Source organism: Netta rufina (genome assembly GCF_964035555.1).
Source record: "Netta rufina genome assembly, chromosome: 1".
Classification (NCBI taxonomy): domain Eukaryota; kingdom Metazoa; phylum Chordata; class Aves; order Anseriformes; family Anatidae; genus Netta; species Netta rufina.
In genome coordinates this window covers 29,399,317-29,542,778 of record NC_140123.1, presented here as the reverse complement: position 1 = coordinate 29,542,778, position 143,462 = coordinate 29,399,317, and the positions used below count along the sequence as shown (strand labels likewise).

The 143,462-nt window shown below is 42.2% G+C and overlaps 4 protein-coding genes across 4 annotated transcripts in view; 2 read left to right on the top strand and 2 right to left on the bottom strand.

Moving 5' to 3' along the window:
• Positions 1-1,727, bottom strand: part of MED4 (mediator complex subunit 4) — an 8,376-nt gene extending 6,649 nt beyond the window's left edge. Inside the window, exon 1 of the mRNA XM_084293173.1 lies at positions 1,621-1,727. Coding sequence (XP_084149299.1) covers positions 1,621-1,718 — 98 coding nt within the window. The 5' untranslated portion in view covers positions 1,719-1,727. The remainder of the gene's footprint in view (positions 1-1,620) is intronic.
• A 26,216-nt stretch (positions 1,728-27,943) lies between these two features.
• Positions 27,944-54,009, top strand: ITM2B (integral membrane protein 2B). The gene is made up of 6 exons (XM_084282028.1): positions 27,944-28,218; positions 43,974-44,105; positions 46,150-46,356; positions 48,394-48,504; positions 52,000-52,150; positions 53,285-54,009. The coding sequence occupies exons 1-6, from the start codon at positions 28,117-28,119 to the stop codon at positions 53,371-53,373; spliced, it is 792 nt and encodes a 263-aa protein (XP_084138154.1). The 5' UTR covers positions 27,944-28,116; the 3' UTR covers positions 53,374-54,009.
• Positions 54,010-64,057: 10,048 nt separating this feature from the next.
• Positions 64,058-142,973, top strand: RB1 (RB transcriptional corepressor 1). Its single transcript, XM_084306630.1, has 27 exons — positions 64,058-64,189; positions 64,282-64,399; positions 73,272-73,384; positions 75,346-75,480; positions 77,128-77,166; positions 77,806-77,873; positions 79,094-79,204; positions 81,017-81,165; positions 81,920-81,997; positions 84,594-84,703; positions 86,124-86,201; positions 89,806-89,893; positions 90,580-90,696; positions 91,422-91,478; positions 91,556-91,587; positions 91,666-91,742; positions 91,949-92,151; positions 134,660-134,778; positions 135,269-135,414; positions 136,098-136,243; positions 136,947-137,051; positions 138,020-138,133; positions 138,222-138,388; positions 138,827-138,857; positions 139,197-139,339; positions 139,762-139,811; positions 141,014-142,973. The coding sequence occupies exons 1-27, from the start codon at positions 64,092-64,094 to the stop codon at positions 141,085-141,087; spliced, it is 2,766 nt and encodes a 921-aa protein (XP_084162756.1). The 5' UTR covers positions 64,058-64,091; the 3' UTR covers positions 141,088-142,973.
• On the bottom strand, positions 106,996-108,018 carry LPAR6 (lysophosphatidic acid receptor 6; the record flags this gene model as incomplete). Its single annotated transcript, XM_084290759.1, has 1 exon — positions 106,996-108,018. One exon carries the CDS (start codon positions 108,016-108,018, stop codon positions 106,996-106,998), a length of 1,023 nt encoding a protein of 340 aa, XP_084146885.1.
• Positions 142,974-143,462: the final 489 nt, after the last annotated feature.

The following is a 143,462-nucleotide window of genomic DNA, read 5'->3' as shown; positions in this document are numbered from 1 at the left end:
GCCATTATTTGTAAATCACATCCCCATATTATCAAAGTATCTATATCATTATAAAAGTATTAGTGTACTTGAGTATTTTACAGTTTTATATTGTGGTAACGGCAGGGATTTTGCAACTAAAAGTAATTCTGTGAATAGTTTCCTGACTGGAAAACGTTCTCTTTTTTGTTCTTTGAGCTCATGGATTAGTTGTATATTTGTACTCAAAACGTGCTAAGTCCTTGCCAAACTGCATAAAACACAAGCAGAAGCTGAAAAAAAAACAGCACAAAAAATGCATTCATATCCTACTTTTACTGCCTTTGTTGCAAGAGGGCACGAAAGTTTAATTTGTCAACATTATTTTTGTTCTCCGCTTTTCCTCCACTTTTACTGCAGAGCAAATATCACACTTGGGTTTACAGCAGTTAAGTCTGTGCTTTCATACATTTTAGGTTTGTTGTGAAACTGCTTCTATAAAAACAGATATTTCCACAATGGTACATTGGCTGTGTATCAAACAGACACAAACACTGAAAAACTGGCAATAACCTAGGGCTAGGTGAGAAGTGCTTCTCAAACAAACTTCTTGATCTTGCTTCATGGTACCCATTTACTGTTATGAAGAGCCATCAAGAACCTCAAAAGGGATTCAGTAAACAAAACCATGCTGCAAAAAGGCATTTTGCTATCAATTTGGCAAATGTGTTTGATTTCTAAGGCTATGGACAGAAGTACAGCACTGTGCATGAGTACTTATTTATCCAAAGTAGAGTCCTTGGAACAGCACCGACCCTTTGCTTGGGCAGGAGCAAGCAGCTCAAGAAAGATATGACTAATATAGTAGTGGAGTCATAACCTTAAAATGACAACAGGTACTTTCCAAAAAGTCTGAAAAAATACCTTGCCGGTAAAGCTGTGAACAGTATCTTGGTCTAAACACCAAAATTGTTTAGCTCTATGGGGCTGTGACACCACTGATCAACAGGTGGATTGCGTTAAATACTGCTAAGGGATGCTCTGGATTCGCTATGGCTTCATTATAGCAGAACCAAGATGGAAAAAAAATGTTGTGATAAAGAGCACACATGTTTTTTTCCAAGGAGATTAGACATTCTCCAGCAACCCACGTCACAAGAAAATCTAAAACTTGAAATAACTAGAAATTAATTATGAACTTAACTAGAAAGACAGTAGCAACTCAGCAGCATGGTTTCCTTGGGGCACCTGTGGTGGCTGTGGGGAGCGAGGCAGCCACACAGACAGCACGGGATGCTCCCCCGGAAAGTTTTCGGAAGCTCCTGCTCTTGTTGGGAGCAGGAAGGTAATTAAGGAGCCGTTTTAATTACGCTGCCAGCCGGGACACACAACATGGTGGCCAGCTTGGCTGGGGCTAGCAGCGTGGCCTCGTAGCAGCCGGGACCGCCACCTGAGCACCGAAACCACCTTTACCGCTGCCTTGGCACTGACCAGAAAAGCTTAAACCGCGAATTATGACTTTAGCGTGATTTGCATTGAAAAATAAAAAAAACGGAGGGGGAGGGGGCACGAACACACGCCTACCCCGAGCCCCTCGCGCCCCCCGCTCCCTCCCACGTCCCCACACCCGTAGCAGGCAGCAGCGGGGGCAGGTCACGGTACCTGGCCAAGAGCTCCAGGTCCTCCAGCGCCGCCAGCAGCCGCTCCCGGGTGCTGCTCCGCTCCCCGCCGCCCGCCACCGCCGCGGCGGCCGCCGCCATTACGCTGCCGGCGGCGGAGGGGGGGGGAGGAGGAGCGCAGGGCGCATGCGCAAGGCGGCTCCGCGGGGAGGGAGGCGCCGCCGCTGCCATTACGCTGCCGGCGGCGGGAGGGGGGGAGAGGGAGCTGCGCAGGGCGCATGCGCTCCAGTGGGGAGGGCAGGCGGCAAGGGGCTGAGGGGAGGGGGGTGGCGGCTGTGTGGGGGCGCCCTCTGCTGGAGCTGGGGCTCTGCTGGAGGCGTTTTGGGACCCAGGGTTTCCACAGGAAAGCCTCCTGATTGAGATTTAGATGTGCTCTAAAGGTTTAGAAAGCGAACGGCGAAGGAAGGGCTTGCGGCTTAGCGTTTTTGCCTCAGTGTCTGAGGGGCTTGATGTCTGAAGATCCCTTTGGTGCTCTATGCAAAGGGAACAGTTAAGTCCCTGACACTGCACATGTAACAACACCCCAAGCTTTACGTAGAACAGAGCCAAGAGCACCTCTTACCTAGGCTGTCTGTCCCATAAGCACAACCTAGAGGAGACATGACCTCTCCATGGAGGCTAACGGCACCTCCGCCTCCATTACCCAAGCCTACGTGCTGTCATCGGACAGTGGGGCAGCGAACATGCAAATCCTGCCCTCGGTCCTGCCGGCAGCTGAGCTTTAATTAAAAAATACTGTTTGGCATTTGTGTCTTTCAATGTTGCTGCATCGGGGCTGGTGCTGTCAACAGGCCGCTAGCTCTGGGTGGGGTCGCAAGTGAAGCCAGTGGAATTTTTGACGTTCGTGAAACTTTTGGTTATGGGAAGACATGGAGACGGGAGGTGGAGGGCAGCTGAGGGAGTGAAAACGAGCCCGGGGCCAGGGTTTGTAGCAGGGGTAAGCACTTCCACAGAAGAGCACGGAGTCCCCAGGCTCCACATTCTTCTGTTGCCAGCAGGCAGCTGCAAAACCCGCCAGCAAACAGAGATTCCCTTCTCCCTTGATGAGAGAAAGCACTAGGCGAACGATAACATCTCTGGCTGTTCTGGTATTTACTCTGAATATCCTTTTTTACCTTCTGTAATAAGTATGTCCCTGAGAAATTTACACTTATTAAGAAAAAAAAAATGAAAGGCAAGAAACTCATTAATCAACGGTTCTTCAAATTGCGGTTTGAATAAACGATTCGGTATTATGAGATTCGTGATAAAGTAATGAGATTTGGCAACCCTGAGAAGAAGATAACTCTGCCAACAAGAGTTATTTAAAATTCATTTACAATGTGCAACAACCCTCAGAGTCCTGATTGCAGATAGTTTGGGAATTCTCTTTAAACTACATAGATAAAATCTCACCAAATAGTTCCACTCTTTAAATAACTTTTTCTTTTTTCTTTTTTTTTTTTTTCCCAGTATTTCAATGATTTTGTTCACAGAAGGATATAATCAGTGGTGCTGTCTGGTTGTGCATCCACTTCACTGATTTGTTAGAGCGTCTGTACGGGTGCAGAAACAGAAGGAAATAGCAGCTCCAGAAAATAAAGCAATCCTTCTGCTAAATCATTTCCTTTCTCACATTCACTTTGGCACCTGAATGATTTAGACCTGAAGGAGCTCTAATACATTTCAGGGCCTTAAGAATAGTTTCCCTAGAGCTAAAGCTAGCAGCATTAATTGGATGCCAGAACTTGACAGGCCAAGGAGTGGATGTCTGTTGTAGGAGGCTCCTGCAAGCTGATTTTCCCTCTCCGTCCTGGTGCCCAGGAACCTGTTGCTTTGGGTTTTTGACCTATTTTGACAGCAGCTCTTCTCCTGCCCACCCATGCTACCAGGCTTTCACTGGAGCAGATCCTTCTCCCCAGACCGCTGACCTCCTCGAGGCAGCACGGACGTCTGGCAGTTTTCTGGTGCCCCTTTCCTTCCCCAGTCCTTGCCCTGTGGATGCAGCAGTGGCTGTGAAATGCAGGTTCCCAGGCAAAGGCTGAACTGGAGCTCCTGCCTCTACGTGGGAGGACAGGCTGAGAGCAGAGGCATCAGGGAATGCCTCCCTGTGCTGAGACACAGAAAGGCATTCAGGCTGTGTCCTTCAGGACAAAGGGGAAGGCTGGGTGAAATGGGCTTGAACCCCAAATTTGCCCCGTGGGCCCGCTGGTTGAAGTGGATGATTTGCTGAATAGGCTTCTGAAACAGCCATCCAAAACAAGAGAGCCTCTGTTTCCCCCGTGCTGGTTCCTCTGTTTCCTCAGTTCTTCAGTGCTTTTGGCCTTCTTTCCCCTGAGTAAACTTTTTTTCATAATTGTGTTGGTTTTGAGCCAGCCCTGCTCCTTTAAAGCGTATGCCTTTCCTGAATAACTGAGCATTGTTCCCTCATTTTCTTCAGTCGTCTGAGAAGATTTTATGTTGTGTGGCCACGAACGCATCTTTCCATGCACAGCGAGTTTATTGGACATTTCGGAGCTCTGTGATTTCAGACGGTCTTTTCAACGGTATATTGAATATATGATTAAGAAGCAGTTAGCACCAGCAAAAATAGTGCTTTTTTATCCGCTTAACTTGAGTCTTCTCTCTTCCAGAATGGACCTTTAATGACGATCTGCAGAGCAAACTGATTTCTACAGGTACAGACCCATGAGCAGCTGAGCTGATCTGATGGTTCACCAGCCCTGAGAAGCAGAGATGCTGCGGGCTCCTCCCCAGCCGCAGATTTTCAGTCTCCCTTAGGATCCTCCTTGGTGCTTGTCATATGCTTCCACGAGCCCCTTGGACTCCATTACAAGCCCCCCAGAAAATGAATTTTGTTGTTGTCGTCGTTGGGTTTGTTTCCTGCTGGGTGAGGGAGTGAAAGCTGCTCGTGGGCACGCAGCCAGGAGCAGAAGGGGTGGGAGGAAGAGGGTGTTGTCCGTGAAAATGACAGGTCACCCAGCCTCAGCTGGTGAAACCACGCCATCAGAGTGCGGTTTGATGTTTCGGCTATTTCAGTATGACTGCGGGTCAGTGCTGAAAAGTGCAGTCTTCCCCATCTGTCTCCAGCCATGCATTTTGTCTCGTTCCTCTTTACATGACAGAGTGCAGAGTGAATCGGGTGGGAAGGAGTTCAGTGGAAGAGCTTCACTGTTCTCGTGGACTTGTCTGTCTGACGAGCTCAAGCTCGTTGAAGCAATTGGCTTCAGGGTAGCCAGGGCAAGAGGGATGCTTCCCTTGTTCCTAGTTAAGAGAAATTTACGCCTCTGATTCTTCTGGTTGCAGGATACTGCCGGGATTTAACCCCTCACTATTCACAAACTGGAGGATCACCGTACCTCCGACGTCAAGCTGTGCAGAGCCCAACTCAGGTGCATGTTTCAGCCTGCGCATTTTCCAGGCTCCAGTGCTCTCCGTTTGTCATCTTGTTTACATACTCTAGACACCAAACACCAAGTGCTCAGTTGGCGTGTGGTGTACCACACCTTGAAATACTAGTGGAAGCTGCTGCCTCCATGAGATGCGCAACTCCTGAAGGCTCTCAGGTGTCTGACCACGTGTAATAAAACAACACAGATAAAAAGGCAGCAGGGCAAGCGAGAGCAAGGACACAACAAATACTCACAAATCCACTTCCCCTAGATAATGTAAAAATAAAATCCTTTCTGTGAAATGTAAACTAAAATAGAAATTAAACATCTTGAGCGCTGTCTGGGAGGATGCCACCGCTGTACTTTGGCCTGTGGAAAAGAGAATGATCAACCCTTATTTGTCAAGCTGTTTACATCATTAATATTTTTAAATGCCTCTGATAAACCATCCCTTTCTTACTGCTATTTAAAAAGAAATCTTTACTTCCCTGCTCCCTTTGGGGTTGGATAGCGATTTTAGACTGATGAGATAAGAGGAAAAAAAAAAAAAAGTGTTTTTGCTTAGCCAGTGTAATTCAAAAATAGGCTAAAAATGAGGTATAAATAGATGGCGTTATGAGCCAAAGCTTATTTTTTTGTGGAAGGAGTGTGAAACACTCATACATATGGCCAAAACCAGCGTTTGGTACGCCGTTCCAGACTGTTCCCGAACAAAATTAGCCCTGCTTTGTGCTATATTAAACCCGAGTTACACTGATTTCTGCTGGTGGAAATCTCGGCACGGAGCCCTCAGGACAGGAAGGCACCCAGGCAGAAAGCAGTCGCGGCTTTCGGTGTGCCGGAGGGCTTCCTGGGGCCACTGCTGCCCGGGAAGGAGGAGGTGTCGAGTGGGAGAGAGAATCAGAACTGGCCCTGGATAGCGCGGGGGGAGAGAAAATGTCATTTGAAAAGGGAAAGCTTGTTTGACAGCTTGGCCACTAGAGATGTTCACAGTCCTGCCAAGCGTTCCCAGGGAAAAAAAAAAAAAAAAAAAAAAGAAATTTGGGGGCAATTAAATATGAGAGCTTCTCCCTCACCAAGCTGAAGTTAACACCAGCTACTTCATAAATAATCTAATTAGGGATAATGAGCCTCCTGGGATAACCCCCCAACACATATGAATGTCGAGTTTTCATTAAGTTAAACTTGTTTATTTGGAAAAAAAAAAAAAATCTGACTTTCCTTGTGGCTCCTGCCTTAACATGTTTACCAAACACTACTGGGACACTTACACAAGCTTCTCTAGGCTGAAATTTACAGTTGTTTACTTCCCTTAAAAAAAAAAAATAAATCCAAGGGCAGTGATGACAGCAGAGTCCCCGCTCTCCCACGTGGTGAATTCCAATGAGGCTGACAGGAGTGGTAATTTGCTTCTGATGAACTCTTCCCACACCTCCCTCATCCCTTTCTTGTGCCCCACTGCCTGCTAAAGATCGAAGCTGTCACCTCTTCCCATTCAGACTAGGTCACCTGTCTTTTAACTGCCTGAGTTTGTCTGCTGATCTCCAAGGTGCTGCTCGAAGTTTCACCTGGTTCACAGGAACACAACTTCCAGACGGCTTTTAAATACCTGCAGCTGACACCAGCTCCAGCCCAGGAGGTGCAGAAAGAGCAGAGCAGCAGCCAGAAACAGCGGGATCTGGTTTAAATTAGCTGTGAGCACCGAGTTCTTGGCTGAGGATAAAATTAAGATTTATTTAGAAAGCTACAAGAGCAGAAATAAAGGGGAAAAAAAAAAAAAAAAAAGTGGTTTTCCTCCTAGCAGTTGGAGCTGGGAAGAGGTAAAATTCCTCGTGAAAGATGAGTCTTGGGAGAAGTGAGGCAAGCTTTTATTGGCAGCTGAGGAAACAGCACGACAAACTATTCCAAAAGCAATTACGGGGTGACTTGGACTGAGCAACCGAGCAGGATCCCAGGGGAGATCCTGAAATCTGCCTGACTGCTGACAGTGCTGGTGCCACGTGAGGCGAGGGGAGAGCGCGAAGCTCCTAACCTAACCCTGGGAAAGGCTGTTACAGTCGCTGCGTGAAGACAGCCACAGGGCCCTCTACTTCAGGACTCTGGCATGTATCTGGACCACAACGTAGCGTTCAGAAAGCAAGCCCGCTCTTCTTTTAAATGCTGGCAGATTTATCATGTCCGTGGATGCGTTGTTGGTGGGGCCGCGTGAGGAGTTATTTCCGTAGTGCTGAGCATCCAGAAATGCAGACAGCACGCTGAAGTCGTTCTTCCTCAGTGGCTTTAGAGATTTCACCTCACCTGCTCACAAAAACAGCAGCATTCCCAATGCAGACGCAGAGAGTGCACCTCAAATTCACACGAAACCTCTCCCCAGCAGGTAAATCCTAACTGCAGTTCACGTTTCCTCGTGTCACGGCTCCTTTTCAGCTCAAACTACAGCACACTTTCGACGTGAGGTCATTAAAAGCCACGCGGTTGTATCGTGTCACCCCGTGCTAGGTAGGTGGCAGTCAATGAAAATAATCTGCCAAGAGTTTATGCGTAATTAAAATAATTGTAGCACTGACATCCAGGACATTTTGAAGCCTTGTTATTGTTTTTTTGTTTTGTGTTTTGTTTGTTTGTTTGTTTTGGGGGGGTGTTTTCTTTTGCCTGTTTAATCTAAGCTCCTTGTGCCAGGAATTGTCTCTCGTGCCTCGTAAGGGCACAAGGGCTTGTTCAGACGCAAGCTGCTTGTCAGAATTTCATTATATGGCAACGCCAGCACTGGGAAGTGCTTCATTAAGAGCCGCTTTGCAGGCGTGAACTCGGGCACATAAAGCATATATGCAAAATTCACTGCGGAATAGAAGACATGAAAAGCAACTGGCACCATCTGTTGCATTTTTCCAGGCCCTGGAGAGTGTCATGAGAGGAGAATAACTCACGTGCTGCTGTTTCTCTTAACCTCACAAAATTCCTTTCCTCCTCCCTCACCTTCCCTGCTGCCCCCCCCTAGGAATATATTCCTTGCAGTAGGAGGGAAGGTGGCTGGGCTGGGCTCCCACATAATTCCCGTCCCCAGGTGCTTCGCAAATTGCATTTCATCACCCTGAGATTATCTGGCAGTCAGCTTGGCAACGAAAAGGACGGCGTAGCAGCGAGTTACATGCATTGGCAGGCAGCGTGCCACGAAGCTCACCCCAGACAGACGTCTTGCTCAGTCGTCTGCCTCTTCCCCCACAGAACCCCTTGTGCTGCTGATTCTCCCTCCTCTCTGATCTCGTTTCTGGTTGCTCAGTGCCTGAGTCATACCCCTTGGGATAACAGCCACCTTCACTCCCAAATTCAATGGCCACCTTCCCTTCCAAATTCAGGCCTCGAAGACAAATGAAGCGTTGTGATACTTGAAGAAACGAGGGCTCAATTTTGCCAAGGGTTGACCTGATGAAGTGCCGAGCACTCTGCCCTCAGCTCAGTAGCCTACCTGTCCCTGTGTTTAGCTTCAGGCTTTGGACTCCTTGCTCATCATTAATTAGGTATTTAAGCTCTTTGGTAGCCTGTAGCCTGAACACACAGCATCTGGCAGATTGAAGCCTTTCTGTAGGTAGCAATATACCATACTCTCCCTGCCAGCACCAACTAAAATGTTTTATTACATGCAGCTTTAAGTCAAGGAATCTCACAGGGTACGTCTTAAACTGCAGAACCCAGAAGCGCTTCCACCGTGGTCCCAAGTCTAGACACAGGTCTTTTGGGTGTGCACCAACTTCTCTTGCCTCACCCACTTCTCCACTCCTGGTTTCATGGGAAATAAACTCAGGCCAAACGACAAGCACGACACATTCCTCCAGACCCTCAAGCAAAGAAAAGGTAAGCGAGAAACGTACTGTGGAGTCTTCTAGCTCTACGCTGCAGATATAGCCACGTGCCCACTGTTGTTTTAGAGACTTAGAGTCTCCTTTTCTGTTAATGCAAACTACCAATCTTAGAATACCATTTTAAAATTTTATTTTTTTCACAAAAAATAGGTATTTCGTAAACAACCTTGCTTATGTCTCTGTGAAAATGCTATCCCGTCCCAGTCGCACATCCACAGCGTGGGATTTCTCCTTCTCTCTCTTCATCTATCAGATGCCTTGCAGAGGTGACCCTTGCTCACTGGGGATCCACATCAAACTCCTGTCTTGTGAATTTGCACTTGCCTTTGGTTTTGTCAAGAAATGCAGAATTTGAAAGAGGGAAAAGCGTCTTTATACGTGGTAACCTAACACTACAGAGTATTGTAAATAAGAGAAGGATTCGATTCAGGTTTGTAAGATTATTTATGCAAGGACATGATACAGAAAGCATATTCTGACATAAGCAGTTAGAAATGGGCTTTGGGCATTGAAAATTCTGCCCTTATCTTAAAAATTTTTGCAGAGAGACTTTTGTTTTGCTTTTTCACATGATTTTAGTGTCTGTTTGTTGCAGTCTTCAACCAAGTATTTGCTGTTAATGCCACGTGCCTGATTACCTCAAGGCTTGTTTTTATCAAAACAAAATGCTGTGGTTTGTTTCAACATCTGAATATCAGAGGTGTGTTTGCTGCAGGAGCCATGCAGTGCCCCCAGTTTCAGACTGACCTCTGGCCATCCTACGTCCTGGTAGAGTAACAACATCATGTGCTCACTTCCAAACACCTGACAGGCACCGATTTTCCAAAAGTAACAGTATGTGGCAAGGGAATCTGGCCCTCCATCAAACCCTATTGCTTCTATCTTCTGGAGAGATGACAAACTTCTATTGACAGAAGGAGAATTGAAACAAGTCCTTTCCAATTTGAAGTTTCACACTTCTGCAGGAATATGCTAACCAGAGTTTGCTGAAAATAAAATGGAAAGTGATGCGGAAGCTCGAGGAACTTCACGTGCTATATTCAAAGCCAGGCTGTGAGCGGATTTCTTGAAATACCAAATTTTAACTGTAAAGAAGCTGTCAGAATGCATCACATATGAACACAGAAAGATGTTACAGGCTGCAGGGAGATGAATATCTCTGATAAGAAAAACAACCCAACTGGCATGTGGAGGAACGCTTGAAGCCTCCTTTGTTATGACTACAGTGAAAATACACATCTATTTTTCCTAGGATAACAAAGTGTTCATTCTGGATCCTGCTCGGAGCTGTGGGGCATTTACAGAGTGTTATTAGCAACCGTGCAAATGCCTCGTGTTTTTGAAAAATCAAAGGAATTAGTGAGCAAGGAGAATTAATACCTTCCCTATAGCTTTGCCCCAGGATTCGCTTATGTGTTTTCCTTTAAGGAGGCCCTGAATAAAAAATGCAATCTATGCTGGAATCAAGGCCTGGCGCCTGAGACCTCCATCTCGCAGGGGAGCACCTCTATAATTAAGATCCAAAGTTGAGGCTCCTGTTGTTGCTCGGGGTCTTGTTGGCTGGCTGATTCTTCCGTGCTTTTTTGCCCAGTGGGCGCTGCTGCAGGAGGGAAGGCTCGTGCTTCATGGCCTCTTAGCTCCTGAACAAGGAGCTTTGAGAAGAAGGGAGCTTCAGGTATGAACAGTATCCCTCTGGGGAGGACCCAGATAGAACCCCCAATTTTTAAAATTTTATTTTTTGTGTGGATAACAAGCCACTACATATTTATATAATAGATAAAAAAGCCACTTTCTCCTTGGAGGCCACATTTGTTCCCCAGGGCAAGAGCTAGTTACCTAAATCTAGAAGCGAATGAATGGAAGAAGGCATCAAAATATGTTCCAGTCTCCCATAAAGTCTAATTCTGGGAAGAGGAAGAATCTCGGCTCTCGTCTTTGCCTTCTCATTTCATGCTGGCTGGTTTCAGCAGATGCTGCTCTCCCTTATTCAGAGGTTTTGTTGCTAGGAAAAAGATGCACCACTGCCTAAGTCTCCCTGTTCCTGGAAGAGGAGAGAGATGCCTAAATCAAGCCCATGAATCACAGTCCTTGGGTACCTGCCTACAGATAATGCACGCAGCCTGAGTCCCGCTGTGAGTCTTCCCTTTTTGTTCTGGTGCCTAAGCTTAAAAACACGTCTAACACAAATAGTAAAAATAAAATAAAATCACAGAGAAGTTAGTTAAAAAGGCAAAGTAGCTTTTCTCCTTGTTTATGCCATCAGCTAAATGTTCTTGCCCCTTCCCGTGCATGAGATGGACTTGTGCAGCGGTCCAATCCAGAAAACAGACTCCTGAGGAAACAAAGCACTTTCTGACAAGTGAGATTTCTAGCTAGATCAGCTCCCTGAGCTTGGTTCATCTTCTGGTTGTTCTGGCACCAGTGTCATGCAAGACACGAGGCCAAAATGTGCAGGGAAGGAAGAAATGTGTGTGAGGAGGGAGGGGAATCAGGCAGCAGCAGCCCAAATTTAGAGCAGCTTATGCTGTGTTGGAATCGTACCCTAAGGTACAGTTTGGGCTGTGATCTGCCCAGTGGGTTGCCATCATCCATACCTCCTGTAAAATAAATCTGGCTGAACTGCGCACCAATTCCCAAAATAGATGAGATATCATCCACTGCAGGGTTTTGTGATACCAAAAAAAAAAAAAAAAGAAAAAAGAAAAACAGAAAAAAGACTTGGCAATGAACGAGGCCCAAGGGTGGGGTTTCATGTGATGCTGAACACAATTTAACAGCTTGCTGCTGCTGGCAGGGGGCTGTTCATCTTTTTTCCCTCTGCACTTCCTCCCCCACAGCCACATGTCGTTAATGCTTCCCCTGCACCATCCGGCATTTAGTTAGTGAGTGGCCAGTTTGTCTTCTAACCCCATCAGAAAAGAAAAGAAAAGCCAGTGGAAAAGTGAGTGGTTTGCTGCCCTTAGGAGCTCAGGTGGCTTGCTCGATCCCTTGGCTTGGTCAGATGAGCACCACACTGGGCCAAATCCATGAAAGGGGCAGGAGGTCCATCAGCGAGCAGGATCAGAGCCCGTTGGTGATGGTGAGCTGCTGGGTTGGGTCCTCTTGCTGCCAAACTGCAGCCCAAATCCTCTTGGACTTCTCTATCCGAAGCACAATATCCGAAGGCACGCAACTGCTGCGGCAGAGCCCCGCCAAACTTTTCTGCTACAGACTGTGGGCCAAAGGGATTTGCAAGGTCCTCGTGGTGTGAAGCACCAGCTTTGTTCCCGGCTCTTGCTGGCAGTTCGGGCATGGTGTAGGCCAGCGGCGCAATGTGCTTCCCCTCTGGGAAATTTCTGCTTGCTAAGGGAGCAATCTAATTATGTGCTCGAAGCTTTTGGAGAATCTGTAACGCCAGCCCCCTGGAGGGAGCTGCAGTAATCCAGATGCTAGGCAACAATGGGAGGAAATGCTGTGCCGGGGCCTGCTTGCAGGAGGAAAGAATGTCACTTCAATGACAGAATGCCTGCTTGAGGACTTCCTCTCCTTCAGCAGCGATTCCTAGCGATCCCTTTGTTAAGAGGAGCTGACATTTTGCTCGCTGTCAGGTCGCAGTTTTTACAAGTGGCTCTCACAACAGGCCCAGCCTGTCTCCGCTGGCATTTATAAGCCCCGAGATTCACGGATCAGTTTCACAGGTCACGGGTCCAGCCCTTCCCTGTTCCCCAAACAAAAGTGATTTCACTTGGCCGACAGTCAGGAAGAAAGGAGAGCTCTTTTGCCCCTGAGGAGCAGCACACTCAGAGCAACTGCAATCTACAAAGCCATCCACATTCCTCAGGCAGAAAAACAACCCTCCCTACCCCTGAACCTGGGACAGGATCCCCTCAGAGCCCTTGAAACTCATGACAGGATCACCTCAGGGCCCTTGAGACCCACAAGAGGATCCTCTCAGGGCCCTTGAGACCCATGACAGGATCCTCTCAGTGCCCTTGAGATCCATGACAGGATCCCCTCAGAGCCCTTGAAACTCACGACAGGATCCCCTCAGGGCCCTTGGGACCCCACAAGAGGATCCCCTCAGGACCCTTGAGACCCATGCCAGGAGACCCTCAGGGCCTTGAGACCCACAGCAGGATCCCCTCAGGACCCTTGAGACCCACAAGAGGATCCCCTCAGAGCCCTTGAAACTCACGACAGGATCCCCTCAGGGCCCTTGAAACCCACAAGAGGATCCTGCCAGGGCCCTTGAGACCCATGACAGGATCCCCTCAGGGTTCTTGAGACCCACAGCAGGATCCCCTCAGAGCCCTTGAGACCCACAAGAGGATCCTCTCAGGGCCCTTGAGACCCATGACAGGATCCTCTCAGTGCCCTTGAGATCCATGACAGGATCCCCTCAGAGCCCTTGAAACTCACGACAGGATCCCCTCAAGGCCCTTGAGACCCACAGCAGGATCCCCTCAGAGCCCTTGAAACCCATGACAGGACCCCCTCAGGGCCCTTGAGACCCGCTGTGGTGCTGTAGAAGCTGTGGTGGAGGCGGGGGAGCCTTTCCTCCTCTCCCACACACGCACAACATGAGCGTGCCAACTCCCTTCACGCTGCAGTCCGTTTCCCTCAGCGAAAGCTCCTCTGAGCAGTATATTCGCTGGGCTCCTACCAACAGCATCTGCTGCGGAGCTACTGTCGAGCACATAGCGAAGCCACAGGAGCTCCAGGCTCCAGTTTATTCCTCACAAAGTCACTCGACTTATGTGTTTCTTGGCTGTCGAGGTCTGCGAAGAGGATGCTTTGTGCCAGAAGTTGGGAAGTGCGTGCATTTCAGTAACGTAAAGAGGGATTTCTGAGGAGGAGGCATCCTGGGTCTCTTGCTGAGGGTGCAGGAAGCAGCTCTAGGTCACTGGTGGCACAACAGAGCTTCTGTGTTTTCATGCGGGGTGGTGGCTCCATATTTTTTGCTCCTCTACAGCTGTGCCACAGCGTGCATGGCCTCTGCACCCCGTTTCAGGACCTAGCTGTGCACAGGGTGGTGCACGCAGGCTGGAGGGCGATTTGCTGTGGCTGCCTGCAGTGCCTGGTGCGCAGCCTGCTCTCTGAGAACGCGCCTGCCTGAGGCCTGCAGCAGGAGACTTCAGATGTGCTTATCATTAAAATGTGGTTAACTCGGTTTCCAGCCCGGCTGAACGTTTACAGTTAAGGAGGACGTTGTGCAGTGAAATCATACTTTTGTGTTTATTTATTTTTAGCTTTGATGGTAATTACGGTGACGCAGTCGTGCGCTGGGTGGATGTGTGCGCTTGTGTCTGTCTGGCTTTGCTTTGCAAATATCTCCTGCCCATTTTCATCCCAGTTTCTCTTAGGGCTAGTGGCTTCAAAGCTACTAGGTCCCTATGCACTTCATAAAAACAGACACTTGCATATAGCACAGGGAAAGGCTACAGCCTTACACAGAAGGAATTTTATAGCATCAAGCCAAGCCATGTTAGTCATGAAAGAGTCTACACAGGAAAGCAATATTACATGCCCTAACCTCCTAAGAAGCTTCAGTCAGAGTTGGCACCACCAGAGGATCTCACCATGAGATGAAAATGAGTCGGAAAACAGGTTTCATTTGCTGTGTGCCATATGGAAATGGTTATTTACTTATGAGAGTAAAAATTAAATACTAATTTTGTCTCCCGCTCTTGCCTGCTCTCTTGCTTTGCTTCCTTTTCTACAGTTCTGTGATACAGAACCTGATCCTATGTGACCAGGAGGAGAGGGCTGATACCTATGGACAGAGGGATTAATTTTAAGAGCATATGTATTAAGAGAAACTTACCATTTGGATTTGAAAAGGGAATATTTTATTTCCCATAGTTTTCTGTGTCTTTTACTTAACCACACATTGGTTAGGTGTTAGCAGGTATGTGATGGATGGACTGTATGCCTATCACTAAAATGATAAAAGATACTATTCCAGTGGGTGAATTAAAAGGCTTTCTTGGGGAAAAACACAGTAAAACTGTGCTAGTTTTGAACTTTGGGTGGTCTTCTAGCTACTTGCAACAAAACAATCTCTTATCTTGTGGTGAGGCCCTACCTTCCCAAAACTGAGTGTAGTACTGACTTTCTCATCAGGACAAGTGCTAACAGAAATCTAATATACATTTCAGTTGCCAGAAGAAATAAAGTACGTGTTTTTATGTGCGCTGCTGGTGGCTTTTACTGTCTCTGTCTTGGCAGCAGTATGTCAATCCCTTAAGTATGCAAGCAACTCTACGCATATAAATATTCGCCAGATCTTCTCGAGTGTTCAGAGGTCTGTGGCTTCACAGAGCAAATACATATGAGAATGCAGAGACGGATGTTGTAATAATTAATCACGCTGTAGTTTTACATATATAATAGAATGTAATAGCATTGTAATTTCATTAGTATGAGTTATTCTGTCGGCTTCAACACATTTATTCATGTTACTAGACGAATGCACCGTGCTCCCTATGCTGCTGAAGTAAGCAGTGAATGTCCTTTGGAACTGGAATTTGAGCATCCAGGCTATTAAACTGGAAGAAAGATCCCTGACATGGGATCCTGCCAGAAGGATCTTGTGATGCTTGACATAGGCATGCAACCTTTTCCCATACAGTTCCTGGATGCTGTGTGGAAATCAGTCAGGGACCAATTGCAACGAGCAGTTGGGAAGCAACTACCCTGTTTTGGGAGAGAAAAGAGTGCAAGAGAATGGGTATGGGTTGTTCCAGCACAGGGGGCCTCAGTGGGATCATGAGCATATTTAATTTGCTAGTATAGGCACAGCCTTAATATCTTGCAGTTGCTAACATGGATACAGCTCATGTGAACTTGTGAGGTTTACAGTACATAAAGAAACTCCTTTAAAGTCTGACTAATTATCTGCAATTCTTGCTTATCCGTTTTGTTCATTTAAAGATGGTTTTAGCATCAGTTCCTCCTTCACTTTTAAGGCCCAGCTGTCAGCATCTCCAGTCCCCACAGCTCACCCATAAACCAAGGTAGCCTCCTTATGCTCCCCTAGGTAGCAATGACGTCGGCAAGTATTGCAGGAGCACTGCAGATCTGGGAAGAAAGGCCTGAACTCGGCTTTGGCAGATTTAAAAGCCTGTCATCTCAGTGCAGGAACAAGCCTGTGTAAGAGAGGATTAGCTCAGAATGCATTTTACATAAAAATTCAAACACTGTCATTTGAGAAAGATGCTTTTTTTTTTTTTTTCCATAAAGGAAAACATTCCAGTGCATATTTTGATCATTGTTTGTTCTGCTTTTAATAAAAGCCTGTGGCAGAAGAGTAAAAATAATAAAATAGTACTTAAAAAGGGCAAAACTTGAGTAATTGAGATGTGAATATATTCCTTTTCTTAGTCATAGACGTATATTAGTCAACAGTTTTAAACATGTCAAAACCTGCTGTTTAGTCCTCAATGCCTTTTCATTCCCTTTCCTTATTGCTATTTTTTATATCATCAAAGTATCTGGAGGCCCACTCCTGACTGAGACTTTTTCTGCTCACACAAAAACCTGTAATTTGACGGCATTATCTTTCTTTCAAATTGTTTATCAATGGTTATTACTCAAAAGATGCAATGCTATGAATATATACTTATGATTACCGTGGGCAGATGGTCTTGATTCAGTTCACCGTGTTTGGTTTTGTTATAACAAATTACATGTTTTAGGTAACAGAAGTCTCAACCAGACATTCACCTACCAATTTCCCATTGGCTTCCTTTGCACTTTTAATTGTAATAGCAGCCATTTAACATTTAGGTGTCTGGATTATCTATATGAACACAGCCTTTTGCTGATGATTTTGAAGCAGCTCACAAATCAAATGCTTCTGGAGAAATAATCATTCTCTCAGTGCACTCGCTTGATCACAAAAAGAGCTGATGTTGTCAGAATCCCCTGCTTTGCTGCAAAGTAGTATTCCTGTTTTACAGAGGAGGGCAGTAAGAAACACAGTTTAATCCCTAATTATCGAAAGCTGTTATCAGCTGTACCCTCTGGGTGCTTCCAATACTGGGGGACAGGGGAGTTTTGAGTTCCCAAAATTCACATTGTGTCTCACTGAGTTCCAATGTGCCATATTTCTCCTTCCAGCATCCTAGTTTCCTCTGCAAAGAAATTCAGGTGTATGGGGAAAGAAGGACCCGCACCGTGCACCAGCAGGTCTCCATCTGGACAGGCGAAGGACCACAGTGGTGGGGAGGATGGAGAAGGGGAAGAACAGAGGAGGAACACACCGTGAAACCCATAGTGATGCACATATTGCCTGTTACTAAAGATAATGTATATGTAGGACAAGAAAGATCCCTTAGCTTTAGGGCCCAGCTAATGGGACTTTCTGGCAAACATGTTGAGGGTACTTTTTTATGATTCACGTTTATTTTTCTTACCCCAGGGTCATTTTTTCCCTCATTTCTGTCTGTCTGCTACTACAGAACCATTCTGGATACTATGATATTACGTATTCACGTTGCAATTGTAAAATAACACTCCGAGCAGTTTAAACTCTACTTTTTATAAACCCACTTGCACTACCGAAAAAAAAAAAAAAAAAAAAAAAAAAAAAGAGACCAACAAATTTCCTTCCTACAGACAGTTCATTTATAACCTCTTTCAACAACCGCATCTTTCCTGTCCCTAATATTCACCTACAGGTCAGTTCCTTTCAGTTTTATTTTCAATAACTACTCTTCATCTCTGCTATGTATTCCAGTTTCCCCGCAGCAGGCTGCTGTTTTCTGTGGGATATTTCAAGGGAAGCTAATTTACATGAGGAAATTGCTTCAAGGTGATCCGTCGGGGACAGTCAAAAAGTTTGTGCACTCTGTATGTGCCATGTGGACTTTTGTCATTTCTTTTGCACTTAACACATCGCCTTTGGTTCGTGAGCATGGCCACGACAACTAGGTTTTGCCTTTATTCACACTAAATGGGCAATAAACTTGTGATTGCCAGTGTGGCATTCCAAGGAAACTGAGAGGGAAGAGGCCAGCCAGATTTAATAGTTAGGGGCTAAAAGGGGTCCCCATGGGTCAAGGCTGGCTTCCAGCTCTCAGGGGAGAAATGCGAAGGGACAAAAATGGGTGCAGCTCTCGGCCCGAAGACATTTTGAAAGGGCTGCTCAGAATGTCCTTCCTTCCTTTGCAAGGTTAATGTTTTTCTGAGTAGAAAACCTGTGTATTTTCTGCCACTTCCCAAGTTGGAAATGCAAAATGCTTCATTTACCGCAGAGCCACTCAGCACTGACCTAATGGGTACCGAGCAGGAATTTGGATAGGAAAGGATACAATAAAAGCAGTTGGAGGGAATTCACTGACACATCCTGCTTTGTGGACTGAGGCTGCACAGGCTCAGAGCTGTGTGCACGCCTCGTCACAAGACAGGCAAAACACTGCACTTCTGTAAAGGTCCATTTCCCTCGCCCCATCCAGCTTTGATCTCGGCCAGAAAGGGAAAAAAAAAATGGGGTTGTTTCAGAGCGTGCGTTCCCAAAGTGACACATCACTCCCCGCAGGAAATGGGCAGCCAGGAGGCAAATTCGTGTTTGTGGTGGCTGTGGAAGTGGTCAGGGTTAACCATGGTCCACAAGGGTCTGCCTGAAAGCTGTTCCTACACGGAGACTGAAGAGCCCTTTGATTACCACAGAGGGCTCTAGCGGTCCCTCGTCACCTGGAGGCAGTGGGGCAGAATTGATGACAAAGCAAAGGGATCTCAGAGGAGCTGCTTCCTGCAAATACCCAGCTTAACTTGAAGCCCTTTTTGTCTTCAACTTCACCCTACCAATCTGTAGGATTTGTTATTTTTAAAGCCATCTTTCATATTACACACAAAAAAAGCTCTCAGTGTGACAGCTTCCATTTCAGTTTCAGGGTTCCCCATATCCCTCAGCCCCATCTTTCAAACTTCAGACATTACAGACATTATTTTATGACCTTCCTGGTAGCTCAGCATCCTCTTCACCTGCTCCCTGTTTTAAGCAGGCACCATGACCCTCCACCTCCCATCATCCACAGACACACACACACCAGCGTACCCCAATCCCAATTCTTTTCTCATGCCAACAGCTCTCTGTACAAACCATTCTCCCTTGCCATTACCCTTCCACCTCCTGCAAGGAATTTGTCTTCCTCTCATTTTTCCTCTTTGTGGCTCAGTTTACCCTACTTGCCCTATGCTAAGGACTTCATTCTGTGCCAAGGATTTTGTGCTCTGTTTTTCTTTCTGGTTCAGGCTCTCCCCATCTCCTTCCCTCCTTACCTCAGGGCTGAGTTCGCACCCATTCCCCCCCCACTGTTATGTTTTCTTTCTGTCTAGGAGAGGAATTATGCAGCGTGGATGTGTTCAGCTCTATTGAAAGGACTGGAGGAGAGGATGAATGAGCACTGTTATCTTGGAAGGTGTTAATACGTATCCTTAATGGATTTTTGATTCAGTATACAGTTACAAAAGTACCTCAGACTGCAGCTCTGATAAACAAATGGAAAAGGCTCTGCACCCTTTTCTACATCCTTCTGCATTATTAAATGTTTATCCAAATCAACAAAGTCCTGCCCACTCACGCCACGAACATTCCCTGCAACTCCAGAAACTGTATCCAGAAGTTACTGCTTCAGAGAAGCCAGAGGCATCATGAGGCTGCGTGCAGGGCTCACAAACTCAGCTCGTAACACAAAACAGAGAAGAAAACACAGTTTAGCAAAAATTATAATGTGATTTATTCCAAGATGCTTTCACACTTAAGAGCATCTCTTTAGGCCTTCTAAAACAAAACAAAACAAGTTGATAGCCCCCATGTGTACTGAGGAAAGCATGCTGTGCCAAAACATGTCTACCCGTTTTTTTTTTATATATAAGAGTTGTTGCTTTCTTTATAATTTGGCTTTAAAACTAGCATGAAAATTGACTTAATCTCCACACTCCCGGTCTCATTAAACCGCCTATTTCTCTTGCTCTTTTTTCTCCGGTTTATTTGTTTTTGGCTCCTTCTCCTTCATTCCTGGTTCCTATTTGCTTGTGTTTGTTCTTGCTTCTCAAATACGGGACCTGCTTCTATTGTCTTCACTCAGACAATCTTTTATTGAAAGCAAATGGCAGTCTTACTCGAGAAAAGGCAACGGAAATGATCCACTATTTTCATATTAGGATCTTGCTTCTGTGACAAGCTGCATGCCGCTACAGACATTCACCAATATACAAGAGGCCTCAGCTTTACCAGTTAAATATAATGTTTCCATGTAAAATCCATACCTAGCAATCCATTGTTCATAAAGTTTAACGTTTTAACCTATTTTTAAAATTGTTTCCATTTAGAAGGGGCAGTATTATTTAGGAATCTAATTTATTTTGTGCTATGAATTATTAAGACCGAAGGAAAACTAGCTGCTGGCGAGGTACATATGTAAAATCATTGACCCGTGCCTTTGACTGATGATGGCTTCTTGTCAAATCATTTGCGTGATACATTTTGTCCAAAACCTTTGTAGTCTTCCCTGGTGCTTCCAGAAAAAAGGCCAGGTATTTCTTGGTATATAAATGTTAATAATCTTGAAAGGGGGTTGTAAGTTCCTATTTTAGCAGAGTGAAGATTGATGATTTATCTCGAAGGCAGTCAAGACACATAATTGCACAGCTTCAGTCAATGGGAATATTGCTTTTTACTTCAGTAACTGGAGAATGAAGTCACAGGCAGGAAGACAGATTATTATTATTTTTTTGTCTAAACTTTCCCAGAGGAGAGAGCTGAGGATCTTTCCTACACTAAGACTACTGTTTTCTCTCTAAATCTTGGCATTTCCTTCGAAATTACCGTTATGTTTATTTTTTCTTGTATAATTTATTTCCCCGTTGCAGTGTCTGCACCATCCTGAACAAATAGCAAGTAGGTAGTCACCACGCCACAGGTTGTTTTACCCCGTGCTGGTCCAGCCAATGCTGCATTATGTTGGATGCAGAGAATTTCGTAACAACCGACCACAGGGATTTCCTGAGAAACTAGGAAATATTTCTAAAGTTACTTTCGGCTTCTTCAGGGTTTCATCCTCATAATCATAGCACTACCCCACTAACCAACCTCAGAAATATAAAGGAAACTGTTTGTTAGCTCTATAGCTTTAAATAATCCTGAAGAGAAAAACCTTGTTGAGAGACTGCATGTTATTGATTTTTGTCTATAATAAGCCAAGAAATGAGGCTTTCTGGGGAGTAAACATTTTTCCACAAATCCATTTAGGATTTGAGAAGGCAGTCATTTAGTAAATTTTCTTGAAGGAAGTTTTAAAACAGGTATAAATTATTGCCAGATACCTAACCCGCTTTGGCCCAGGGACAACAGCATTTAACAAGCAGTATGCTGCAGCCAACTCCAAATTTTGCTGCCATTACAACCCATGGCTTCAACTTCTCTTTTTTTCTTTTGTCTTTTTTTTTTTTTTTTTTTTTGAGATTGTAAGCAATACCAGAAAATTTGTGCTATATGATGCCAAGAAGTCAGAGGCAAGGACCCCTCACCTACTGCTCTGCTTTCCTAGAATTATCGTATCACGAAAGAAACCTCCCTCATGATGCAGCATTCCTGGGAAAATCTTTCCTTGTTTTTATTAAGCCAGGTGATCTTATCGAATTTATGGATGTTTTAAAGAAAACAAAAGACAGAGTGAGCTATTCTGTGAGTCTGTAAATTGAGCAGAAATGTCATTAAATGTCCGAGCATCTTAAAAATCTATTTTGTCTCAAACGCACAAGTAGGGATACCTCTGGATCCTGCTATGGTACAAGTGATGGATCCCACCCTCTGTTACCAATTTTGTTTCTCAGCCCCTCTAAATTTATGTTGCTGCTCCTTCTGTGTTTCCAGGATGCCCTGTGTGTTAGGAAAATAAAGGAGAAAGAGAACTGATGAACACAGATCTCAGCATTTGGGCCATTTTAACACCCCCCACCCCCTCCCAGCCATCTTCATTACCCCGGCTGACAATGTCCGTGGCTGTGACATTGAGAGTGAGGTTTCGTGTTACATCTGAAGCAAAGTGGCTGTGGGCTGCTGCCTACAAGGAGCCCTTTCACTGCTCCTTCCCCTTCCTCCCCCACCAGCCAGCGCTGGCTGCTTCCCTGGAGGCAAATCTAGGGAATCGTGTGGCTGAACGGCTCAGGGCTGATCCAGTGCAAGCTCCTCCACTAAGCAAGGGCAGTAATGGAGAAAATAAATAAATAAAAATTAAAAATACAGCATTTTTCTCTTGGATCCAGTTTACTTATGACCACACAATGACTGACTCACCATAAGCAATGGGGGTGCTGCTGTGGCAGACACATGCAGCTGTCCAAAATTCCGTGCAACCTGAAACTTCACCTTTAGGTACCGTGTGATGCTTCAAACAGGCATGTTGGGGTGCAGCCTCTGACTCCTGCTGTTTAGGAAGAAAGTTTGCCTTAGGTGTGGCAGAAGGGCTAGCAGGGACATTAACCCTACAGTACAAGATGCAAAACTTGCTGTTCGGTGAGCAGGGTTGCATGCCAACCCCATTGAAACCTGTTTAAACAGGATAGAGCATTTCACGCTTTCTATTGTGTAACTCATGCAGCTTTGCAGAAGTTTATCCGAAAAACCAACAGTTGCTGGGTAGAATTAATCTTACAGCATCAGGCTGGAAAGGTCAGTTCCTTATCTTTTTGCCAAATGCTGGTAAGCTTTGAAAAACTCTGAAAATCGACAGAAGCAACAAAAGCTTCAGAGGAAAAAAAAAAAAAGAGAGAGAGAGAGAGAGAGACCTTGGCTAGTGGAAAAGTTGGAAAAGTTGACAAATTTAGTATATGAGAATTGGACTAGTGAAGTGAGAGAGCTATCATTTCACATCAGCAGATCTCTCAGCTTAGTTGCTTAGTTTACCTGCATGTCAGTGTGTGGGAGGCTGTATTCTTAGCCACAAGACTGAAGAGAACCAGTCACAGTGGGGTGTCACAGCGTGGGTCCATCCAGTAGGTGCAGTGCTTCTGGCTTGGCTTTGTCTTCTCTGCACAGACACTATTCACCCTGAGGAAGAGAGAAAGTAGAGAATTAAGTGCAAACATGCAAGATCCTGGCGATCTGGCTGGAAAGCATGAGATAAAGGAAACTTTACAACTCTGTGGAGATCTACCTGCCCCAGATGTGATTCCTGGTTGGGCTGTGGACATGAGTATTCAGCAACATCACAGCTTCTGATGGACAGGACAATTCCTTCCATGACGCAGGACCAAACAAAGTTTGCACCAGCAATAGTCTGTAGGACTGGCCACGAGATCTAACAGCTAATACGGACAGGGCCAGGCACCAGCCTGGAAGGCCAAGCGAGGAAGCTTGTGCTTGATGCAGCAGAAAGGGAGACAAACGACAGGTACAAAAAAGTCCTGAGGCCCAAACAGAAATTGGAGACTATGACACTTTATGTTAGGATATTTTGTAATGGAGCAAGCTGAATTCATCTTTTAACCTCCTAATGCAGGTGTCCTGTGGTAAATTAAATATCTGCACCTGACCGTTTAGGCAGTCTTAGGTGCTAATGGACAAAGCAAAAAGGAGTGATGATAGCAGCTCAATAAATCCTAAAAATCAAAATATGTTTGCAGCATATGTTTAATGTACAAAATGGCATTTGTGGGGATGGGAAGGAGGGGATAGCAGCTACCAGGATACTAGAGGACAAGGGCTTGCACCCAAGTTTTATCTCTGTGACGAGAAATGAGAGAAAAAGAAGAGTTTAAGGGAAAAGAGAGTGAGACTTCAAGTTATTCTGTGTCCTTAGCTTCCTAATTTTTTTTTCTTTACTTGATTTAGATTATAAAATCCCTGAGGCAGCAATAGTCTTTAATTTGAGTCTTCTGTAATATTGGCCAAATCATCGATGCTTAATGAGCAAATAAAATGTAGATAAATTAATATAAAGGTTGCCTTTGTGCAGTCTAGCACTTAACAGATGACACCCAGGTAGGATTGAAGTCAGAGCATTTGTATTGAACCTGAGGATGGGACCAGCTTTAAGAGAAAATCATGAGTCCTTCAATTGACTGCAAGTGAGGGAGGATCTGGCTTACGTTGCAAATGATTCTTTGGAATTAAGAGTACTGTACATGCAGGTAAGTTGCTGCATGTTGGATATGGAGATTTTCCTCCAGACAAACTACAGACCCAGCCAGGCGAGCCGCCGTGTCTTGGTGGGCCCTGGGGTTCCACGTGGGTGCAGAAGCTGGCCATGCAAAGCAGCTTGCTGGATTAGGGCATAATTCAGTGCTGCGCTGCCACTTACGCACTCTAATTGGCTTTATTCACAGCAGGGATGACTGAGGTGCCGGAAGGCACAAGACGAGTTGCAATAGATTTGTCAAGCTTATTTCATGCGTCGTAGTTGCGGCTGCATTTTAGACAGATTGTGAAAATCGTGTTATTTTTAAGATGTAGATTACAATACTGTCTGGAGGCTAAGAAAAACCGGGGAGTCTGCTGTAGAGGTTGGGCTCCCAAAATATTTGAGAACACCAACAGTTTCCATTCCCAACTACCTGCGACCTAAAGAATGGCAAAGATTTATATGCCATTTGGTTTGCTGATGTTAGTGTGCACTGGGATATTAAAAAAAAAAAAAAAAGAATATAAGGGTTGACAAACAGGCTTAAATTCATCTGGATATGTTTTCTTTCCTATCTTATCCTATATATACAAATAATACCACTTTTTCCCTTCTGCTTTAGCCATCAGGCATTTACACTGGTTTTATGTTATCCTTTTGAGTTGTTATAGGGAAGGTAGATTTGCAGATGGTAGCAGATTTAATGAAGGACAAAGCTAAAAAAAATGCTGCCGTGGCTATATGCTCCCATCTAGCCAAAACAAAGAACTTGGAAAAAAATTGGCCAGATCAATGCATAAAGTAACAGCAAAATACACATATATATTTTGCTGATAAAAGTGGCTTTTTCAGTAGAGGGTTTTGTCAGTAAAATATGCAAGTTCTCACCTGTGTAGTAGACTTGTGTATCTAAGCTAAAGTCTGTTCCTAGGACAAGTCCTTGTTGAATGAATTCAGGGCTCTTGCAAAAGGGAAGGAGGGACAGGAAGGTTTTGAGGGGGCATTTGGGTACGAAGCTGGCAGACGAGACTTTCAGGTGGAGCTGAGAGGGCTGTGAAAAGAATGGGAGGTGGAAGGAAGGATGGGTCAGACAGCAAGAAAGCCTTGAAAAAGTGTAGATGGATTTCAACTCCTGACTAAGAAAGCAAGCTGAAGACATGTCTGTCATAGAAACAACTTTCAGTTGTCTGCCTTTCCCCCACCCTCCCAAAATAAGAATTATATATATATAGTTAGACAGAGGTAGATAGACAGAGAGAGACATAAAACTGGGAAAAGCAGTTGAGGGAAAAGAGAAATAAGACATAACCATATCAAAATGTCATGCAGATATTGAGAAACAAGGAGTAGAAGAAACAAAAAATACCATGACGCCATATGGAACCTTCCACGTTGTTACAATCAGAATATTTTTAAAACAAACCTTAGAAACAACTACATTTTCCTCATCTCAAAACAGTGTCCTTTGTTGGAATATAGTTATTCAAAAGGCCCACAGTTTTATGTGTTTTGATCCACAGATTGTCTAATAAAGGCATTAGAAACTTAGGATCTTAGTATGAGAGATGGCACGTAGGCTGATTTTGAATTGTAGATGGGCAAGCAGAAGTAAGGCTTGGAGCATCATGGCTTTTTAAGAGAGGTATCTGAAAGAGAAAGCAACTCCCAGCCCTGATGGAGGTAATAGCCACTTTCCACTGGGGGTAAACTGGGGATCAATTAAATGCCCTCTTTGTAGTGACAGCTGAAACAATGGAAAACCTCTGCCCAAGGACACAAGCACACAGATCTAAACAGTGTAGGTCATCTGCCCCACAGGGGGTTCCTGAGATCTGATAAATGATGGGGCAGGGGACTGAAGAACTAAAGCCTTGTCGGTGAGAGAGAAGGGGCAGCAATGTGGGGGAGAAGGAGAAAGTCGTCTGCATATAAATTGAGATGCACATACTTGCCTGAGAAAAAAACAAGGCTGTGGTTTTGAGAGACTCAATAGGCTGACAAAACACTTTTATCTCAGATAAAAGCTCTAATTTCTCATACTTCTGTCACTAATACTTTTACCTCTGCAAAAGTGCCGAGGCGTCCATCCCCAAATCCCTCTCCCTTGCTGTTCTTGGCCTCACAGTCCCAGTGTTTACTCTGCTGCTGGTCCACATATCTCTCTGAACTGACATAACTCATCAACTCAGCAGAAAAATAACCCAGAAAAACTCGGATAGTTTTCTGCTGGATTGGAGAGTTGAATTGGCTGGTGCATGGGTCATACATATGTGCAGCACAGACACTGGCAGATTACTGGTGGAAGGAGGTGGGCGTAAAGGGTATTGTGTGGGGGAACATGAAAGGCAAGAGGAGGAAGATGGGGTAAGATTTCATTTCAGAGGAACGGAGCCGTCCAATCAACTCAGCTGCATGTGAAACCACAGCCTGAAAGCAAGCACGTAGGAGCACAGCATAGCCTGAAAGTAAGCAGACAGGTTTTCATGTTGCTTTATTCTTACTCTGTTCTCTAATAGAAAGGTCCCCAAATATCCTAAATTCTTACTAATCAAAAGGTCAGGAGTGGCTACACCATAAGGGTGCTCTTATCTACCTGTGGTAAGCCACCATCTGTAAGCATGATTCAAGAAGCAGACAGAGTGTTTGATCCCAAAAGATAAGAGCTTATGCTGCCCGGGGTATTAGATATACTTTGACAAAGGTAATAAAATGTCATGCCTTTGCCCTCAACTGTCTTTTGCATACCCATCTTCTTGTGAGGAATATCTGAAGACGTCATTAAGAACAAAGCAAAGCAAAACTCAGAATGCATGCTAAATATTGTCCTGAATACACATCATGCCTGCAAGAATTCCCAATGAAATGGGACCAGTGGTGTTGCCAATGCACTTCTGAATGTGGGAGTGGGACAATAAAGTCCAATTTACCAAAAGAAAAATCATAGTAGTGACCTGGCATACTGTAGTTTATGATAGCCTTATTACAGTATTTTATGATTTCCATGTAGAATGCTCAAATACTTTTTAGGAAAGTTACTACTAAAGCTGGGTAAATCCCCAGGATCACACCAAACATTTTTGGAAAGGGCCCAGGGAAAGCTCTGTATTCTGTTCTTTTTGTGCAGCTATGACTTTTTACACTTCTGTGAAATATCTGCAAAGGATTCGGTTAATCTCTGTTGAATTTTAACACAGTTAGACTGAATTCTTGGAAAACCTGAGGCAATTTGCAGTCCCGAGTGCAAACATGTTCCTTAAATTATCCATAGACCTTTGGGTGAAGATACTTTAGGATGATAGAATGAGCCAGGTGAAGCCAGATTTTCCATCAGCCATTTTAAGTGAAAAATTTGAAAGGACGCAGATGACCAGGCAGACAGCATAAGGACAATTCAGTCCTGGTGCCATCTCCCGTCCTAGAAAGGCCAGATTTTGCTGAAGTCAGTAGTGAGTTGCCCGCTGTGCACAAGGGTTGCATTTCGCTTGCCAGGTACCTCCCTGAGAGTGACAGAAACATTACTCTCTGCCCAGGTGAGTCACTAAAATAAAATCCTCCTCGGATGATAGCAATATTCACAACATGACTGCGTGCCTTGCACAGCTCTCCTGCACACCACCCTGCCCGGGGCTGTGTGATCCTCCCTTGACATCTTACACCCACCACAGACGTTCACTTTTGTGCTTTTCCTCTGTGCTTTTCCAGGCAGCTCGCCGCTCCTGAGAGATGCAACAAGGGTGGTTTTCACCTTCTCTTCCCTATCGCTACCCTTGTAAAAATAAAGATGCATTTCAAAGGATGCAATTCAAAGAAGCGACCGGGGGCTCGGGTAGACCAGGCCGCCGCGACTCAGGGCACCGACCCTGCCCCATACCGCGCCGGCAGCCGCCCTCTCCCCACCCTCCCTAGCAGGCTCCGGCCCCTCCTTGTCCCGCCTTCTCCTCCTCCTCCTCCTCCTCCTGCGGTGCCGCCTGCCAAGGGGACTGGGGAAGGGGGCAGCAGTCTCGGCGAGGAGGCAGCGAGGGTCGGGGGGCCGCCAAGGCAGGAGGCAGCCCTCCCTCGCAGCTCCGCCGCCCCCCGCGCTCGCCCTCCCTCCCTCCCTCAGCCCAGCTCAGCCCAGCGCAGCCCAGCTCTCCCCGCCGCCATGGTGAAGGTGTCGTTCAACTCGGCGTTGGCGCAGAAGGAGGCGGCCAAGAAGGAGGAGGAGAACAGCCAGGTGCTGATCCTGCCGCCGGACCCTGCCAAGGTGAGCCCGGCGGGGCACCGCCAAAGCCGGGGGCTCGGCTCCGCAGGCACCTTCAGCTCTCCTCTCCCCCCCCCCCCGCCCTGCTCGGTCACTTTGCGGGCGAGGTGCTGCCCTGCGGAGGACACCACCACCACCAGCATTTGGGAAGGATTTGAGGCTTTTTTCAGCCTTTTCCCTGCAGCCATAAAACGCGGACGGGCCGGGAAGGAGGGAGCTGCACGGCGGTGTGCTCCGCGCCCCCCCCCTCCCCTCAGCTCACGCTTCTAAAATGGCTGACAGGAGAGCGAGCTTTTAAAGCCCCGCTTCTCCTTACTTTGGGGTGGTTGGTGGTGTTCTTTTTTTCTTTTTCTTTTCTTGTTTATTTCCTTCTAAGCCCGTCAGCGCTTGGCTCGCGGCCAAGCTGGCTTTTAAAAGGCTTTTCGCCTCCTTTTTGTGGTGTCCCGTCTGGCTGTGTGTGAAGCCCCCCTGTCTCCGAGCCCCCCCTATCCCGCCTGAGCCGTGTCCCCAAAAGGGGCTGGGGAGCCCTTCTGTGGGCTTCAGGGTCCCCAAAATCCCCCTAAGCTGCCTCTTTGCTGGTGCTCCCTGTCTTCAGACAACACTTATTCCCCATTTGGTGGCAAGGCCAAATCCTGCAGGCGACCTGCTCCAGAGGGTCAGCCTGGGGCTGGTTTCAGCACAGGAACAAAGAGCTGCCTCCCCCTGCCCCAAAAACCAGCCCCCAAACTCTGGAAACGCGGTCGCCTTCCCCCAAAAAAACAGCCCCCAAACTCTGGAAACGCCGTCGCCTTCCCCCCCTGCATCGCCAAGCAGCAACAAAGAGCGGAGCTGCGAGCGCTGCTCAAGTTTTTTGAAGTGCAGAAACTGCAGAGAAGGCAAAGGTCTCTGCTTGTGGTTCTCGCTGCTCCCCCTAATCAAAGGCAGTTTTTAATGAGCAGTGCTGTGATGTGCTCTCAGCTCTTTGAAAAGAGAGTGAAAACTTGAAAAAATGGCTAGCCGCATGTAAACAGCGTGCCTCGCTGTCTGGGTTTGTTTTCAGAAGCTGTTCCTGCATCGGGCCTCCCAGATGCTGGGTTGGATCTGCAAAAAGAGGGAGCGTTTGTTAAGTCCCTAAATCTTTGCAATGAAATTCTGCCTGGGAAGACACTGTCTGTAGGTTTTTTTCTGTGTGTGTTTGTGTTTTAGCATGATGATATGCCCCTGTGTAGGGCTTGCCATGATTTTATAGGGCTGGTTTCTTTGCCTGCGGAATCCGTGTCATTTCAAAGCCAAAAGGGACATCACAAGATATCTTATGTGGTGACATCTTCCTGGGTACAAAAAATGGTTAAATCCCACACTTCTACTAAACATACTGCATTTATAAAACTCATGTTGCATTTATAAAACTCGGACTAAAACATTTAAGTCCTTAGAAGAGTGAGCAGCGGTGTGCCGCAACTAAAGAGACAATGTAATCACTCAAATTCCCTGCAATTATGGGAAATGTGTTAGGTGATCTGTGTGCCTGCAGCAGGAGAGCCATCCTGTAGAAGGTAATCGGTTTCCCAAGTCCAGCCTGAGCTGTGGAGTCCCTTCCAGACTGTGTTTGGCAGCCAGTTCGATCCTGAGTGGTATGTAAGCAAGGCAAAGATGACAAGTTTCTGAAAATGAAGGTTTATTTTTTTCGTATTACCTTGGAATTCAGCTCTGCCCTGGATGATTTTGTTTCCAGATCGCCTACCAATTTGGGTTTGTTGTTCCAACTGCTAAACAAACAAAATACAGCTGGCTAATTGTACGCTGGGGAGCAAATGCTCCTGACCCTGTCCAGATACTGACGGAAGCATGTTATATGACTACGATTTCCTTAACGCAGAGCTGTAAATTGTTTCAGCTGAGGAAGACATAGGGGATCTCCCTTAACTTTGCGCAGGTATCATTACTGCTTTCCTTGCCTAGCAATGACAATTGCAAACATTTATTAACCAGGTCAAAAGGCGGTCCGGTTTCACAGTAGCTACTTGTGAGTTCTTTGGAGTCTTGCACTGTTATCAGGGGATGAACATGCCTGTTCAAGGCTTAAAGCAGCCCTAAAATAGCATGCGAGGAACGGATGCTTTCTGCAGATGAAAATTCCAAAAGCAAATCAATGCTCTGGAGGGACATCGAGCCTTTGACATTCTCCTTGACATATTTCCATCTCTTTTTTTTTTTTTTTTTTTTTAGCAGAACTGCAGACTGTACCTACCGGTATGCAGAATCCTCTTGAATAAGCTTTTTTTGTGTGTGTTTGTGTGGTTTAGAATATGAATAAAAGCAAATCTGAGTACAGGATCTGTAGTTTTAATAGAAAGGGCTGTGCAATCCATGAAGGTTTAAAAGTACTGAAACAAATTGTTATGTAGCTGTAGAGGTATTTGGGTCTTCAATTTTGGAAATTTATCCTCATATCTTGGACAAGAAAAAAAGAACTGAGGGCCACTGCAAAGCTTGAGAACTTCAGTGTAAGTGCAAGATAGGCTCTTTGAACTTTGCCTTCTCTAACATAAATAGACTAGAAACTATTTTTGCTTTTCTGCCCCCTTCAAGGCACTTCTACTGCCTATGCAGTTCTTCAGAGGAAAGGGAAAAATAAACCACATCTGATGGATGTGTTATTCGTATCGCTTACTTCATTGCTGGAAGATGTGTAGCTCCAAGGGAGGTTTGAAGGTGATCTGAGGATCTATATAGAAGAGGGAGTGCTGGTAGATTGAAACAAGGTCACATCTCCAAAATGCCGTGTGGGACGTTTGGTTTCCCCTCTGTCTGTAGACACCCAGTTTCTGCAGGATGATGGATGGGTCTGGATCATGAGAATGAACATGAAAAATGCCCAAATTAACATTTTATAAAGGTTTTGTTATGAAAAAGGTTCTGGGAGGCTTTCTGGTCTGCAGTAAATGGAAAAAACTTAAGAGTGGGAGAGGATCAGCAGAACTGCACATTCGGAATTTTGTTATTAAGAACTTCCAGATTTGAGCAAGAGGTCTTAGTAACCCAGCTGATACTCATGAATGAGGACAAATAGTTCGAAATGCCTGGAAAAGGAGGATTCATGGAATAAGCTTTTAGGCTAATTTTTTGAGTCTCGTCCTGATGCTTTTCCCAGTGCAGTATCATGAAGACTGAAACTCTGCCACTGCAGGATTACCCTGCAGCAGATAATCTTCCTAGGGCTTGTTAACAGGGGTTTGCGGCCAAACTGTATTGATGATGTGGCACAGAAAGACTCTGACCTTTCCAAAATCTGCCCGATAACTTCCGATGCACACGCTGATAGGAAATGTCATTGGGGAAGTCGGGAGAGGAAGATGCAAGCAGAGTAGGGGATGTGTCTGGGGAACAGCTTAAAAAAAAAAAAAAAAAAGCTTTTGCAGAAGGCAACGGTCTCATGCATTGAAATATTCTTCAAAGGAGCCTAAAAACCAGGAGTTGTGTGTTGTGAAGGGGGCTCCATGCTCACTGTAGGCACCGGTTACAACTCCGCTGCTAATTTGGGAATGGTACTTCCATGCCATAACTCCTGGCCAACATTCAGGGTGCTCTTCGCCAAGGTTCCCAGGCCGTGTTTAATTTTCCACTTCGCTCTTTGTCAATACAATAGGTTATTCTATGACCCGGTTTCCCAACAGCCAAACAATGTATGTCATTTTCATGTTTTCCTTACAATAGAGAGCCAGGGATGGTTTGTTTGGAGCACAGCTGAAGTCTTCAGACATCTTTGCAGAGCGTGTTCAGTAGCTCAGGTCCTCCCCAAAGCCCTTGGGGCCCTCAGCAGCCCGTGGGCAGTTGCTCCCTTGCACTGGAGGTAGGTGACAACCTGAATTTTTTTCCTGGGTGCTCAGCTCAGAGCATCTTTGCTAAATACAGCTTCGTGCTCAGAAGCTGTGGATTCCCACATACGCATCACAGCTGACCTTTGGATAGCTGTATCTGCAGAGGGATTTGATTGTGAAGGTGTAAATGTTAAGAACTTCCAAAGTAGCAGCTTTTCTGCATTTGTTCCTTATGAGAACATTATTTCTCCTCACTCAATCTTTTTTTTTTTTTTTTCTCTTCCTGTTCAGCTTAATCTTTTCTAAAGTGCACAAAAATGGGAACTTTTAACGCAGAATTGGAGGGCCCACCTGGGAAATAATGTTGAGCAACTAATGAGCACTATTTTTCCACGTAGAAAAGCCCTTGGATTTTACATAAGCGGTTTCATATGATTCTGATAAACATTATTGCAACTACAAAGCTAACACCTTTGTGTGTATATATAGAAGTACACATCCTATAGAACATATATGGTACATATTAGTATATACTCCCTGGTTTGCTTATTGTTTTGCTGTTAGGAAAACGTTTTTTCCCAATTTGTGACACGTCTGCAGATGGATGTTTGGTGGTCTTGGTTTCTGTTTTGTTGGAGGGGCTTTCTGATTCCTTTCACAGCCTTTCTCCAGCCAAATTTCCTGTAAGGCTTTTCTGTTTTCCTGTATTTTCCCTGATGCAACTAGGTCATTAAACCAACAGCTTCAGCTGTCCCTCAGAACAGTATGAATTAAGAGATGATTATTTTAAAGAGGCCAAGAAGAAAAAGAAATCTGGCAAACTGACTTCTTTCCCCCCCTTATTTCTCCTCCCTGACTTTGGTAGGGTTTTAATGAGAAAGCATCAGACCTCAGAAGCAAACCCAGGCACAAGGGTACCCAGGATTCTGATCCCAATCTGGCTTCACGGGTAACTGCGGGCGTAAATTCAAGGAAATTGAGTTTGCATAAACAAAACTTGTGGCAGGGATTGTTCACAAGGAGCTCTTCCTAAGAAAAGAAGCCTTGTGGCTGCTGCTGTCCCCTGCATCCTCTTACGTGGGGGGTCTGTGAAGTAGTCCAACTTCTTGGGATAACATCCCTGTGGTCTTGAGATGGTCAGCTCCTAAAGCTGTTTTGTAGACCTTGCCAGCAACTGAGAGAACAATACTCAAGCAAACAAACAAACCACAAGATCTTTCAAATTTGTTCTTTTCCTCAAGTGCCTCTGAAAATCTCGCCCACTTTCAAAGCTCAGTTAGGGATTTGGGGTTAGGAAGTCAAAAAGTGGTGTTGGAGAGCCTGTTCTCTCCCTGTCCTCGAGTTGTGGAGATGAACCTCCGGGATGGAGGAGCTCTGCCAGTGGTCCGTATCTCACTTCCTTTTCTCTCGTCACTTCCCGACATGAAGCACAAATACAAAGCTTTAGTTTGGAAACGCAGCCGATTCCCAAAAGAACAGTATTTAATTTTTGAAATGGGATGTTTTCTGCCAGACCTTTGTGATAGCTCTGTGGTGAGTTTGTGTCATTTATGGTTTTGGTTGTGTGAACGAGAGCTGGCATCCATACATATGGAGACAACAGGAACATTTTACAGGGTTCTGTACAGTTTCTGCCTTCAGATTAACAAACTCATCCATACATACCTGGCTAAGGCACCCTGCCTTACAGATTTATTTGGAGAACTTCTTTTGTGTATAACGTCGTGTGATCAACTCTGTACTTATAGGTGGAGCTTTGTGTAGCACAACATCTAGAAAAACTATCCTGAACTGTAATGGTTGTAGTTGATGCCATAAATACTTTTCTTCCGTTCACTCATGTCTTGCTGTGACGTAGTCATCTCCTCTATGATAAGATTCAAGAAAGCAGCTTGAACATTAACGTGGCAGAGCAGTATAAAATGCTGCTTAAACAGGCAATTGGAACCAAAAGCTCTGATTTAGTGGGAAATGCTCAGGTTTAGGAACTTTGTTTGTTCCTGAAGATTTGGATCAAGATGAGAAACTGCACTTTACCGTAAAAGCAAACATTCCAGTGAAAGCCTTCTTGGGATCATCAAATATTTTCAAGGGAGGTGTCCAAATGGCTTAGACTCCTATTTGAACAAATGTTTACTCCAGCATATGAACGTCTATCTCAATAAAAGTTTAATTTCAAAATGTGTGCTTGTATTTTTCCTGTTAAGTATGCTAATGAAATGTTTATGGCTGCAAATTTAGTCTAACGCTTGTTTTTTTATAGACTCAAATAAATCATTTTTTCTTTTTGCCTGATGTTTTCCTCTTTTTTAATTCTACCAGCAGTTTTTTAAATCTTGATGTTCGCCAATGGTCATTTGTGTATTTGGGGCGTTATAAGAATGATAAATATACTTAGCTCCAGTAATGTTTTCATTTAATTCTTCAGCAGTGGGTGTTTGTCAGCATTTTACACATTTTATGCTCAGTAGCCACCAGCTACAGACTCCTAACAACTTACATGCAGGAAAATAGTTCTGTCTGACTCTCAGGAAATCTCTTTGAAAGCAAATCTCACATTTTTTTTTTTAAGTCTTGCTCATTTAAAATGTCCTTTATTCCGTGCTTCTAAAGACATGACTTATTTCAAACCGAAGAGCTACTGCTGGGATAAGTAGTGGTGTGTTCTGTTTGCTGTTGCATAGGTTCTTTTTTTTTCTCCCCCTCCCATTTATGCAGTGACTGACAAAGGTTAGCATTATCCGCTTTTAGTCTCCTGGTCTATATGAATAATACAACATTCATTTTCGTACTATTTATGTCCTGCTTTTCATCCTCGGTGGAAATTACTTTGAATCTGCAGATGAAAAGCATGCTAATTTATAAAAACTCAGATATCTGTCCTAATTTTCCAGATGTGGTAAACTAAAGGAAGGAGAGAATTAATAAGATTGAGCCCGCAATAAAATCAGAAATGGTTTGGCAGCAGACATCACATGGCCTGGGGTTTGGACCACAGCGGGCGCAGAGCCTCCAGCTCCTGTCTGAGCCATCCGTGCTGCATCCCCGAGCAAGGCTCAGCTCCTGCATGACAGCAGCCGGACAGATCTCACCGTGAGCAAACAGGCAAAGTAGTATTTGCTCAACAGTTATTATAGGGGGCTTGGAAAAACTAAGCTGATGCTTTGGTTGCCCTTTCAAACAATGTCTGTGAATACAAATACGTATTTTTAATAAATTATGCATTATAATGTATACAAAGCATGTAATATTTATATATACATAAAAATAAAACCCAAGTGTTTGAGGACTAGAGCTCCTTGAATATAAATTTGTAGGTAATTTGTGGCTCTTTTTCTCTTAGGATTCAGCAAACTCACCCTTTCCTCTTTTATGAGGGTAGAAAGAGACAGTGGAATAACTGAAATACAAATGCGTTGGGGAGCTCATAACTGGAGGGAGCAGTGATTTCTGGGGTGGCTTGCTCCCTGCATGCCCTGTGCACAGATTTAGTCACCCGGCTGCTTAATCATCAAGATTTCTTATTAATTTACCATAAAAGGTACAGTCTACCTGGAAAGCCACGCAGCTGCACGTGTTGAAGCACAGTCCCCTTTGCAGAGCAGGATGTGGAGTGTGGCTTTGAGGCTGCCACGGCTGGCAGCGGGTTGCTTTCTCCAAGGTTAGTGACTGCAAGAACTTCTCTCTCTGTGCCTGGCGAGGTGTGGTGGCTTTACCTTGCTAGACAGCAGATTTTGGGACACAGCCAGGTAGTTTAGGGTAGTTTAATTGCAGCAAAGCCTATCAGACTCCTACAATAGTTTCTTCCAGGTTTTCACGACCTGACTGGACAAGGGTCCTGAGCTACCTGGCCAATGTGAGCATCTCTTGAGCAAGGGGTTGGCCTGGAGACCTCCTTGTGGCCTCTTCCAGCCCGAGCCGTTCTGTAACCCTAAAGTCTGCTTTGGAGAGAAACCGAGCCGCGATGCTGTGGCTTGCTTGAGCTGACGTACCATCTGTGGCTGAACTGGGAATAGAGTTATTAAATTGCGAGGCTCAGTGGTGCATATGTGCATGCTAATGAGATCTCTTGGGTGAAAGAGCCATCACCGTTTGGGAAAATAGTCTTGAGAGAAATCTAGGTTAAATCCACATCCCGTACTGGCGTCTGAGACTCAGTCAGAGGAGAAAAAGCAGAGAAATGTGCAGAGATAAGAAGAGAGCAGGATAAGGAAGAGACGGGAACTGGAACAGCCAAGGTCAAAAAGATAATTTAGTATTGATCTATTTTAAATGGAATAGGAGCCTTCTGGGTTCCTGTTTTCGAGCAGCGATGCTAATTCAGGATAAAGTTGAGACAAATATTTCACTTAAAATTATAGATTTATTTTGTGTCGTTTTTATAAGTTGGGTAGAACGCGAGTCAATTAAGTCAAGGAATGTGGGTGGGGAAACGAGTTCCTTCTGGCAGTGTGCAGAAACAAAACATTTTTCAGCATCGGACAGTTTATAGAAATGCCACGTTTGGCATGCTGTATCCTTACAGGGCGTAGCGTTTCTCTCCTCTGAAAGCAAAAGGTATGCTGAAGAATGTGCCGTGTAACCTCCTAGGTCTGGGGTTTCACAAAATAAACAGCCCTCAGGCACCTCTTTCCAGATAGCTCTGCGAGCTTACTTGTGTGCGTTTCGGTCTGCCTTGCAAGCTTACACCAGAACACTGCTCTGCTCTTAAAATGCTCGAGGAAAAATAGGTAGGGAATGCAGAGCAAATGTTCTTCGTTCTCATTAATGAGAATGTAAACTCATTACCGTGTGTATCACCAAAAATACCTGGCTTCTAGCACCTCTCTACTGGCCAAGCTTGGAAGAAATTGTGTATTGTGGTGATTGCAGCTCCCTGGCTGTCAGAAACAGAAATTCAGAATTGTGAATCCAGCATGCAGACACTGACAGGCAATGAACATGCTGAGCGATGCAGGTATCAGAACCAGAATGCTTTTGTGAGGTTTCAGGTGAGGGGCAAGGGGTTGGGGAAGAGGCCAGAAGAGGACATAAAGCCCCAAAATGAAGGAAGCAGCCTAGCCTGTCTTCCCAAGCGTGTCAACACTGTGAATGGTTTATCTTGCAGAGCAGTAAGAGGCACAGACCTGGGATAAGAAGTTACAGGAAGACTTGAAAACACTAGATTTGGTGGTGAGAGAAGGAAATTGGGGTGTCTTAAAAGTGAACATAACAAAAGGAACAATCTGGGGAACATGGTTTGAAGACAACAGTGAAATAGAGTGCATGTGCAATCGCTGTAGACAGCCTGGGATGAGGTTATAGCAAAACGCTGTACACAAGAGTCACCTGCAGAAAGTCTTTGCCTCCTCACACAAGCAATTAAAAAAAAAAAAAAGTGGTTTGGGCGTTGCCTTTTTTTTCTTTCCTTCCCCCACTTTTTAGTCAATGTAAGACCAACGCTAACAATAACAATAACCACACGCAACAGCGCTGCCCACGAATTTAATCAAAGCAGAAGTCTAGTTACAGGTTTCTTCCTCTGCATCTCTTTCCCCGTTCTCTTTAATTGTTGGCTGCTATCAAGTCCTGTAATCTCTAATCTCAGAAGTCGAAGGCGGCACTTAGGTAAACGAGGATTACTCACATCAGGTAAGAGTTGCAGGATCACTCTTCCAGCACACACGCTTGTAATTGTCCCTCTATCACGTCGCTGCGGGTGAACTGCTGATTCATGGCCTTTGCATTCACTTTGCAGTTGTAATTTCTCTTGACTTCCTGCAGAGACATCGACCTCTCCGTGCTCTACCGTCTTCCTCTCTGGTTTTATTTCCCTTCACTCACCTGTTTACCGTCTTGTTGCTGTTCCACCTTCACCTTTGTTTCACCAGGTACATGCGATGTGTTTCTTATCCATTAGTAATGAAATCCTAATTCTTCCTTAGCTTTTTAAGAGTTGGCTGCTTATTATTAGTGTTTGTTCCACGAGGGTTATGATGTTTGAACCAGGAAATGATGATTCACTTGAGAGACACCTCATTTTATAAGGAAACACTCCCATCACTTGGTGAAAGAGCGTTTGACTAACAGAAAAAGTAACTTTGACTTTGGACTTGTGAAAGCTCTGGGAATGTATTTCCTTGACTCTGCTGGATTTCCTGATGCACATTTTATAGAAAATGCATAGATATTGGGACTAGAGGTAAAGGTTAATGACAGTAGCTGCCTGATAGATAATTCTACTTGATTGATCTGCTTGGTTATCCAAGCTACATGGTGGCAGCGAGCAGCAGAGGAATTAAGGTCTGGTTTTCTTGCAGCTCTTCAGGCAGAGAGCCTTTGGCCAGATGGACAAGTCCTCATCCATCTTGCCAGAGGAGGAACTGGCAGCCCTGCTGCAGAAGGGTTGCAGTGCTCTGATGCTAACTGCACTGTAGCTTGTTTTTGGGCTTCGTCATCCGCGTCGAAAGGATACGTCACTCCTTGTGATCAGCCGAGATCTCTGAAGCATCCATTGTACATGGAGCCTGTTCCAATCGCAAGCTAAAAGATCATTGTACTAAAAATTTCGATCTAATTTTATTAGGAAGCATAAAGTTGCTGCTCGAGAGGCAGATGAGTATTGATGGCCTTCCAGTTTGGCAGCATCTGCCAGCTAAGTGAGGAGCCTCGCAAAAGCCTGCCTTAATTTCCCATCTGCAACAAGTAATAAATAGAATACCAGGCTTGGAGCAGTCTTCAGGCAGGAATACCAGGGGAGGAATGCGGAGTTCTTTCTAAATTAAGTTCACTTTATATTGACTGTCTTTTGGGAGGCTTTTCTACCGGCATCAGAGCTGCAAGTCAGAGCAGGCAAGCTTGAGCAGCAGAATCCCTTCTCTGTAGCCATTAGGTCAGTATTTTATTCCCAAGATTTTCTAGCTTCCTTCATTAACAGACACTTGGAGGGAGATATCATTAGTTTCACCTCTATTTCATTCCACTATTAAAGGCTGCACTTGGTCAATATTTGCTCTGTCTGCCCCACTGCCTCCTGCCCATCTGGCTAGCTGGCATGCTGAGGACCTCTGAAGAAAACATCTCTGAAGAGTTTCCAGCCACTTCTACCCACACAAATTTAAAGTGTATATATATGTGTGTGTGTGTTTGTGTGCGCATGGATTAGATGTTATTCTCAGATGCATAATTACAGACTGTGTATCATGCTCCAGCCATTTTTAGTAAGATTTGTAATACTCAGCAATAATCTGCATCTGCTTTCCCTGCAGATCAGAGCCCAGGGTGGACTTGAAAGGTTTTTCCCCCCAAATTGGTGTTTTCTTTTTTCTCTTTCTCCCTACCTTATCTATGTTTAGGCTTTGACCGTTATCTTTTGCATAGGTAGACAGTGGTCACACAATATTCAGGACTCCCCACAGCATATCCAAGCACATCCTTTGTTTCTGGTTTAGGTACATTCATATTGAGGTGATTTCTGTGAAGTTTTGAAATCATAAAATTGGCGTACCCTTAATTTATGCAAAGGAACAATGTCTGATAATCTTCTTACCCGTTTTAATGTGAGCTAGACACAAGCCTTGTAAATTTTTAGACTGCTTAACTTTTATCATTTTAAAGCAATTATATTCGACTGTGTACAAAAAGCCACAAGGGAAAAATCCAAGTAATTACCAAGTCTAATTATACACATTTTCTGTCTCAGTATTGGAGTTCCTTAGCAGAAATTTGTGGTGATACCTCAGACACGAATTTGGTCCCTCTGAAATTCAGTATTTTACTTAAAGAAAAGAAGTATTAAAATTGAAGGGAAAAGAAGAGAATGTGTGTCCATATCCCCTTAATAATTACTAACGTTAGCGAGTTTAAGGGTTATTAACTTTTCTTCTTTTAATCCACTCTAGAATGGTTGATGCTAATTTTTGTAACTGTGTTCTTGTGAAGATTTCTCTTTAATCGAGAGGCGCTGTGATAAGGAGTTTGTGATATCATCTGTCCACTTGCTGGTGTTTTATAGTTCCAGTAAGAAGACACAACGCAGCAGCACATTATTAGCGGCCGTGGTCACTTGATGAGGGCCTCCTTACTGAAAGCTGCAGGCTTTGGTGTGAGAAGAAGAGTTACAGAGCAAAGGGAATCCTGCCAACGCCTTTAAATCTCAGAGAAAATGAGAAGTATTAAATTATCTCTTTTATATCTACAAGAAAATGTTCCTGCAGGGCTCGGAGCTATTCCGATTGGGAAGTCCTGAGCTGATTAATTTAATTTTAACTTTGCAGGGTTTAGTGTACGAGTGGCAGAAGATGCTTCTGTTTCATGTCTTGTCCATGGGAAATAGGCTAATCAAATGTTTTCCAATTAGAACAATCAGCTCGTCAAGGGAAAAAAGCCAGCATTGGGCTTGCATCCAGTTCCTCCGAAGGCGTTTTTTGCATCAGAGAAGATTACTTCTGCGGCATCCTCTTCAGGTTGAGGATTCACCACGACACTGGAAGTGCAAAAGGCAGCGACGAGGCAGGAGAGAAGAGGACCAGAACAAAAGTGCAGAGGCGTGTTTGGTAGAGGTCAATCTTTACCTCGAATACACGGAGCTGGCTTTTGTCAGATACCTCTGGCAGCGGAGAGCTGACCTGGAGAAAAAGCAGCCAGCGAGGCTGCAGGCTCCTCTTGTCCTGCGGTGCTCCCAGGGAACAAAGTGCAGCCCCAGCTCTGTGGGGAGAGGTGCTAATTCAGCACTGTCCCTGCTGCTGGGGATCTGCTTTCAGTTCATGTGTTTTCTTTCCTTTTTTGAGCTGCCCGGAAGGTGGGTGGGCATCCGCCGCGCTTTCATCTCTCACGGTGCAAAGGGGCAGATTGATACAGCGTCGGATGGGTTGTTCTTTTGGGTCAGTTCAGCCCAAACTAAGCTGTCATGGCAACGGTACAAAAGCTTAGCCATGGGACAGCTACTAATACGAGTATAATTTAGCTTCAGCTGGTTATTTAGAATATTTTAGCATAGGATGGTTTGAAACTGCTTGGTGGTTTACTTGGTTGTCAAATTCAGAAGAGGAAATCAATTCTCTGTTCTTCTTCAACAACAGCAGCTGCTTTCACTCTTACCTAATGCTTGTGGTTCCGCTGTACGGAGATGCAATACCTTCGTACGCTGTCTAAACAAGAGGTTAAACCGGGCTTGAAATCTTGCTCTCATTTTGGCTCGCTGCTTTTGGCAGGCTGTGGGCAAATCACTGCAGTGGGCAACTGCAAACACAAAGTATGTTAATGCCCTACCAGTAGGGATGCCTGAAAAAAATAATAATGATAAAATTTAGCTTCTGGTAGAGGATTAAAGAGTTGTGTTACACCTATTGTACACATCTGTCATCTTGTATGTCAAAGCAAAATTATTTAGGGTGGAATTCTCATAAACTTGTCCTTCAGGTTCCTTCTGGCTTGGTAGAAGAGTAAAAGTTGCTTTCCTTTTTCTCATTATTTTTGTGGCCTATGCAAACTTAATTTGACACATCTGCATTTCCAAGGAGGTGTTCATGCACTGTATCCCTTCTGCACCATTTGCCAGATGTGTATTTAGTAAATCTTTCTGAGCTTACAACGTGATGGAAGAAGGGAAGAGGCAGTTGTTGTTCCACAAATGGATAATTCTGCTTGGAGGTACAATAATAGTAAGAATAAGTGAGGAAATAATACCAGAGGGAAAGAACAAAGGTGCTCTTCATATTCTTCACGAGGGAATATTTTGGCATTGTGTCCCAGAGCCAGTTTGCTATCCATTTTTCTCATGTTCACATAAAACAGGTTAAATGACAGCTATTGAAAAAAGTTTCAATCGGGTGTCCTCTGTGCATTGAAATACCCAGGGAAATGGTTACCTAATGACACGGGGCATCGTAAAAATAAAAATCCTTGTTTTACCTTGGTTTAGATTTATAATTGAGATGATGCGTAGAAGAATCCGCAGTGAATCCCAACCTGACCTGAAAGTTAATTAGCTTACTGTGGGTATTACAGTCTATTCTCAGTCTCCACAAGCAGCCAGGTTAAAAACCACGCAGCTGCTAATCCTGTAATGCTTTCTACCGAATTCCTCAACTAATTAGTAAAGTGAAAACTTCTTAAAGTTGTTACTTGGCTTTTCTTTTTTTTTTTTCAGGCCGTGGCAACTGTTTTCTAGCCGCTCTGGCTTCGCCTCGTAATGAATCGCAGGCACGTGGTTGTGGAAGGGCTCTGGAGGTCCTGTGGGCCAGCAGCCCTTTAGAAACAGGGTGGTTGCCAAAGCAAGATCGGCCAGGTTGGGTCTTGAAAACCTCCAGAGATGGAGATTTCTCCATCTGATTTACTGCGGTGCTTCGCGAGGTAACAGAAAGCGTAACCTGGGGAGTATCTTCGGAGCTGGGACTCTAAATATTTCCGAATCGGGTTTTGGCAACTGTTGCCTGGCAGAGGAGCTGCGTCGCCACCTCTGTAGGGAAGATAATTGCAGCATGCTGCAAAGGTGGGTTTCACATCGCCTAATTTTAGCTGGCAGTGAATTGGGTGCCTAGTTCGTTGAGCGGGCATCTCTCCCTGTCATCAGTGAAAAGAAAGAAGCACCTCCAGAAGGTTTTGATCCCGCTCGGAGATGGTTGGGATGAGTCACTCCGGGGAAGTGCCTGCTTCTCCCCACCTTGTTTGTGCAGGGAGGGCCACATTTCTTTGGTGTCAGACTTGCTTTGATGGCTGTGGCCAGATGAGAGGAATTCCTTCCCAACTGGACCATGGCAGCCTGGGGGGGGGGTTACACCTACAACTTCTTTTTTTGAGTGGGAAATCGTCTTAATTAGCAACTAGTGAAGAAAACCAATGCCAGGTGAGCCAGCAGATTCACAGACTATCACAGCCATCAGTCCCTTTTCAAGCACTCCCCTCCTGCTCTTCCTCGGTCCTGGTTGGGTTTTTTTTTGCTTGGTTGCTTGTAGTGGTTTCACCCCGGTCATCGGTCATCGTGCTACCACCCTGTTGTTCCTTTGGCTGCAAAGGGATGATGAATTGCTTTGTATTTAGTTGAATTCTCATATTTTCCCAGGATTATCATGGCTTGGAAGAAGGTGACTCGAATCATATTAGGGCAATATCGTGCTGTTTTTCTTGGTTGTTGTTTTGGGGTTTTTTGTTTTTGGTTTGGGTTCGTTTTTGATGAGAGTTATGCAAGCTCTCGGGGGAGGAAAGAGCATTGTGATGCAGCTGATAGAGGAAAGATTTTGCAAGCAGCAGCTTATTGCTTCGGATGCCTGTGGGGGCTGCATGGTTATGCAAACGAGTGCCCCAAAGGGGAAACATCCTGCCTGTTCCCTCCTTCCTTCAGTGCAACACGCACAGCAGAAAGCAATGCGTGGCCAACGCCGTCCTAGGCACAAAGCCTCCTTAAGCAGGACTTCGTAAACCATCATTTTGTCATTCCCATTCTTCCTGTTTTGCCAGCAGAGAGGTGGTGAGGTCTATTTCTTGATGTACCAGCGTAAGGAAGGATATATTTTGCTCTTCTTACTGCCTTTGATCTTTTGTTGGTTCTGCAGGTTCACTTAAATTGCATATACCAAGCTAAAAAAATCTGACCTTTCCTCGCCATGCTGTTGGTGCACGGAGGTTGCCTGAGAACAGATACTTCTGTCTGCAGTCCCTAAAATGGCTCACGGGGTGTTACTGAGTGTCTTGAGAGATTTTATTTTTATTTTTCCTTATCTCTGCTGATATAGTCCATGGCAATGGTGTTAAAAAAGCGACTGTCGGTATGAGTTTCCCCAGACCTCAGCTGAAACAGCTCTGCTTTAAATGCTTCAAAAACCACAAAACCAGAGGAAAACCATTCCCAGACTATTGTGATAAAGTGCTTGGGGCCTTTTCTGATGGCTGCAGTGTTCGTGCTCGCTGGGCCCAAGCTATCTGTGTGGTAGGTGTCGTGGGAGCACCGTGTTGAAGGCCTCTCTCTGGTCTGTGTGGCAGGAGCCGGAGGATGTCGTCGTGCCTGTTGCGCAGAGGAGGGCCTGGTGCTGGTGCATGTGCTTCGGGCTGGCCTTCATGCTGGCTGGTGTGATCCTGGGCGGTGCCTATCTGTACAAATACTTCGCATTCCAGGTAAGCCAAGCACATTTTGTTACCAGAGCGTTGTGTGTGTTTTCCACCACTTTCCGCGTGCTCAAAAGAGCAGCGTCTGTCTAACCAAATAGCCTTGCTGCTCTCTTTTTTCATCTTTGGAAAGCTTCGGCCTTTCTACAGGCAAAGTGCACGGCCTGTTCTGTCAGCAGAGGAGGGCAGGACCAAGTTGGCAAATAAAGAGGAATAACAGTTTTGAAAACCTCACAGAGAACGGATTATACCTAAATATAGGACTTGAATATAAGAACCCCAGCGGTGTCCCAGATTTTCACCCACTATTTCTCACGTTCTGCACTTGCCAAGCACTGAAGGTGGCTTAACTCCTTGAAATCCTCCTTGTTTGACCCACAAGTCCTAGACATATGCTCATCCAAAGGAAGGGACCGCTCGCCAGAGCAGTGCAGTGACTCTCCTCCTTCCTAGCCTCCGTGGGGATACAAAAAACAGGCCCCGCAGGGGACTTTGGAGAAGTACAGTCAGTGTGGTTAAGCATGCTCTGTCAAGTCTAATCCACCCTAACAAGACAAGACCTCTGACAAAACATATTTTAACTACTGGCATCGCTGCATTAGGAGCCCGGGGAAGGCAGTGGTGCCAGGGAAGCGGAGCGTTTACCTGGAACATGGGAGAGGAGAGTTAAATATTGTTTTCTTCTGGGGGAATTGTCACTGGGTCACGCTGGGCTGTTGCCCAAGTGGCGTGAGCACCCTCCCTCCTGCAGAAGCTGTGCTGAGTTGCAAAATTCGCAAGGGCAGGAAAGGTGAGAGCATCAGCAGAATTTGAATCCCTCTAGCCCAGTGGTGAGCGAGCACAATCGTGAGGTAGAAATTCTTTGTTCTTGTCCCCATTGTTAGGATTTTCCCCTCCATTTTGCTTTGTAGAAAGCAAAATGATTAAACTTGGGAAATTCCAGTTGAAATTGCCCTTTATAGTCGCTTTGGCTGCCCAGTTAACCTGATGTGCAAGGGAGCAGGAGTGCTACAAACAGCTTAGTACATCGGTGGATTGGCAGGCTCAGAGCCGCTGAAGGCTGGCTGTGTTACTCGCTCCTGTTTCATCAGGGCTTAGCACTCTCTTTACCTTTCATGTGCCAGCAAGCTGAAATTGCAAGTGCCATTTAACTCAAACCTGTGGTACTTGGTCATGAGAGAGATCTGGGTTGAAGGACACATTCAGGAATTGAGCTAACGTTGCACTGAAGATGTGTTTTTTTTATGTAAAATTCTGAATCGCTGGCATGTGCATATGCTGAGCAATAAGGTATACATTTCAAAAAGTATCTGGCCTATAAATCTGTTACTTGACTTCCTCTAACTTACAAGTTTATTTTACGCTCTACTTAGGTGAGACCTACTGCATGTACTGTGACAGAAGGATGTGAACTGGTTCTCTTCATTTATTTCAGTTACCTTTTTGCCTTTGAAAACCGTTCACAACAAAAAAATAATTTATTTTAGCAGCTGACTTTAAGAACTTCTCAAGCCCTGTAAAACTAAACAGCTTCATAGAATCACAGAGTGATTTAGGTTGAAGGAATCTCTGGAAGTCGCCTGGTCCAACCCCCTTCTCAAAGCAGGACCAAATTCAGAGTTAGATTTGCTTTCTAAATCTCATTTGGATGCCCAGGTTCAGTGTTTTAAATTGTGGTTCTTAACTGCAGTTAAATCATAAATTAATAACATGCATGCACATAGGCTTAAGAATTTCATACTCTTGCTAAAAATAATGCCACAGATCCTGGGTACAAAGCAGACTAGATGTTAAGAACCTGCTTTTGGGATCCTGTTTGCCTTGAAGTCAAGAAGGGAAGGACTCCCACTGGGTTCAGTAGGATGAAGGCTTTACCCACAGTCCTGTTGCAGATAGCTACTGTCTCCTACTTTGGTCTACGCGTGTGAAACAAATTAAAGGAAAAATATTTCATCTAGCCTGACAAGTTTTTCTTCTCCGTAGTGCTTTGAGAATATTAAACTTCTAACAAGGCTGCTGATGTTGTTGTTGCCGGGTTGTTTACTATTTTTAGCAGGGCGGTGTGTATTTCTGTGGAATAAAGTACATTGAAGACGGCTTAAGTTTACCCGAGCCTGGGGCAGAGGCTCAGAGCGCCCGCTACCACACAATTGAGCAAAACATCCAGATCCTGGAGGAGGAAGATGTGGAGTTTATCAGCGTGCCAGTCCCTGAGTTTGCTGATAGCGATCCTGCTGATATTGTCCATGACTTCCATCGGGTAAGAAATACTTCTGAAGAGAAGCAGAATGCATTTGAAACATGAAAAACGCTCCCCCTCAGTCATCCTGATAAATGTACTCCCTAATTATTTTGGTGGGGGAAAGCAGAGGGTGGAGGAGGCAGCAGAAACGTTTTGATCATCAGCAGGCTGGAAGCAATTATTAACCGAGCATACAAAGTACAGCATTATACAACCGTCATGAGGTAGTATGTAAAGCACCACTTGCAAATACACTTCTGTTTTTAGAACGGGAAAAATCTTCAAGCCATTTCCTTTCCTCAGTATGAGAAAGTAAAGAAAATACACTTCTCACCGTGCTAACTCCACCAAACCAGAATTTGACCAGCTGCTGTGGTGATGAGGGGAGTTTGGAGAGGGCTTTCTTAGCTTTGACTTCAACTTGCAAGGGCTGATTGCGGCTGAAGTCACTGGATATGGTCAAGCACCCACGGAGGTGCCATCCTAGCAGAGCTCAAAAACTCCAAAACAGCAGGAGAGAGGAAAGAAAACCACCGGCTGCCTATGCCTGTGGAAGGGACCTCATTTTCCAGATATCATAAGAAGCCTAGCAGAAGCTAAATTTTGCTTGTGCACCACAGGCTACTGTGTTTCTTAAAGGCACCAAATCAGGCTGTTGAAGCACTCAGAGCTGCTTCTTCCTTTTTTGTAGAAACAGCTTTAGTGGGAATCTCAGTAATAAATTTTTGGTAAGACAGCTGATGGGCTTACAGCTCTTGGTGGTAATGACAGAGCTGTAAAACAATTAGAAGTCCTTTTCTGTGTCAGCTTGATGGGAAGGGATAGCAATGAAATGTTCTGTAGCTGGCTTTCAGGAAGCTAAATTTCTGTGAACATTTGAAGGCTTCACTGAATTGCTTTTTTTAAGCAGGGCTGAAAAAGAAGAATAGGGAAGTGTCCTATTTTTTTTATGCACTTAAGAGTTTTAAGTTTTTCAAGCAAAAAGAGTGCCATCTATCAAATATTCATAACCAGACTTGGAGAAAAACAGAGCTTGCTTAAGCTATGTCATTTAAAAATATTCCTGAATATATTTAGTGAGCTTCTGTTAAGAGTTAGAGCAAACCTCTAAACGGGGAAAACTAGGAAAATGCAGTCTGTAAGAAGTGAATGGGAACAATGTAACATTAGAAACTTACTTTTTTATTTAATGGGTTAAAATTAACTATGCATCTTGAATGCTTTGCTCTAAAGGTCAGTGCAAGGAGCATCTGCCATGGGCAGAGCACATCCTCCTGTGTAATGAGATTAGTTGCACTGACAATTGCTGTCCTGGTACTATTTTGACTACTGGTCTCGTGGTGCTCAGTATTTTACATACGTCCGCAGCCTTAGAGCTTTCAGCAGCTTGAGATAATGTTTTCTTAAGCAAGAACAGATGCAGTAAAGCACAGCTCAGTGAACAGAACCATAGGATTCATCAGGGTTATTCCTGGGGCTTTTTTTTTCTCTCTCTCTCTTAATTATCAAATAATGACAAATATTACGGTTCAGGTGCTATAAAGATAATAATTCAGGTATGAATAAAAATGAGCACTTCACCTCAGTAGTATTTTGGTAAATAAAGGGTTTTTTATTTGTTGCATTCTTTATAACATGGTGGTTTTTTTTCCTATAGTTCGTTCTTACCAGCACCTTTTCACACTATAGCAAAATAAAAAAATTGTGGAGGTTTGAGGAAGGCTCTGTTATTACAAAAAGCAGGCAATAGGAATAAATGAATACTGCACGTGACCCCTCACAGTTCAGATGCACCTTTGTAATTCCATTACTATAGTGCATTTGAGCTACTTATTGCCTGCTGCCTTGCACAAATCCCTGTAATGGATTTAAACTGTTAGCAAAAATGCTTTTTATTTCTGTATTGACCTCAAATTGGACTTTATTGGACAGATTTGATAGAGAACAAAACAGTAACTTGAAGAAAAACATGAGGAGATAGCAGTTCAGCAACATCTTTATGTGATTTTTCTAGTGTTCTGCTTATTTTGATTAAAATAAATATTTCCTTGCCAGAGACTCACTGCCTATCTTGACCTGAGCCTGGATAAGTGCTATGTGATTCCTCTGAACACCTCAGTTGTTATGCCACCAAAGAATTTCTTGGAGTTGCTCATCAACATCAAGGTACGGTTAAATACTAAGTGATTTGTTCTTAAAATGGGAAAAGGAAATGTTTTGCCTTATTTTTTTGGCCAGGACTGACATTCACACGGGATGAATGAGTTAGAAAGCTAACTGATTGCTGGAGATCTCTGCAAAGAGAGAAAAAAGGCTGTAACCTTCTAGGTTATAACCTTCAGAGGAAGACAAACAAATCTGATTTTGTTCTTGGATGCTACAGATTTGGTTGACAGCATTGAGCAAATGGGGAGTATGCGTACCCCTTGAGAGGAATCTACAAATTAATTTAAAACCCATTACGACTAGGTTTTCCATAAAGCTTGTCCTGAATTAAGCCTGTTCAGCTGAGACACTTAGATTAGATGCACTGGGAAATCCTTCAGTGTGGGCAATGTTCAAAGTATTTTCAGTGGATCTGTGTATTTCCAGGGAGATATTTGTAGGACTGTACTTGTAGGACTGTAGGATTTGGGGTATATGCGATTAGTAAAGCCCCTTGAAATAAAAAGCTTCTCATATAGTCAAATTCCTGGCTCTGCATACTCGGGAAGAGGAAACGAGCTCCAGACCCTCAGAACAAGATTTCTGCATCCTTAAAAACGAGGACCCTGGAACGGGCCGAGACACCACAATCGCTGAGCGGCTGAACAGGAGATTCAGAGCGATGTTATGGGAGCTCCTAATCGCTTCCCAGTGGGGTCTGATAATTGAACAGCACTGCCTGGCCTGTGGTGCTGGCTGGCTTCTTGCCACCACAGGGACTCGCTGTTCTCTCGTTAGTAGTAACTGGGTGAAACGTAATGGCCTGTGAAATTGAAGAGGCCAAAGTAGATCATCTAATGGGGTCTCTTACTAAGCTGTTATGAATGATCTTAACTTTTTTTTTTTTTTTTTTCCACATACATATGTGTGCTTTCAACGAAGATTTAAATAGTGTTTACAGTGGCTTTCAGCCTTTTGTTTTCTTCATACGATAGCCAGAATACTCAGGGAGGGGAAGAGAGCTGATAAGCTAACTTTTCTCTAAGATAAGCAGAGGGTGTTTTAAATTTTATTTTACTGAGCTTTTATAAATCTGGAATTGTCAATATCATCTTTGGGCTGACATCTTTCAAACATGGCTTTGGAATTTGGACCCCACGAACCATTTTAGCTGTTTCTGAGTGGTTTGGATATATAAATTAATTACAGACAAAAAAAAATGACTTCACAAGCAAGTCTCTGCTGCTTTTTTGATGCCTGTTTTGAGATGGGTTAGTTAACCACACATTCGTTATCCTGTGCATAACGATGAAGTTGTGTCCGTAAAACTCAGTCACCTTGGGTTTTTTTTGTTTTTGTTTTTTGTTTTGTTTTGTTTTAATTATTATTATTTATTTTTTGTGTAAACTGGTTTTTGTGTATACTTTGTGTATACTGTTCTGTTTCTTTTCTTTGTTTGTTTGTTTTAGTCCACACAAATTCCACTGTTAAAATCTGTTACTTTCCTAGTTTGCCATTGGTACTAAATCAAATACGCTTGGTTTACTAGTAACAGGATAACTAGGCATCATGCATTTAATTGAAAATCTGTGCAAAAGCAAACTGCTCTGATCATTGTCCCCAGCAGTGAGTGCCCTAATTTTATCAGACATCTGTTTATTTCTCATTGTACTAACAAAAAGCTGTGGGCACTTGATGTCTCAGAAAATCAGGCTAAATGTTTTGTAACTGAAATCTGGGAAACTACTCTGCAGATGTACAAAGTAAGTAAAATTCTGTTCACTGTCCTGCGTTCACATTATTGCACATAGGGAAAAAAAAAAACAACTATGAAATCAAAGTAGTTGTGTCATTAAAATGAGGTCTGAATACATGCCAAGGGCATTTTTGGAAGATGGAGGTGCTCTGGGCTGTTTTGCTTTTTCAGAAGTCATAATTTTAGCTTAAAGAATGACATTTCTGTTTATTGATACAGTCTGCTTGAGTGAAAGGCCTCCTTTCCTTGGGGAGCAAGGCTGAAACCCAGGTATATTTGTTCAGTGACCACTGTAGAGCCAACTGGCCAATTCTAACCACCTGTGATGCAGAAAGCACCTCAAAAATGATGACATTTGTGGCTGTGGTGGGTCCCACCCTTAGGCAGTTGCTCCTGTAGAAGCTGGGCGAGGATGATGCCTGCAGCCCAGCCACTGAGCTCCTCCTGCAGCCCCAAGGGTGGTCTGAGCTGCTGCAATGCTCTGGGACCCCCCTGGGGCTCTCTCCTGAAATTCTAGAGAGCGGGGATTAAGATGATTTGCAGTGATTTGCTTACCAAGCTTTTCACCAAATAATAACAAGTCAGACAGTTTGGGAGCGTGAAATCTCCCCAGCGTTTATTTGAAGAAGAAAATCTGCTTGCTTCACAGCACATGCTGAAGAAAATTTTTGTAATTTCAAGTGAATTTTATATGGACTTCCCTTTTTTACTGAAAAGAATAGCATTCAATCAGCTTCTTCTCAATGTCTCGCTTGGACTGGAAGGATGGCTGTGTTTAGTAATGGAAATCCCAAGTTGTTTATTGATGATAAAAAGGATAGTGCTCTTTTGCCAGAGAACCTGGGTTTCTTTCCATAATAACCAACCATTTTATGTCTAGAAAGCAAGCAACACCTTTTCTACTGACATAATAAGAATCACACTGAAAGGATTTCTTAAATGAAGTAACATTTCAGAAAAGTTGATTATTATTTACCAGTAGCAATATTAGGAAATCAGTTGATGCATCTGTGCATCTTCAGCTGTGGATAATGAAGTCTGATTCTTCTGTCATTTCAGCTGTGGCAAAACAACATTGAAGGGACTAGAAAAGGCTCGGGAAGCCTTTGTGTGTTGTCTCGGCTTTTTCCTTTTTCAATTTATTGCCCTAAAAGCACCTCATCCATCACAGAGACTTTCTAATACTTTTCTGTGTAAACAGTCGTGGGACCCCCCGATAATAGCTTGCAGGCCCAGACAATCTCTTCTTGCGTTGAGCTTCTAAGCTGCGATCCGTGCTGTGAAAACGTTCAAGGACTCCCAAATCCCGTGGACTGCAGCCGGGGTGTGCTGCACCTGGTGGATTTCAGCAGCAGGAACACGCTGATGCAGAACATGCTTCTACAGCTCTTACCTGGGAAAAGTTCCCGCTGAGGTCTGTCAGCCTGGGGTTGATTAAGTAAAAACTTTGTAGGAGAACTGTGGAGTTTGATCCATGATAATGGATGCTCCTGGAAGAAAACTCTGCTGAAGAGTGACGTTTCTGTAACAGGAGAGAGGAAGGTGTCTGTATTGGTGGAAGGTTTGAATGTAGTCATTATGTGTAGAGCAGTGCAATCATGTTTGCATGTTTGTAATAAAATTCCATACATATTCTGAAAAAAATTTCAAAGAGAATACGTTATAGCCGCGTTAAAGAATCACAATGCAAAGTGGTCCTTTGTGTACTTAGACTGCGAGGGGATGCCTTTTGACACAGCTGCTGTACTTGTGTTCAACAGGCTGGGACGTATTTGCCTCAGTCCTACCTGATTCACGAGCAGATGATTGTTACCGATCGCATCGAGAACGTGGACCAGCTGGGATTCTTTATCTACCGCCTCTGCCGCGGCAAGGAAACCTACAAACTACAGCGCAAAGAAGCCATGAAAGGTAAGTGTTCCTTTGTGGCGGGGGAAAGTTCATTGCCACTCGAGTTGAATAAATAGGCTTGATTGTAGTGAAAGGAATGACTTCTATTAAAGCTCTGTGGGCTTAAGTATGTCTGATATTTTCCATGTAGGTATGGAAATACGGGGTTTTATTGTGTAGAAGTGCTCAAGGTCCCACTGGGCTAGGAACTCCTAAAAATTATGTGTATGCATGGGTACGTTTTCTGTGCTTCAAGCTTTCATTGATGCTTTTCTTTAGTCTTGTTTTCTTAGTCCACCCCCAAAAGCAAAAAAAAACCCTTTCATATGAGAGAGCCCATAGCCTTGTAGTCCAAGCACAGAATGGCAGGTTCTTTTCACTAACGTCCCTTATAAACCTTATAAATCTTCCTATTTGCATCAGTGAAATGCCAAAGAGTTGTCTTCACAGGAAACTTGTAGTTCTTGGTACTCGTTCATGGAAAATGTATGAAAAAAAATGTTATTTGGAAGAGTTTCGACGAGCTGTCAAATATTGTCTTAAAATTTTCACTCACTTTTTACTCAAACTTTCTAAAAAATGATATGTGGTGTACAAGTGGCCACCAAAGAAATTCAGTTGTTTTAGGCATATTTTTGGACCTGATTGCTTTGGTAAAAAAAAAATAAATAAAATATATATATATATATATGTATATGATATAGAAAACAAAATAGAACAATGTTTAGAAATGGAAAGGTCTTAGCAGCACGAATTCAGTATGTTGCTCTTGTGGTAATAAATGATGGGCATAGGTTGGCAGTGAGCATTGGTTGGACTAATAGTTGGTTAAACTCAATCTTTCTTTGTTTCTTAGGTGTTGTTTAAAAAGCTACTGTCTTAGAAAGAGGTTATTCAGCTCTTTTCTGCCTATAGCAGCTTGTTGCTTTGCTGTTCCCTTTTTCCTGTCCACACAGCACTTTTATAGACTCACTGAGGTAGACTGCAAACTGATCTGGGTTAAAACGAACCACTAGAGGGGTTTTGGTAGGTTGCTTTTAGCTTAGAGGAGGGGTTAGGGGGAGAGAGTTCTGATCTTCAGTGACACCTTATTATAGTGGATATAAAGCTATTACGCCTCTAATATCCATCACTCTCCTGTCTGTTTACAAACAGGAATTCAGAAGCGTGAAGCTGTTAATTGCCGAAAGATTCGACACTTTGAGAACAGGTTTGCTATGGAAACACTCATCTGTGAACAGTAAGGAGAAATATTACTGTTAGAGGAGACTTCAACTACCGTATGACCCCACCCTTTGTATTGTGTGCAGTGATTATTTTTTTAAATCTTCTTTTATGTAAGTAGTGGACAGGGCTTTATTGCTGAACACCTTCCATACTTCTCATCTCATGATACATGTAAAATCAATACGTTTTAGTTTTTTTCCTTATTTTGAGGTGTGGTGGTGTTCTTATATTTGAATAGCAATTGTATAAAGTCTTAGTTGCTAGTGCATTTCATGTGAGGAATCTTGAATACTAGGAAGAAGATAAAGTCTTTGAATTATCCACCAGTTTTTAATTAAGTAAAATTGAAAAGAATTATTAATGTACAAATGGACTGCAAGAGCTACTTCTAACTGTAATATTACCTGCTATATAGTTTGTTACAGCATATAGACAAATCTGTATTTGACTCCCTAACTAAGTGCAATTTGTTTTGTTTTTAAAATATTGTCATATTTACCTTTTTAGATTGATTTCTGACTTGATGTTTTAAAATGGCAAGTGTTTGCTGTAACAATCTTTTAGAAAATTAAGCAGTAACTTATGTTACTAACTTGTATATAATCCATGTATGTGCAATGGAAAATAAATCTTATAAACCTGTTTGTCTAAAAGTTTTGTATTTTCTTCCGCTCATCTTGGATTTTCTTCCACAGCTGAGTGTGCCATGAGTCAGGTTGACCCAGCTGAGAGCCAGGAGTGTTCAATACATGAGTGTGTTAAGCTCTTGACTTGTGCATTACTAGAAGCAGCCAGTCCACCACTATTCCAGCCCGAACAAATACGTAGGGAAAGGACAACCTTACACTGTGAAGTTTGTACATACTTTCAAAACATTGCTCAATCATTGATGTTGAAAGGAGCCTGTGGAGATCAGCTAGTCCAGCCTCCTGCCCAGAGCACAGTCAACCTGGAGCTGTGTCTAGGTGGGTTTTTAATATCTCCAAGGTTGGAGACTCTACAACCTCTCTGGGCAACCTGTGCCAAGGCTCAACCACACTCCCAGTGAAGAACTTCACTATGTTTAAATGCTATTTGTTGTATTTCAGTTTGTGCCTGTTGTCTCTCATCCTGACTCTGGACCTTATTAAGAATTCTGTCTCAATTTGTTGACCCCCCAGGTCCTTTTCTGCAAAGCTGCTTTCCGGCAGCTGGGTGTCCCCCAGCCTGTGCTGGTGAATGTTCATCCCCAGGGGCAGGACTTTGCGTTTCCCTTGCTGAACTTAATGGATTTCCTCTTAGCTCATTTCTGTAGCCTGTCAAGGTTCCCCTGCGTGGCAGCACACCGATGAGGTCTATCAACCACTCCTCTGAGTTTTTGTCATCTGCAAACTTGCTGGTGGTGCATTCTGTCCTGTCATCCAGGCCACTATCATCATATGAAACAGTACTGTATGTAGTCCCTTGGGTATACCACTCGTGACTGGCCTCTGGTTGGACTTCATGCCACTGATCACAAACCTCTGGGCTGGGTTTTTCAGCCTGTTTTCAATCCACCTTACTGTCCATTTGTCTAATCTGTACAACATCACAGTGGTGGAAGCCTAGAGAAAGTCAACATAAACGGAATCCATTTCTTTCCCTTTATCTACTAAGCATTTCATTGCAGAAGGCAGCCAGGTTGGTCAGGCATGGTTTCTCCTTTGTAAAACTACACCGACTACTCACAGTTGTCTTCTTGTCTTGCTAATGTTCAGAAGTGGCCTCTAGGATAACTTCCCGCATCGCTTTCCTGGAAATGTAGGTGAGGCTGCCCAGCCTGTAGCTCCTGAATCCTCCGTCATGACCTTGGTTAATATAAAAGCAATGTTTGCTTTCTTCCAGTCTTCAGGGACCTTGCCTGACCACCAAGGTCTTTCAAGTGGCCTTGCAATGTCACCAGTAAGTTCCCTCAGCATTCATGGATGCATCCCATCAGGTCCTGTGAACTTACATACATCCAGTTTGTTTAAATGTTCCATAACCTGATCCTCCTTCACCGAGGGTAAATCCTTATTGCTCCTGGCTTCACTGTTCCATCTTGGGAGCCTACAATTCTTGGTGGCTCGGTGCCATGACCACTGTCCTGGGGAGCCTGTCCCAGTGGCCAACCACCCTCTGGGTGCTGAACCTTTCCCTAACCCCCAGCCTGACCCTCCCCTGTCCCAGCTCCATGCCGTTCCCTCGGGTCCCACCTGGGAGCACCCCAGCCTTTCCCTGAGATGCCATTCGCTGGGTGTACCTCAGCTTTCTTCATGCTCTTTGTCACCAGGGCCCCTGTCCCATTCAGCAACAGACCTACGTTTGCTCCGGTCTCCCTTTTGCTGTTGTATCTACAGAAGCTCTTGTTGGCCTTCATGTGCCTTGTCAGATTCATCTCCAGGTGGGGTTTGGCTTTCCTAGCCCCACTGCACATTTGGGCAGTGTCTTCATATTCCTCCTGGGTGACCTGATCCCATCTCTTGTACCCTTTTTTTTAAATGTTTAGTTCTGTCAGGAGCTCCTTGTTCTTCCATGTAGACTTCCTGTCACCATTACTTGACTTTTCAAGTGAGAATGGTCCATTCTCAAACTTGGAGGTGTTGACCCTTGAAAGTCAACCATCCCTCTTGGGCTGCTCCAAGCCAACCTTGAATCCAGAATTCATGTAAGTACTATAAGTGGGGCTGATCACTACCAGTTTGGGGACATGAACTGGGACACTGCATGATGCTGGACTGCACCACTGAGCTTTGCCAGTTCATTTTGAGCTAGCTCAAGTATTGCTAATACCAGTCTGTATCGTGCCATTTGCACTTAAATTGTTGTTCTTAAAGCAATTTTGAAATTTTTATGTGATTGGGATCTTTGTACGGGGACTTTTATGCGGGAGAGAGTACAGGACAGGATGTACCCTATTACCTGTGGTGTTGAAGCTGGCTGTGAGAAAAATTACGGAGGAGGAAAAAAGGGAGTATCACCCAAAACTAAGACTGGAAAATCTCCCTCAAAATCCACTTCTGAGCTTTCACAATATGGAAATTGACCTGTTTGTCCTTCCAAACAAATTTTGAGCATTGATTTATCAGCAAAGTAGGAATGTTAAATAAAATATTGCTGCTTAAACCAATTTTTAAAATAATATGCACTATAGGTGTTCAAATCTTTTGTCTTAAGTGGATTCAGTCAAGAGGCTTTAGACTGATCTTATTTTTCACCCTTATTAATACAGTGGGAGGATGCTTTAGTGGTTTTGGAGCTATTATATAATTGTAAACATGCTATCATCCCGCTTCCTGCTATTGTGAATGTCTGGATTGAGATAAAATAATTTGTTTTAAAGGAAGTTTCTTAAATAACACATTTTTTCCTTCTTCTGCGCTTGGCTTCATTTGCAGTTCAGTATAGGTGCAGTGCATAAAAAATGAAAAATGTAATTGTTACTTTCCAAAAGTTATTTAATCCATTCTTGGTGGTGGATGTCAATCATGAACAACGTCAACTAAAACTTCATGTAGATGTAGGTTAGACGTTTATGTATAAATTACATTTACGTAGCTACATGTTGGCATAGGTCTAAGCAAGCTGGAAAATCCACTGGGAAAACTTCAGCTACAGACAATCGGGATGTTGAAATCCTGTGCTTGCATAAAGGTCAAATGTATGTCAGGAAATGGTTATTCATTCAATCTTTGAGATTTGTACTGAAGAACTTCAAAGCACGTTTCCTACCTTTTCATGGGCGTGCCATTCCTATTTTCACAGATTTGTAGGGGTTGGAAGGGACCTCAGGAGATCATCGGGTCCAACCCCCATTTTTTTCCATAAATTCAACACGGAACTTATTTTATTTATGTGTATATATATATATATTTATCAAGCCTCTCGCTGTCTCTACCTTGTTTTCCAAATAAAACTCAGTAAGAAACTTTGTGACCTGAGGAGCATCCTTTGATGGAGACACCAGCCGGGAAGGAGTGGAGGTGGTGGGGAGAAATAGATTGGTTCTTATCGACTGAAGGTTTCCATGAACGTGCCTCTGTCCCTAATAGCTTTTGAGTCTGCTGTCCAGTGGAGGGAAATTTATTTCTATCAGCAGTGTGAAAATAAGCGTTGGAGAAGAAGAGAGAAACTAATGCTGAATGAAGGAAAGCTCCCGGCAGGTGCTCACATCTTATTAGATGCCAGGCAGTTTGTATGAGAAGAAGACCGAAAACACCCTGAGAACAGAAAAAGATTGTGATGGAACTTCTGTCCTCTTGGAAAAAGTGGAAAAAATAACTCTTTGAACTGCCTGGGCTTTCTTCTCTCTCTCTCTCTTTTTTTTTTTTTTTAATTGAAAAAGGGGATGATAAACAAACATAGCTTGTGCTATACTGAAGGAAACTACATTTCAAGCCCGATGGATTCCAGGAAAGTGATAGGGTAAAAATGACCTTTTTGGACAAAAATCTTTGCAAACATTGTGAACTAGTGAATCCTAGTGCTGGGACGCGGCTTGTCACCAAAGGAGCAGAATCAGAGCAGTGCCACTTGTCCGCCACCGTGGTTATTTTGTGCAGGGGGCTGTGTTGGTCTCCATGTGCCTCAGCCCGTGCAAGGTGTTGGTCCCCAGCTGATGTGCGTGATCTGGGCTTGCCAAGCGTGGTAAAAGCTCCCAGTCCTTCCTCATCCTCTGCTTGAAGTCTTGCAGCGGGAAGAGCCGAGGGGCAGGTTTTGGCATGAAGACAGCTCCGAAGGTGTGAACGACGGGAAACGCCAGAGGTTGGTTACCTGGCGGCAGGAGAAGCTGCAGCAAGAAGCACAGATGTGCTGCGCTTGCAGAGACAAAGCAAGGGCAGGATTCATTCCTCTGCAGATGTTTTCCAGCTGAATCAGTCCCGTGGGAGCCAAGGGAGGCTTTAGGGAAGTGCCTACCTGAGAGCCGTGCTCTCTGGAAGATGAGCGTCTGCTTTTGTTGCTGTGAGTTGGGTGGGAGGATGCAAGCCTCCCTCCCGTGGCAGTGTTAGCAGACGCCTGTGGTTAGAAATACCAGCAGAGCTGTGCTTTCACTGGCATTGTTTGCTCAGGTCGTAGGAGGGTGTTTTGCTGTTAGAGAGAAAAACTCTGAAGAATCTGTAGAGCTGTTGTCACGCTAAGAGCGTTGCTGGAGTGCAAAACGCCTTCACCGAGCCGGGGTGTTTGACTGCCAAGCCTTAATAAAGAATTTAATCACCTTGGGCTCACTTTTCAGCAAACAGACGAGGTCACAGGTAGACTTAATTCAGAGAAGCACCTACAGCTGCTGACTATGGGCTCTGGTCACTCATTTTCCATTGGTTTGCAGGTTGCTGGTTCAAGTCGACTCCTGAGCACTACTTCTAGTGGAGCATATTCCCCTTCTCGTGGTCTTGGGAAGAAGAGACGTGAGGAAACATCCTTGCTGCTGGGACCATCCCTGGCAGGACAGGGTGTTGCCCGTGCTGGAGCACTCTTTCTCACGCAGAGAGGAAGCAGAAGCTGGGACTGAGCAGGACGGGAAGGGAGGGATCGGGTTGGGGTCATTCACATGGCTCCGTAGGCGCAAACAACAATAGGGTTGGGGCTTGTTTGCTTGTTGGCCTTTATTTCTGTTTAAATATCAGTACCAATCAAGACAAACTGTACCCCAGAGGGATCGCAGGAAGCCCTACAGACCCCCAGGACAGGACGTGCCTGGGGTTAGCAGTGCTTTACCTGTGTGGGGGCACACAGGACTGTACCCATGTGGCAAAACATGGTGTGAGGTAGGTATGCACACAAAGGTGCCTTTTACATCTACGTCCTGAAATCTTCCAGAAGCAAGGAAAGCTGTATCAGGAACAATTAGTTTTTCTGCTGTAATTGCACTTGCACCAGGGCTTCTTTTGATAAATTGCACCACTCAGGGATTTTTCTTTTTGTCAATGCTCACACAAATCTGTAAAATGGAGGTGACTCGGGCAGCTGTTTTCACTCAGGACATGCAATGCGTTGGGTCCTAATATAGTTATGAATGATTTTATATAAACAGATAAATGAAGTTATCTGAGTAAAAAAGAGGGAAAAAGTCAATCTCAGGTCAAAATGCTTAACCAGCACAAAACTTTTATTAACTAATATCAAAGGGAGGGAGCTTAGAAGTACCCATGCGAGGCTTGGCTTGCGGGTTTGCATCTAGGTGTGATGCCCATGCAGACATCTCTCCATCTAGCACCAATAATCATCTCCTTTCTGATCTCTGGAGCCTTCATGGTCAGTACATGTGAGAAGAGCGTGTGCATGCTCTTTGCCTGAAATACCCCGCTAACAATGGGCTTAACTGCTCTGTTGGTATAGATTTCCTGCCATGGGCTCATCACAGTAACCAGACTCCAGCACTCTACGTACTGCACTCGTAGATGTGTACAAGTGTGGAGTGAAAATATTATTAGTAACGTGTATGGGGAGAGGCTTTGAACTGTTAGAGAAGCCAACGGCTAAGAAATACTTCTCCATTTTTGAGAGAAATGGATTGAAGTTTGCTTGTGGTCCCTATGGATTTTACATCACTGTAGAAATATTAACTTTCAGAAACAGTTTCTATCCTTTGTATTTTGAACTGAGTCTTTATATAGGATACAATGATATTGGGGCCAGTCTAGGTACAGTACCAACAAGCATATTCCGAGTCTCAAAAACACTAATTTCTCCCCATAACCCTGCCAGTGTATCCTGGGATAAGAGCTTAATCTACACACAGCATCATTGGTACTGTGAGAGGGTATTTCAAACAGATCACCAAAAGTGGGTACAAATCAGACAGTTTTGCACCATTTCAGACTTCAAAGGAGGAGATGATGCCAAGTTACCAGTGAAAGTCATGCTGGGGAGCTGAAAAGGCCTGGCTAGGGCTGTTTCAAAGCATGGCCTTTGCCTCCCTGAGGCACTCCTGAAATGGGACTGTCATTTAAGTGTGTCTGTTGCTTCGGGCTGTTCCATGAAAGCGCTTCTCAAGGCCTGTTTCTTAAGGTATACCTGCTCCTTGCCTGTGCCAGCACTTGTGCTGGGGCTTTGGGAGGGATTGGTGGGCTCCTGGTGACACTGGTGGCACGGGCTGGTGGCTGCTGAATGCTGCAAGGGCTGTCCCTGCACAGAAAAGGTTTGCTGGAGAAAATTATACCTCTGCTGCCTGGCCAGGTTTTGTGTTCTCACAAAACTCCCTGTGGTTTCTTAGGGAAAAGAATAGCATATTTATCAACAGGTAATACAAAAGAAATCATTCAGCTCTAGCTTGCCCTTGTTTTTTGCCCTCTATGGTTCTTTAAAGGCATTTTAATAACCTCTGAGTTTTAGAGCCTATGAGCTTTATTCCAGCAAAAATTCAGTCAATATGTAGTATTTGGACTAATATCCAGAAGCTCACAGTTCAGTGGCTGCAAAAAATACATTTCTTTCAGGTACCTGCAGAAGAAGTGGTTTTATTAGGGCTGTACCTTAGGTGGTAGAGGTCTTGGCTAATGTGGAAATAAGCACCTAGACTTGGTAGACCATGAGGTGCACTAAAATAGTTTCCCCATCACAAATATTTCACTGTTATGGCAACTAAAAACACAGCAAACTTCTGATCTGGGCAGTAAGAATCTTACCTGATCTGAGCAGTAAGAATCAAAGTAAAAAGGCTTGGCTTCATTTGTAATGAAAGAGTGATTTCTATTTCCACTGGCAATTACTCTGAAGCTATAGCAACACTTTTAAGTGAAAGAATTAAGATAATGAAATTACTTGAGATTGTTTAGCAGCTGGAAACAATGAATCAGGACTGCCTGACTGGGCAGGGTTTCGCAGACTGACATTTGTGTATGGCCTACACTTCAAAAGAAGTTGTGCCAAGATGTTTAGAACAAATAGATTGTCAGGTTTGATGAGAAGAGATCATTAATACCTAATTTGACTTTGCAGTGTTTCATTTTTTTTTTTTTCCACTAAGAGCTACTTTTCTTCTTACCTTTGCCATTTTATCCCCAAAGCCGAAAGGCTCCATTTAAAAGGAAACGTTTTACAATACGGGATTAAAATTCAAATGTCTAGCAAGGAAGAAAAGGCAGCAATTTGCATACAGCTTTACATATGCATGCGCCTTTCTTATTGCATACACGTCAGATCTTCCTCACGCAGTTTAGGTGTAGTTGCTGTATCTGAGGCTCTGGGATGGTTTAAAGGCCACTGCAGCTCGATTCGTCTGCTGCCTCTGGTTCTCAGTAAGCTGCAACATGAAGCACTGGGATTATTTTTTGGTGGTACCTGCTTATGGAGGGGAGCCCCGAGCACCTTGCTTGATGAAAAGCTGCATAAAATTTGACTCGAGAAGTGGCTTGGCGCGCTAACAATTTCAGAAAATCAATATTTACGCCAGCACCAGTTGTCAGCCCTTTAATAGGATGTGCCGTTCCCTGAGCAGTAACAGCCAGGGAGTGATGAGAGCAGCTCAAATTCTTTGCCTATCATTCGGGTGATCTGGGGCCTGGCTCTGAAAGCATGCTAAGGCAGCTGCAAGGGCAGCTACCCAGGAGGGCGTGCTTCCTCCTTGCTGACAGCTGGGAGGGTCTCCACTGGCTGCCACCGAGTTTTCCGGGATGCTTTGCTCTTGTCTTGAATTACTCCATGCTCTGGAAGTCGCTGATGAGGAGAGGGCCATGGGCTGCTCTCTGCTTTAGGGTTTCTGCTCCTTTTTCCAAGCTGGTGGGTCTGCCCGATTGTCCGTGGTTCAGCTGTAGATCACGCGCAGACCTAGACTCTGAACCTTCCACGCCATCTGGCATCGCTGAGAAGTAAAATATTAAATATATTAATATTAAATACGAGAAGTATTTTAAACGTGCTTAGGAGCAGGGTAAAGTTTCTGTTACGGCTTGCGAGAATTACAGCAAGGAATGTCTAAATCCTACAGTCTGCAACTCAAACACTTCACCTGGAGTTTACATACGTGGATTTACCTCAGAAATCCCATTTGTTCTGCATTCACTTTACTGGAATTGGTTTAATTCTAATTATGAACCAGAAAAATGGCTTCTTCTCCGGTTTTTAAATGAAAAATTAATGAAAAAAAAAAAAAAAAAGCAAATGAAGTGTGTGAATCTTAAACAGTTGTAAAAATAAACAAGTAAATAAAGTCTTGAATATTATTAGCTTAACATCCACAGAATCACAGAGTGGTTGAGGTTGGAGGGGACCTCTGCAGATCACCCAGTCCAACCCCCTTGTCGAGCAGGATCACCTAGAGCACGTTGCACAGGATGGCATCCAGATGGGGTTTGAATATCTCCAGAGAAGGAGACTCCACAGCCTCTTTGGGCAACCTGTCCCAGTGCTCTGGGACATCCTCACAGTAAAGAAATGTCCTCTAATACTGAGCTGGAACCTCCTGTGCTTCAGTTTGTAACCAGTGCCTCTCCTTCTGTCACTGGGCACAACTGAAAAGAGACCGGCTCCATCCTTGGCACCCTCGCCTCAGATATTTATACACATTGATGAGGTCTCCCCTTAGTCTGATGTAAACATGCACAGCTCTCTCAGCCTGTCCTTGTAGGACAAGTGCTCCAGTCCCCTCATCATCATAGCAGCCCTCCTCTGACTCGCTCCAGTAGCTCCATGTCCCTCCTGTCCCGGGGAGCCCAGAACTGGACACGGCACTCCAGGTGTGCCCTCACCAGGGCTGAGCAGAGGGGCAGGATCCTTGCCTCCCTTGCCCTGCTGACAGCACTCTTCCCAATGCACCCCAGGACACCATTGGCCTTCTTGGCCACCAGGACCCCCAGGTTGCCTGGGGTTGTTCCTCCCCAGGTGCAGGACCCTTGTTGAACCTCATGAGGTTCCTCACAACCCCCAAAAAAATCCCACAGGCTGGATAAACTTCCCTTATTAAATATAAGCATAGAGAACTCCCTTTATTAGATGTAAGTGTAGGGTGCGGTGTGACAAACAGGACCGTGGAGGGGAGTTGGGTGAACGTCAGGTTTCGAGGTGGACATGGAGGACTTCAATACCTGTCCCCTATATCCACACCATTGTATATAGGTGTGTATATGCATATGTGTATATATGTGTGTTATTGTGTATATGTGTATATATGTATATATGTGTATACATGTGTATGTATGTGTATATAAGTATACGTGTATATGTGTGTATGTAAGTGTATATACGTGTATACATGTGTAAATATGTATATATATGTGTATATATGTATACGTGTATACACGTGTATATACATATGTATACATGTGTCTATACGTATACGTGTATGTATGTGTATATATATGTATTTATGGGTATATATGGGTATATATGGGTATTTATGTGAATATATGTGTATATATGTGTATATACGGGTATATACGTGTATATACGTGTCTATACGTATCCGTGTATATATGTGTATATATGACGGGGGGGGGCGGTTGCCCCACTGAGGGGTTGCGGGGGGGGGTGGAGCGAGACACCCCGCCCGTTACCACAGGGCTCCAGTGGCGCGAAGCCGAGCCCTCCTCCCATTGGCCAGCGCCGAGCCACGGCGCGCCGCGATTGGCCGGGCGGCGGGCGGCTTCTCCTTCCGGGTTCCGCGCCTACGGTTTTCGAGCCCCGGTGCGGGAGCGGCGCGGGGCAGCGACCGACCGGCGCGGGCGTGACGTCACGAGCGGCTGGCGGTGACGCAGTTTTCCCGCGGTTCGGGCGGCGGGAGAGGAGCGCGGCCGGGCGCGCCATGCCGCCCAAGCCCCCCCGCAGGCCGGGCGCCGCCCGCAGCCAGCGCTGCAGCCCCGACGGCGGCTCCGGCAGCGCCCCGCCGCCCCGCAGCCCCCGGTAAGCGCTGGGTGACGGCCCCGGCTCGGGCTGGGAGCCCCCCGTTAGCCCGGCGGGGCGCAGCTGAGGCTCTGCGCTCTTCTTTTCGCCAGGCTCGGCGTCGGGGAAGCCGGCTTCGTGGCGCTCTGCGATGCCCTGAAGGTGCCGGGCAGCGTCAGGGAGAAGGCGTGGAAGACGTACGAGGGCTTGGCCGCCGCGGAGGGAGCTCCGGTGAGTGCGTGGGGCCGGGCAGCCCCGCTCCACACCGACCCTGAGTCACGGCAGGAGTCCCCGACCCGCGGGCAGCCCCCTCTGCGGGGTATTTCGGGCGTGCCAAAGGCAGTTTTGGACGGGCTGTCCCCACCTGTTCCCCCGTGTGCTTTGCCTGCTGTGCCACTCTTCAGGGGGAGCCGAAAGGGGCTGCAGAAAAATGCGAGGTTTGCTGTCAAACTCTTTATTTTTTCCCTTTTTTTACTTGTAATCGGTATGTGCTTGTGGCTGTGGTGTTCCTATTCAACATTAGTCATTGGCTGTGCAAATAGATTAAAACACTTCTCTCCCCCCCCCCCCCCCCCCCTTTCCCCCTTCCCTAATTATTGCTGACTCAGAGCACGGCTATGACACAATTAAATCCCAATCAAAGACTTGTGACACTGACCGGACTTAGATCTAAAATGCCCAGCTTGGTTATTATCCCCCCCATCTGGGCTCTAGCATCTGTGTGTGTTTGTTGTGGCCGCCGCTTGTTTTCCTGCAGCGGGAGCCGCGCTGCTGATACCTCGCTGCCTGCGGTTTCGGAGCGGCTCTCGGTGCAGTTGTGAGTTTGTTGCTGCAGAGCAGAAGCGGTGTGGGGGAAAGGCCGTGCGTGGCTCTTGCTGTATCAGGTATGTTTTCTGGTTGCGGAGGTCCCCAGGGAGCGCTTACTTCAAAGCGAAGTCAGGCTTCTCGGTATGAACCGAAACGGGAGTAGTCAGTGCTGTCAAGTGAAAAAACCAAGGCAGGTTTCAGTATAATTCTGCGAATTTCACTTTCAAGTGAAATTGTCATTTCACTGATTATCTAGAATTAGCTGGATAAGATAAAGAGCTTTGGAAACCCTCCCTTTCAGCATCAGAGGGTGTGTCCAGAGCAGGGCTACGGAGCTGGTGAAGGGCCTGGAGCACAAATCCTGTGAGGAGCGGCTGAGGGAGCTGGGGGTGTTTGGGCTGGGGAAGAGGAGGCTCAGGGGAGACCTCATTGCTCTCTGCAGCTGCCTGAAAGGAAGGGGTGGGGAGCTGGGGGTTGGCCTCTGCTCACGGGTAACCGGTGATAGGACCAGAGGGAATGGCCTCAAGCTGTGCCAGGGGAGGTTCAGGTTGGAAATGAGGAGACATTTCTGCTCAGAAAGAGCAGTCAGGCACTGGGACGGGTTGCCCAGGGAGGTGGTGGAGTCACCGTCCCTGGGGGTGTTCAAGGAGAGGCTGGACGTGGTGCTTGGGGACGTGGTTTAGTGGTGGTAGGGGGATGGTTGGAGCTGATGATCTTGAAGGGCTATTCCAACCCTAATAGTTCTATGATTCTGTGACTCCGTTTCTCTGTTCAGAACAGGTGCAGTTCTGGGTGTTTTCCCCAAAGTTCCTGACATATCAGCAAGGTGTTGAAACAAGGAAACTGGCAGGTGCTGGAGTCGCTGCTTCTAGCTGAAGCAGCAGGCTTCATCTGGGACTGAAATCAAGCAAATTAACAGCCTGGTTAATTGTTGCTTCCCTTTTCAAGCCAAGCTGTTATCATGGGGAGTGAGGCTTTGGAGTGTGACTTTCTGCTTTAGGTTGTGAGCGCTTGGGAGGAGGCAGTATTTAAGTGCCCTCCTTTTTCCCCAGTGGTAAGGGGTTCAGTGTTAGAAGCTGTCCCAGTGTTTGTCCCACAAGCATCAGCTGTGCATGTTTTAATTGGTACTGGCCTTTCAACCATGAAGAGGAGCAGAAGAAGCTGCTTATCGAGCTGCTTTCTGTTCTCAAGCAAAAAGGGAAATAGCAGGACACGAATTGAGACAAATGCCTTCCGGAGGGCTTCTCTTTCACCTTGTAGCTGGTTTGATTTGAGGCAGGTCAAATCATCAGACTGCTGATGGAAACAGCGCTAGCATCTCATGATCCTGACTCTTTAACATGTTACAAAGCATAAAACATCACTTTCACTGGTACGTCAGCTTTTTTTGTAATTGTTGATCTCAGAGTTTTGCCCTCCTCTGAGGGTAGGGAGGGGACCTGCAGTGCTAGCGAGGAGGCTGTGTGGCCCAGACACAAAATGCTGCCTGAAGGACAGAGATTCAGGGCCCACACGTGGGCTCTGACCTGGTCTGAACACCTGATATATCCTTAATGAATGTTTAGTAAATTCACGTAAAAATTATCTATTATTAACTGCCCCTTCTGGGTTGCTTAGGGTACACATAACCATGTGCAAAGAGACTCTGCAAACAGGGTTTATTATTATTACTGTTACTATTTTGGCAAGCACACCAAAGATAGCTAGGATGTAAGGACCTATGAGCCTGAGCATACCTGCACTTCGATAAGACACTTAAGGTGTTTTTGCTGCACAGGCTGGCGTCAGCTGGGAGGAGAAAGGCTGGAATGTGCTGTGCCCTGAAATAACTCCCCCGTGCCATCATCCACCAGCACCACCAGAACTGACTGCTTTTTCTTTTTTTTTCCCCTTTAGGATACTACAGTTTTCTGTATTGATTTTTTTTCCTTTTGAATCTGAGCTACTAACGATCTATTTCTGTCTGTAACTTTACCTTTTTTATCTTGTGTGGTCCACGCTGTAGCTTTTCTTACAGCTCTCGGCTTCCCTGTTTCCTCGTTGGTTTGACTCAAGGTTATGCAGCTGGACCTTGAATCCTTGAAACAGCTGAACCCTGCTGGGGGGTGTGTAGGAGGGGAAAGCACAGCCATGGCTCTCCTGTAACCTGTCTTTCTGGAAAATGAGACCAGCGTGTAGTTTGACATGCTAAATCTGCAGAGAGAAACGGTTCAAAACATTGCAGATGTGATGAGTCTTTCCTAAGTGGAGAACGTTAAGGATTTTGTCTGACAACCAGAGTTAAATTGCACTCTTCTGTGGTAAAATTGTAACTTGAGACCTCTGAGACAAAATCTGTAACACACCGACAGTGCTGCATCTCTGGAACCTGTATGGTATGAAAGAAGTTACCTGATGCATGACCAGAAAGATGTTTTTGCTTTAAATTCTGTTTGCATCTGCTGAACTCCAGTGCAAGTTGACTGCAAACATGGTAGTGCATATATAAATAAGGCTTTGGCATTAATGTCACACAAAGCCTTTTGTTCGTTCTGTCATTAATCTGTTTACCAAACCAAGTTACTTAGGTAAATTAGATGTTTGCTTTAGAGTTGTCTTCACGATCTTCGTTTCAAAACTCCTACACATTGGCAGTTGTTGACTTAGCAAATTGGCTTCCTGTACGGGGACCCTTCTACTCCAGTTGTGTGTAACTCACCTGCAATCTGTGTTACGAATCAGTAGTGCCTGTAAACTCTAGATGGAGTGAATAGATTTAGTGGAACTACTGACATACTTTGAGCAGTATGTGTTTTTTGGTGTGAGAAAGCCTAGGAGAGGTCCCGAGAGCCATATTTTTACTACTAGGAGAAGGTTTGGGGCATTTGTTACATTCTGCTACTGTTCGGGCAGAGAACAACCTGTGAATCTGAAGTAGGTTATCAGGAAAAACAAAGTGAATTATTGCTTAACGTATTGGAAAGAATCAATATGAGGAACAGATGGGCATCTTGACTAAATTGGAACCAAACTTCGGCAAAGAAAATCGGTGGTTTAGGAAGCTGATAGAAATTGGAGTCTGCAAAGGACCTTGAGAAATAGGGTCTGGTGTGTTTCAGCTGCCCAGCTTGCTGCAGTTTGTGATGCCTGGGTAAAAGCTTTGCATTTTGTTTGCTGTTTATGGAACTGCTACAGAAACCATCATCTTTTCTTGTTTCTGGTTCTGTATTTGTGTATTTAAGCTTTTCTGTCTGTCTAGAGTAAGCTTATCTGGTCGTATGTTCCAAACCTGTAAAGTTTCATGTATATATTAAATATTTTTGGTTTTAGTTTCTCATGGAAAAGAAAACATTACCATTGGTAAACCTCTTATTCCCCATCTTGAAAGACACAGAGAGGTTTCTTACTTAAAGGAAAAGCATGAAATGTACAAGCTAATGAAGTATTTTCTGGCTGGAGCTTTTGTCTCTTAGAGAACTGCAGCAAAACTGAATCTGAATCTGCTGCTTCAGCTGGATGAGCAGAGTCACAGATCTTGTAAAAACCTTTATTCTTAAAATAAGACACAGAAAACTGCTGAGAAGTCCCATAACAAACATAAATCAACATGGCCTCTAGCTGATGATACTCAGCATCTTAACAGGAGATCCAGTACACGAGCGTGTTTTGCTCTTGCACTTGAAATGCATAATTAGGTGGCATATAATTATTTTTTTTACTTGCCTTTTGCTCATTTGGGAGAAAGACTGATGTTGCCCCCAGTCTGGCTATGTGCAAGAGAAATGTAGTGGGAAGTTCTCAGTTCAGAAGAACAATTTTTGTCAGGTCAATGATTTCCACAGAGTATTACTTTTAGACAGTATGTTTAATTTAACCTGTTAAGAATGAATAGTCATTGTCCAATCAAGACAGTTTTCAATGGAAAAATAAAAACCATTACTGCTGAAAAATACGATTTGTCTTTACACAGAACTTCTTATATGTAGATAGGGGGTGCTTAACACATTTGCAGATTTATTTCCTATAAATTTGTTTCTACAGGTCTTAACAGATTTAAGTTTCTTATTGTGAATGCTTCTTGATCTTTTTACCTGCCATCTTCTACCTGCAATCATAAGCATACCTGAGAGTCTTTCTCATACCATCTAGGTAGTTTTGTGTATTAAAATGTAGCGCCTGAGATCTTGGTTCCGTGTGTTCCTGTTAATAAAACAAGGCTTTAGTGCGATATCCCATTTAATTAAAGTACCTGTCTCTATTTGTACATGTCTCATCTATGTTTCTCCTGACCTTCTTTTATGCAAGTCTCTATTCCTGGGCCACTGCCGTAGGCAATCATGAAAACTGTTATCAGTTATCAGTGTTGGCAGAATAATAAACATCTCTAACTGTGCAGACTGGAACTGAGGCTTCCTGTTGCCATCTCCTCCTCTCATCTGTTGCAGCAGCACTGGAGACCATCAGAGAAAGCAGAGAGGCAGTGATCCCATTGCACAGTAATTCAGTTTGAGCATTTTAAGCCAATCTTCCAGGTTGCTTTCACTAGATTTAGGCAAACTGATGATTTGCTAAAAAATAGATTAAATAACAGTAACTGCAGAATAAGAAATATTGAAAGACTTCTTGTAAAGCTTTAGTATTTTTTTTTCAACAGAAAACTAGATTGATTTAATGCAACTGACCTATATTCCCTGAAAATTACAGCATTGATTTCCCCAGAATACTTAAAAGCAAACAATTCCTATATGAACTGTTGGCTGCTAAATAATCTTCGAGTTGGTGATTAATAGGTTTAGATTTATGGTGAGTTGAAATGAGGTTACTAGAAGTTACCTTACTTGAACCGACTGGCACTCGAGAGCAAACATTGAGTCATTGTCCTGCCCGTTCTCTGTAGCCGTGCTGTATCAACACAGAGCTTAAGTCAGACTGGTCAATAAGAACACCCTCAGAAATGAATTTCTGGCTGTGAATTTGTCTTTTATATGTTCCTATGCCTTCAAGTAAGTCTATCTGGGATGAATTGTCTGGCTTTAACTGTAAACAAACCATTTATCTGTGTCATGGGAATGGCTACTCTAAAGGTAGGCTATTGGTAAAGTATTTGAACTGAGTGGTGCTGTTGCAGTTTGCTCCATGGTTTTATTTCGTTTGTATAGGAAATCACTTGAAAAACACTTGTATGCTCTGGGAGGGAAGGAATATGGAAAGGAGATCGCTCAGCAGTCGGGTGTAATGGGAAGACCTCCTCTTACCTCGTCTCCCCCTCTTCTGCTCCTGTGATGTGTATATGTAGCTTCTTGTAGTCTGGCTTCTTTTCCTTTTCTCCATCACTCGGATGATGTTAAAGAGGTTGACATGCTCAGGTACTGCTCATCTTTCTTTGCTAGTAGAAAAATGCTCATAATTTATTAGTTTATTCTGGGTTCTGTGGAGTTTTTGTGCAACATCTTCTGTCTGGTTGAGGAGATGATGTCCAAAACAATCAAATGTCCCCAGTGGATATGGGGATAGTCCAGATAACTAGAATTTGACTCACTGCACTAGTTTTAATCTAGTGGATTGAAAAGCTGCCGTCTTGTTTAATGGGAGAAATAAATGAGTTCTTCTCATCAAAGCAGTATGGTTTGGGGTGAGTTTAAAGATTGTTCTTGCACAACCAGACCTTGCTCTTACTAACTAAACCACTGCTGTAGCCTTCAAGCTTTCATCTTCCCTGCATAGAGCTAAGCCTTCTAAAAGAGCTGTACTTCTTTTTGTAGTTAACAAATTAGGAAAAAGGGCACCGCTTCCTAACATTCAGTCTTGCTGACCTACAAGACACTGTATTTATAGAGCACTGCTATGGTCTGAGTTTGCAGGACATGAAGTGAGGAGGACTTCTTTATTAAACGAGATCAGCCTTGGTTGTGTTGTCCTCAGGAAGTGAATAGTCAACCTTCTTAGCAGCTAACTGGATAACTTTAGTATTCAAGTTTTTTTTTTTTTTTTTTTTTTTCAGTGGGTCACAGACACTAATGCAGGAGGAACCATCCCCATCCTTCAGGATGCTTTTTGGTTTTATATTCTGTGGCTTGTACCTGTTAGCAAAGGAGTATTGAAGTTGTCTGAGACAAACAAAGCCTTTGTTACGTGCAAAATCCCCTCAAGGATCCCTGCAGCTCTTTTTGCCTTATCTCTGGTTGCTGGTGGTACTCATTGATACCCAAAATGTGTAGGAGGTGAAGACTTCCAAGAAACAAAAAGACAATGCTAGTTGATATTAATATGCATTCCTTTAAGTATCATCAAATGCATCTTGGTCTGTTAGGAACTTCTTCCAAAATAATTACCTGCTGTACAAGGTGTCACAACTCATAGAAAAGCTCAAATAGGAACGTAGGAAGAAAGTAACTTAAATAACTGACAATTAACACCTTGTTGAATGGGTCTGGTCAGTTAGCATTCAGATCTAAACTACCTTGAGCACTCTGCAGTTTTGGGCATCACAGTATAAGAAGGACATAAGTTTGTTAGAGAGTGTCTGAGGGAGGGCTACAAAAATGGTGAAGGGTCTGGAGGGCAAGGTGTGTGAGTAGCGGCTGAGGTCCTGGGTTTGCTCAGCCCCGAGCAGAGCAGGCTGAGGGGAGGCCTCATGGCGGCCTGCAGCTCCCTCACGAGGGGAGCGGAGGGGCAGGCGCTGAGCTCTGCTCTCTGGGGACAGCGACAGGACCCGAGGGAACGGCATGGAGCTGGGACAGGGGAGGGTCAGGCTGGGGGTTAGGGAAAGGGTCTGCACCCAGAGGGTGGGCGGGCACTGGGACCGGAGTTCCAGAAGTGTTTGTACAATGCTCTCAGACACAGGGTCTGAGTTTTGGGTGGTTCTGTGTGGAGCCAGGAGCTGGACTTGATGTTTGTGGGTTCCTTCTAGCTTGGGATATTCTAAGACAATAATTCTTACCTAAACTATTCTACCAACAAATGAAAGTTTTCATGCTTTGGAGGAGGCCCCAGCCAGTCTGCACAAATGTATAAATGCTGGTCCCAGAAAAGTAGCCGTTGTAGAAGACTTGGTGGCAATGTTAGTGAAATTATTCCTGTGCTGTTTGTGGACGTGACAAGGTGTTAGCGATAGTTCAAGTGATGAAGAAGAGGGCCAGAGGTGGTTTCCTCACTTCCAGACTGAGTTTTGTGAACTGGCTTGTGTTGGGACTGTTTGGGGTTAGCCCCCTTTTGGAAGAAACAGCTGGGCAGCCATGTTAGAGCCTTGCTTGGGTTTTCCTCTGGGTGCCACATGGTGCTCTTGTCACCTCAGTGTGCGACTACTGAGTGAGAGAGAGGTCTGTTAAAAGTGGCTGAGGGGACAAGAGAGCAGCTTTGCAGTCTGCTGGAAGGAACTGGGGGTAGGTGCTACCTCCAGTGAAGATATGGAGGGACCTCAAGGGTACAGAGGCTTTTGGGGTAGTTCTGGAAGACCATGTAGGATGGAGGGAGCCAGGTCAGGTGCGATCCTATCCTTGCTGCCTTTTTGAAAGTATTTGTTGGATTGAATTGGTCCCAGTGGTTCCCAGAGGTCTGGGAGATGGGGAAGGAAAAAGTAAAATAAGGAAGGGAGTGGGCTAAAACTAAGCAGTGCAGAAGAGCATGAACTTGGTATTTCAACTCCCTCCTGGCTCTGCTTTAAGGTTAAAGGCGTTTGTTACTACGATGATTTGCTAGAGATGTGTTTGTGGTCCAGCTGTACTATTGAGACCTAGCTGTAGGATAAAGCTCCTGAGTATTTATTTCCCTGTCTCTGTAATTGTTTTGCTTCTCATGGCTGCCTGTCTAGGAAGGAACAAGTCCTTCTCTCCTTATTCCTTAACCTCCTGTGTCTTTTTATGGTAAAATGTAGTCTGTGTCCATAACAATGCAAGTGCAACTGAATGTTGAGGTATGGGTAAGGAGAGGGATGTTAGCTCCACTCAGGTAATCCTGAATAGGAAATAGTTCCTGTTTTCAAATTGTAATTTTAATGTACATTAAAAATAAAGTTTCTGTTTTATATAAACTTTCAGTGGAACCACAGCCTTTATTTTGAAGCTTAGCTGAATTACAGATACAGGTAAAATTCATTTTGTACTGTGCAGTAAGAATTGGAGTACTTGGTCTGTCATCTGCAATATAAAACTTTTACTGCTTTTCACTTACCAGATAACTGGCTATCATATACAAATGTCTGCTTGATGGTCTCTTGTTTTACTTTTTCTAGCCTACTGCGAAGAAATTTATGTTCTCTATATAGCACCCACTTGTATTACATAATACACATAAAACCCATTCTCTCTTTTTCTGAAAGGCTTATGACAAAAAGAAAAAGGAAACGTGGGGAGTCTGTATCTTTATTGTAGCAATTGATCTGGATGAAGTGACGTTCACTTTCACAGAGCTTCTGAAAAGTATAAGCATAAGGTAAGTTTTTTGTGAAGTTAGATTTCAATCAGTAGGAATCTTTATATATCAGGCTTGTTGATTTAAAAATGAAGGTTACTTATGGCAGTTATTGTGTATCAGTAAACTAGGAGTCTTGCTATCTTACTTTAGTTAAGGAAACAAAGGCATTTGTTTGCTGCAACTGAGGTTGGCATATGATTGTATCACAATTTTGACTCTTGCCCTTGATAAATTGAAGTGTTAATTGATTTAACTTGGTATCAATCATGCTTGATATTTTCCTTTATCTATATCAAAATTTTCTGTAAAAACCTTTCCATTAATGTTAGGCTCATGCTAAGTCAAAAGGTGGAAAAAAGCGTTCAAATCATTTGCCAGTATGCTGCTGACTTTCAAATGCTTTAATGCCATTTTAAACTTTTTACCTTTCTACCTGCTTTTGACTGGAAAATGTTACCATTATATTTTTACATTCACTAAGCTCATATTAGAGAAATAAGGATTGCAGTATATCTGTTCTTAAAGTAAATTTAAATGGCAACAGCAATAGGTGTACCCTTGTGTTAGGTCTATTGAAGGAGCAGGATTCCAGTGCTTTCTGCCTGATAACCCTGCGTGTGTGGGTGAGCAGAGCCTTCTGAGGTTCCCAGGCACTGCCTCATCCCCTGGCGTTTGTCAGCAGCTTAGTGCATTGTTGTGGTCTTGTCATGGCTGAAGCATCACCAAAAGCGTGTGGGAGATGGGCATTTGGTAAGATTTCCTACCAGTTATAATTGTATCCCATTCTTGTCTTTTTGATAGCCAAGGGAGTGAATATACAAGGTTTTTTTTCATATGATCTTACAGAACAGTGATCAGGTCCAATGTTTCAGCTTAATCGGTTCAGTTTTGACTGACTTGAAACTACTCGGATGAGATCTAATCACATTTGTGCAGTGATGTTCAGTATGTTCTACCCAAGTACAGAACGCATTCACCTGACTAACTCACACTGCAAACTTTTCCCTTTGGGCTTCAAAGAATAAGCTATTACTCAATTTGCTTTTAACAATACTCAATTGCTCACTAGCTCTGAGCTTTTCAGCAGCTATAAGGTCAATCTGGCAGAGATTTCTACCAGTCATCGTGCCCTCTGGAGCCACACAAATATATTTGGAAGTTTTTTTTTTCTTTCGTTACATGGTAAAATAATTCCTAAATGAACTTCTGACTGTTATTATAACAAAGCAAACAGAACTCTCAAAATACTATCTTTTGCTAAAGAATCAAAATGTTTGATAGCTTCTTCCACCTTAATTTTTTGCCATTTCTTGGTTTAAAAATCATCAAACAAAACCCACACGTTCTTGATGGCCATAGTATTACATGGATGACTTTGGACCCCTGTACAAAAATTCCAAATTTTTTTTTCCTATTTCCAAAGGGTAGGGCTGTCCTTGCTGCCAAATGCTTGCTGGAAGACCTGAAGTTCCATATAATTCAGTGTATTCATCTCCGTTTTAATTTCTAGGTCTTTCTTCAGGAAGAATGGAGCCATGGTGTTAAAGTTCTTAGAGTAGTAAGAAGATTTTTAAAGTAGAACATTAAGGTAGAACAGTCCAGATGTGTTGGGTATTTGTGGTTTTACTGGCAGAGTGAGAAAGAAAGATATACCTAGTTAGCAACTTTGGACTACCAAATATATCTGTACTAGCCAAGAAAATTCTTTCTATAGTAGAGCCTGTGTCAGTAGAGACCTGTGGTGCTTAATTGAAAAGTATTTCTAAATCTAGAAAGTGTCAGGGTGGTATATGGAGCTCCAGGTAAACCAATAGTCTTTCCCAAAGCAAGGTTTTCAGTCACTGCTAGTTTTAGTAAGAATATGTTGAAGTCTAGTGAAGCAAGGCAATGATTTTTAGTGTTTTTTTTTTTTTTTTCCTTAAGAGCTATTTCAGAATAGTCCTTCTCAGAGTTATAATAATCTGTCATCTTTTTTCCAGCGTGTGCACATTTTTTCAGTTTCTCAAAGAAGTGGATGTTAACATGGATACTGTAAGCACTAAAGTTGATAGCACTGTATCAAGGCTGAAAAAGAAATATGATGTCTTACTTGCACTATATCACAAGTTTGAAAGGTAGTGTACATTTTCCTTCTTGAAATAATAAATTCTTTACAGCAGTCAACATTTAGGTATTTGTATTTTTCAATTTGTGTATTAGAAGTGCTCGTTTAAACTCTGTGCAAATATTTACAGATTAGTTAAATGGAGCTGTTTACATGCATTGAATAAACATCTTATATTCTACTCCATAACTATTCCAGTGCTCTGTTGAACATTCCCATTGTTGCAGTATAAACAACAGTAAGAATAGCATGACAAATGATCGCTAGTCCCTTTGTTAAGACTTACAGTAAGGCAGATTGTTTTATGATCTAATAATTTTTATTTAATGGAGTTTCCATTTTCATACTGCCCTACCCCTGATTCCTGATCCAAGAGTTGCTTTCTGAGGAGCTCTGGAAAAAAAAAAAAGCACAAATAAGATAGTTTCTGTGTCCCAGATCTGGAACTGAAAGCTGTTCCAGAGTCTCAGGGCATTGCAGAGACTGCTGTAACAGCAGTTCTCATCTGCGATCAAGATAAACCTTCCCAAGTGGTTTAGCTGACCATACACTCAAAATCAAGGAAAGCTCTCATCTTCGTATGTGATAAAGTAGAATTTGGTTATGGCAGCATGCAGAGGGCTTCCTGTGTGTCACTTAAAACTCAGGAGGTTCTCAAGTGGATGCTTTTTTTTTTTTTTTTTTTTTTGATCCAGTTGTTCCAAGTTGGTAAGTTGCCATTCCGCTTTAACCTGAAGACAGATCGTGAGATCAAGACATAAATGTGATTTAATTTTTTTTCTTTTCAAAGTCTGTTAACATTAGCTTGAATAATGTATATATTGTAATATTTTTATGAGCTTTATAGTTGCCTTAAACCTATGAAGTTCTATGCAGGTTAATATTTTAAGCAAGTCTTTCCTGAGCTGTAAAAGCATCACTGCATATTTACACCGGCACATTTTGTTTTTGTGTCCCTCCCCTAGTTCTTTCTTCACTTATTTTTTTTCAAGACTTTTTGTCCGGAGTATCCCTGAGGGAAGGGATTAAGAGGCAAATTGTGCATGCGTATTAAAATATAGCCAAACATATATATGCAGAATTTGAACTTAGATTTAAAAAGCTTTGTTTTTAAACGTACCTTTTTTCACTGTTTTTATGCTGCTACAGTTGAATTGCAGTAATGTTTTTTCAGCCAGAAGGATTTGCGGTTTTTTTTCCTGATTTTTGTATAAACTCAATTTTTCTTGATGACATACATCCAAAATAATTAGAAGAAACATCAGGTATTACAAGGCTTGCAGTGACACTGCAGGAAGAGTAAAGGTTGAAAAATATCTCTTATGGAGTGGTCTGTACAGCTGTGGCACTTGCTTTGTTGTGTTTTATGAGCTACTGAGTAACAACATACATAAAAATACTGTTTTTCTAGAAGAAAATATTAAATTGTACTAAATTAAAATTGTTTGCTATTTAAACTTTGATGTAAGCACTTTAGCAGTAGTATTATTTCAGCTCTGGCAGGGCTTGAGTTGGTCTGGTAATATTCTTTCCAAGAGTCAGAATTATGACAATTTACAATAATGTTAAGAGAACTAGCATATTTTTTAATATAGTAAAGTCAAAGATATTGCACAGTTTCAGGGAGATGTTAAAAATGTTTATTTTTATTTTCTAGGACTTGTGGCCTTATTTATCTGGAACAACCCAGTAGTGAGTAAGTTTGGCTTTCCAAATTGTGTTTGTCAAGATGAGATGTTTGTGTTTTGTCTTTTAACCTGCTAAGATTAATCTAAGTTCATAGTATGTCATGTGTTTAATTTAGATTTAGTGGGGACTTTGAATTTCAGTGAGAGATGATGAAAGCTGCAGAAGTGATATATGTGTAAATTTTGATCACTTCCTCCATGAAGGATCTCCACCCAATGGCGGGTGTCTCGGCCTGGTGGAAACGAACATTTGGAGAGTGAGCTTCCTAATCATAGCAACAAATGAATGGATGAAAAGATGCCTTAGCAACTCCCAAATGAGATTGAGTTCATGCTGTGACTGGAGAATAGGGCATTAGTCAAAGGCACAAGAGAGAAAACAGCTCGTAACAGTTAAGTGAATTATCCATATTCACTTTCTTTTCCAAGGATGGTACAGATGTTTCCTGATTCTTGAATGGCTTTACAGAAGACTTATTTTTTGTGTGTAGTATTAATTACATAGGGAATGAAATAATTAATAAGCTTAAATATATGGGAAATGTTGCATGCTGTTTATATTGTTCCATAGACTGAAGCATGTTTTCAGAAATCAGAGTTTTATGGAAGTGTTAATGTGGAGTCTTTATTTTTGTGTCTATTTACAGGATTTCTGCTGAACTCAGTTCTGTATTAGTCCTAAAAAATTACTGGATTACTTTTTTGCTGGCAAAAGGTGAGTTTTGATCAACAGTATGCATCAGAATAACTGTTAAAGTGAGTTTATGGGTTTGTTTTTACACCTCCAATATGAGGACAGCACCCTTCTTACAAATAGCTGTAGCACAGTTCCAGAGTGTTCTGACTGCATGGCTTTGTAACTAATTGCTCAGTAACATTTCTTTCTATGCAGTTGGACTATTTTAGCTGGTATTTTTTCCAGTTTATAAATAATATTTTTGTAAAGCTTTTAAAGAGATTTTTTTACTTTGAAGGTCAATATTCTATATTTGAATCCCTTCTGAGATGCTTTATTATCATCTGCCAGTATCTTAGTAATGGCTGACTACTTGAAAAGACTGGCAGATCTTTTTAAACTAAACTAAGTCCCTGAAATTATGTCCTTTGAATGCTACAGTTCTTCCTAGAAAAGGCTGAAATCCCAGTTAAAGCTGAGTAACCAAACAATTATGGTAGTACAAGAAGTCCTGTCTCATTTTACTGCTCCTACAAAAAGGAATGCATCATGTGTCTTAGCAGCTGCCTCCTCCGGATCTGTTTTTCAGCAAAGTGTACACATCTCTGCTATTGAAATTGGTTAGAATATAAATACAAAATCTGTACATGTAAATAGCACACATAGTGTCTGTAGCTGTTCTGAATTGCTATCGGCTCTCCAAACACTTTGTGGAGACACTTGAAGTCTTGGAATGGCTCCGTAGATTTCTTCTGGCATGTGAATCAGAAGTTGGGAACAGCTGGGATAATGTAGGTTTTTTTTTTAAAGTACTCTTCATGCTAATATTTTCTAACTTGCAAGTCACTCGGTGTACAATGGGCAGGCCAGGCATATGGTAAGAATGTTTTGAATTTCTCTTCACTATGTATTGGGAATTCTTTATGCTTTTTGAATGCTTAGCAGCTTTCGCAGAGTTTTATTGAGACCACAAAAAAAGTGAGGAATTGTGCAGAAACGAGTAGTACGTGTAGGTAAAATAGTCTATGCAATTACTTCACTATGGTAAAAATGAATTTGTACATGAATTATAAGTATTTTTATGCATGCTTTCTACAGAACAACAAACCTCTTAAGAACCACGAGCTTTAAAGAACATGGCCATTTTGCGCAATGCTTTCACTACTAAATGTAGTGTATTTTATTTAATAAACTTCAACATCTTTATTTTTCCAAAAATGACTCTTTAAATTTGTCTTCGCCTTTTTAAATGTTTGCAGGTAAAGTGTTGCAAATGGAAGATGACCTGGTGATTTCTTTCCAGTTGTTGCTGTGTGTCTTAGATTATTTTATCAAACTGTCACCTCCTGCTATGCTCAAGGAACCATACAGTAAGGATTTCATGTTTTTGTTAACTAAGTAAATTTGTTAATTTTCCACTAGTCTTTATAACGTTCACAGTTAATACAATGAAACTTCTTAACCTTATTAAAATGGATTTTTTTAATATTTTAGTTCCATTTAGGTGCTAATGAACTTGAATTAAATTATTTGAATGTAGCAGTGTATTTAATATTTTGATTTTTTTCTATTTTTGCTGTCCATTTGCTGTGCCCTCTACAAAAATGATAAAATGATTGCAGTAGTAGCTCAAAATAAAATGGGAGAGGAAAAATGTAGATTTCTTTATTACATCTGTTCTATATTAGCAAGTGGTTCTTCCTTACTTTAAGCAAAAAACATAATGGTCTTACCAACAAACTTGTGTTCAGCAAACATTTTTTGTACATTCAATTTTTATATATAAAGCCTGGGAAACCACTCCAAAGTCAGAGAAAGGAAGCATTTGCTTGTAACTTTGAACGATAGATTTCTGTTTCTCTCTGAATATTTTTCTTCCACAAGCTATGGAATTGCTACGCTGAAGTATTTGGAGCTTCAGTATATAGAAAAGTCTTTGATACTACATAGGTGTATCCCATGTTGGATTTGGGTGAAGTAGTGGGATTCATAGCCTGAATCTACTCATGCTTCTGTTGTTTTACAACTAAATATCTGTAGTGAAACTATGAAGACCAGCAACTCATCATTAAAAAACTCATTATTAAAGACAGGATGTGTGTTCCATCTTGAAAAAGAAACACTGAAAAAGAACTACTTCTGTCTAAATTGAAAATATGGGTATCAGCTGTCGTAAGTGTAAAGCGTTATTCTGACTTGGGCTGTGTGATAGTTAGAGGTGCTGTTCAAGCTGTCACTCGGTGCTTCTTTCCTTTATCAAATAACAACACTATTCAAGTCCTTGTGACCAAGAGGCTTCACGTTGTGCTTAAACAATGTCATCAGAGAATATCCTGAGACAGAAGGGACCCACAAGGATCATCAAGTCCAACTCCTGGGTCTGCACAGGACTGCCCCAAAGTCAGACCATTCATCTGAGCTTTATGATATTGGCTAGGAGTTAAGGGGATTGATGCAGCCACCAGAGCAGTGTCATTTGTTGCATTTTCTCATAGAACAGTTATCAAATGCGAATGGAGGTACAAATGAGAACATCATACTGATTGGTGTATTAGTTTTAAAACATTTAACTGTATTAACATGTCCTTAATATAATTCAGATATTTCAAGCTGACACTATTGAGGCTGTCTGCTTTGAGCTTAACAAAACAAGATGTTTTAACCTCATTTTAGCTCAGGTTTTTGATATCTTTGAGGTGAACTTGTTTTTTCATGATTGTTTGACTGGGATATTTGGGGAAAGGAAGAATTCTCTGTAGAACTGTACTCCAGGTTCCCACCAGCACGTACATCCTATGTGACTTCATTAACCTTCAGAAGTGTCAAGTCACTCTTTCAGCTCATCATTTCACACTTCCATAAAAATAGAAAAAATAGTACTCATCTTTAAAAGGCAAGGCTCTCCTAGCTTTACTACTTGTTCTATGCTGCTTACAAAAAATGCTATTAAATTTTGTGTTGAATAGTGTTTTAAAAACAATTTCTAAATACTGATACAGGATTTTAGAAATTGGTTTTGTTTTTCTATAGATTTTCCGTAATGAAAGTTTCTTACCCAGCTGAACAGATGAAAAGGGAAGATAATTAAGTGCCTGAAAAGTCATATAAATAATTAAATCTCTGAAGTTACCTTTTTTCTTAAGGTGACTCTAACCTTGTGATGGTTCTGCCTGTCTTTCCAGAGTCTGCTGTGACAGCAGTGACTGTGAATGGTTCAACTCGAACTCCAAGAAGAGGTCAGAACAGGAGTACACGCACTTCAAAGCAAGTTGATACTGACACAAAAGTTATTGAAATCCTTTGTAAAGAGCACGATTGTAATTTAGATGAGGTAAGGTCTGTTTTAATGTATGTTAGATCTTCTGCTAAACCCCATCTGGAATGTACGTTTGCTTAAACAGTCCTGTAAAATCCCTATAATTCTGCTTATTTGATTCTCTTAAGTTCAGTAGTGAGGGTACTACACTGTTCTGCAGTTTCTCTTGTAGGTAGTTTTAAAAAAAAAAAAAATCCCATGGTATTTGTGATAACTTTACTGGGGATATTTAACTGTGAAGAATACAGTTACGTGCTGAAGCAAGTTTCATGCTATATTCTCTGATCAGTGCGTGGTTGCAGGGCTACTCTGATGGGCTGGGGTTTACAGCTGTATCCAACAGTGAAAAAATGCACACAACTAATGCATTGTTCTTTGTGGGATTGTAAAAGCCCACTTCCCCTCTATTTCTCCTGATAAATCTATTCCTGTGTAAAAAGGACCTTTTTTTTTGAATGTCCAAGCAGATGATGAAACAGAAGAGGGTTGGGAGGAGTGTTATTCTTTCCTAGTTTAGTCATTTAATATGCCAGCTGAGGATTATATGCTGCATGCTTACAGGTAACTAAGTTTTGGATATGTAGGTAACTTTATTTTTGCTTTATTGAAAACAAAACACGGTGCGTTATTTAAAAAAAAAAAAAAACAACACTACAGTGCATTATAACAGCGTCTCATTTAGTTTCTTGACTTAAAGATCCGAAAGTAGTGTATGTGTGGCTGCCTGTATACATCACTAATGTTATGCTTTTCCTTTTTTTATTTTTAGGTCAAAAATGTGTATTTCACAAGCTTTATTCCTTTCTTGAATTCCATGGGTATTGTAGCTTCAAATGGACTGCCAGAGGTAATTGGAATAACTTAAGATCAACAGCAGTGCTTTACTTCATGCCAGATTACTTAAGATTCTCTTTACATGTCGATCAGGTTCTGATAGGCTGTTGTGAAATAATCTAGCAAAATGCAGTGTGTTTCAGGAATGTGGCTTAGCAGGGATTCCAGGATTCATTGGGTGTCTGTAGCGTTTTCATTTGAATCTTATAAATGATTTTCCTGAGGTTGAGCTAGTGGTTTCGCTCAAAGCAAAACATGACGGAGTTGAATATCCATGATCTTGGTAAAGCCATTAATTTAAGTTACAATTTAGAATATCAGGACTCTAAAGTCCATCTGTGGTTGCATACAATCTTCAGTTACATCCCTTAATATAACTGGGACATGTATGTAGTCATGTGTGAGAAATTTCCACAAGGTCAGGCTTAGTCTCACAACTGGCAGAGTTTGCACTGCTGTGTCCTTGCAGAATTACTTTCATCTTACTTCATTGTAGCCTGGATGCAGCAGAGTCCCTCTGCAGAATTGCATGCAAGACAACTTCTTTCAAAGAAGTTACATCCATCATTCTTTAGAGACTAGGTTTAGCTGTGTGTGTCTCTGTTAGAGCACTGTGAAAACGAGCAGTTTGTCAGACTGAAGGTCTGCAGGTATGCCAAGTATACGTTCTGTTCAATTTTCTAAGTATCTTCGGTGGGGAACAAAATACAAGACCCATTAAATCTCTTAATCCCTTCCAGTATGAATTTCAGGGTCAGTGCAACATCGTGTTCTGTATCAGCCATCTCTCTAGATTTTAAGTTTGGGTGTGTACAGCTTAGAAGCCCTGTATGAACTTTGAGTTAATGGTCATTGTACAGGTTATTCTCAAATTAACAAGGGTTCTCAACCAACTGCATATTTTAAGCATAGTATCAGAACAATAGTCTAATACTCCTGAATAAAAACCTTTAAAATATTTGAAGAAAAGACCTATCACATGAGTCTTTCTACTGAAACCTGCATGAGATGTGTGGTAAAAACAGAGCAACAAGTTACAGGTATATTTCAGAGGTAGTTAATCCTTATATATAAATAAACTAACTGTCAATTATAATGAAGTTCATTTATACAATTGCTAATGATATGGGACACGTGAATTGTCTTTCATTTCCATTAAAATAAAATAATAAAAAACAACAAAAACACCAACACAAACGCAAAACAATGCTGAGCTTTTAATAAACTTTAATGTTGTTTCCAAAACAAGCAAAACTTCTGAGACTTACTGTTGCTGTTTCATCAGTCTTCACTTGCGTGCTTGATGGTCAAGCTTTATGAACTAATGAACACACTGATTCAGAACTTGTATTTTTGGCTAAAGATTTCTTCCCAAATAGCACAGTGCAGCCATTTGGTCTAAGAGCTGCTTTTTTTTTTTTTTTTGAAAGAACCTGAAGCTTAGAAATGTTAATAGAATACTGAAATACTTCAGACAAAAGAATGTGTAAACTGTTAGGAAGGTAATGAAAAATGAAAAGATAATGAGTTTTGTTAACAAAAAATTGAAGGAATGATTGAAGTCTAAAGATAATCTATGGATTTAATAGTCCTAATCTCAAAGTTCTAACCATAAAATCAGTTTGGTGCAAATTTGGCAAAGATAAAAAGAGGATGAAGAGCAAAGCTGTGTTAGAGATGCGTGTGGCTTTTGCTTGAGACAGGTACGGGGTTAGTTTGTTTTTGTATGCACTGTTGCCTGTTTTTTTTTTCTTGTTGGAATGTGCCTAAGCACAGCATTATTTAGCATGATGGAGGGCTCAGGGAAGAGATAATTGAGGTGACTGGCTGCTGCTGCAGGAGCACAGTGCCAGAGTTGATGTGGAGGCTAGTATCTGGCCCTGAAGAAAAGTTTTTGAGTTTTAGTTAGTGTTAGTCACTCAAACTCCCAGACTTTTCATGCAAAATGAAGTTGTATCACTGTGGGATCTAATCAACTAAGAAACTTTTAAAAGAAGTAATTTTAAAAAGAAGAATGTGGGCTATGTGATAATGGTTTGATTTTTAAGAGACATGTCTAGTTCTACAAAACTACATCAACACAAACATCAATGAGTAATAAAACTTTGTTTTAAGTTTAAGCTTTGCATCTTTAAGCTTCCATCTCCAAACAAGCAGAGATGGGGACCTTGTGGGTTGTCTAGTAGCTGTTTGAAAGGCACAAGTTTTGTTTCTTGCCCATAAAAACATATTTTTCTATTTTTTTCTGGAAGGAAAGATTTAAAAGCCTGGAAACACTACTTTGATTTGCAGGTCTATGTCTTCCACTCCACCTATTTTTAGCTGTTTCACAGTATCAAGACCTATATTTCTTCAGAAGTGTCTCATGATCTTCAATTGTTTTCCCTTTATAAAGGATTATCTTTGTTTGCACACGGGAACAGTAAATTTCCTCTGGGTATGTTTCAGTTGTTTGTATAAGAAGTGACTTTATGAGTTCCAAGGCCATTTTCTTAGAGTTTTTCAGCATTGTATTTGGTTGTATTCATGAGGTAGTGCTAGCCTATGTTATCGAGCAAATTGTCAATTTTGTTGCTGTAAAATAAAACTTTTCAATGTTTTTTTTCGAGGTTGAGGTTCTCTCAAAAGAATACAATGAGCTGTATCTCAAAAACAAAGACATAGACGCAAGATTGTTTCTGGATCATGATGAAACCCTTCAGCCCGATGTCATAGCGTGGTAATGTTTCCTCTTACTGCTGTTGTACTACAATAGAAAACGTGAGCTTGTTCCCCCACCCTGCCCTGCCCTCTGTTTTAAGTGGAGATCTCTGTATCCTGTTGATCTCTTCGGCTTGTCGTTCAGCTAAGATATTTCTGGTGTCACCAACCTTGCCTTATATTACGGCTTAAGTAATCATAAAACAAGTTGCTACATATCTAGATAAAATGATATGGACTTTGTAACCCAATTCTTACTCTGTGCAAGTCCCTCTAGTCCAGTGGCAGCTGAGGAATTGCGAAGAGGAGGTCGCATGCTAGTTTATTACGTGTGCCTGAGAATGTGTTATGGCTCTGGGGCCAGCCGGGTCCTTGCTGACAAACTGCTTCCTCAGACCAGCTGGTGGTATGAATAAGCTGCCTGCTGGGAGTGCTCCTGAGCCCATTCTGACCTCTGGTCTGTACCCAGAAATTATCAGGGCGAATAGTAGTTTGCGTGGGACAGAAATAACGCCACTGACAGTTCAACGGAATAAACAGTTGAGTACCAGTGCCTTGGCACATTTCCTGGTGCTGCTCAATAATCAGATGTGTTGGATTTTTTTTTTAGTCATACTCTAAAGTAGCAGTGATTATTGACAATTCACCTTCACCTGATGTGCGCTCATGGTACGAGACCGACTTCACCTATACTACAAAACACATCCATTTTGAATTGGATTAAAATGGAGCTGTACGTAGTACAGAATCACAGAATGGTTGAGGTTGGAAGGACCTCTGGAGACCATCTGCTTTGACTTCCCTCCTCCATCAGGGCACCCAGCGCAGGGTGCCCAGGGCCCCGTGCAGGTGCCTTGTGCTGCTCTGCCAGGAGGAGCCCCCACAGCCTCTCTGGGCAGCCTGGGCCAGTGCTCAGCCGGCCGCCCAGCACAGAAGTGCTGCCTGGTGCTCAGAGGGAGCCTCCTGCCTGCCCCTTGGTGCCCACTGCCCCTGGCCTGGCGCTGGGCACCCCTGAACAGAGCCTGGCTGCGGCCTCTTTGCCCCCTCCCTGCGGGGATTCCCAGCCCTGGGGGAGATCCCCCTGAGCCTCCTCTTCTCCAGGCTGAGCAGTCCCAGCTCTCCCGGCCTCTGCTCACAGGAGAGGTCATCCAGGCCCTATTCTAGGCGTACATAAAAACTAAGTTGTTATAAATAGAATTCTATTTAAAAAAAAAAAATCAAATTGGAAGGGAACTTTGAGGGTCATCTAGTCCAACAACCTACTCACAGATCTCCTTAGCAATATAAATGTTGTTGTTCTAACAGGTGGAATGATTGGAAATCTAAATCTTAAAAACCTGTTCCATATTTTTTTCTGCAGGTTAATTTTAAGTTTTAATAGAAAATGTACTTTTCTGAATTACTTGTGTGCTTCATAAGTCTGTTTTCTATTTCTGTAGTTCACAGTTGGAGAGAACACCACGGAAAAACAATCCAGATGAGGAGATTAATGTAATACTTCCACAGACACCTGTTCGGTATGAATTTTTTACTTAAACTGTGTTCTTTATACTTTCACACTATACTGTTGTCTGCTGTATTCCCGTCATTAGTCTAAGTCTAGATCTTTGTGGCTTCCTTCCCTGATACAAAACCGCTTATACACACACTTCTTCTCTCATGATGCTTTCTTCCTAGTATTGTCATCTTTCTATAGGCAAAGATGAACATTTTGTAGTACCAACCTTTTCTTCATAAGTGTTTCAGAGTGCCAACATACTCTGGTCTATTTGGGAAAATTGGGAGAGATGATAGAAATGTGGTATTAATTGCAGATTGTTTGATCTGCAATCCAGTGCAGGAAAAAACTCCCAGCTTCATTTTGATTAACAAAGGAAAGGAGATTTGTGTGTACTGTTCTTTAGCAAAAGCAGAATGATTTTACTTAGTGGTGTTAGAAATTCCTGGGTGCTCAAGAGCCAGTCAGTTGTGTCACCACAGTGTCATGTGCGACATGGACAAACAACTGTTTGCACAGGCAGTTGTTCTGAAGGTGTCAGGTTTAATGAAATTGGACAGTGGAGTTTGTTTTCCATGCTTGCTATATAAATGCCTTTTGTTTTAGCATTTTGTAGAAGTGAAAGTTTATACTGAATTACTACTTCAATTTTCTCAAATGAGTAAAAATTATTTTAATTTTTGTTAAAAAAAAGTCTCTATTGTGTCTATATGCTTGTGAAAGAATGAATTGGACTCTGGGCTTGTGCATCCACTACAAAATCTGTTAAATAGTGTGTGTAGAAATTGATTTTTAGCCAACTAAGCAGTAAGGTTCTGAAAAGCTTAATAAAAATACTGAATGGGGATGTGCAGCTGAGATTAGATACTGATCAGTGCACAAAAGAACTTTTAATTGCCGGTGACTGTGAAAGGCTTTGATTGCCTTAATGGTGCCTTTTAGTTTTACACTTCTAGTCTTCAGCTGTCAGTGATGCTTTTTTTTAGCCATAAAGGCAACAGCTTGACTGGTGGTTCCCTGACTAAATGTGTGATATCAGGATCTAGACCATCTATAACTTGAAATGTATTTAACGAGAAGGTCATTGACAACAAAGCCTGTTTTTTTCCACAAATTGGCAGTTTGTTGCTGCCACTTCTTGGTTATACTGGTATTAAGAAAACAACTCTAACACTGAAAGATGCTTGATTAAAACTCTTGACATGGAAGTTTTATTAATAAAGTCCAGGAGTAGCAAGCTACCACACTGCTAAAAATTTGAGATGTGCTAAAATAACTCTGAGAAGTACTAGTGAGAGATTCAGACTCTCTCCATCCAGCCGTGGGGGCTTCTCTGAGTTTTCCAAATCTGCTCTCATTTCAGACAGTCCAAGTGGTTTATTCACTAGCAATGATTTTGGCTGTAGCAACTGTTTTTCATAAAGCACGGATCTGTCACTAGATGGCAGTAAACCTTTGATCACCAGTGCAGAGTATGAAGTGCACTGTTAACTCTCCTTGCATTAAGTAGATCCCCTTACAGGTTGTGATGAAAGCACTTTTATTGTGTTTTCTTGTGTTTTCTTTCTGTAGCTAGATGTTTAGGACCTGCTCTTAAGCCCTCTGAAATTGGTGAGAATGTAGTCATTTTCATCAGTGGTTTTATATCTGGTCCATCATGTAAAAATCAGATAAAACCAGTAGATAAAATAGGTGTAATTTCAGGTAGTTCAGAGCACCATAATTATAGGTTGTGTGTTTTCATTTCATTTTTTCAATTGTCTTCAAGCTTTTCATTATCATTAGTAGAATTTCTGGTAGAAGTGATTTTCCCAAGCCTTCTGAAAAATAAAGAATGAGTCTTTGGACTATACGGTTATGACTAAATGTTTTTTGTCGACTTATTTTTTGAGTGATACAAGCCAAACTGAGGTTAAACAGTGCAGAAAACCAATAAAATAAACTCAGAAGGTAGTTATACCACTGGAGGAATCAAACTTTTTTTTAGATGTTAAGTGAAAAAGCATTACAATAAGCTTTTTAAAAGAATAGAAACTTAATGGTATTGCTTAATACAGAACTTGAAATAAACCAGTCCATGCAAATATTAGTGGATCGTAATGGACACCATGGTTCTGTGCAAACAAAGGCAGAACACTACATCATGTCCCCAGAAGTTGGAAATGGGGACTGTTAGGTGCTAGCTTGTGCATATATCTTCTTGTCCTGTATGACAAGATTTTGGTTATTTCCCCAAATACAGGTATTTCAGTCACCTCCTGGATAATATGTGCAATTTGAGAAAAAGCTGTGCCCTATTATCTTAGAAAAATGATCCTTCTGAAAGTCATGAAAAATGCTTGTCATCAGGATTTCAGTTTTAGAAGATGAAATGAGAACTGTTATCTTCAGAGAAATACTTACCCTAACAAGATACTTAACCTGTTGAATAAACAACATCCTATGCATTTGTCTTAAGAATATTTTTAGTTCTTTAAATTATAGCTCTTCTGAGATACTGGTATTGGGTTGACTTTAGTAAGTTAGCTTCTACACTTAACTTTTTTTTAAGAAGACATTGGATATAAATCAGTGGATATTGATTTATTGATTGTTTTTAAATTTCTTTTTAGCAAGAAGGTTCTAGGCATTGTGTATATATGCAGATGGTTTTGATGCTTTTTTGTTTTTTCTCTACTATTTGACTGTTTAAAAAAAAAAAAAAAAAAAGAGCCAGTAAGATCATACATGGAGTCATAGTTCAATACTTCAATACATCCCACTTCACAAAATGTAATAGATTTTGATCTTATTTAGGCAATAAAGAATCAGTGTTCTACTTTCTATACTACGTATAATTCTCAGGAACACTGAAAAATTAATGTCCACATCCTCTTCTTCATCCATAACAGTTTAAAAATTAAGGATCTTAAATGCAAAAATCTTCCAACCTAGCTGCAGATGCAGAAGGTAGTAGAATTAGGATTTCAGCAAATTACAACCTTCCTATTGGAAATGGAAGAAACTTAATAAAAATCTTAAAAATCTTAAGTTTTCATGTGACTTCTTAATTCCCACCCAGGGTTGGAGAAGACGCTCTCATGCTATTAATAATGGGATCATTGGCAGCTCTACTTTTGAAAAACGTGGCTTTTCTTTTAAGCATTTATGTTAGAAAGGCTGTATCATCTTGTGAATGGATATCAAATACCCCATTTCAGTACATTTTTCTTACTGTACTTGTGATTGCAAGACTTGAAACAAAAGCTGTTTTTGTTCACCAGTTTCTTTTTTACAAAAGCCAAATGATTTGTTAGGGTTTCGCTTAATTTAACTGAATATTTTTCATATATAGGGATTGCAATTCTACTGTCTTACTGCTTTTAGAAGTGCTCATTATTTATTACTTATCTTCTGGTTGCTTACTTATGGATTGCAATAATTCTAATAACGAGATGATTAGATAAATCAGGTTATTAGAATTCACAATGATTAACACAGTACAACAGTTTTTTTCCCAGCAGGTTGTTTGATAACTGAGTTGAAAACTAAAATTGTACATTTTTTGTTAGCAGAAGTGCTGTTCAGTTTCTGGAAACTGTTGAGTCAACCTCAATGCTTTTTTTTTTTTTTTTTTTTTCCAGAGCTGCAATGAATACAATTCAGCAATTGATAATGATTCTAAATTCAGCAGCTGATAAACCATCTGATACCCTTATCGCATATTTCAATGTAAGTGAAGTGGCTTGATGAAACAGTTGTGGAAGACTGTTAGAATTATCACACAATTAAAACTTATTCATAGAGATCTGACATACATGTTCTGGTAACGCTTTTATTAACAAATATTTTGGAAGATGTACATTTTGATTGGGATGGTTTAAATGTAATTACTCTTGAACTCCTAATTTAGAAACCATTTCTATTTATCTGATACGTACTAGGAGACAGTAAGTACTTAAATCTTTCTGTTACTACACTAAAAGTTTATGTATCAGAAAAATAAAAGGGTATAAAGAGACATAGGAAGAGAAGAAGGATGTGTTCAGAGAGTCTCTTGTGTCCATATTCAGCAATTTAACCATACTTTATGCTTGAAAGACACTAAAATAGTTGGTAGTTGTCATATTACTAGTATTAATTGCAGTTAGATGGATGTGAGAAACGGAGTTTAGTTACTGGGAATTGTTGAACACTGTGTATATTGTATATTCTATTTTATTAATAGTCCAATATTTAATATTTTTTTTAATATAAAATATTTTTAAATAGTCCACTCTGATTTATGCTGATGACATGATTAAGAGATGCTACAAAGCGATGCAGGACTCATTTGATTAAATCATTAAAATGTTTTTGAAGTAAAATAGCCTTTCCTTGCCTTTTCTTCCCCTACGCTCTTTCCTGTCCTCTACTAGAATTGCACGGTGAACCCTAAGGATAGTATCCTGAAAAGAGTAGAAAGTCTTGGCCACATCTTCAAAAAGAAATTTGCTGAAGCAGTTGGACAGGGATGCGCTGAGATTGGCTCACAGGTAACTAACGTTTTGTTTGAGTATTACTCATCTGAGCTCTGTTGGTACTAGCTAACATGAGACCTGACTTAACGACTGTCCTCCTCCAGTGAAGATTAATAATGTTAGGAAGCAATAATACTCGGTTCAACTTGAGGAAAGGACGTGTGTTTTTTTTTCTAATGCTCTGTAAAGATAATATTTAACAAGTGATTTTTCCTATTTAAGGAACAATAGGAGCTGGGTGGGGGAGAATGCTAGAAGCACTTTAATGGAAAATAAGAAAATTGCTGGGCAGAATGCATTTAGTGAAAGGTATACTTGCATTCATTTAGGTAACTGAGCCTAAAACTATGCAAAGTGACTTGCTTCCTTCATAAAATCAGTAGGCCAACTGTGCTTTTTACAAGGATTTTTGGAAAGCAAATACAACCAAGTTTGTACTCTATATTTTCTGTCAGCACTGCTGTTTATCTTATTAGCCATGACTTGACATAAACATTGGTATTAGTGTGGTTGAGGTGGTCACAAACCCTAGTAGCCTTTGAGGCTTTTCCAGTACTATTGGCAATTGGAGCTGAGGAAAATGAGATCTTTATATTATCACTTCCAAAAAGAAAACCAAAAAACAATCAAAACTGCAAAACAAAAAGGAAAAAAAAAAAGTTCTAAATCAATAAAACATGAGTCTGCCTGATGTAGTTTTGTTAAGAACTAATTGTAATATTTTTTTTCTCTTTTAATAGAGATATATACTTGGGGTACGGCTGTATTACAGAGTGATGGAGTCTATGCTGAAGTCGGTAAGTTTAGTACTTGTAACTTGGTATTGCGTGTCCAAATTTCAGAAAGAATCACAAGCTTGATTTATGCATTTCAGGAAGAACAGCGCCTTTCAGTGCACAATTTCAGGTATGTGTCCATAACTCACTATTATTATCCGCTATTTTAGCATTAAGGCAAGTAATAACGACTTCTTTTTTCCCTTAGCAAACTGCTGAACGATAACATCTTCCACACATCTCTTCTGGCATGTGCTCTTGAAGTTGTCATGTCTACGTATGTCAGTAAGTTGAATCAAAAGTGCCAAAGAGCATTTTTACGTATCAATAGTTTTGGCTATTTGTTCTAATACATAAAATACAGTAAATAGCAAGAAAAGAGTGGTTGCTGAAATTTCCAAACTGACAATGATTCAATAAACACAAAAAGAGGTGCAAGAGAAGTGAAAGAACGCAGCACTCTTGGTAATACTAATCTGTCTTCCTTGTAGGAACTGCTTCACAAAGTGATGGTAGCAGTGCTGAAACAGACTTGTCTTTCCCGTGGATTCTCAATGTATTTGATTTAAAAGCTTTTGACTTCTACAAGGTGATTGAAAGTTTTATTAAAGTGGAGCCAAGCCTAACAAGGGACATGATAAAGCATCTAGAACGCTGCGAACATCGCATTATGGAATCTCTTGCTTGGCAATCTGTAAGTAATGCTTTCAAGTAGTATCTATCCTTGTATAATGTGTATTTAGAAAAAAGGATCACACTCAACTCTATAAAATAAGTTGTGGTCTTGCTGAGAGGTAGCTTATTTTGCTAGTAATACAAGAGCTAAACAAGTTTAGTCTTAGCATGTCTTCAGGCTTTGGAGAAAAGGTTATATCAGAGAAAGTGACAGAGCTTTTCTGATAGTTTTTCTCATTTAGGTGATGATAATCCAACATCTTTTACCAGTCTACCATGGATATGAAGGGTAATATTCTTAAATGCAATCTTGGTGGCAATAGGCAATGCAATGCATTCTGTGCTTTTATATGTATGCTATTGTTTTATCCAGTTTTAATTCTTACTTGACGTGGCGGCCTTAGTTCTGTGCCTCTGATGTGGTTGTTAATAGTACTTACAATTCTGATTCACGTTGTACTCGGCACTTCAATTCCTTGGGTATTTTTTGAAGGCCATAAAAACCAGGCTGGCAGGTTGGGTTATGCTTCTGAGGCTGGATCTCAGTAAACCGACCGCTGTCTCTTTATATTCCGTGTTACTTTTAAACCAGAAATATGCTATTAAAGTGACAAAAGAGGACTGCTATATATAAAGACTGCTAACTTTGACCAGGAAGCACAGTGACCGTGTAAGAATCTGCTTGGTACCTTGTAGCTCTGGGAGATCTAAAAGAACACAATATGCCTTATCCAATGTGATACTGCAATTGTGAAGCAAGTCTGTGTATGGTTTTCTGTGTACGACTTAAGCTTGAAAAGCTAACAATTTTCTTGAATTTTCTCATACTGGTGATATTTTACCAGGCTGTGGGGTCATGCTCCCATAAAGAGCCTGTAGCGTTGACACAGCGCTGACACAGAACCACTGGAGCTGCATCTTGGGCTCAGGTTCGTAGCTCATGAGAAGCACACTGGCCTCAGCATTATAGGGCAATAATTACCATGCTTCAAGCTGAGTCTGGTTGACCTCTTAATGCCAACCAGCCCATTTTCCTTGATTTCACTGCCAACAGAGTCAACGGGCATGAGTCAGGCAGCTTTCTGAATGTGTCCTGTTACGAAGGTGACCTGTTGCATTAGCAAACCACGATTTGTGCCTTGAGATTCATGCTCATCACCCCAGCATTGCTGGTGCAGTGCTGTAGCTGATGTACCAGACTGTAATATTTTTCCTCTGTAATGCTTTGGCGTGTTTGTATGATGTCTTGGTATGATGTCTCCACTGCTGTACGAATTTCTTTGTGGTTTTGCTTTTCTTTGAAAAAGATTGCCTGAAAGCACTTGAAGGCTTGAGAGTCTTGTACCAGAGCTTATAGCAACAGGGAAGGTGAAGCACATCACTTGTGCCATTTTTGAAATGTTTAAGGAGTGTTTGTTTCAGAATTTTTATCCTTTGGAGGACAAAGAGCAGAAATTGGCTTCTGCTACCTAATGCAAACCACTTACTGATCAGTAACAAGCCTTTACCTACCAATTTCTACCCAAGAACAACATCCAGATAATCTCATCTGGATCTCCAGCAGCTCAGGATGCTCAGTTCAGTCTCCTGTTGTCCCTCCTTTTTGTTGCTGGCAGGCTCATCACTAGAGGGCACAGCGAGGCTCTCAAAAGCTGAGGGAAGCCAGTGCTGGCAACCAGCTATGGGCTGGTTGTCACAGGAGTGTGCAGGTATCTTGTGACTTTGTGTTGGTCTCCGTTGCCTCCTTGTAGGACTTGTAACAGTTATCCATTTTCCCAGCATTGCTGTCCATCCCTGTCTTCCTCATCCATTGTAATTTGAATAAACAGTTTTAATTCTTGCAGGTATTTCGTAGCTTAAAGGGAAGTAAAATTCTCAATATAATTCAAAGAATGCTCTCTACTTTAGCATTTTAGTGCTATGAAGAGTACAGACAAAAAAGTGAGTACCTGAACCCTGTTTGGAGCTACAGGTGCCCTTAAGGGGAAAGGCTGCAAGTTTTAACCAGCCTACACATATCCTACACACAGAATAAGAAACCTTTGGAGCAACCTGGTGTAGTGGAAGGTATGGCAGGGGCTTGGAAGGGACCTTAAAGAAAATGTAGTTCCAACCCAAACCATTCTGTGATTCTGTAACCAGGAGAGTGGTGGCTCAGGGGACCAGAAGTAGTGAAATGTCAGCAGTGTTGACAAAAGGCTTTTTCCACCAGAGGGTGGTCGGGTACTGGGACAGGCTCCCCAGGGCAGTGGTCACGGCACCGAGCCTGCTGGAGTTCAAGAAGTGTTTGGACAATGGTTTCAGACACATGGTCTGATTTTGTGGTCCTGTGTGGAGCCAAGGGATTGGATTTGATCGTTGTGGGTCCCTTTTACCTTGGAATATCCTGTGATTCTAGTATGAAAAGTGTAACTCTTTAGCCTAACTGTAACCTCTTTAAGTACATTAGAAGAACTTCAACCTAATACACTTTTTAAAGTAGTGTTATACTCTGAAGAAAAGTATGTATCATGCAAAAAAAACCCAAATGATATATTTTCATCTAGTTCTTACTTTTCTGTAGAGATGAAACAATCCATTACAAGGTTTGTCTGCTCCTTGGAAAGTCAGGTGGATCATCTTGTCTTTCTCCGAGCTTTCCTCATTTTCCTGATTGCTTTTTGGAAGCAGGACTGCAATGTGAAATTCAAAGGGACGGAGAAATTGAACGGAATAGCTGAATTTATTGTAGTTTTACTTGTCACAGAGCTTTTATGAGGAAAAACGCCTTGCATAATTTCGCTGAAGAAAAAATCTTAAGAGCCCATCTGACCTTTATCTGACTTTGGAGGCTGTATCGAATGAATGTGAAAGATTGTTTCTTACTGGTGTTGGAAGATAATACATCACTCCTTCGCTAGTCATTGAGTATGTTTATTGCTTTTTGCATTGCTAGCTGATTTAGTCATTTGTGCTTTAGGAGGCAGATGAAACTTTTCTAGGTCATCCTTGCCTCTAGCTGTGGTGGCTTTGCCCTGCTGGGCAGCTGAACTCTGCCACAACTGCACTCTCACTCCCCCTCCTCAGAAGAGTGGGCGAAGAAAATATGCTTGAAAGAAGGGAAAAAACAAAACAAAACTCATGTGTTTAGGTAAGGATAATTTAATTAGAGGGAAAAGGAAGAGGGGATAAAACAAAGAAAGGCTGTGCAGCAGCACAGAAAAGAAATATTCTCTACTTTCCATCAATAAGCAATTTTGCAGATTATGTGAAGGTGAATTTGGAATACATTCATAATACCAACACTGCATATTTTTATTCATAAAGTAAAAGAATACCATACTATCTATACATACCATAGTATCTATATGTCTGTATGCAACTGCAGAGCATGTGTGCTTCATCTCGAAGTATTTAAGCACCATTTTAATTTGATAACTTCAATTAAAGGGACTAAAGTTACTTTAAAAATAAAGGTACCTGAAGTCATTGATTAATTTTTATCATATCTATATAAATATAACTTAAACCTTGGAACAGATGATAAAGTCCATTTCCTATGAAAAAGGGATAGCCCGCGGTCTGCCAGCCCAGGAGTTCACACTCAGCCTTTTTTGTCAAATCTCTCTTTCTAATAGCCAGTCAAAAAAAGGAATTATTTTGAATATCTTAAATGAAGGTTATGTGAACACATTTGCAAATTTTTGAGTTTCCTTGTCAGCTGCTGTGCCATGTGTTTGGCTGAAGCATTGCTGCTTTCTGCTGTGCGTTGGGAAGAACCAGGGAAGAGCAGACTTCCAGTGCCAGTAAACCAAAGTCTGTCAGTTTTCACAATCTATTTCAGGAGCAAAACCTCTGTACTACCTGAATTGTGTCTTTACGATTTTTTTTTTCCTGAGTCATTGAAGGAAATATCAAGAAAATGCCTGTGGAGTGTCTGTCCTGTTATCCATACCTGCAAATTGATCCAGTTGTTTCCCTGCCTCACAGCCATGAAGAACGAGGGCCGGCAAGGTATTAGGTTCCTTTTAGTCCCCTGCAGGGACTGTGATTCCTATAAATGCCTTTTCACATGTACAGTAGGCAAAGAGTACAGACCGTTCCCGTTTTACGTCACATTTGGCATCCTTGAAGTCATACTTAAGTGAGTCCTCATGAGTAAGAGGAGTCCAAAGGGTAATCCACACAGGACTGGGGTTTTAAAAGGCTACCTGGTAGCTTCTGCAGTTCACAGGAGTGGGAGCAGCTGCAACCCCACAGCACCCAGAAGGGAATGGGGAAGTACAGTGGCTCTACCCCTGTGCGCTGGGCTGAATGGAGTTAGCTCAGTCTGAAGTCTGCAAATTTGCGGTGATCTGGTCTGCTAGGTTTTGGTGTGGGTGTGTTTGTGTGAGACAGATGACTGCACTGCAGGTGTTGACACCACAGCCCTCACTGGCTGCATTGCTCTTTAGCACTTCCTGTCCTAATTGGTGTTTATATTTCTTGAAGGAAGGAGGAGAGCCAATATTGACAGGCATTACAATGTTGGAATGACTGATGCAAGATAAAGGTCTCTTCAAGGGTATTTCTCTTTGGTTAAAGTGCTGTCCGAAGGAGGCAAGTGTATTTTGCTTTGCCCTAACCCATAGTTTGATCTGTGACTTCATGCATGTAGTGTTGTCTAAACTGTGCTCTGCAATGCTTCCCCTTCATCAACTCCTCCTCTGTACCTTATGTTGTCAATTAAACGTTTGTGATGAGATCTGCAGTGCTCTTTTGTCATGTATCACTGAATATAACTCAGTGTTTGCAGCGTATCTTTGTCAACTAAATGTGTAGTTCATGTTTGTGCTCAGCTGCCTCATCCCACAGCAGAGACTACTGTTGGTTTTAATTTATGCAGCTCATTGTGGCAGAAATACCTTCCAGAAGAAAACAATGCGTTCCCAAAGAATATATTTACTGCACAAATACGACAGACTCCCTGAGCCGGAATAACAGCAAACCTTCTTTGATCATGCAGTAAGGAGGAAAATATTTAATAAGCATGCCTGAGATTTGCTTAAACACTTAGAGAAGCTGTGCAGAGTTGCAGGTCAGGTACTCTTTAGTGTTTGGGAAAGCACAAGCTCAATATGTAGCCCCCTGGTCTTTGGTTGTACAGGGACGTGGTTATTGTGGAGCTCCCCATGCTCAAGTGCTTGCTGCCTGCTCCCTTGGATGCAGCGTACAATTTCAGGTTAGGTTTCTGTGCTCCCTGTGAGGAGGAATTAAGCACCTAGGAATGCAGGTGAGTGTTGTCTGGTGGTGTGCAACCTTCTTGGGAGTGTTTTCTGTTAGGTTTGTCTGAAGTCCTGCATCTCTTCTGGAGGTAGGCGTCTTTGTGCAGTTAAGAAGCCCTCCCTTTGACTTGGTTGTCTCAAGACGTTGCCTTTAAAACTAGAAGGAGGGGTAGGAAGGGTCCTACCATCAAAACACACAAAAAGTTACTGGATAAGTCATGTTCTGCTGTATTAGAAGAATGACCCTAAAACTTGGCTGATAGGCAGCCAAGCAAGGCCAGGTGCCAAGGATTAGAGTTTGGGGCTGTGTGTATGCTGCCAGCCTAAAAGGGACAGTGGTGCAGGCTTGAGTACTGCCCCAAAAATGTCTCTTTTTTGCTCATAACGTGTTCCCTGGCTTGTTTGGGCCTTTTTTGGAGCTCTTTGGGACAGCGCCTGGGCAAGGCGTGGGGCGTGATGCAGGTCACGGACTATTTCCAGCTGCTGCTGTGGATTAGTAGGTGAGGAAGCTCTGGCCCTGTGAGTGCAAGCTGTGCTTTGCTGCTTGCCCCCAGGGCCTTAGGACAGGCTGTGGCTCGTCATGTGAACGGCTACGGCCCCGTAATCCTGGGCTCAGCCACGGGAGTGACTTCAGTGCTGGCAAGTGAGTCAGCCCTCCTCTTACTTTCTCTCCTCCAGGCTCCAGGAGTCACAATGTGTGGCTGCACAGCAGCTGGTTTCTCTCGACAAAACCAGCATAGGGCAGACACGCTCTCTTCAGGACTCTTTTCATGTCTACTAAATTTTGCCTTTCAAAGACTTTAGGTATGGGAATCCTGAAATTGTGCTGTAGGCACAAGAAACGCTTGGCTTACCCACAGTGGCAGCACTGCAGGCATGCCGACTGGCAGGAGAGGGCTGATTTAAGGGAGTTGGACTGGTGTAAAGGTAGGCACCTCGTGAAATCTTGCAGACATCCCCAATCTGCTGCCACCTTTTGGATTTTAGGTGCCTCAGACCCAGTTTCAATGCGGACGTTGCAGTGGTCAGTGACTTCTAACTCTGAATTGCCTTTCCTAAAGGTCACACCGTGTGCTAAGCATCACCAAATCATGCCATTCCACGCACTTACGCTCCCTTTTAAAATGTTAGGAGGGTGCAGCTTTAACCTGAAAGGAGGAACTGAGAGTTGATTTGAGGTTTTCTGTCTGTACATACTAAATATATTTCTCTTGCATCATGAGCGTGTGTGATCGGGTCACTGCCATGGCTGCTGGTTTGCGTGACAATGCTGAAGAACCACACCGGTTATGCTGCGTGTGCTTTTTTTATCAGGGTTAAGAATGAGCCCTGACCCTTCATTTGTCACAACTGTGCCTGGAAAGCCTTCTAAATTACAGGTTTTAAACCAAAAGGCAGCTTTTAAATTCCTGCCTTTACGATACTAAGCACGTTCTTAGAAGTCTGTAAGATGATTGCTTTGTGTTCATGCTACTATATGGTATACGCACATAAAGATATATACTTTTTTAGCTTGGGCATATGCATAAAAATCTTTTAAATAGATGTATAAATAAAATATATTTACATAAACATATTTAAAAGTGATTCTCTCTACTTTCTAGTAGTCTGAGTGGCATTTAGTAGGAATAGTACTGTTTTTTTGAGCTCCAAAACCTTTACCTGCCTTAGCAGCTGAAAGCACTCTGATGAACCAGGAAGACTACTGAAGTCTTTCCTCCAGCATCTGCACTTTGAAAATCTTCCCTGCCACTCCTATTTGTCATCAGGCCGACTCAAGCTGTTACCTGTGCTTGGGTGTTACCATCCACCCAAATCCTCTAGGCTACTAGTAGAGAAAACAGACTGTGTAAAGCAGAGGTCCCGTGTTTTCTGCTTTTGTCTCTATTGGTGATGTGCTCACCTCTTGATAAGCACTGATAAAGGGTGCAAAAACACTCACTAGGGTTGTAAGGTATTGGTTATGTATTAAGATTTATCTGTTTCAGTTATGCCAGGGCAGCCCAACCCTTAAGATGCTGTTGCGATTCAAGTGCAGACATGACCAAAGGGATTACCTAAGACACAGCAGCTCGGCAGCATTTTCAGTTTGAGAAAATTGGATGCCATCCTTCAGTAAGGGTTTGTTCTGCGCTTCATTTAATGCTTTAACGTTTAGAGGTTCTCTTCCTGAGCGCATATGAATCCTTCCCTGTTAGCCTTTAAAGTTTCAGTGTTTAGGATTGCTTTATACTTGAGAGATAGCTGCACTTGGAGAAAGCTTTTCATTCTGTTTATCTTAAGCAGGTGTTGTATGATGGGATCATTATTTTTCTGAAGGTATCTCTTCACACTGACTATAAAGAGGAGAACTCTGGTCTCAATGACTGCCCTAAACTAGATGACCACCCTAAACATTAGCCCATTAAGGTTAGTAGAAGTGAATCATCCGCTCAGTCTTCATAACTGTTTCCCTTTCTGTTCAGCACGAAGGGTATGTTAATAAAACGTGGTTTGTTATGACGCCTGGCTTTGCTGTAGGTGGTGTTTGGGGCCGTGTTTCTCACTTAGGGACACTTGTGGTTTCTGTTTACGCAGAGGCCTCTGATTTAGGTACTTGAACAAGCTGCGTACCCCTGTGGTTACAGAAGCAGCATGGTCTCTGCAGCTCTAATAGTGAGCTGTTTGTAGCCTCTGACCTTTGCAAGCTACACTGGTTGCAATGTAAAAATACCTCACTGTGTCTCCTCTGGTCCCAATATGGGTTTAGGCACAGAAATGGATCTTGGTTAACACAATCCCGTAGTTTTCAGTGTTTCTTCCCTTAAGGTTGCTTTGATGATCAGTAACATTTTTATCAAACAATAGTGAAATGATTTTCTGGGAATTCCTGCTTTTTGGTTTGTGGTGTTCTGTATTTCAGTGGCCATCCTGTGGCTGTAGGACTCTCGTTTTCAGTCCTACTAGGTAGTATGCACTAAAAGCCCGTTGTTCTGCAGCATTGCAGTATCTGTACTACAAACACTTAATAGGGATTTCTAAAGGTTGCACATAAGGAAAAAATATATTAAAATTCAAGGAGATATATATATATTTATATATATATTCAGGGAGCTTTATAGTTGTTTCAGTTTGTGAAATCTGTCTAAACTGGGGGGCAAATTCAGTGGAGCTGTCACCTTAAATGCAAAAGGATCCATGGGTTAAATTCAGCAGCTGTATCCCTGCTGCTCCTGTCTTGGATAGGATTATGCTCTCGAACTTCATAGTTGTGTAAATCTTTCTAGTGAAACAACACTTGGCTTGCACGTTTTACGTGACCTATGGTCCTCAACAGTTGTCAGCAGCTTACGTTGCTCCTCCTTTCCTGATTTATTATTTGAGCCATTCTGGAGTTAGCTTTTCTATGGAAGATAGAATTGTTTCCATTAGTAAGCAAAGTCGGGTGTTGAAGAAACATTCAAATGTTGTGTTTTTTTTTTTTTTTTTAAGTTCTGTGCTCGGTTTTTAAGCTCTCAAGGGGCTAACAGTACCCTGTCCAACCCCAACCACCAAATTATGTGGCATTAGAAGTGGCTTTTCTTTCCACCTGTTGCATTTGCATTAAGTTATTGCATGTATATATGAATCTTTTTTTTTTTAACACTGAACCATGCACAGGAACACGTGAAACACAACGTGAGCATGCAGTAGAGAGGACAATGGAAATGTTAAAGAAAGAAACTTTAACTTCTGTAAATGAGCAAACACAGTTTTTTGGAATTTGATTTCATTAATGGAAGATATTATTGTTCAGGCTAAAAATGCAGATACTCCTATACTTTATTCTCAATTCATTGTCATATCTTGCTATAAATTTAACTAATTTCTCTATTAGATCTTCAGCGCTGTGTACGCTTCATTACTTAATGAAAACATCAGAGCTTCTATTATAGGTAGTTATAACTTAAGTCAAACGTAGTTCTTGATGCTGCGAAGAATAGTAAACTATTCCACCATCGCTCCTTAGCACCCTGGATTTTTTTCCCCCAATTTTTATTACATTAATATTTCTTCTTATAAAGAGCTTGCAAGGACAAACTTCCAAAAATCAATAGATCTAACGTGGCATAATTTTATGGGTGGGTGAAAACTTACAACTAAGGTGGACAATTGACTTCCTTTTATAAAGAAATTTTTGCAGAATTTCACTGAAAAGCAGAAGAGTGGGCCTGGCACTGTTTTCCCATGAAGTACACTTGATTCTGTTCCCAAGATAACAGCATTAATTTCTGGTACCTCCTGTTGCTGGCGTTGTTAAATAAGACTTTATTTCTTCAGGGCAGCGACTGCTATTTATGAAGGATGAAGGTAGGGCACGTCTTAAAGTTGTGTGTGTGGGAAGTTATCCTTTAAAAGAATTGCTTCTTGATAAAAAGCCGGGAAGTTACCGCTGAAGGCCTTCCTTTGTTATTCCTCGTGCTTTGATTTTTGTGTTCAAACTGAGTTCTTGTTAAATAGCAAAAACATAAAATCTCAGTTCTGGAATTTTCTCTTCCAACAAAATAGCAGGCTTTATAGAAAAAAGATGTTTACAGGGTGTATTTTCTCGGTTTTAATTTTGTGATAAGTTCAGCTTTCAGGAAAAACAAGGCTTGTTTTATAAACAATTGTGTAACAGGAACTGGGGGTGGGAGAGAGATGATAAATGTGAAAGGCTAGGCAGTGCTTTGCTGTCAAAGCAGAGAGGTTTGTTCTAGTCCTCTAATTCCGACTTCTTGCAGAAGTACTAGACTGCAAGCACGGCTTTCTAACTTTTGTACCTTTCTTTAATGAGCTCTCTTGAGTGTGTTCTGAAAATGTGCTAATTCAGGGATTGTCAATTGTATTTATACTGAAGTTTCTATCAACAGTCTGATAATCGGATAATTAAATGCAGCCCAGGTATTTATAACTCAGATTTATTTTTAATTTACATTTTGCTCTAGCTCTCAAATGCATCCTGTTGCATTTGGTCAGTGACGCTTAAATATTAATTTTTACCGAGGTATAAATGATGATACTCTGGTAGGGTGCAAGGACCCTATAATATATTACTGCTGGAAAAGTATGAATGAATTGCTTTTCATTGGTAAAACTGCTGAAAACGAACTTGGAAGAATGCATAATGCCAGGCTTTACCATGCTCAAGTGAGGTTTTTAAAATGACTGGTCTCGAAGTGGCCCTCACTGGTTTAACTGTGATTTTACAGGATGTCTTTATGTAATTCTGAAGATCTTACTTTTGGCTATGATGCTGGTTGAAGTTGCAAATGAAAATCACCTACTTGCTAGAGGTGATGGAGGACTGATACAGAAAGGCAGCATGGCAATCAAACGGTCCTTGCCTCTTCCAAAGGAGGCAGGAATGAAGCCAGTGGCTTTAAAACAAAAGGGTTTTTGGTTTGGTTTGTTTCCTACCACATACACAGAAGGTGAACATTTTGCTGCAGAGTCTTGTGGATATTAAAAGCTGACACGAGTTCAAAGGGAGGCAGGACAAGCTCAGAGAAGAAAAAATGTTCGCGTTACTGAACACACAAACACATTTGACCTAGACAGTCTGAGATACAAGTGATGAAGAGGGGAAGCCGTGCATGCCCCTCCTGCTGTTATCTTCTTCCCCAGACATCCAGCTTTGGCCACTGTTGGAGGAGCACAATTGTAGATTAGGTGCCTGTCTGGGCTTTGACCCAGTACAGCCATTCCTATCTCCTGCTTGCTCTAACGAGCTCTTTCTCCAGCTGCACTGCTAAGTCTGAAGTTACTTAAGAAATAAAAGGTTGGGTGTTGACTCCAGTTTAGGATTTCTCACTTCCCTAAGGAATCTTCTATGTTTTTAAGCACTTCTTGATGAAAAATATAAGCCTGACTTGGTATTAGTTCTACATTTCTTTGGATGTCAAAGATGTGTATAGCAAAGGAGACAAATTCTTATTCCTATTCTGTTCCTCAGAAAGCCAGAAATTTAGATTTCAAGCTGAATATTAAGTTTCAAATGGGAAATCTTATATTTAAGTAATAAGTTGAAGTAAATCAGATTTTTGATAGATTTTTTTTTTCCCTGTCTTTTGGAGCAGATTGTTCATTATCTGCTTAGCAGCTGCTGCCTGCCTTGTTTTTGATCCACAAAGACTTGAAGTTAACTAAATTTTCACTGCTTTTATTATTCGGGTAAGTAGGTAGTATCTGCACTCTGTAGACAAAGTAACTAAATACAAAGAAGGAATCTGCAAGTTACAGTCCTAAAAAATGGACTCCTAAACCTCTGCATAGCCACATGAGTAAAAAATAATGCACTTTTAGCAGGTACTGGATGCAGTGCATTGTCAGATGCTCAGGAGCTTGGACATCGTAAGACATTTTTATTTAAGATGCCTAGGCATGACTTTCTCCTCATCTAGATTTAAGTTTTGGCATTAGCTGTTGCCAGAGAGACAGCAGATTTGATATCAAAAACAGGATTAGACTGAAGGAGTACAGCCTGAGTGCACTCAGGAGAGTGGAAGTGTTGCTCCATCCATGGTTCTCCAGGTTAATCTCCTTGTAGAGCTGTAAAAGGAGGAGAAAACCTCCTCTGGTCCTGATGAGCTGGGAGTTTGGTTTTCTATCAGCTTTTTCTGGGAGGTACACGTTTGCTTCCCTTCTTCTGAACTGCTCAGATCAGGAATTTCTCAAGTCAGAGATTCTCTGAATTACAGATGTTCCTCTTCTGTCTTTTTCTTTTCCTGTGGCAAGAGTGAAGTATGTTTGGTAATTAAAAACTCAAAGCCTTTTCACACAGTTTTGAGGTAGCAGGCTGTTAACTGGTGGGAAAGCTGCTGTGCTGTGCTGGGGCAAAAAGCAGAAGCTGCTGCCCCAGAGAGCAAGTGCGAGGCAGAAAAAACCCATTCTTGATGCTTCCCTAGGCTTTCTGAACGAAGAGGAAAGTCTGGTTCAAAGGGCAGCACCCAAACACATAACTTTCATCATCTTGTTCTGCTTTTATAAGTCCAGTGATTTTTTTGGGGTAGTTCTGTAATCTCAGCAGGAGCAGCTTCCTTCTACCAGGGTGAGGCTCCAGCAGTGCTCGTGGCTGCAGTGCAGGGATGCTACTGGACAGGGTGTCAGTGCCACGTGTGGCACGAGCTGTAGTCTAGACATGGAGCCCAAGAGCTTTAAAATCTTTGGAGGGGATCAGGAAGGAGATGATTAAATGCCCTTCACCCTCAAAACAAACCAGCTGTGTATAAAATTCACCTCCTCATCGTACTCCTTGCTCTGTACCATGAGTGTCAGCGTTGGCACCTGGGCAGTCATCCCTGTCACTGACGGTGGATGCTTCCACGTGGTTGTTGAAATGCAGCATCTCTTCTCAGAGCAATTAAGAAAGGAAACCCTGAAGTTTATCAACTGAAGAGCGTATGTGAAGGGTAGAACTGACTGCAAATACTGACAACAAAAAGCTTTTTTACCATTCCAAATGCTAAACAGGCTCTTAAACAGATGTGTATCTAACTTTTGAACTTGAATTTCTCAGTGACTTCTTGTATAGGAATCATACTGGATTTCTACTCAGTGGTTCTTCTCATGCATTTTTCTGAAGTCAGATATGAATCAGAAAAACATCAGATTCCCAACTAAGAGCATTGCCTGTTTTCAGATATTAGCATAAACTTAAATGTCTGCCTATCCTTGTAGTTTAGCTTACACCGTTTGAATTTTCCTTCCACCAGTTGTACAGAGAATGAATTTCTAATTTAGTAGCATTTAAATCTATCAATTTCTAGTAGCCTGGGTAACTCAAGTTTTCCAGTAGTAGTATTCAATGTAAAATTGACTTGTAACAGTTAGGCAAAAGTATTGCGGAAGAAGTAAATGTGATCGGATAGTACATCATCATATACTCTAATAGCCCAATATGCATTTTCTCCAACATCAAGTCATTCTTCCATGTAGTGCCCTGAAGTAAAAGTGCTTCAGTTAGAGTACTCTATCTGTGGTGCAATTGACTGCCATAAATCTAAAATATAACTGCATTTTAATTCAGTTCTTCGCTTCATCGTCCTTGGGGAGGGAAAAAACAACACTTGTTTTTTCTACCTTTTAAGTACTTATTTAATTTTAGTGTTAAATTAATGTTGAGGAAAATGTACAGTGTTCTGATAACTGAGAAACATACATAGCAGGACATTTAAAAATACTCTTTTGTATTTATATTCCTGTTTGTAACAGTAATATACATAAACTTCTTTTACATTGGCTTTGATTTTTACAGTGTCTCAATTTTGCCAGCACATAGCCTCAACTAACTTTATAAAATAAAGTTCACAACAAAATAACATCAGGAATTTTAAATGCTAATGTTAAAAAGCCAAAATATTTCTTGGGCACCAAGCTTGAGCGGAAGGCTCGTTCTGAACATTACTGTGTCTTGAATTTCTATAAGGGACACCAAAAAGTTTCCTGAAAGAAATATTTTGGTTAACATGCATACTCATTCCTAGTCATCAAGGGTCGTGTCTTTTTAATAACAAAATGGTATTTTCGGATTGAGTTACCTTACTTGGAGGATATTATTTTGCTTAAAATTTGTGTTGAGTTGAAGAGCTTCTCAGAAAAGAGTTTAATAAAGTGGTACTGTACTTTAAAGCACCAGCTTCAGTCATCAGGTTATTTTTGTTATAATTACACAGACATCTGAGACAGAGGTGAGAAGAAAAACCAGTTTTTCTGAGTTGTTTCCAGATGCCCTAAACTACTCAAAGATTTAATTTCTTTATGGAGGTAAGGCTTGTGAAGAAGGAATATATTCTATCAGATAAGTGGAGAAACAGTAGTCTTTTTTTTTTTTTCCAGATCTGAAACAGAAACAGCAGTCTTTAAAGCTGAATGTGTTGAGAATAATTGTTTTTGAGGTTAAAGTAAGCACGTGAATTGTGTAGATAATCTGGGAAAAACATAGTTTGGGCCTGTGGAGAAAAAAGGGATGTTAGTGGAAGGGGAGATAACTAATCTGTTGGTTTTGGGGAACAGGCAGCAGACAGGTAATTTATTACTTATGGAAGGTGGTTAACTGGGGAAGGGCAGGTTACAGGGAAAATGAAGATCTTGCTAGCACAGTGATCGAAGCCTTTTACGATGAAGGAAGTTGCTGGGAGGAAAAAAAGGGGATAGGAGCCAAGGGAGAGGGAAGAGGAAATTTGAAAGCAGGCATGCTAGCTGTAATTACATGACCAATATGATCGGTAAGTGGATTCTGCATTGTAAACCAACTAGTTTCACCCCCTGTCCTCAGTAACTTGGAAACCGATACAATTATTTTAAAACAAGTGGTTAGGTTAATTTTAGAAGTGACCTAGTTTCTTATTCATTTTCTGACTTGACAAACTAGTCTTTGGACTTTGGTAGCATAGGCTGAAAACAGAACCTTGTTTTTAACATAAATACAGTAAAAACAGATGTCTGATGTGAATTCTGAAGCATAATACTACATAGAGAAAATACTTTTAACACTTTTTCATGCCAGAAACTTTTTTTCTGATGTAAAGGAGTAACATTTACAGATCAGAATATATTTTCACAGCTGAAGAAATGTGCAGGCTTCTAATTCCAGTTTAGTCCCAGCAGTCTCTTAATGCAGTTTATTTTGAAGAGTCACTGTCAAATATTTTCATTTTTATGGTCTGAAGGCTGTGTTGAATAAAGTTTTCTGAAACTGGCATCTCAGAGACCCTGCTATCGCGTGTTCTAGTGAGCCTTTTACTTTTTATCGAATTTTGAATTGTATCCGAAGTGAAATAATACACGATTGGGTCAAAACAACAGTTTGAGACGGCGATGCACAGGGTGATAGGGTACATAGTCCTGACCGCGGTTACCACCGAGCAATTAATCCATGTCTGCGTTCTCATGAGAGAGTACAGTATTAAGGTAACGTTATAAGGCACAAAACAGGAGCAGAATATCACCAAGTGGACAAAAATCATTTTGAGTACCTTTTTCTTGCTTAGTTTATTCCGACTTAACGTCAGGGGTTTGTTCAGCGTTCGTAGGACCATAGTAGAACAGGTCACGTTCACGATGAGTGGAATGAAAAATCCCACTATTTCAATGAAGATAACAATCCTGGATAGGTAGGTTTTCCAGGTGTCCTCCGAAAAGTTTTCGAAGCATGTTCTTTGTTCGGTGTCATTCCGGAGGTTTGTAGACTGAAAGAAGCTCGCCGGTGTGCTCCCTGCTAACACTGTTATCCATACTGCGGCGCAGACGATTTTTGCATTTCTTTTGGTTCGAAGGGTCTTCGATTGAAACGGGTAAACTATAGCTAGAAAGCGATCCACGCTTATGCAGGTCAAAAACAAAATGCTCCCGTACATGTTTGTGTAAAACAGTGTGACAGAAATCTTGCAAAGAATGTCTCCAAAGGGCCAGTTCCTTTCCGTAAAGTAATAAATCCTGAAGGGCAATGTAAACACAAACAGCAGATCAGATATTGCTAAATTAAGCATGTACGTGGTGGTCTCATTTCGCACTTTTAATGTAAAAGTGAAAATGTAGATAGCAACGCAGTTTGCTATGAGGCCAAGAACAAATACCATGCTAAAGATACATCCGTATAGAGTATATTTAAAGGAGTCCTCAGTGGAACAATTAGAGCTTACCATTATAATGGTATATTTAAAATACAAGCCTGGCTTCCTGCGGTTCGGAGGGAGCTTTCTCTGATATTTTTATTGCAACTTTTCAGACTTGCAGCGAGATTGCAGATGTGTGACAGGGTGCTCTGATCAGCTTCGGTTTCTCCTCAGAGCTTCAGCGAAGCGACGTGAGCGTGGCGGGGCGCATCTCCCGCAGTAACCCCCGGGACATCGCTCTTCTCTTCCCACAGCTATTGTAGTCAGCCAGCTTTTCAACATAAAACCTCGTATTTGGAGCAGAGGTGGCTGTCCCCAGGCTTGCTTTTAGCTCCCTTCTTCCCCCCCCTCCATCTGCTGAAGGACTTTCTGCCTCATTCTGTTGCAGCTCCTGTCCTCCCAGCCTTGTTCTTCCAAACTGAAGTAACCAGCAGCAATGTAGGCTTCAGAGGACGATTTCCCAGGCTTGGTGGAGCGTAGTCACTGCCATGTCTCCCCTCTCAGCCTCCTTTCTGCTGAAGGAGCTTCTCAGCTTGGCTGAGGGCTCGCCGTGCCACAGGCGGGAGGCGAGAGCAGGACAGCAGCGGCGAGTTGGGTGCTTGGGCGGCTCTTGGCTCGCCTCAGCGCCCGGCTTCTCCTCGCCCCGCCTGGCCCAGCCTCTGGGTGTGGAGGGCAGGAAGAGCTGGCCCCCTTTGTAGCGTCACATCACGGGGAGGAGAGGCCAGCCTCGCTGGGGAAGGGTTTTGCTTGGGGCTGCTCGCCTGCCCTGCCTCTCAGAGCCACTGCCGCGTCCCTAATTCCTCCTGCCCCCCCCTTCCCCTCCCCAGAGGTGCTCTGCGCTCTGTGGGGAAGCTGGGAAGTCTCACTGTAAAAACCTTTTGGTTATGATGAGGCTTTTCTGCGTCAGAATAGCTATCACGCCTAAAAGTTGGTTTCTCTCTTTGTCAGAGGTGGTAATAAAAGAGGGGTTTTCTGTTTCACGTGGAATTGAACTAAGCTTACATTTTTGGAAGGGGTGTCTTTCCTTGTAAGAGACTGCATGTTAACCACCAAAAATCAGCTGATTAGCCCTGTGTGTATTTCCCTCAGTACACCAGTACGTTCCTTACAAGGGACAGAGTAATGCCAGTAGGTAATTAAATAATTTTGCCTCATGATTTACTCAGAGGGAGTGGCAGGGGGTGATGCCCTGGGGGTTGCTCCGGGACGTTCCCACAGCTGAGATGTGTTGCAGTGGCAGGAGACATTTTTAATCTGGACTAGGAAATATATCTCAAACTTATTTCTAATAAGCACTTTTTACAGAATATATTTCAAGCATTTATTTTTTTGTGGAAAAAGCATTTTCTCCAGTACCTAAGCACAGAACTAATACACTTTACTGAAATAAATACTGCACTATTCAGTTGGTTTTGATAAATTAATGGGGCCAGTTATCACACATGCACAAAACATTCACGTTAGTCGCTGAGTAATGAAATGAAAACATGTTGTAACTAATTAAATTGTTAAGTAATTTTTTTTTAAAAAAGCAGCTCTTACTGCCTTTAGGGGCAGATAAGAGATAAATCCCAGTTTAGACAGACTCATTTATTTAACATCAGCTTGGAGAGACTCTCTGACTTCTGGCATCAAAACCAGTATGTTTCAAAGTCTTTGAAAAACAAACCTCTTCATATCTGGCTGGGTGGCGTGGCTCTTCTGAATGAGATTTTAATCAGCTGTACATAAGCAAAGCTCTGCTAGGCAGAAATTGTCTAGTCTGTTGTAAAGGAGAGAAAAATAATACCCTCCACAGGGTTTTGGCTTAGTTTCTTAATGCAAGATACCTCAAACAAAATTCAGAACAGTGTTAAAATTGGTCTCATGTATTTTGTTTCAGGTTAGCTTCAGTGAAACCCTTTCACCTTGATTTGGAGGTGAAGTCGAGCAGTTTTGCTTCAGTAGAAAATAACCACTAGAAGTGTACTTTAAAAATATTTTTGAAATTCATAACTGTAAAGCAAAGTATGTTTTCCACTTCCAAGTTGGCAAGAAATGAAAAGGTGAGCCTGGCAGAGTCTCTTGTGTGTCTAACTCAATTCACAGTTTAACATGAAGTTACCTTTCCTGGCTTTCCTCACAAAAGCAGTTGTAACACATGGTTGAATGTTGTTTCCATTCCTGGCAGCCTTCTGAGAATAAAAGGTGGTTTTGTTTTTTTCCAGTGTCCTGTATCAAGCCATAGGAGCTGTATACTCAATTTTCCTACTCTGACTTGTCTTTTTTTTTTTTTTCCTCAGGAAAGCTGTGGGGCAGTTTCAGTTACTAAAATCCCCGCAGTATTGGAATTTGACGTATGTCAAAACCTCAAGTGAAAACTCATCTTTAGAAGTAGAAACAAATGGAAATGAATAAGTCTCTTTATTCATCAGTTCTTAATTCTCCATTTGAACTGAGATGTGGGTGCAAAGAGAAAGGATGGGGATGTCTAACCAGAGATGCTGTCAATTTTGCCACATTAAATATTTTTTGGAGCAATTGTGAAGGTGCATCTTCAGCCTGCAGCTCATCGGTAAGAGCCACAGCCTGGTGACCATGCTTGTGTTTGTATCATGAACACAGCAACTGCTCAGAGCTGTATTTTAGGGAGTCAGGTAGTGCTTCTGCTGTCCTTAGGTAAGCTTGGGACTTCCCCTTGTACCTATTTGGTTGCTTTGCTAGAGCAATATGCACCCCTCGCACAAACTGAAGAAATAAGTGATACTTGTGTTCTTCCAAAAATAGCATTCAGCTGCAGGGCTTCCCCACCTGCAGAAGAAAACTTGAAAAGCTCAAGTTGACAGGTTTTGACTTCGTATCGTGTTGCAGTGAATGGGTATGTGACTGAGCAGGCAGTCTGACTCATTTTCTCTTTATTGTCAGAATTTGTATGGCAGAAGGGGACTGCATCCCCCTTTCCTGAAATTAAATGTGAGTGATGGTTATCAAATGCTGTTTGAATTTGCATTCCAACCTGCTTGTACGCTTCTCTGTGCGGAAGAACCTCTGCTAGGACAGCCTGCGTTGGAGTCTGCAGGAGCCTTCATCTGGCTGAGAGCCAGTGCTGGCTGGGAGGAAAACTCATCGCACGCTCTCAAGTTTCAAGCTGTTGTGCTCCATGCTGTCAGCTCTGGAAAACCCTAAAGCATGCTCCAGCATTGGGAGGGGGGAAAAAAAAATTAGTTATTATGGAGGAAGAATTCACATAGTAATGACCTTCCTTACCCACCTTTGCTGCCGGCAAGCTTCCCTTTGGCATGGGCAGGTGGGGGTAGGCAGGAGGAAACAGCTGCAGGGAGGGCCCTGTATGCTTAGGGCTTTTTTTTTCCCCCAAGGGAAATGATGCTGCCACTGAAGGGAGATATGTATTTAAGTCTGTCTGCTTTTCCAAAGTAGAGACAAGAAGGAGTTAGGTCCTACCCTTTGTTGCTAGCGCTGCATGAGGACCCCTTAAATTCAGGAGTCCAAGTTGAATGGCAAAGAAATATTTCACTGAAATAAAACATATGAAGGCTTTCTAAACTTCTGGAGTTCTTCTGACCAGTGTTGCATGTTCCTCTAATGTTGTTCAAGTCTTCGGTGCTGGAATCATGAAGATATCATAGCAGTGAAATGAATTTTGAACTCGTGTGTTGCACTGATGCTAGCAATACATGTTCTGACTTATTTTAGAGAAAAAGCAAGGGCAATATCAGTAACACAGTAACATCACTAACCCCAGCAGGATAGTATTTCACTTGTACTAAGTGTTCCTTGTTACTTGTCTATTCATTTTCATGGGGTAGTGATGATTTCTGAAGCATTTTTAGTCTATTTACTGGAGTTTGAGTGTGTGTGTGTGCATGTACAGGAAGGAATTTAACAGTTGAGACCGGGAGCCAGGAAGTCTGTAGCCGGCTGTGTGACAGATACTTGTTTTTTTCCAATCTTGGTAAAGTTTTCTCTGAATTTGTGCTTTAGCTACCCTCTGTGTAAGAGATTGTTCACTTCCTTACTGGGTTTTGAGGCTATCTTAATTGTTAAAAACAGTTACAAGTCCTTGGATGGAGAACACTTTATGAAATATGGTATTGAGATAATTACAATGGCTAGCAAAAAGGGTAAAAATGTAGGAAGATAAACTTTCTGTAGTTGTAGATTAGATCCCTGCCAAGTAAAAGGATCTGTTCAAGGATTTCACTTGATTCAACTGCATAATTATATGGCTATAGCGAAGGCAATGAAACTGGGCTGTGGGGTTGGTTCACCAGAGGGCTGCGCTGCCATCTGGAGGGACCTCAGGTGAGAGGTGAGGGGAGGTGGCAGCCATCTTGTGAAGCCCACCATGAAGTGCAGAGCCCTGCGCCTGGGGTGGGGGAGCGACCCCAGGCACCAGAACAGACTGGGGGCACCCAGCTGGGAAGCAGCTCTGCAGGAAAGGACCTGGGGGTCCTGGTAGACACCAAGCTCAATGTGAGCCAGAAATGGGGTCTTGCTGCCTTGAGCAGAGGCCGGGAGAGCTGGGACTGCTCAGCCTGGGGAAGAGGAGGCTCAGGGGGATCTCCCCCAGGGCTGGGAATCCCCGCAGGGAGGGGGCAAAGAGGCCGCAGCCAGGCTCTGTTTAGGGGTGCCCAGCGCCAGGCCAGGGGCAGTGGGCACCAAGGGGCAGGCAGGAGGCTCCCTCTGAGCACCAGGCAGCACTTCTGTGCTGGGCGGGCGGCTGAGCACTGGCCCAGGCTGCCCAGAGAGGCTGTGGGGGCTCCTCCTGGGAGTCTGGGGGCCCTGCTGGAGCAGGGCATGTGGATGGGGACCTCTAGAGCTCCCTGATAGCCTCGGCGGTGCTGTCACTCTGAACTTGGACCTTCTCAGCCACCTTTCAGTAGCTGCCTGTTCAGACATTTCCACAGAGGCAGTGTAAAGCAGCTAGCACACTGAAAATTGCATTATTTACCTTTTAAAAAAAACACACAAACACAAGACCACCAAAACCAATCACCAGTGTAGTAGACAAGTTTTAAAATGAGCATTGTATGTTTTATGGTGAACAGATAATTTTTATCTAGTCAGACCAATACTGGATGACTGTTGTATAGCCAGCAAAAGAGCCCTTCGTGTCAGGAAACTGGTTAGCTTGATGCAAATGAAACTGCACATACCAATTACACATAAAAGAAAACTGTAAACATTTTCTACTGAAAGACTGATTATAACCAGTTTTCTGGATTACTTTTTCTGTTACTAGCTATGTTCTGATACATAGATGCAAAAAGTCTTTGAACTATCCTTAAAAAAAAAAAAAAAAAGGGGGGGGGGGGCAACAGAAGCTGAAGTGTTTGGGCTGTGAGACAGGTTCTCCAGGTTAAAATAATTTGTGTGTAATGGCTTAAAAAGGAAAAGGGAAGCTCAGAATAAAGTAAGAGTTCTTCATTCCTGTACAGCTGAAATGCTTTTCTTTTCTATTTGTGCTTCCTTTATGGGAAGAACAGCTCTTCCTTTCCTGCTTACAAAAAGAGGAAACAGTTTCTCTCCTTCTGTTTAATTTCAGGCTGCTGGAGTCCTTTTTGTGTTTTCCTCCACCCTTTGGATTCATGGAGGGAGGGCTTTTTAGACCCAAATATTAGTATAGCAAAGTTAGTTTGTTGCAGTGTCTTTGGACAACTCAAGCATAATGGATTGTTGTGGTTCTTTGTTCTTAAACATATGCGCAGTGTACACCAATCATAATTTAAAAATGCCAATTTTAGTCAAATTAGTGAAATTCTAGGAGCGTGGGGCACTGTATTTCAGTTTGAAACATTTCTTCACAATAATTTTGGTACGCCCATGTATGAATAAGTGGTTTCTTTGAACCACTAGTTATATACAATCTCTTGCTGTTTCCTGTACTGTCCTTTATACCTGATACCATAAAGAGAAGCCGTCTACCGAGAACATATCTTTTATTACAGAATGCTATGTAAAAGCTGACAAAAGTGGAAAGCAAAACCAACGTGAGGTGGTTAATCACTTCTAAGTAACTGAGGCAAACAAATACATTATATTGCTTTTCTCTCCTAGCTGGGACCCCTTCTCCTTTGAAGTAGAGCTTCAAATCTCAAGTGCTGCTGTTGGGGCTGCGTTCAGGCATCGCAGTACCTATTAGCATAGTGTAATCCTTCATAAGACTACTTGAGGCTTTATAGATGCTCTGATTTAAAGGGGAAATTCTTAAGAGGTTTAATGAGAAAATTGGAGAATCTTTCAAATGCTACTAATTTGACTTTTTTTCCCCCCCCTTGTTTCATTTTGATTTTGCATAAAAGGTTTTAGGAACAGGGTTGGCGGAAAGTTTCCTGTGCTCTTTGATGGAGGAAAGTGTGGAACTGTACCCTGGAGTACGTTATACAAGCTCTGAAGATATTTTTAGAATATTTTATTTCGGAAAATGCTGTATGCATCCTCTGCTTACGTTTTAGAGCTTAATCTTGACGTTATTTGGTTTCTGTTGAGCACAGCTATTGTGACGGTAACTGAATTTATGGGTCAGTTTTTTAAAGAACGTTATTTCAAATTTGGAAATATGTTTCTATAGCATTGATAGAAACATGCAGTTTCTAACAGTGGAAAAAGCTTTTATCTCAGTTCCAGTTACACTAATGAGCACGTAAGGCTTACCTAGACTTATGCAAATGGTGTAGTGGGATATGCAGATTGGCTGTTTGCATTGTAAATGCACACAAGCAGTTACAGCAGTGTTTTAGGCCACTAACAGATGACTGATAAATATTTGCATAAGGGGTTTTGAGTTGCATTTTTTTGTACAACTCATGAAAATCTTAGCAGAAGTTTTTGCTTATGTTCTAAAATATTTGTTTGTGCAAAGTAAACTTTTTTTCTGAGAACTTGATTATAAAGATATCTGGAAGGAGTAAGCAGTAATTTGGTAAAATGTTGATGATGTGTTGATAACGTGTCATTTGTTATCTGATAGATTTAAAATCGTGCCCTCCACTTTTATCTGACACATGCAACAGTAGCAGGTAAGAAATGAAACGTCTACTTAGCCCTCCCTGCCAGGCTCAATTCTTAATTTTTCAGTTTTTGTAGTTAGGGACTGCCAATTTAAGCTTTTCTGCCAATTTAAGCTTTTACCCCTTTCTCACGTTAAGGGAGAAATTACTTTGCATGAAGAACAAAATTGCCATTTCTGTTGCATACTTAGAGTAGTTTGAGTCCACTTGGCTATTGGTTTGTTAGGGATGATGATGTGAGCTGGTGGTTTAAAACAGGTATCCAGATACATCCCGAGGAGATGTTCAGAGCAGTTCTTTATAAATTAATTCAAGGAAACATCTTCAGGTATACTGTAACTGCAGTTGATAGTACAGTACATTAGTAGGTGGTTAAACAACACTAAATCTTCTCAAGCTTTAATCATTTGATTGACTGGCTTTAAAGGGATGGACGTTTATCCAACCATTCTGCTACTACAGCTCAAATATTGTCAGTAGTTGAGATTTGTCCACATTTTATATACGAGAAAGAAGTAAAATGGCTTTCCCTAAGACTATAACATTCTGGCTCTACTCAAATTTATACTTTCTAAACCATAGTTTAGAAAATTACAGTTTAACTGGAATTGGCTGAAATTTGTAAAATGTTTAATGACAAAAGTTGTGTTCAGAATACTTCGCAAGTACAGAAACATGACTTTGAAAGAAATAATAAGAAAAATCAGCTGCCATAGTAAGCAAATCCTAGGAGCGACGGGAAGGAAATGGAAGACGCTTCAGAAATTATTTTGGAAGCTGTTCCAAACGTACGGGATGAAATGGGGTCGGGCAGAACTTGTAGAAAGAAGATTATAATTTGTTTAGTTTCGAAGGTAATTGCTTGTTATTTTTCAGGTCTTTAGTTTAAGCTTTTGCCCAGCCTCTCTTCTTCTCTTGCCAGGACTGGGTTCCGTGTCAGGATAACTGGTGTTTATCCATGTAGGTCTTAAAGACATATTTCACTTCCATGCCAAATTACTTGCAGCCACCGGATCGAGTGCTTGCAGCCTCTTGCAGTTTTGACAGAAGGGAGGCCTCTGCCTTTATACGAGAGGATTTTAACCTCTGCTTGTCAAAAGTGGCTCAAAGTTCGCAGTCACATTCCTGTTCCCTTTTCTGTAAAGGGCAGCGTTATGAAGCTATTGAAAGAATTTGTCGTACTCGTTCTGTAAGATTTATGTGAATTCATATAGTTTTAAAAACCATAAAATTAGTTTGCTTTCCTTCACAAAACTGGAGTGTAAGAAGTTGGGGGGGGGGGGGGGAAACGTTTCGTAAGAGTTGTTCAAGCTGGTAAGCTAATTAGTATAGATAAATACTGACATGAAAATGCTTGTCTGGGGAGAACTGCTGCCAAAAAGCACAGCTCGGACTTGATCAACACGAGGAACGATTACTTTCTTAAAAAAAAAAAAAAAAAACAAAAAAAACCACGTAAGTCAGCAAATAACCTCCTTAAATTCTGCATCGTAAGATCACTTAAATGATTATGTAGCGTGTCATTAGTACGGGTAAACAGTATTAGAGGTGCTTCAGCTGACTTCACCCCCAAAACTGCTCTTTTCCTCCCAGCATGTTTTTCTAAAGTTTGTTGAAACACAAACTCGGCGCTTTATGAATTTTGTTACATTGCACGCTTTTGGTGGTTACGTTTTCAGTGTGACAGTGAGGGGAGACCCACAAGGTAAGAATACACATCAACACTTTGGAGGAGGGACAAAGGAGATGTGCTTCTCACATCATTTTTTTTCTGCTGATATCTTGGAAATAATGGAGTTGGACAATCAAAACGATTACAAAATAATGTAAATTAAAGAAGACATTTTTTTCCATCAGATAAGCATCTTCAAAGTCTTAAGCTTGGTTGAAAGGACATTTGTCATGACAGAACTGATTTTGTCATGTGAGTCTTTCTTAATAGACTTTCTTAATAGACCTCCTGGAAGAGTTAAGCCATTCTGGGAGGTGTTGGTGTGACTGGGACCTCTCCCTTGAGCTCAGCGATCTGCATCGAGAGCAGAAGCTTTCCTCGGCAATTTCCAGAGAGCCATCCCTGCAGTGGGGTGTAGGTTCCCCCAGGTACTTCTAGACCACAGAAGTGGTCTGCTGAGTGAGGAAAATGACTTGGTTTAAAACTAATCTGAGCAAATATTTAACCTCCACAGTCGTGTCTGTGCTAATGTTGGAGACCACAGAGGTCAGAGTGAGGTCTGGGTGCCAGAGGGCAGCGTACACTGTCATGTGTACCAGTTGCTCATGTTTCTGGGTTTTGTCAAACTTTCTCAGCTGCTATCTGTGATGGTTTAGTGGTGTACTGATAGAGGTGAAAAAAAAGAAAATGTGGCTACGCAGGTCCTTCACATCTGCGGTAGACACAGTAGTTTTGAAAGCTATTAGCTCCGGGTTTCAGTAGTCACCAGGTGCAGCCTCTTTTAAAGAAAAAAGCAAATGTTTGATACGAGGATGGGGTAAGAGTGAGCAGATTAAGTACCCATGATTTAGGAAAGACCACAAAGGTCCTACGTCTGCTTACAAACGTTATCTTAACCGTGTACTTCTTAAATCCATTAGGTTCTCATATTTCTCGTATCACCAGGCAACTGAGGATATGGTTTTCATGATTAACTGAGCCTAAACGTGGGCTGTTGCTCAAAGTAATCAGACTGCCCTCTGTTCAGTCCTGTTTCTTCCCCTGAGCTGTACGTATACACGAGGTCCACTGAATGAGGGAAATGATTTGGTTTTAAGCTAATCCTTACAATCACGTAATTGCCATAGTCGTAGCTGTGCTAATGTGAAAGGACAGAGCAGAAAGCGCAGATGCTCAAGTGCAGTTTAGGGAAGTACCAGTGCACTTAAACTGATTTAAACCAACTGTGAAACTTTGCAATGAGTGTTGTGGGGTGTTCAGCTTTGAGGCTTTCAGATTCCTTTTGTTTCCACTCTTGGCCTGCCGTTAACTTACTATTGGCCATGCGATGCTTAGAAACCTCTGCTAAGCTCCAGAGTGAGATTCATGTTTCTGGTTTGGCACCCTGTAATTTTTTTAATGTACATGGCTTGAAATAGTGATGTTTATAACATACTAAAGAACAACGTACACATGATTTTTTCACAAAGGAAGATAAAAATGCACAGTAACATGGACATGCTGCCCATCATCATGCTTTGCTGTTTGAGGTGCATGGAGGTGTGATGCAGGGCAACAGCCAAGCACCTGATCTGCTCCATTGAAGACGCTGGAAGTTTTCTAGCATCTAGACTAGAAAGTCAGGTAGAGAAATTCAAGCTGAGTCTGACAGTTGTGTGTCTGACTTGAGGAGTACCTTGATTTACACACTCATTTCATTGGAAGGTTATGGTAAAACTCAGCTGCTGCTTTTGCTGTGGCTGAGTGATACGTTTGGCTCAGAATAGCTGTAGAAAATGCACGCTGAGTGACAAAAGAGGAGCTTATTAGATACTTAAGTTAAAAAGAAAATACAGAAGTCTACTTTGCAGAAGTAGTACTGATTGATTGTTGCATTTTACTTGAGGTCCCTTACACGAAATTTTCATAAATTGCCATTTATACATAAGGCTTCTGTCTGCTGCTTCGGGGCACTTGTGGGTGCACGTTGGGCTGTAAAATGTTATGTAATTGCTTTGGTTTCCCTACAAATTTTATATTTTATGTTTTATATGTTTGCACTGATGTCAGTGAAGCCGCCCGGAACAGATACCACGCTAGCCAAAAGCAGAAATAGGCGTTTTCTTTACAGTGAAAGTGAAGGCAGCGAGTAAAATCTCATCCAAAACAAAGTAATTCCTTTACATTTGACAGCTATTTCCATGTGTTCTTTGCCCGTCTTCCTTTGAGGGAACAAACACTGGAATGCACAATTTAAACATTTGTATCTAGAGTGAGTTGGTGTGGAAACGCTCTGTTTCCTTACCAGAAGCAAAGTGTTGAAACGTCAAGGTCAACTTGTGTTTTAGCTTGTTCTTTTTTATTCTTTAAACTTTCTGAGGCAGGAAGCTTTTCCTTATTTAAATGCAATAAAAATCTGTGGTGGCCATGACCTGCTAATTTCGGTGAAAATTTTGCTTCTTTTAAGTAATCCTCTCAGAGCTTGCATTCACAGTAAAGTTGACAATTATTTTTTTTAAAAAAAAGGTGAACCATTTCTGCCCTTTACCCTTTCTTAAGAATGGCTTTCAGCTTCTGTTGGGAGGGGGGAAAAAAATGTGGGAGATCTGTGTAACTGGGGCTGAAACAGCTCCTTTAATGCATTTGAGCATGCTGTGCTCAAACAGTGCCTCTGCACGGTTCTTCTTGCATAGACCCGTCAGTCAGAATTCATTTTTAGTTGCTGTAGCTGTGCCAAAGGTTATAGGTGTTGCTGAAGTCTTCGTGCCTGGGAGAGGTGAGTTTTATTCTAGGTCTGTACAGCTTGAACATGCAGAGCTTCAGTATTGAACAGCACGCTTATTTTGCTAGGAAATAAGCAAAATAGGAAGTGTGTGGAAGGTAGGTTTGGAAGAAATGGCTAAGCTGCAGCTCAGGTTTGTTTTTTCAAGTGCAGATAATAAGAGAAGCTGTAAAATTCAACAGGCTTCAGATTGCGTTGCTCTCTACATCATGTGTGACCTTTGCACATTCTGGAGTTGGAGAGCTGAAGGGAAATATTCTGGGAATCCTCTGTACGCCTGGTGGTTAAAAATTAATTACGGTGAGAGGATGCTCGTAAGTCAGCCAAACTTGCCAAGCCCACAGAAAGTAGGCAGCACCAAGTTCTACGCGGTTGTATGCAACTTCACTAACAGTACTCAAATATTTCAATGAAGTCATACATGTTGTTAATTCATAACATGATCAGGGTTTAAAATTAGTATGATGTCTTTAAAAGCCTGATTAGTATGCTCCTATATTGAAGTTGCTAAAAGAGACACTGAATCTTGACTGTAAGACTCACAGGAAGAGTTGGAGATGCTCTTTGGTGGAAAACATGTTCACAAAATCTAAGCTTTCTGTGGGAATATATTTAAGTGAGGTTTCTTGCAAGAAGGACAAATAAAAAAGAAGTATCTTTAGAAGCTAATTTCACTTTCCTGAAACTTCAGGAAGTGAAACTGGGATCAGAACACTTCAATTTTCTCCAAACAGGACCTGTAAAACGCAGCGGTTTCATCAGAAACATTGAAACCTGGGTTTTGTTCTGTTTAGAAATGGCTGAGAATTTCTCACAAGGAAAAATCCAGAGGGCTTGAATATAAAAAAGCATGTTGTTACTGAATAATTTGACATATTTCTTGTGGAAACAGCAAGATGTTTGTAATTTAATGAGATCAGGGGAAACATAAGTTTTGATCATTTGATAATTTCATATACCTTGTCACCTAAGTCAGTTTTACTGCTTTGCTGATACACAGACTTCACGTGTAATATAACATCTGTTATTTCAGGGAAAGTCACAGCATTCTCTTCTGTGTATGCTGTAGTTTTTAATTAGATGCCAACAGAAACACAACCCGAAGAAAAATGGTCAAGGAACGAATGTTGCACAGAGGAAGGAGAGAGCAGAGGCCATGCAAGTTTCTTGATTTCTATAAATACATCTCCGAACACTCAGGAGTACCTGATTGTCAGGAAAAAAAAAAAAAAACAAACATCAAATTAGTTCAGGAAATTTGTCATTTTTTTAAGGATATGTTAATGTTTATATTAGTCATTTTAATATAAAAGGAGGGTCGTTGCCTCAGTACCATTGTAAAAACCCAAGACCCCCACTCCCATCTCTCAGCTGGTGGCCTTGCTTCTGGGTCCCCGGTTAGGTGAGTGCTGGTGAGCCCTGCTGAGGGCATCCTTCTGAGGCAGCTGGTTGTCCTCACCTTTCTCACAAGGAGCCTTGAAGTCCAGGTCTGGTTTTGGGTTTCAGAACAGGTGGGCAACGGGGCTACACATAGGAAAACTGGGTTCAAATGTGGAGTGGGGGATCTGGTAATCACAGTTCAGAGAAAAAATACGGTGTCTTTCCTTCTTGTAGCTGTGATTTTAAAACTTGAATACAATTAATACTGCTGCCCCAAGACCCTGCGAAGTCATACAAGTGCTCAGAGTGCTCTAAACACAGGCTTGTGTAGTTTGCAGCCATCTGCAGGGCTTATCTTGTGATCTGACTCACTTTTGTCAGTGCTCAGACACTGTTGTCTACAAACACGTTTTTTGCTCCAGTCACTTATCTTTACACAGTACTTCGTTAGTTTCAACTAATTCAGATAGCCAAGAAAAAAAAAAAAGACTGAGCAATTTATTTTTAACAGCCTCAAGGAAGCTTAAAAAAAGAGGTGTTGAGTTTGCAACAATAATTTTTATGGTACTAAGCGCTGCAGCTCTCTGCATATCTGTTATTTGCTAGTCAAATAATTCCCAATGGCAGCATCCAACCACTCTTTCCACTCCCCCCCAAACTGCCAAGGTGAATGAAAGCAGCTTCTTTTATATTAAGTAATAATTAACAGTCGTCTCCTACGCCATCAAGCCATCAAACATTGTATAGTTGGCTGTTGTATTTACATGGAGAAGCATTTATGCTTGGCTTTATGGTGCAAACTGGAAACCGAGTGCTTTAAAGCAGTATAAATCAGTAATTTACTACATCACTTCCCTCTGAATACCTGAAGGGGAAATGCTCAGCCATCAGCCAGCCTGGTTTTCCAGAGCCTGAGCTAGCCTTTGAGTCTTCAAAAATGGATTTTTGTCTGTGGCCATGAGGGGAGGTGCTGAATATCATGTCTTAACGTTATTTGCTGAAAAATAATAATGGTTTAATTTTGGAAAGTGTTAATTCAAGCTTTTTATAAATGTTGCTGAGGTCCAAGTGACCATACCTGTATCTGTAGTTTACTACATAAACATATTCTCTGAGATCTTAAACAACTTTATAAAGATTTCTAACCTCTTTTTAGGATTTCTGTGCTCTTTTGCTAGTTCAGCTGCATCTTATGCTGTTACAAAAATATTAAAGGAGGTATATTTTGCATTTTATTATGTTTTCTTTCATGTTTCTGAGGATTGTGGAGTAGCTCTGGATTCTCTCCTACAAAGAAGACAGGCTGAGGGAGCTGGGGTTGTTCAGCCTGGAGAAGAGGAGGTTCTGGGGAGACCTTGCAGTGGCCTTCCAGTGCCTAAAGGGGGCTACAGGAAAGCTGGGGAGGGACTTCGTCAGGGGGTGTAGGGATAGGACCAGGGGTAATGGCTTTAAACTAAATGAGGGAAGATTTAGATTAGATGTTAGGAGGAAATTCTTCACCCAGAGGGTGGTGAGGCCCTGGCACAGACTGCCCAGAGAAGCTGTGGCTGCCCCACCCCTGGAGGTGCTCAAGGCCAGGCTGGATGGGGCTTTGGGCAACCTGGGCTGGTGGGAGGTGTCCCTGCCCATGGCAGGGGGCTGGGACTGGGTGGGCTTTGAGGTCCCTTCCAACCCATGGTATTCTATGATTCTCTGCATGTTTTAGCATAAGACGCTTTGGATTCCATCATTTCTTGACAATACTCACACATTTGATAATATTGGCTATATTTTTCTGTCTCAAATGTAATAAAAGCTAGTGTAGATATACTAATGTTAGAATCGTTTCTGTTATGGGTATCTGCATGTATACGTAACAGAGGAAGCCAACTGATGCTGTAGATCAGTGAAATTGCCCTCAAGAGGAGGTGGGGAGAGTGAAGCAATAACCAGATAGAAATCTGGGTGGCAAACTCTGTAATATCCACTTCAGAATTAGCTGTAAAACTTTCAAAGAGAGCAGCAGGAAAAATACCAAGCAAAGGTCAAAATACCAAATTTGCAGAATCACTAAAAAATGTGAAATGGGAGCAACCTCAAAGAGTACAGATACCAGTGTGTCTTCCGAGGTTTTGTTTCAGATCTGTTCAGACAAGTTATTGAGAAGTTTGGGGACGTTTTGATGATTTTGATACTGTTCTGTATTGTATTGAGAAAACGGAATTTCTTATTTTCAGATTGGGAGGAATGTGTCCTCAATGAAGACTGACTAATAAAAGCATCATAGAGCAGTTTGGGTTGGAAGAGACCTCTGAAGGTCATCTAGTCCAACCCAAGGAGTTTTTAAAATGTTAATCTGATTTCCTGTGCCCTACTCCCTACCTCCATTTTACCCTATTTTATCTGATCATTAACCAACTGCTTGCAAGGCAGCAGCGTTTGCTCATTCTGCAATGGTAGTCACAGAAGTAACGGTTCAAAGTAAGACCAAAAGCCATCCTAAGGGATGGGTTTATGCCCAGAATGTTGTTACTCTCTACTGTAAGATAGTTTTGCTACAAATTTAATTTTTTCTCCTCATTTTCATGTGTAATTTTTTGCAGATGGAGATACTTTCTAGGAGCGGTCATTAAATCTGTTGCATAAAACAGTATTCGTGCTTGTGTTGCTGTATTTTGACATGAAACACGACATCAGGTTGCTTTTGGAACTCCAATTTCTTTGCCTTCTTTTTCTACTTAAACTGTAAGAAGTTTAGCACTTGCAATACTTTTTGCTCTTCAGGATCGTACAGCAGTCTGTTCCTACAGGTTTCAGAAGATGTAACTCTTCCCAGCTAATGCTCCTTTTTCTACAGCGTTAATCTTTCTGTATTTGCAGCTCTAGACATCCACATTCTCAGCAGATTATTTGTTGTCTACAGTTTTGTTCAATTCATAATTCCTCAAATCCTTGGCTCTGTTAAAAGATACTGTCCTGCTTTTAAAAGCTGCTGGCCACAAAGTTTCCCAGCACGCTTACTGCTTTACCTGGCTTAAGGGAGTTATTGGTGATGTGTTGTGCCTAAATCTGTCCAGCTAAGGAAAAACTGGAAAGAAAATGAGACTTGAAACTGAATTACTGGCTTTAAGCAAAGATCTGAAAGATGCCACATTGTTGGTACCTGAAGAAAATCCGTGTTAAATGTTTTTTCATGAAAAAGATGCGCATTGCCAGTTGGGCTTTGAGCAGCTAGTCAAAGTTAGAGGTTTCAGTATGATGATTTTTTGGGAATGCCTCATCCAAGGGCAGAGCTGATGCGCTGTGATATGCGTCCCAGCACAGGCTGCGAGGAAAAGGAGGTAACGGGCTCACTCTCGGGATGAAGTTGCACGTTATCATCAGCATGTCCTTATGCTGGCTTATTTTCATCCATGTTTAATGCTGCTTTGTAATCACCTTGGAGTATTCTGCTGGATCGAAGAAGATCAGAGAAGTGAGGGGAAAGTCGTGTCTACACTTGTACTCAGACAAGTAATTCCTGGAACTGCTGCTCGGGGTTAATTGTTCTGGGAACAGTGACTGTGCGAGTCAGGCAGAGATGAAACGGCCAGGAAGAGCAGGCTTACCAGGGTATGGTACTGTAACGATCTGGTCGTCACTAGAGTAATTAGAGAATTTCATTCTCCTTACAGAAATGGGCACTTTGTGACCCCAAAATAATGAAGAAAGGAAGTGCTTGAGTGCTGTTTTGCTCCTGAGGGCAATAATTTTTCATGTATAATAATTGTAGAAATACCGTATTCTTAGGACTTGGCATGCTGTCGGTTAATGTGATGGTCCTTTAAAGCATCTCTTCTCGACTTCCTTTCCTAAAACTGTCTTCACACCCTGCAGTGTTCTTACTGCTTGAGGTTGTTGATACAATTCTCAACCTCAAGATTTTTGGCAGGACGTTTTGGTGCTGACTGATGATGCATCACCATTTCCGACAGCCCAGCGGCTCACATTGGGTGGGTTTTAGTTTATGAACTGTAGATAAATTCTTGTGCTGAGTGTTGGGGGGGGGGGGGAACTGGTAGGAGCTCGGCTTGTCCTTGAGACATTTGGCTTTTGCTTTAAAAAAAAAAAAAAACAACAACCCTTGACAAGTAAGGTGTGTCCAAGAATTAGTCACACCGAAGCCTGGCTACAACAGAGAGCTAGGCAATAAACATGCTGATGACTTCAGCTAAGGTTGTTTCTGTAGCAGCTCTGCCAGTTCAGACCAAAGATCCATCTGGAAGAGGCTTGTGGGGAAAAGTATGTGCAGGACTAGGCTACGGTGTCACTTACATTGATGATGTTCAGCAGAACCATAAAGATGCAGAGCCATTAAGGTTGGAAAAGCCCTCCAAGATCATCAGCTCCAACCATCCCCTACCACCAGTGTCACCACTAACCCATGTCCCCAAGCACCACGTCCAACCTTTCCTAGAACACCCCCAGGGACGGTGACTCCACCACCTCCCTGGGCAACCCGTCCCAGTGCCTGACTGCTCTTTCTCAGCAGAAATGTCTCCTCATTTCCTGCCATGGGCCACTACTGTACTGGCACAACGGTAGCTTTTACTACTTTCCTAATAATTCTTTATGCTTTGACTTCTGGGCATTGAGTTGGCGCTTTCAGAATTACACCAAGTCTGAATATCTCATAGAATAATAGTGATTACGCAGCCCAAGTGAATGTAAAGTTAGGGTAATTTTTGTTCATTATTTTTGTTTTTATCGTCAAGTACCATGGCAACTTCATCATCCTGTCACTGAAAATCGTGAGATCTTTTTGCAGTGTGCTTGGTTCACCTAAGACTGAGCATTTTATGCTACTAGTAGCAGCCTTTCCTTCCTGCTCCTGCCACCTTTTCCCCATCATTAACAAAAGGTCAGTGCAGCAGGAGGGCAGGAGGTGCTCCAGGCAGGCAGCAGCAGTTCCCCTGCGGCCTATGGAGAAGCCCCTGGTGGAGCAGGCTGTCCCCCTGCAGCCCATGGGTCCCACATGGAGCAGATCTCCACGCTGCAGCCCGTGGAGAGGAGCCCACACAGGAGCAGGGGGCTGGGGGTGCCAGAATCCCGTGGGAGGGACCCCATGGGGAGCAGGGGCAGGGAGGGACCGTGAAGGAGCAGCAGAGACGAAGCGTCAGGGACTGACCACAGCCCCATTCCCCCGTGCCTCTCAGGGGGAGGAGGTGGAATAGAGTGGATGGGGATGAACGTGTTTTTGTTTCTTTCCTTTGTTTCTCACTTTTCTAGCTTATTAGTAATAGGCAATAAATTTTGCTGGCTACCTACTTTGAGTCTGTTTTGCCTGTCATGGTAATTGTTGAGCGATCTCCCCATCCTTATCTCAGCCTTACAGCCCTCTGCATTGTATTTTCTCCCCCTTTCCTTTTTGAGGAGGGGGAGTGAGAGAGCGCCCGTGGTGGAGCTTGGATGCCCACCCAAGTAAATCCACTGCACCAGGACCCCCTCTGGCTGCAGGATCACCCCGCTCACGGCTGGCTTCCACTACTTCAGAGGAGAAATCCTGGGATTTGTGAGGCATAACTTCCCTTTCTCTACATTGGTACTGCCACTGAAAGATGCTGTCTCGTGTCATCCTACAGCTGCTCATTTCTGTCTCTTCATGTGACCAGATGCAGACACCAGCACTGCCATAAAGGTGTCATAAATAGGAGAGCACCTCAGAGTGTACAACTAAGGCATCCCCTGCCCAACATTAAGAAAAAACAGCAGAACAGAAAAAAAAAAAAAAAAAAAAAAAAAGGCAGTTCCTGGTCCACTTCTCCATTCAGCTACTCAACTCTGCTTGCACGAGAAAGGTTGGGGATAGTTGGAAGGACAGAGCAGGTTGATGGAGGGGTTTGGGACTGTGTTTTGGTGCAATACTGGCTTATGCTGGCTTAGAGCATTTGTATAGATAAGGCTTTAATGTGCTGAATATTGAAAGGCTTGCTAGGTAACTAATGATTTATTTATTTTTTTAATAAAGAGGGGCACAAGTTGGGTGCGTGTTGAGCAGAAAAGCTGCTGAAGAAAGCCACGCAGGAGCCTACAGCAAGCCATGTTAGCAGCAGTCTTCCCTGGGTCTTTCTGAGTGGTTTGAACCAAATGGTCAAATAAAGACACAGTTCTGTGTGGAGGCTGTTTTTCCAAACTCCTTTCAAAGCAATTCTTTAAAAAGTTAGTTTCACCGCCTTGGCAAACAGGAGTGGTCTTGATGCCCATGGTTTAATTTTTTTTCTTCAATATTCATCTGCTGATTGGTTTGCAGAGGTACAAAGCAATCGCTGTGTCAGTAGTTTTCATATTTGTAGAGTATTATCATCTGTCTGTGTAGTATTTTTTACACATACCAATAGCATTAGTCAGTCTTCACACAACAGGTCTGTCATCTTTATGGTTAACATTTAAAAACCAAAGGAAAGAAAGGTTGCTAGAAGATTGCTTGAGTCCTGTTTCACTTTTTAAATTAAGCTTGACTTTATTTCTACTTTGAAAGCATCTGTCAGCCCCGATACCTAATCCTGCCTGTCAATTGTTCATCTTGCTGTGGTACACTTGTTGAAGTTTTACATCTTTCTCCCACCTTTCTTCTAATTTCTAGGGAAGATGCATGTGTGGTGGTCTCTCAGAAGATGTCACATGCATCCTTCTTCATTTCTAGGAATCGTATCTTGGTGATGCTCTTACATCCTGTAGTGAGGTGGCCCCATGGACATTTACTGGTTCATACAAAGTCATTTTCTGAAGAACAATTTTGAAAGTGGAGAGGAACTATAAAGATAATGGGTTTACTGCCTTATTTAAAGCAACACTAATTTAAGACGCATATCCTGGCTTGTGGTGACCTGGCTTTCCTTCTCTAACTGAAGATATCTCAGCTTATTTTTCATTGGGCCTTCAACTAGCTCTTTATGTGAAATAACAGTTTCTCCCTTCAGAGATACTTGATTTCATATTAATACGTATGCTAGAGACTATCTACAGCAGGATCCACATTTCCGTGAGGGGTTCAAAGTATCAGACCAGAGAATAGTTGCTCTTTCTGTGGTGCGGTATCTAATTTATTTATTTATTTATTTATTTAGTGAGAATCTGGGACAAGAGAGAACTGGACTTGAAAGTTCCTAGTAGGGTTTGGGCTAGGACACCCACATTCAGATCAGCTGTTCATGTGCTTTCTGTCAAGGACTTCAAATAATTGGAGTTTGGCTGATTTGCAAATGCTATCAGCGTGTGCTTGTCACCTTCTTTGTAGTTTATGACTTTCCAAGTCTTTTGTGTGAGGAGGAAATGCCTGTTAAAATAGAGCTCTCAAATGACCAGGACTAATTAACGTTGTTTTTTCTCTCTTTTTTCCTCTGTCCGTTTTGCATTTAGATAAAAGGAGATTATCGCAGAGCTTGATGATGACATTCTGTTCTGTAAGCCAGTGTTGTACTAGCCGTAAGTTAGAAGGACTTGTATTAAACATAGTTGTTCTAAGGAGTTAAAAGCAGATCTGACAATATTCTTAGATGAATTACACCGTTAACACTGCAGTTGTTAATGTTATCTTAATAAATTTTGTAATAACAAGCCCTAATAGGAGCATAATTTATATAAACAGCTTATGTAGTAGGAGATGTGTACATATAAATGAAATTAAAACAGTCCTTAATCTTGCATTTTTTCCATGGCAATACTCTTGAAATGTAGACTGAAGTATATTTTGGAGTGGCAGATCTGAATTACTCCAAAATTCTGAATACCAGTTGTTGTGCAATGTTTCTGAACATACAGTTGCAAACCAAATTCAGCTTTCTAAGCATGTAATTCAGTCCCGGACAGGAGGAATGGAAGTCGATAGCTGCCATCTGGTCCTTGTCCTTTCATTCCAAGGTTGTCAATTCTAAATTAGCTTTATTCTGCTGTGCAAAAATCACATCTACCTTTTAGCATATTATGAAGAAAAACATTTATTAATGTTATGCGTCATATCGATTGACTCAGTAATTTGTGGTGGTGTTAATTATCCAAAAAATGAGAAACCCCACAACGTTGCTAGAAACCCCACAACGTTGTTTAATACAACGTTGATAAACGTTGTATTAAAATATATAATGGGCAGCAAATAACTGAAAACTGATTAGAAAATTACTGTAAAGAAGGGAAGCATGAAGCGGTGGAAAATAAAGAGAAAAGCAGATCTTAAAATATTGTAAACTGCTAATTAACACTGCCTGAGAGGAAAGCTGCTTGGGGACTTCCTTTATAATCAGTGGGCTACACCCAAACCCCAGGGTAGCTATTGTCTGTATTTAAGGCTTTAAGTCCTTCATTTAATCTTCTCATGGAAACCAAAGTCCCGTTAAACATGGAGCTGGGACAGAGCTGATATAAAGACCAGGAAGCTGGGAAGCACCCGTGTGTCCTGTATTTCATCATAGCCAAATAAAGATTAGCCAGCAAGAAATTCAGCCTACTTTGTTCAGAAAAGGAGCTTGCAGGCTTGAGAAAAACGACTGCAAGTGCTTGCAGTGCAGGTATTGTTGCAGGGAAACATCCTGCAGAGGTTTCCTGAACTAACCCCCGCCTAATGCAGTTTGGTTTTGCAGAGTTATAGTTGATGTGAGAGGGGACTGAGTCAAATTTCTGTCTTGTTCTTGGTTCTGCTGCCAATGGCCATTTGACCCTGAGAAGCTGAGTCAAACGACTGACTTCTTACTTATTTCTACCTTTTCACACCACTAAAATAGGACTTGGCTAGCTACCGCGTGGAAGTCCCAAAGGAAAAGCAGCATCCCGTTATTTTTATTAGTAAAATTTATTCCATGGCTGCATTTAGCATTAAGGTAAAAATTGCGCAAAGCTCCTTTCACGTGAAAGGAATGCATTGGAGGTGACCTGTTGACCTGAAGTGCTGCTTAAAAGCTTAGAAAAGCAATATAAAATTTGTAAAAGATAGTGTGAATAATGTCACTTCAGAAACGAGTTACTGATTAACGGTCCTGCTAGATAAAGCTGGACCTGGGGGTTAAAGTTCTTTTTTTTGACTCTTACTTAGGGGACTGGTAATGGTCTGGTTATTGACATCATATTTTGTTCATTCAAGTGAGAGGTAGATTGTTGAATACCAAATAGTGTGGCTGAAGCTGAACAGAGTTAGCACTGATAAGCTCTGGGTAATTTCTGGCCTTGGAAAATGACTGCAAGCTGCAGAATGCACTCAAGATTCACTAAATACAAGTATTTTTCATGTTTATTTATATATAAAAGAGGCAGGGTTATAATTAAGACCTTGATAGCTGATTTATTTTGTAGGGTGGAGGATAGATGCATTTGCAGAAACTCACCTCGGTGTATTTCAACATTGTCTCTGTTTTTTGTGAGGCACTGGTTTTGTCAGTGCAGTTAGTACCTACTTTTCATTTGCCATGTGTGGCTGTGCATGTGGAAAGCCACGAGTAATAGTGGTGGATGGCTCTGGGAGAAGAGCACAGATGGTTTACCTAAAGTGCTTTCAACCATAAAGTGGAAATTGCAACTGTCAGGATGCTCACCTTCCATTTCACCAGGTCTAAAAATCAAATAACCTTGGCCTGCCTCCTGAAGCCCCATTACTAGCCAAATTTCTGCAGTCAGGTCACGGATGACTGTGCTTTGCCCAAGGTAACCCATTGAGTCAATGTTTTAATACATCCCACCGTTGCTCATGCCAGCCAGCCTCTGCTGCTGGAAGCCAACTGGGATGTGACAACCACTCATTTCTGGTCACACATTTTATTTATTTATTACCACTGGGTCAATGAGAATTTTGGGAAGCCAGGAGATGTACTGGGTTTGCTGTATCCTACTACTCTGTCTCTATAAGTAGATGTTTCAGTGCAATGAATATCTTCTTGTTTACTGTACTTCATCTACCTGATGGAAAGCAGCACTTCTCATATAAATTCCCATGGGGTAAAGTTTCATGTGCAAATCAGCTGATTTAACAGGTTGTTTCCAGTAAATGTGGGAGATCTTGTACTCCCTGTTTTCTGCTCTTTCCTACTTTGATCCCAACCTTCATTGCTGCCTTGGCTGTTCTTAATTCTTGCTCTAGCTTTGTTTGCTTGATTCTGAGCTGATTCAACTCAAACCAATTTTTTTCTTTATGTTAAATTTCTGCTATTTTAGTGCATCAGATTGACTTGCATTGAGATTGAATGAATGTTAATGCTAGTAAATAGGAGTAAAGAGAGAGGGAAAATGATTTAAAAGTTGGCAGATCCCTTTCATAGGTAGCAAGCTGCCATGTCTCCTCTCATTCTGTCATTATCAGAGACCTTTAATGACTTCTTCTAACTCTGGTGATGGGGCCTGGGATACCCTGAGTTGGAAGATTGTGACTGTGGGAATGATAAACTCAGCCAGCTCTGAATTTCTATGGTATTTGCTGCTCCAGCTGGATGCATATAAGTCTATGGGGCCCAATGGGATTTATCCCAGGGTATTTAGAGCTAGCTGATCTCACTAAGAGACCTCTCTCAATTAGTGTCAGCAGTCTTGGGAATGTCGGGAGGTCCCAGTTGGCTTGAAGCTGCCAAATGTCACCCTAGTTTTCAAGAAGAGTAAGAAAGAAGACCCTGGTAATTACAGGCCTGTTGGTTTCACTTCGGTGTCTGGTGAGATTATGCAGAAATTTATTCTGGGAGTTACTGAAAAACTCTTGGAAGACAGCACAGTCACTGGTCACATCCGACACAGGTTCACGAGGGGAAAGTCCTGCTTAACAAACTTAATTTCCTTCTATAACAAAGACGACCTTTTATGGTCCTTTTATGACCACCTAGTTGACCAAGGGAAGCCAGTAGATGTAATCCTTGTGGATTTCAGCAAAACTTTTGATACTGTCTTTCGCAGTATCCTTCTGCACAAAATGTCCAGCACACAGCTAGAGAAGTGTGTGATGCGATGGGTGAGCAGTTCTCTGACAGATCTGGACCAAAGGGTTGTACTATATGTGGTTACACCAGGCCAGCAGCCAGTCCCTGGTTGGGTTCCTGAACTCATTCTGGAGCCAGTTCTCTTCAATGTTTTTATAAATGACCCGGGTGCAGGACTGGAATGCATACTAAGCAAGTTTGCAGATGATACTAAATTAGGAGGAGCTGCTGACTCCCTGAGGGTAGAGAGGCCTTGCAGACATCTTGGCAAATCAGCGGGCTGGGCAATCACCAGCCACATGAAGGTTAACAAGCGCTGGGTTCTGCAGCTGGGACAGGACAACCCTGGGTGCCACAGGGTAAGGAGGGCACAAAGCTGTCAGTGCCCAAAGGAGCGGCTGAGGTCCCTGGGTTTTTCCAGCCCCGAGCAGAGCAGGCTGAGGGGAGGCCTCATGGCGGCCTGCAGCTCCCTCACGAGGGGAGCGGAGGGGCAGGCGCTGAGCTCTGCTCTCTGGGGACAGCGACAGGACCCGAGGGAACGGCATGGAGCTGGGACAGGGGAGGGTCAGGATGGGGGTTAGGGAAAGGGTCTGCACCCAGAGGGTGGGCAGGCACTGGGACAGGCTCCCCAGGGCAGTGGTCGTCATGGCACCGGGCCTGCTGGCATTCCAGAAGTGTTTGGACAGTGCTCTCAGGCACATGGTCTGATTTTTGGGTGGTCCTTTGTGGAGCCAAGGATTGGACTTGATGATCCTTTTGGGTCCCTTCCAACTCAGGATATTCTATGATTCTGCAATTAAATGATGTGATTAATAAAACCACACTGTTTAGTGAAAACTGGAGCAGGGTTGAGAAGAGGACCCAGAACTTCTGGTCTCAAGTGCTAACTTCAAAAACTGTGACTTCTGTTTCTTTTTCTTGACCTCTTCCTCACCCTATATCAATTCCCTTTTCTTCTACTTATGTTTATTTAAAAAAATGCTTTCCACTCATTGTAGTTAAAACGTTAAACAAATGAAGTGGGATTTACTCTTAGTCAAGGAATTGAGAAATGTTTTCAGAATGAATTAGTGATTGCTCTAGGAAAAAAACCCGGATTCTTCAGAGCGTAGTGAGATGCTGTTGGGAATAATAAAAAAGAGCAGGGCCAAATGGCCAGAAGAATAAGAAATGGAGGTCATGTCTGCATTTTCATCAAGGGCAGCACCGAAAGAGACAAGTGAGAAAGCACGTGCATTCCTAAATACAAGGAAGGGTGATGCAAGCCAGTCCAAGATCTGGTTGAGAAATGATGGAGAAATAACTGTGTGGTTATGAGTCAGTAACTGATGTTTTTCTGTTATGGATGGAACTGCTTCAGTATTGCCAAAATCCTAATGTAAAGATTACACAACGTGAAGAATTGTAAATCTCAAGCCGCTCTTATCTTGTTGCTCTGAGTTTGTAGTTGTCACACTTCAGAAAGAAAGTGCTCTTTTAGAAATAAGACTAAAAGGAGGTCTTAATGCTGGTTTTAATACTATTAAAACCAGTAAGAATCACCGTCAGCTTGCTTAACAGCATGCTATGTTCCTATTTGTTATTGTACAGGTTTGTCATTGTCATGATATTTTGTTAGTAATACATGCATTTGTAGGATCAGTCAGGCCTTGGACAGTCAGATGACGTTTTATGTACAAAGTGTTGACTTGACTGATTTTGTGGCTTTTAGGAGACCATTTGGAGGAAAAAGCTGAATTTCTGTTTCTACCCTGTCTTTACTAACACTGCTTTCAGCTCTAAGTACGCAGCTGGTTTTCTGTAAGATGTTGTTCAGTTGCTTCTGGACTTCAGATGCTACTTTCTTGGCAGGCAACATTCAGCTCAAGGATGAGAGTCCTGATTAAAAAAAGTGTAAAAAACAGAAGCCAGCAACCCTGTGTTTTCAAAATTAGGTTTAAATTCAATGCCAAATTATTTTCCCGTGAAGACTTGCTGTCTCAGCAGAATTCTGCCTTGTACGTGACACACAAATGGCAAAAGCCTGAGATTCTGTTCCTGCACGAGTGCTGTTTGTTACTGTTGTCAGCAGTAGTGCTAATGTTACTTTGACCAGAACCATCTACATTCCACTTACATCCTCTCTTCATTGCTTCCTTAATTCAACGTCTTAGTAGGTTCGAGCTTATTCCAGCTGCCTTGCCTAAAGTCCAGATAACTGACTGAAAATCCAAATGTGTGGACTTTTTTTTCCCCCTCAAGTTAAATATGTCCTTTAAGGTCAAATTGTTGTTTTGGAGTTTCTCTCTATCAGCATGGTTACCTATTGAAAGCTGGGTAATGTTGGAGATAAGCTACCAAAGCAGGATCAGGTCACTTTACATGTGTTTAAGATCCCAGCTGGGCGTAAGGGCAGAAATTTAATGCTTGCAGAGTGATACAGCCCTTGCCAAAAGTCGCCCTAGGAAAATCACATCCAAAAATGGTATTGCAGAGATCTGCATAGTCCCTGGTGCAATGAGATGAGTTCTGACTGTGTTTTGTATGTTATCTATCACGTGTAAAATATTAGGCAGACATTGTAGCAGCAGTAGTCCCTTTCTTTCATCAGTTATCTTCTAGTCACCCGTGTGTTTTTTGACAACGCAACCTTTTGTCTTCATACTTGATGTGCCATTTACTTTTCTCTTCAGGAACGGCTTTTTAATAGGGATCAGTAAGAGACTTTAGAATACGACAGCTGTGCCTGAACTCTGCAATTGACTTGTATCTATTGGACAGAAAAAAAATGTTTGATGTATTTTAATAGTTAAAATTGGTTGATATTAGCAGACAAAGCATGAGTGTTTTGAAGGATTTGAAAGCGTTAATTAAAGGAGCATATTTTGGGGGTCATTTTAGGAAGGAATACAATCTATCCAATGACTCTTCTCAGTGTAATGTATTGCTACTGTGATTTTTCTAGGATTCACCTCTGTTTGATCTTATCAAGCAGTCGAAAGAGCGAGAAGGTCAGACTGATCAGCCTGAGCCCGCCTCCACTCTAAATGTGCCTCTCCAACATAACCACACTGCAGCAGACCTGTAAGTGACGTGCACGCTTGGTGTCTAGTGAAATGTACAGCTAATATCTCCCTTAATATTTAAATCCAAGCCCCATCGAACTTGTAATTGCAAACTGTTACCTTACTTGTCCAGGAATAAACAAGTCCCCTTATCAGTAAAATGGTTCTGACTTGAGGTTAGTTGGGTTTTGGCTTGAGGTTAGTTAGCAGAGTGAGTGGATGGGTATGGGTTCGGTGAGAGGAGGGGAAGGAGGAGAGAAAGGTGATGCAGGTCCTCTGTGCTATCACTAACACATTTCTCTTGCTCCTTGGAGCTGTAGTAAGAAGGAATGCAGATCAGTATTTAATCAATAATTTGAATTTTTATTTCTGATATGGGAATAACTGGTTATAGTACCAATTCATTTAGTCTCATAGGGGGAGAGGGAAAAGTCTGTCCAAGTATTATTCCTTTTAAATTATTCCTTTATCATGTGATGTTAAGTGCTTAATAGAAGTTAAATCTCCAGGTATCTTTCTCCTGTGAGATCTCCTAAGAAGAAAGCATCTGGACACCCTCACAGTGCTACTTCCAATCCGGATGCTCAGCCAGCTGCAAGCTCTCAATCACAGAAACCACAAAAATCTACCTCCCTCTCTCTGTTCTACAAAAAAGGTTTGTAGCTTCTGTACTTACCGAAGTTACAAAGTTACCTCTGGTCATTTATCCTTTTCTGGTTTTGGAGCTCAACATTCTGAAGAGGTAATGATAGAAATATGTAGCAAAAGGCCATACAAACCCTTAACGGAACTGCTATTGAAAGAAATAGTAAAATGGTGCCAGCGGGTTAACGAGTGCACTCTACAGACTAAGTTTCAGCTGAAAGCTTATCTACTATTTGTAAGAATGACCACATTGGCTTCGATGAAGGGTTTGTCTATCATGATATCCCTTTTCCAGCAGTGACCATAAATAAGTGTCACAGAAAGCTTAAGAAATAGGCAAGCTCATGTGATACTTCCCCTGAATGCTTTTCTAAGCTTTGACTTTTTCCAGCTTGGGGGTTTTCCCGAGCTTTCTGTGATATATCTGCTTAATAACTCTCAGTAGATTCATTTTCCAAATGCTTGTCCAGACCTTTTGAATCGACACAGACATACGTGCAGTATGGTACAGTGTGGACTTCCATGTGTCCACTTCCATTTCTTCTGAACCTAACTAGTTGGTTTGATAGCTCATAGTTCTTACAGTGGGAGATGGTAAACACTTAATTGCTGTCCATCCTCCATCATGTTCCTCTTATTTTGTATACCCCTATTACTACCATTTCAGTTTATTTTTCTTTTCTATCCCTCAAGTGTATCTACTGGCCTATAATCGATTACATACCCTGTTCTTTCGGCTTCTCTCTGAACATCCTGACCTGGAACCCTTGATCTGGACCCTCTTCCAGCACACGCTGCAAAATGAATACGAGCTTATGAGAGACAGACACTTGGACCAGGTAACACTAAAAAAAAAAAAAAGAGTTTCAAAAGGCTTTCCTGCACAAAATGTCCCTTATGCATTCTTTAACTGCTAGAAATTATGATCTGAGCTTTTATTTCCCTATTGATCACTCACAGCAGAAATTACACACTTAGTGAAGTGTATTTTTGATCTTCTCAGGTTTGTTTCTAAGTACTTTGAAATGCTCAAAATACCATTTACGGCTATTTTCAAAATAATGAACAGAGACCAAATTTTCTGTTAATTTGTGTAAGAAAATACTAATTTTCTTTGGGAAGACAAAATATTTGACTAATCCTTGTTTTGCTGTTGGACCCTAAAGTTCCAGTCTGTTAAATGGGTTTGAAAAGGTATTACCAGCTGCAATTAGTTAATTGTCCTACAGAAGTGGAGGGAACAGTAGTTGATGTTTTCTGAAAGTTCTTATGAAGGTGAATAGCACGGTGACTTTCAGAGCACAGTCAGTAACAGAAGGCTTCTAAACTGAGCTTTTGCTTTTGTTTATTTCAAGAACAGCCATTAGGAAAGCTTCAAAGTCAGTAGCAAAGCTTCTTTGGCTCTCGCTGAAGCCAGAATTGCTTTCTGTTTTAAAAACATGAAAGCACAGAAGAGTATCACAGAAAAATTAGGATTTCAAAAGTTGAAATGAAAAGCCCAAATTAATATGCTGCATTTTTTTTTTCTTGTTTCTTTAATAGATCATGATGTGTTCCATGTATGGCATATGCAAAGTAAAAAATGTGGATCTTAGATTTAAGATAATAGTTTCAGCATACAAGGAGCTTCCCAATACAAACCAAGAGGTATGGAAATTCTTTAATATGATATACAGTATGATAAACGAATTTCTTACTTGTTTTTCTCTGTCTAAAATGAAAAACCAGGCATACAAATGTTCATGTTCAGTACAAACTCTCCAAATGCTTAATTTTGTCTTAATTTGGGGGATGAGAAAACTAGCTCTAATACTAAATGTTTCTTTAAACATCTTGCACAGACAGGTTAGTAGTTCTCAGAAGGCAAACTTAATTCTGCCTTTTCAATTCAAGATACTAAATAACAGTTTATGGTTCCATTTGGAGACTAGATGGAAGATTCAGATGCAGTACTAACAGGATTTTACAAAAACAACCTAAGTTGCTTTAGATTTACCTAACTTCCATTGACTGTTAAGGGGAGATAGATTACTTTCTGTAGATACTTCCAATAAAAATGTGGTTATATTTCAAATAGGTAAGTGTAGGGAGGCTTATTAAAGTTACAGGCTCAATTCTAACGTAAAAAGTTGCTACAGTAGAAAAAAAAAACAGTTCTTTGAACTGTAAGCATCCTATTAGTAGCAGAATTTCTCAATGTGTCTTGGCTAAATCCCTGAGCTCTATCTCCAAACCTGAAGAACTGTTTTATCCGTGTCAGGTGAGAAATGAAGAGTTTTTCAGCCTTGCAAGATGATCCTAGTAGCAAAAGTAGCAAAGCCTTGTTTTTTAATGACAATGGGATGTGTGAAAGTAAATGGAGCTTAAATTCGGAAAACATTGTTATAGGACTGATTAACTATGTTCACAGTAAAGAAAGGGATGTGCTGCTTAATTAAGGAGGAGCCTCTACTGATGTTCATATGTATTTGGAAAAAAAACAGTTCGAAATAGTAGTTACAAAGGCTGGTACCTGACACATGCCACAAAGTTTATGAATGGCGTTACGAGTTTGTCAAATGTAATTTTTTTTCCTTTTTTCTTTTTCTCGTGTATGGCTTTCTCACCCTACGCAGACCTTCAAACGTGTTCTTATCAGGGAAGAACAGTACGACTCCATTATAGTCTTCTACAACTTGGTGTTTATGCAGAAACTGAAGACGAACATTTTGCAGTATGCCTCCAACAGGGTAAGGCCGTTAGCAGTGTTCAGTATTGCTTATTTAACAGAATAGGAATATATAGACACTAAAACATCATTATTTTATTATTTTATAGCCTCCTACTCTGTCACCTATCCCACACGTCCCTCGCAGCCCTTACCAGTTTTCCACTTCTCCTCGGCGTGTCCCTGCTGGCAATAACATCTACATCTCGCCCTTGAAGAGCCCATACAAATTCTCTGATGGGTTTCAGTCTCCCACAAAGATGACTCCGAGGTCTCGGTATGTTGGTTGCAACCATTTCTGTGAGCCAAGTGAAGTTGTTGGCACTCCAGAGAACTGCACGGTGTAGTTTATCGATATAATTTGATTAGCAAACATCTGAAGGTTATCTAATTAAGGGATGATCATCAGGTACTCAGCACTGAAGTGTGTCCTCCTGTTGATAGGGGATGGACTGCTGGGCCTTAGACTCTTTCAGGCCACAGTTTCTAGTTAATTATCTGCATGGGACTGTTGGTTTGGCAATTGAGTTTTCACTGGCCCTAATGGAAACAATGATCTGAACACGGCAAAGCACGGTTTGGGTTTGCACTGTTGGCACAGAGAGGAAGAGAGCTCGTTAGTGTCTTATGTGAAGCTGTTTAAATTAATGTCTGTTTTTTTGTCTCGTTCTGGAATGTCACTTAATCTGAAACACTTGTGTTCTTCATTTGGCAGAATTCTGGTGTCAATCGGAGAGTCGTTTGGGGTGAGTTTTACAATTTTTGTCTGATCTGGAATGCGTGTAACTTCGGGAGGAATGAGAGAGCCTCCTGACAGCTGTAGAACCAGCCAGTGGTTCTAATTTAATATAGTAATTCATGGAATTTGTAAGCACAAGGATTACAGGGGGTGCACTATTAACCTTTTCTCAAATATTCAGACTTTACCTTCTTTCACAATGACTGAAATCAAATGCAAAACATTTTAAAAGCAGAGTTCTTAGGCTGCAGCTTTAGAACCTGCAATATTGTCGTGGATAATCCGGGAAGTTCGAGTAGTTGCAGGATTTATTGGTGATTCTTTCCCTATTTTTGTGTCATTTCAGACTTCTGAAAAGTTTCAAAAAATAAACCAGATGGTGTGCAACAGTGAGAGACAGCTAAAGCGCGGTGCCGAAGTGAGCGACGCTCCTAAGCCACTGAAGAGGCTGCGCTTTGATATAGAAGGGCAAGATGAAGCAGATGGGAGGTAAGAGATTGTTCTTGGACTTCTGGTAAACTGAAACAATTGATGTTTGGTTCTCAGGGCCTTCAGAATGCAGCCCAATGTCTATATATGGTTGTGGAAGTTCAAAAAGTGAGAGCTGGAAGCATAATACTTATTAGGATACTTGGTGTCATGATGGCAAAAGCAAGGATTTGTTCAGTGCCTGTACATTCAGCATCCTGGTATTTCTGCTGAGTGCTAAATCTAAATCATGCTGTTGTCCTCAGTGTTGAAATCAATCACCTCATGAGTTTATTTTGGAAGAAAAAATAGCATATCTTTGTAAAATAAGGCAATAGCACTGAAATTAATTAATACTGATTACAGTTAGGTTTATCAGGATAAAAAATAAAAAAAATAGATATTTTTTAACGTCTCTTTACTCAAATGCTTTCTGTCTGCAGTAAACACCTACCCCAGGAGTCCAAGTTCCAACAAAAGCTTGCAGAAATGAGTGAGTATTATTTTTTCAGTAACTTGTCAGCAGTGACTGCCTTGCATAAAATAGTTTGTGTCAACTCATAAAAACGTTGTTCAACACTGATAGCATTTCCGTGCTTGCTCTTTTTATATTCGCTACACCTAATCTTAAAAAATGGAGATGGTTGAATGAAAAAAGGCTCTTTTCTATGGCACTATGCTATTTAATATCATCAAATGCTATTGCATGGGAGTAAGAAAAGGAGCATGACTTGGTCTTCCTAAATATTAGAATTTTTGAAGTGGAATCAAATGTTTGCCAAGGCTTTCCTGTTTGTTGTAATAACAGATCCTTTACTGAGAACATGCAGGTAAAAATCAGTAGTAATTACAATGGCATTAGTTGACCAGAACACCTTTTTAGGCCATTGCAGTATAGTCGAGGAAAATTGTACATAATTTTGTGTGTTGCTTTTATACTTGAATGCCCAAGACTGTTTTTCTTCTACTGCAGATCAACCTTTCTTTCAATTTTTTAAATGTTTTTCAAATAAAATTCAAAATCTAGCTTATGAAGTACAAAGCAGCTCCATTTCCACACCTGAGTTTGTATTTTCCACTCCTGAGAAGGAGCGCTCTTGGTTTGGCCAGACACTGACTCTCTGGTAGAATCCCCGAGCTGTGCAGCTGAGCGGATTTGCCTGTTAAAAATTCTTCCCTAGGTGGTATTGCTCCTCAGGACAGGGGTGACTGCAGAACCAGGCACCTCTCGTTTATTTTAGGGTAGGGGAAATGCTTCAGTGTTTACCTGTGGCAGAGGTTAAGAGGGGGTGTGCTCTGTTCCATGGCCAGCTGGGTCCATATGTCACTGGGGGAAAAGGGAATTTACTAAGTGGGTTGGGATGTGGGGGTCGCGTAACCCATTCTGTCTGGCTGGTGACAAGGCAGAGCCCTACACAGAGCAGTCCATTTGCTCGTCCTAAGGATGAAGACTGATAAAAGTGAGGATACAACAGCCATGAGAACTTCCCTGAAAGGGTGGAATTCTGTAAGGCGGTGAAATAAACTGAGCAAGAATTGCTGAAATAACATTTTGCATTTCTTTTAAAGTGCGGGTTTTGTTACTTAGGCTACTGTGCTTCTATTCCTTGCATCATTACCAGTTTTTACAATAAATAATCCCATCCAAAATAATTCTGAAGGAAGGAGCCAATTTCATTCTTTCTTCTTTTGTAGCATCCACTCGAACAAGAATGCAGAAGCAGAAACTCAACGATGGAAACGATACCTCAGCCAGTGAAGAAAAGTGAGATTCTTCTCAGGACCAGGGTCTGCGCTGCAGGCCCTCTTAGATTGTTTCTGTTTTACAGCCTTCATTAATTGAGTTGCTTTTTTAGTCGCTTTTTATTCCAAACTGCTAGTTGAAAACATTTGGACTTTTTTATTTTTTAAATATTTTTCATGATACTTTTGCCTTATGATGTAGCATGTATCCGATGTAAGCCACTGAATTTAATTTATATATATTTTTTTGAGGATTTTAAAAACAGACTTGGAAAATGTCTTAGTTTCCTATTGCGACATTACTGATTTAAGCCAGTTCAGTCTCCTTGGATTGAATTTTTCTGTCTAAAGGCGAAATGTTAGCTAGAATGTTTTGAAGTGCACTAATTTTTGTTACTTAGATTTCTTTTTATTATTGGAACTCGAAGCATTATTTGCAAATTTTGAAAAATAGGGGCCAGACACTGCAAAGATTTGACTCTGTATATAACTAGTAGATCAAATTCTCATTAACTTAAGCTGCACAGCAGTCTTGCAGGGTCAGGATCTCACTGCAGAAGTAGAACCAGAAAGCAAAGTGAACTCATTATGTAGCTGTACTACTGAAACCAGTAACCCATACCTCAGATCCAGAATGTTTTGCATTTTTCCTGTCCCAGCCCTTGCTCCGCTCCTTCAGAGGGCACTGCCCATCTGTCCAGTTTGAATTTTACTGAATGTGAATTTCACATTAAACGAGTCCCAGAAACCAAGACTTATTCCCAGATGCAAAGTACTTGATTTGCTCTTTCATATCTTGGAAAATCTCAATTAAAACAAAAAGCACTACAGGCCTACGTTGCGCCTGGTACACCTCAGTTATGAGTGACGTGGGATTTTCTTGGAGTGATTTCAGATTTTCATCTAACTGTAGCTAAACCCAATAAGTTGAAAAACAGGCTCAAAAGCTATTTCCCACAGCTCAAAGCTGTGTCAGAAGTTGGTTTCCCGGTCAGAGTAGATAGCCTGCTAGCTAAAAGTGCAGCGTGTCTCCTGTTGGCAGCATCTGCACCAAGCCAAATTTCGTGACCCTAAAAAGGCAGAATTTAATAGGCAACTTGTGAACAGTTACAAGTAGCCAACAAAAATTGTTTTTTACAATGTATTTGTAAATTACTGATTTGGATACTGGATTTTTTCTTGCAATGATAAAGGGTTTGCAAAATAGCCAGTTAAGGAAAGCCTCTCTTATTTCCTAGTAGAAATAAGAAGAAATATGAAATGATACTTTTACAGAAGTAAATGAGATCCCACTTTTAAATTACCCATTTTTAAATGAAATGTAGCCTTTGCAGCTACTTAAACTAATACAGTTATAGTAGAAAAGCTGTTCCTTACACAGTAACAACTTAAAACATCTCTGGGTAGCTTATTTAGAAATTGCATAGCTGAACCTAGAGTCCTTACAGTAGTACATTTTAAAGATCAGTTCTGGTGTTGATCAGAAGCTAACCCTAGAGCTACTAAAAATGCTGCAAACAGCACCCTTGATTTGTCACTGAATTTTGAAATAAAATGGAGTTATTTTTTTAGTCTCAATACGGCTTCAACTTTCTTCCTGAAAGATGTACAGAAGCGTTAAGAGTACCCTACGTTTATTTTTCCACTTTTTGCAGTTTTGCAAGCAGAACGTGTGTTGCTTTGGGGCCGCTATCCCTCAGCTCTGTTACAGCAGTCGAAGTTCCTCGGTGCTCCTTTGGCGAATCCCCCGGGGTAACATTACAGAGCCCAGTACCAAACAGATCTCTTATTTCTTTACTGTGACAATGTATTTTTTTTTGCTCAAACAGACTGAAGGCTTTACATCAAATATATGATAATATTTTATACAACTAATCAGTTTCTCTCCTTTCAAGATAAATAAAATAGCTTTTCAAAGACGTATAGTTGGTAATTTTATTAGACGAGGAGAGGGCTTTGCATGGCACAGCCCTTGCAGGGGTGCCTGAGGCAGTCCTTGGAGCAGTTCCTGTCTGCACTGAGAAGCTTTTGCACCACTGCACTGCCCTGCTTTTCACCACCGATTCTCTTCTCAGAACTGCTGAAAATAGCCCAGGATGTCAAAACGGGAGCGTGAGCTGTCATCGCTTCCTCAGCCAGGTGTCCAGCTGCAGGCACTTCAGCCGTGCACGCTTCCTGTCTTTGCCTTGCCAGAGTGGATGGGTGCCGGTGAGTCAGAGCTCTGGGGGGCTATTTACAGAACTGACACGCATGACATAATGCCGAGAGCACACAAGTGCACTTGCAAACTCGCCAGTCTCTAAAAACATCTTCTTGTGCAGATACACATGCAGAGAAAGGCGTATTGCAGCTAGCAGCTTCTTAGCAGATTTTGAAATCTGCTTCAGAAGCAATTCTTGGT

Excerpts from the sequence above, each read along its gene's own strand:
- RB1 (XM_084306630.1), top strand. The coding sequence starts at position 64,092 with ATGCCGCCCAAGCCCCCCCGCAGGCCGGGCGCCGCCCGCAGCCAGCGC. Across the intron at positions 81,998-84,593 it reads CTTCAAATGGACTGCCAGAG|GTTGAGGTTCTCTCAAAAGA; the intron begins GTAATTGGAATA and ends TTTTTTTTCGAG. Across the intron at positions 89,894-90,579 it reads CCCTTATCGCATATTTCAAT|AATTGCACGGTGAACCCTAA; the intron begins GTAAGTGAAGTG and ends GTCCTCTACTAG.
- ITM2B (XM_084282028.1), top strand. The coding sequence starts at position 28,117 with ATGGTGAAGGTGTCGTTCAACTCGGCGTTGGCGCAGAAGGAGGCGGCC. Across the intron at positions 44,106-46,149 it reads ACAAATACTTCGCATTCCAG|CAGGGCGGTGTGTATTTCTG; the intron begins GTAAGCCAAGCA and ends TACTATTTTTAG. Across the intron at positions 46,357-48,393 it reads TTGTCCATGACTTCCATCGG|AGACTCACTGCCTATCTTGA; the intron begins GTAAGAAATACT and ends TTTCCTTGCCAG.